General features: G+C 42.6%; 1 protein-coding gene across 2 annotated transcripts; it reads right to left on the bottom strand.

Annotated features, from left to right (window-relative positions):
* Positions 1–45,712: 45,712 nt before the first annotated feature.
* Positions 45,713–127,063, bottom strand: ddx11 (DEAD/H (Asp-Glu-Ala-Asp/His) box helicase 11). Of its 2 annotated transcripts, XM_072268052.1 has the most exons (27): positions 126,852–127,063; positions 121,963–122,106; positions 120,065–120,298; positions 116,898–116,984; positions 115,385–115,539; positions 114,010–114,052; positions 111,806–111,913; positions 109,071–109,158; positions 106,220–106,431; positions 100,634–100,786; positions 97,640–97,686; positions 90,594–90,673; positions 86,099–86,143; positions 84,745–84,812; positions 83,595–83,633; positions 82,728–82,845; positions 81,203–81,337; positions 78,344–78,456; positions 74,594–74,666; positions 70,639–70,742; positions 67,319–67,468; positions 57,951–58,019; positions 54,927–55,027; positions 52,316–52,400; positions 48,500–48,575; positions 47,566–47,720; positions 45,713–47,397 (listed from the first exon to the last, which is right to left on the bottom strand). In XM_072268052.1, the coding sequence occupies exons 2-27, from the start codon at positions 122,101–122,103 to the stop codon at positions 47,359–47,361; spliced, it is 2,718 nt and encodes a 905-aa protein (XP_072124153.1). In that variant the 5' UTR covers positions 122,104–122,106; positions 126,852–127,063; the 3' UTR covers positions 45,713–47,358. The 2 variants fall into 2 exon arrangements, with proteins under 2 accessions (XP_072124153.1, XP_072124154.1); XM_072268053.1 differs by lacking the exon at positions 100,634–100,786.
* Between the last annotated feature and the right edge of the window lie 17,116 nt (positions 127,064–144,179).

Genomic DNA, 144,179 nt, shown 5'->3' with positions numbered 1-144,179 from the left:
AAACAAATGGGGAATTTAACAGCAGCCGCATATTAAATGGAGGGAATTTTACAGAAGTGGGGGTTGGGGAGAGGGTGTGGTGGCTGGTGGGAAAAACATTAGGATAGGATATTTGATCGTTTGTTGTGAAATCCTGGAGCTGTGACTGTTTTTTTTAGGTATTTGTGAAATTCGTTCTCGCTCGACCTGTTGTTTTCCCAGCATACCCTGCTGTAGCCCCCCGCCCCCGCCATTTCACAGACCCTCAGTCTCTCTCCAGCCGAGGGACAACTGTACAAGTGTGAGCATTTTTCCGCTCTTTCCTACGGGTACCATTGGATTCCAGGTTGGAGCTATATTAAGCAAGGAATGAACATCAAAACCTAAAGTTAAAAGTCGAAAATAATGAAAGAAAAATTCGCTGTTTGCTTATCTTCGGCCTGACTTTGATGAAATATTCAAGGTAATCATCCAAAATCCTCTTCTACACCTCGATAAAGTGAATTTAGTTCTCTTTTCACAAGCCAAGTAAAAAAGAACATTTCTAGACATAAGCTAGTTTTATGTCATTTCAACGATCTTTAATAGCGGATCAACCCCTTGGCCGAGCTCCACCAACTGTAGTTGATTGGAAAGAGGCTCTTTTTCTCTCTGTGTTGATAGGAAAAAGAGTAATTTAGTGAGGCAATGAACAAGACGAAATGCATTTCCAAACCTCCCAAATGGTTGCTCTCCTCCCCGTTAGCATTTGTCACTTCCAAAATGCGATATTTGTTTATTCATATAGATACAAAAATAACTTATGTAAAGATTCAAACTTCTTTAACTTTTTATATATTTAAAGACTAAACAGGATCTGTATTGGTCTAACCATGTAATACCCGATGTGTGAGGATATTTGTGAGTATCGACACACACAGGTAAACTTCCTGTCCAACCATTCCTGCAAGAGAAATGGTACGAGGCAGAGTTACCAACCTACCGCTTTTGATACTAATATTCAGCAATATTCATGGCTTTAGCAATAGTTCATTAGATATTCTTTTTTCATACTTGATGACTTGGCTCCAATTTAGGTGGCTAAAAGTGTAAAAAGCTTATTTGCTTTATTTCTGTTATTTCTATACCTGATTAGGGACACTGCTGTCTGCTCTGACTCAGTCGTATTAGTAAGGCTATATCTGTGGTGGTCCGTGGATTACTTGCAAATACAAAAGTAAATTTTTCTCACTAACAACCCTATGGCTTCTAAGCCAGCAGTCCCCAACCACCGGGCCACGGACCAGTACCGGGCCGCAAAGCATGTGCTACTGGGCCGCGAGGAAACGATATGAGTCAGCTGCACCTTTCCTCATTCCCTGTCATGCACTATTGAACTTGAACATAGGGTTGCCAACTGTCCCGTATTTGCCAGGACATCCCGTATATTGGGCTAAATTGGTTTGTCCCATACAGGACCGCCCTAGTCCCATATTTCTCCCGCTAAGGTACAAGGTTCCTATGAAACCTTACGTGCTGAAATGGCGTGAAGCGAAGAAGCAATTACCATTAATTTATATGGGAAAAATTTTTGAGCGTTCCCAGACCCAAAAAATAACCTAACAAATAACACATAAAACCTAAAATAACACTAACATATAGTAAAAGCAGGAATGATATGATAAGTTGGTTGGTTGGTTGTTCGTCCATCGTTGACATCGATGAGGACCTCGCCACCATTATGATGGTGTCGAGACTAGCGCTGTGATTTGGATTTAAGTGAGGGAGAGCTGCGTAGCGTCAGCCTCACTCTCTCTTCCCAATTTCCATCTGGATCCAGTGGCAAGACAGAGTCTAGACGGCTGGAGATGGGACTAGGTGCAGTGGATGACCAGGACGTCTTCTGTGTCTTGTCCTGCTCTACACGTTCCACGACGCTTGCAGAGACTGCCTTCTTGACTGTTGGACCTTCCATTGGTCTGTCCGCTCAATCCGCCGGAGTCTGTCTTCACATGCTGGGATAGACAACTCCCTATCTCACCGAGGGTTTGAGACCCGTCGGCTACCCTCACCTGGTTTAGCCGGCTTGTCGAAGCCGTTGCCCGGGGTGTGGCCGCTGTCGCATGCAAACAGCTACGGGGAGCCACAGGTGAGAGCTGAGTGCCAGGTGGGGACCAAAGGTGGACTAACCGTCCTGAAAAGGACGCGACATGTTCCCCCACCAGAGGTGCTACCCCTCCCTGACACCCCATACACCCCAGTACACAGCCTATATAAAGTAGAAATAACATATGTACAGTGTAGTCGGGAAGATGAAGCCAAAACCGATTTGTGGGAAAAAAATTGGCATGTACACGCATGCGCACGTCACATATGTGCACGCCACAGGTGCCCGCGCAAGGCTTCATGGTCATCGTAGTCTTTCCTGGGGTAAATACAAGTGTCCTGGGATTTGACTGCTACTTTTGTCCCTTATTTGGGAGTGAGAAAGTTGGTGAAAAGACTTGTTGAGGTGAGTTTAACCTCATTCGAACACTGGGGGGGGGCGGGAGCGGGGTCAGCTGGTTCACAAGAATATTGTCAACATTAAACCAGTCCGTGGTGCAAAGAAGGTTGGGGACCCCTGTTCTAAGCAAACAACGTTAACTTCTTTCTTTCATGAACAAGCTGAGGAGTGTAACAAGAATAACGTACAAGAGATTGATAACAGTAAAAGTGTTTCGCCTGCTTCTCGTTCAAATTTCCTAACCGGGCCCAAATGCAGCTCTGAAAGTCATGGTCCTTCGAAGTCAGGCTCGTATCCCTGGTCAGATGTTTGGACTGAAGAAATATGGAAGAAAAAGAAGGAAACTTATCCCTGATTAGACTTCAAGTATGATAAACTTGGGTATAAAGTATGTGCAACTGCAAAAGGAAGCAAGCTGAGACTTTTCACTTCTAAGGGTTTGAGGCTGTCAAATGAATGGCAGATGTACCAAGAATCCTATTATGGAGCCGATCGAAGTACACACTTGAAGTCTCCCAGAAAAAAAATTGTTGATCGCAAACTATCAAAAGCTCACACTTCTGCTCTAAATGTTGAAAATATAGCTAGTGAAGATGCTCTTGGAAAATTATATGACACCATGAATGCTTCGCACCTAAAGGCAACTTGTTCAATTTTTCATTCTGCATATTATTTAGCTCAGAATGACAGACCATACTCTGATCTCTTTGGCTTATTGGAACTTCAAAAAATTAATGGTATTGACATTGGAATTGGACTGCATTCCCGCACTAGTGCTACAGAGATAATTAATCACATAGCCATTAATATGAAAAAGAAAATTTGCACATCAAGCAGATAAATGGCAAATTTTCTGTTCTCATTGATGTATCAGCAAGCCTGAGCATTAAGACTGCCCTAATAGTTTATTTGAAATGTGAAAGTGATAAGGAAGGTGATCCCCATTTTATGTTTTTAGATTTAATTGAACTGCCTGATCAGAAAGCTGCAACTATTGCTAAGCATCTATTGAACTGTCTCAATAACCATGGGTTTGATGACTCTTACTTGAAACAGAACCTTGTAGCATTTGCTAGTGATGGGGCGAGCATAATGCTTGGTGTCAAATCTGGTGTTGCTACAATTCTCAAGGAATATTACCTTGATGTGATAATTTAGCTTAATCACAGATTAGAAATTGCAGTAGGTGATTTGGTGAGAGAAGTTCATGGAATAAACCATTTTCAATCATTTATGGACAAATTGTACTCTGTTTACAGTAGATCACCTCTAAATCAAAAGGAACTGTCTGAATGTGCCTCTCAACTAGAACAACAAATTTGCAAAATAGGCCGTGTTCTGGGCACCAGGTGGGTAGCTAGCTCGTTTCGAACAGTGTGGCAAAATTATGAAGCACTGTGTTTTCATTTTGAAAAAGCAATGAAGAATGAAACAAGACCTGGGAGTGCCAGAAAAACCTATGAAAGTCTGTTGAAAAGACTTTCTTCAGAACAGTTTCTATTGGACTTAGCTCTAATGTATGACATGTTGAACGAACTTGGTTTACTGTCAGAGTGTTTACAGAAACACACTACTACAATTGTTTATGCAGTCAAACTGATCCAACAGATCATAAGATCACTGCATAGACTGAAAGAGCAACCTGGTACAAGAACTCTAGAAGGTCAAGAGTCAGTTGAAAAACAGAAGTTTGGAGAAATTACCTTAACAAGCAACAACAAAATTGTCTCCATTAATTATCTACAGTTTCTTACTAGTCTTAGAAACAATTTGCAGCAACACTCACAACACGTTGGAGGAACTCAGCAGGCCGGGCAGCATCAGTGGAAAAGATCGATCGACATTTCGGGCCGGAACCCTTCATCAGGACTGAAGAGGGGCAGAGGCCCTATAAAGAAGGTGGGGGGAGGGTGGGAAGGAGAAGGCTGGTAGGTTCCAGGTGAAAAACCAGTAAGGGGAAAGATAAAGGGGTGGAGGAAGGGAGGCAGGGAGGTGATAGGCAGGAAAGGTGAAGAAAGAATAGGGGAAAACACAATGGGTAGTAGAAGGAGGCGGAACCAAGAGGGAGGAGGTAGGCAGCTGGGGGAGGGGGCAGAGTGACATAGGGATAGGGGAAGAGAGGGGGAGGGAATTACCGGAAGTTGGAGAATTCTATGTTCATACCAAGGGGCTGGAGACTACCTAGACGGTATATGAGGTGTTGCTCCTCCAACCTGAGTTTAGCCCCACCATGGCAGTAAAGGAGGCCATGTATGGACATATCTGAATGTGAGTGGGAAGCAGAGTTGAAGTGGGTGGCTACTGGGAGATCCTGTCTGTTGGGGCGGACGGAGCGGAGGTGCTCGATGAAGCGGTCCCCCAATCTGCGTCGGGTTTCACCGATGTAGAGGAGACCGCACTGGGAGCACCGGATGCAATAGATGACCCCAACAGACTCACAAGTGAAGTGTTGCCTCACTTGGAAGTACTGTTTGGGGCCCTGAATGGTGGCAAGGGAGGAGGTGTAGGGACAGGTGTAGCACTTGCGCTTTCAGGGTTAAGTGCCAGGTGGGAGATCCGTAGGGAGGGACATGTGGACCAGGGAGTCACGGAGGGACCGATCCCTGCAGAAGGCGGAGAGGGGTGGAGAGGGAAAGATGTGCTTAGTGGTGGGGTCCTGTTGAAAGTGGCGGAAGTTGTGGAGGATAATGTGCTGGATCCGGAGGCTAGTGGGGTGGTAGGTGAGGACAAGGGGAACTCTGTCCCTGTTGTGGTGGCGGGAGGATGGGGTGAGGGCTGAAGTGCGGGAAATGGAGGAGATGCGGGTGAGGGCATCATTAATGACAGCAGAAGGGAAACCACGATCCTTAAAGAAAGAGGACATTTGAGATGTCCTGGAATGGAAAACCTCATCCTCGGAGCAGATGCAGTGGAGACGGAGGAACTGGGAATAGGGAATGGCATCTTTGCATGTGGCGGGGTGGGAAGAGGTATAGTTGAGGTAGTCTCTTGCCACCATTCAGGACCCCAAACAGTACTTCCAAGTGAGGCAACATTTCACTTGGGAGTCTGTTGGGGTCATCTATTGCATCCGGTGTTCCCGGTGCGGCCTCCTCTACATCGGTGAAACCCGATGCAGATTGGGGGACCGCTTCGTCGAGCACCTCCACTCCGTCTGCCACAACAGACGGGATCTCCCAGTAGCCACCCACTGCTTCCCACTCCCATTCAGATATGTCCATACATGGCCTTCTCTATTGCCATGATGAGGCTAAACTCAGGTTGGAGGAGCAACACCACATATACCATCTAGGTAGTCTCCAGCCCCTTGGTATGAACATAGAATTCTCCAACTTCCGGTAATTCCCTCCCCCTCCCTTCCCCTATCCCTATGTCACTCTGCCCCCTCTCCCAGCTGCCTACCTCCTCCCTCTTGGTTCCGCCTCCTTCTACTATCCTTTGTGTTTTCCCCTATTCTCTCTTCACCTTTCCTGCCTATCACCTCCCTGCCTCCCTTCCTCCACCCCTTTATCTTTCCACTTATTGGTTTTTCACCTGGAACCTACCAACCTTCTCCTTCCCACCCTCCCCCCACCTTCTTTATAGGGCCTCTGCCCCTTCCCCCTACAGTCCTGACGAAGAGTTCCGGCCCGAAACGGTGACCGATCTGTTCCACTGATGCTGCCCGACCTGAGGGTGAGTTCCTCCAGCGTGTTGTGAGTGTTGCTTTGACCCCAGCATCTGCAGATTATTTTGGGTAAACAATTTGCAGCACCGTATGTTCGCGGCAACATCCTTGAAAGGTTCTCAAACTTCTAAACCTCAAAGTATGTATAAATCCCTGCTGGATGAAATGTGTGTCCTTGATAAAAATAATTGGCCTGCTGAAATACCACCTAATTATGGAGAAGCTGCAATATCATCTCTCTGTAAGAGGTTTAAGCTTTCTTCTTCCTCTGTAATAAATGCCTTCAGATATTATGTGGAGGATCGTGGACGCTGCATCCCCCAAGATTTACGCCCATTACTGAGCTGTGCACAAGTTATTCCTATTAGTACTGCTGAGTGTGAGAGAGGATTCAGTCACATAAACTTGATAATAACAACAACACGCTCAAGAATTCTCATAGATCATGTATCACACTTATGTTTGTTAAACTACACGGACCTCCTCTAGTCCAGTGGAATCCTGAGCCATATGTCACTTCATGGCTGCGGTAACACAGATCAGCAGATGACACCAGGACAAGAGCTGCTTCAGACCCCGGAACACATATTACACCTGACCTTTTGTGGAAATTATTGTGAAACTTCTCATTGGTGGCATTTGGTAAATAGACAATTACTTTTAAATAGGTAAAATACATGATTACCGTCTTTTTCTTTACTTGCTTGATAATTATATTTTATGATAATTAGTGAGTGCAACTGTGCAATACTGTCATATTATTAAATTAAGTATTATATGTTTTATTGTACCACTTATACACTGAAATGTAGCGATAGGCTATAATCTTGTTAGTGTCTTAACTATCACTATTTTTATGTGGAGCTCTGGAATTCATATATTTCTTTCATCTTGGTTTAGTGCTTGACATTATAAGAAGCCCTATTCATATGTGTATATATATATACATGTCACACCCAATTTGTGTACCTGCTCATTACATGAATGGGGCAAGGAAGTTGCCCAGTACATGAAATGGGCAGGTACACAAATTGGGTGTGACATACAAAGGGATGATTGATAAGTTCATGGCCTAAGGTAGAAGTGTCAATTTTAGAAAACCTAGCAATTTTCAATTATCTGAAACAGAAATAGCGCAAAAGTTAATAACTTCAAACTTTCTGCATAATCACTCAAAGAGTTGAACTGCACATGCATGTAACAACGAGAGCTGTATAACCTTAGACCACAAACTTATCAATCACCTCTTTTACAGCTCCAGCACCTAAAAAATTGGCACTGCAGCCCTGCTAAAGGCAGCTTCATGATCCCTCGGCCATTCATGGATCTCTGCAGTAAGCCATGGCTTCTGAATTGCTCTCACCCGCTGATGATTTGTGATGGTAATATCCTATGTAGCTGGTCACAGAATCCACATATTCCTCAATATTAACATGGTTACCATAGGTAGCCTCCCTGAACATTCTCCAGTTCTTGTTTTCAAAACAGTCCTGTAATACATAGATTGTCCCCTCAGGCCAGGGGAGGGGACAATCTCAACATTACCACCTTTCACCAACTTTAGAAATGGTTTGACCGGTTTGATTACCGGAATTAACATTACAGATAAGTGACCTGAGAGTCTTTGTGGGGTCAAGGGACCTGCTTCATAGGCACCAGTGACAGTGCATTTTGCAAAACCAACATGCTGGTGGAATTTAGCCAGGATTATCCTTAGATGCTCATGGGTAAAACCACCTGTGATACCGAAGATACCCTGGGGGTGATTGGTTTCAAAGTTACTGAGGGCGCTGCAAAGCTCACGCAGTGCCTCACCTGGATTAGAGAGGGGCGGGGGTGGGGTATATACAGCCAGGGGTGTGTCTACAGAAAACAGCGCCAATGGCAAGCACTGAAATTGCGCCCCTGTCCAAACATCTGACACCCATCTTTTAGATAACTTTACCATAATATCAGCTCAAAAATACAAGTCAAGTTCGTTAATCTTTTAATTAACAAATTATGGCAGTACATGAAAATTATAACTGCACCTTCCTTGCTTTCACTGATGCAAATTGGTCTATGATGTGATCAAAGTCAGTTTTTTCAGTTTCTTCTCTTTCTACACTCAGCAGAGCAAGATCACAGAGTCTGCCTTGACCCATGGAGGCTCTCAAATATGGAAGTATTATTTTTAACTTGCTGAATGATCTCTCACAGCTGGCGATGGAAACTGCGATGGTTAGCATTATCTGAATAGCAATGCAAAGATTGGGGAAGACGCTCTCATCTCCATACTGAACAATAAATTCAAGAAGCTCTTCAGGTCTTGATATTTTCATGTTGACCCACCTTGATAGCAACATTCTGCAATCCAAAATTTCTTCATATAGCTGCTGTCCATCAACATCAGAGCTGTACAATTCACCCAAATTTTCTCACTTCTTCTTTAGGTTGATACTGTCAGCGCCATAACACAGTCCCTTGACATTGAGAAGGAACCCAAACTTGGCGTCAGTGTCGTGCAAATGAGTGAACCTTTCGTCCATTTCTCTGTGAAGACGGTCGAGTGTTTCCTTCATGACTCTTCCCGGATTCCAGTGCGTTTCCCCCTTTGTTGTTTCCTTGCGCATTTACCCTCATTACTGATCAACCACTAGCGTCCATTTTCAATCCACAGAAGGGTGTTCCGCTAATAGCAGCAGCACAAATTAGGCTTTATAAGACACCAGTGAGGATTCCCAAATATCCTCTTCTACATATTCCCTGTCTTACCTTCATCTATATACTACTAAAACTCTCATGCTCTGTTGTCTGTTTGTGATCTCCAATTAGCACAAACGGTGCATTACAGTGGCACTATTTTTGGCTAAATTGACTTAAAATGCGCTAACTTACAGAATGCAGGGAAAGTTCAGGGTTATATATTTGTATAAAATTGCTCACTTGCCAAAATCAACAGCCCCGCTTTCAGAGCCGACGTCAGCCATGATGGAAACTGCGACGTGGCACCACGACGCATGCGCACGGCCAGCCTCAGAAGCGACTCACGATGCTCACAGTAGCGACACCAACCTGAGCAAAAGGGAAGGGCGGCTCTATTTCGAGCGGTCACTTTCTGCTAATCACCATCAGCATTTGCAGGATTGGGACAGATCAAACTGAGATCCATCAATAAGAGATAATTAAATCTTATTGTAATAACGTACCTCGAGACACCTATCAAACCCTTTGCTGCAGCGTTGACTATATCACGTCCATTTAGGAGAGCGCCAACTACATCATCAAGAATAATCAGCATCCTTTGGTGTTACTGCTTCGTATCTTCTATCCAGCATTAGGGTAAAAGAAAAATGGTCAGCCTAATTATGCCGCATGGAAGGAGAAGGGGGACATTATGGTCAAGAGATGATTCTAAACATCGTCGTGAAGCAGCAAAGAGAGGGAGAGAACAAGAATCGGATGAGGCCAGGGCCACATGTCTCCCGGATCAAAGAATGAGGACAAAAAAGATGAGAGAAGAAGAAACAGAGGAGGAGAGGCATGCACGTCTTCAAAATGACAACAACTGGCATAGAAGGAGGAGGGACGAAGAGACAAAGGAGCTGAGAAATGCACGTCTCCAAGATCAGAGACAAAGAATAAACAGCAGAAGAGATGAAGAGACGGTGGATGAAAGGGCTGCACGTCTCCAGAATGACAACGAGAGGCACAAAGGTTACAGATCAACCAGAAATGATGTTATCAAAAGTGTTCTTCGTTAAACGAGGAGGAGCTATATTTGCCTTGCTACGCATCGTTCTTCTTTAATAAACTGAGGTTTTCTTCTTCAATTTCCAAAGCAAAGCGATACCTATAGCATTCAGGAAAATTTAATGTTCATTCTGGTCACATCAAATTGCACTACCCTTCTCTCAAAGGGTGCCCCAACGGGTCACCCCGTTGTCTAGTATTTAATATTTTCCTCCTTTTTGTTTTATTAGTTATTCTGTTGCTTTTTAAAAGCTTTCCAATCCTCTAACTTCTCACTAACTTTTGCTATAATGTATGCCTACTCTTTTGTTTTTATACTGTCTGTGATTTCCCTTGTCAGCCATGGTTGCCTCGTCCTCCCTTCAGAACACTTCTCCTTTGGGATGAAGCTGTTGTCCCCAGTTAACCAGAGTCTGAAAACTTACACTTGTTCCGTTATCACACTTCATTTGTTTGTGAACAAGATGGCCCCTGTAACCAAACTGCTCTGAAGAAATTACATTTTTATACAGATATTGACAAATTGGTAACCTTGTGTATGCCTTTACATAATCACCATCACACTACAATAATACAGGTACTAGTAGCCAATAGAATCTACATGTTAAATGCCAATAATACTTCAGAATTAGTAAAATAATTATAAAAATAACAGATTGATAATATAATAGCAAGCGTCACACAGGAATCCTTTATTTGCATCCATATCAGGTCTCAGTATGCCTAATGCCTCCGGTCCCCTGCTGTGCAAAGGGTGATGTGCTCCTCAAGGATCCCTCTTACCTGCGTACTATCTACAAGCTGTCCCTGCCTGGATATTAACGTAACCCTTGCCTTGTCACAACAAACCAATCCTGTGCCTTCCAAATTACTCCCAGAAACTCCAGCCATTGCTGCTGTACCATCATCTCTCTAGTGTTCCCTTCTAATCAGCTTTTGCCAGCTCTTCTCTCATGCCTCTGTAGTTACCTTTACTCAGCTGTAATACTGACACCCAATTTGAGCTGAGCTTCTCCCTCTCAAATTTCATGGTAAATTTCATCACATTTGGATCACTGCTTCCAAAGGGTTTCTTTGTCCAATAATCCCTAATCAAATCTGGTTGACACTCAATCCAGGTTTGTCTTTTGCCTAGTAGGTTCGATCACAAGCTGCTCTAAAAAGCCATCTCATAGGCAATCTACAAGTTTCTTTTCTTGGGATCCAGCGCCAACCTAATTTTCCCAATCTACCTGCATATTGAAATCTCCCATGACTATTGTAACATTCCCCTTTTTACATGCCTTTTCTATCTTGCTTTGTAATTTGTACCCCACATCTGGCAGTTGTTTGTAGGTTTGAACGGGGCACGACTGCGCAAGTGTGAGGAGGTTGGCCAGTGAGAACAGCGGGAAGTGTTTAAAAGTGAGCAGAGTTGAAAAGGTGATGGTTATTTCTTCAGCAGTTTGAACGGGGCACAACTGAGCAAGCGCGTGGAGGTTGACCAGTGAGAACAGCAGGAAGAGTTTAAAAAGGAGACAGCCTTATAGAGCGGGCATCGGAGTAGCGTGAGACAGAGTAGGAAGGCTTTGGCTCAACGGGGCTTCGGCGATAAAGGGTCGAGGCGAGGTAGGTTATCTGTGTAGAATACAGACAGGAAGAATGTGTGTGCGACTGGTGTTCTGTGCTCAGTGTCAGATGTGGGAGGTCCTGGAGACTCCCGGCCTCCCGAACGGCCACACCTGCACCAGATGAATCAAACTGCAGCTCCTTAGGGACCGTGTTAGGGAATTGGAGATGCAGCTTGATGACCTTTGTCTGGTCAGGGAGAGTGAGGAGGTGATAGAGAGGAGCTATAGGCACGTAGTTTCTCCGGGGCCACGGGAGACAGATAAGTGGGTAACAATCAAGAGATGGAAGGGCATGAGTCAGATACTAGAGAGTACCCCTGTGGCTGTATCCCTTGACAATAAGTACTCCTGGTTGAGTACTGTTGGAGAGTGGGGGAACCTACCTGGGGGAAGCAACAGAGTCTGGCCCTGTGGCTCAGAAGGGTAGGGAAAGGAAGGGTGGCAGCAGTGATAGGGGACTGTATAGTTAGGGGGTCAGACAGGCGATTCTGTGGACGCAGGAAAGAAACGCGGATGGTAGTTTGCCTCCCAGCTGCCACGGTCCAGGATGTTTCTGATCACGTCCATGATATCCTGAAGTGGGAAGGAGAACAGGCAGAGGTCGTGGTACATATTGGTACCAACGACATAGGTAGGAAAAGGGAGGAGGTCCTGAAAACAGACTGCAGGGCGTTAGGAAGGAAGTTGAGAAGCAGGGCCTCAAAGGTAGTAATCCCGGGATTACTGCCTGTGCCATGCGATAGTGAGTATAGGAATAGTGTGAGGTAGAGGATAAATGCGTGGCTGAAGGATTGGAGCAGGGGGCAGGGATTCAGATTTCTGGATCATTGGGACCTCATTGGGATCATTAGGTCACAGGTGTGACCTGTGCAAAAAGGATGGGTTGCACTTGAATCCCAGGGAGACCAATATCCTGGCAGGGAAGTTTGCAAAGGCTACTGGGGAGAGTTCAAACTAGAATTGTTGGGGGTTGGGAACTGAACTGAAATGATGGAGGAAAGAGAGGTTGGCTCACAAATAGAGAAAGCTTGAAGACAGTATGAAAGGGAGGACAGGAAGGTGATAGAGAAGGGACGCACTCAGATCGATGGTTTGAGATGTGTCTATTTTAATGCGAGGAGTATTGTGAATAAAGTGGATGAGCTTAGAGTGTGGATCAGCACTTGGAGCTATGATGTTGTGGCCATTACAGAGACTTGGATGGTGCAGAGGCAGGAATGGCTACTTCAAGTGCCAGGCTTTAGATGTTTCAGAAAGGGCAGGGAGGGAGGCAAAAGAGGTGGGGGCATGGCACTGCTGATCAGAGATAGTGCCACGGCTGCAGAAAAGGAGGAAGTCATGGAGGGATTGTCTACAGAGTCTCTGTGGGTGGAAGTTAGGAACAGGAAGGGGTCAATAACTCTACTGGGTGTTTTTTATAGACCACCCAATAGTAACAGAGACATCGAGGAGCAGATAGGGAGACAGATTCTGGAAAGGAGTGATAATAACAGGGTTGTTGTGGTGGGAGATTTTAATTTCCCAAATATTGATTGGCAACTCCCTAGAGTGAGGGGTTTAGATGGTGTAGAGTTTGTTAGGTGTGTTCAGGAAGGTTTCCTGACACAATATATAGATAAGCCTACAAGAAGAGAGGCTTTACTTGATTTGGTATTGGGAAATAAACCTGGTCAGATGTCAGATCTCTCAATGGGAGAGCATTTTGGAGATAGTGATCACAATTCTATCTCCTTTACCATAGCATCGGAGAGGGATAGGAACAGACAAGTTAGGGAAATATTTAATTGGAGTAAAGGGAAATATGAGGTTATCAGGCAAGAACTTGCAAGTATATACTGGAAACAGATGTTCTCAGGGAAATGTACCAAAGAAATGTGGCAAATGTTCAGGGGATATTTGTGTGGGGTTCTGTGTAGATACGTTCCAGTGAAAAAGGGAATGGATGGTAGGGTACAGGAACCGTGGTGTACAAAGGCTGTTGTAAATCTGGTCAAGAAGGAAAGAAGAGCTTACGAAAAGTTCAAAAAACTAGGTAATGATAGAGAGCTAGAAGATTATAAGACTAGCAGAAAGGAGTTTAAGAATGAAATTAGGAGAGCCAGAAGGGGCCACGAGAAGGCCTTGGCGGAAAGGATTAAGGAAAACCCCAAGGCATTTTATAAGTATGTGAAGAGCAAGAGGATTAAGACGTGAGACAATAGGACCAATCAAGTTTGACAGTGGAGAAGTGTGTATGGAACCGGAGGAGATGGCAGAGGTACTTAATGAATACTTTGCTTTGGTATTCACTACGGAAAAGGATCTTGGCGATTGTAGGGATGACATACAGCGGACTGAGAAGGTTGAGCATATAGACATTAAGAAAGAGGATGTACTGGAGCATCAAGTTGGATAAGTCACCGGGACCGGACGTGATGTACCCCAAGATACTGTGGGAAGTAAGGGAGGTGATTGCTGAGCCTCTGGCAATGATCTTTGCATCATCAATGGGGACAGGAGAGGTTCCAGAGGATTGGAGGGTTGTGGATGTTGTTCCCTTATCCAAGAAAGGGAGTAGGGATAACCCAGGAAATTATACACCAGTGAGTCTTAACTTCAGTGGTTGGTAAGTTGATGGAGAAGATCCTGAGAGGCAGGATTTATGAATATTTGGAGAGGCATAATATGATTAGGAATAGTCAGCATGGCTTTGTCAAAGGCAGGTCGTGCCTTATGGGCCTGAATGAATTTTTTGAGGATGTGACTAAGCACATTGATGGAGGTAGAGCAGTAGGTGCAGTGTATATGGATTTTAGCAAGGCATTTGATAAGGTACCCCATGCAAGGCTTATTGAGAAAGTAAGGAGGCATGGGATCCAAAGGGACATTGCTTTGTGGATCCAGAACTGGCTTGCTCACAGAAGGCAAAGAGTGGTTGTAGACGGGACATATTCTGCATGGAGTCCGGTGACCAGTGGTGTGACTCAGGGATCTGTTCTGGGACCCCCACTCTTTGTGAGTTTGTGGAGGGATGGGTTAGTAAATTTGCTGATGACACAAAGGTTGGGGGTGTTGTGGATAGTGTGGAGGACTGTCAAAGGTTACAGCAGGACATCAATAAGATGCAAAACTGGGCTGAGAATTGGCAGATGGAGTTCAACCCAGATAAGTGTGAGGTGGTTCATTTTGGTAGGTCAAATATGATGGCAGAATATAGTATTAATGGTAAGACTCTTGGCAGTGTGGAGGATCAGAGGGATCTTGGGGTCCGAGTCCATAGGACATTCAAAGCAGCTGCGCAGGTTGACTCTGTGGTTAAGAAAGCATACGGTATATTTGCCTTCATCAATCGTGGGATTGGGTTTAAGAGTCAAGAGGTAATGTTGCAGTTATATAGGACCCTGGTCAGACCCCACTTGGAACACTGTGCTCAATTCTGGTCGCCTCACTACAGGAAGGACGTGGAAACCATAGAAAGGCTGCAGAGGAGATTTACAAGGATGTTGCCTGGATTGGGGATCATGCCTTATGAGAATAGGTTGAGTGAACTCGGCCTTTTCTCCTTGGAGCGACAGAAGATGAGAGGTGACCAGATAGAGGTGTATAAGTTGATGAGAGGCATTGATCGTATGGATAGTCAGAGGCTTTTTCCTCAGGGCTGAAATGGCTAACACGAGAGGGGACAGCTTTAAGGTGCTTGGAAGTAGATACAGAGGAGATGTCAGGGGTAGGTTTTTTTATGAAGAGAGTGGTGAGTGCGTGGAATGGGCTGCAGGCAGCAGTGGTGGAGGCGGAAACGATAGGGACTTCTAAGAGGCTCCTGGATGGATACATGGCGCTTGAAAAATAGAGTGCTATGGGTAAACCTGGGTAGTTCTAAGGTAAGGACATGTTCGGCACACCTTTGTGGGCTGAAGGGCCTGTATTGTGCTGTAGGTTTTCTATGTTTCTATATTTCTAACCCCTATCAGGGTCTTTTTACCCTTGCAGTTTCTTAACTTTACCCACAAGCATCCTACATCTTCCAATCCGATGCCACTTCTTTCTAAGGACTTGATTTCATATTTAAATAAATAAACAAACAAATAAATCAATCAATGAATAGTATTTATTTATTTATTTTGTTGGCTGGTTAGTTAGAACATGAGCTGCAGAGTCCCTGAAAGTGAGTCCATAGGTTGTGGAATCAGTTCAGTGTTGGGAGAGTGAAGTTATCCACTCTGGTTTAGGAGCCTGCTGGCTGATGTTCCTGAATCTGGTGGTGTGGGACCTAGGGCATTTGTATCTCCTTCCTGAATGGCAGCAGCGAGAAAGGAACATGGCCTGGATGGTGCTTTTCTACAACAATGCTCCTTGTAGATGTGTTCAATGGTTGGGAGGGCTTACCTGTGAAAGACTTGGCTGTGTACACTACTTTTTGTAGGCTTTTCCATTCAAGAGTTTTGGTGTTTCCATACCATGCCATGGCTTATCAGCTCCCAGCATCTTCAACCTCTTGTGTCTCCACATTACCTTCCAGTCTCTATATCTTCCTCCACTCTTTCCCCCAACCGCAGCTCCATCTGTCCGTCATCACCTTCCTAACCTGGTTCCACCTATCACTTGCCGGCCCCCGTTATCCCCCAGCTTACCTCAACCCCTTATATGGGCTAATCCCTTCTACACTCTCAGTCCTGATGCAGGGTCTGGACCTGAAACGTCAACCATCTGTTTGCTCCACATATGCTGCCAGGCCTGTTTTTAGCCCAGCAGAGGTCTGAATGGTTATTCTAATCTGGTCCTTTAACAACCAGCCAGCACCCAGGATATAATAGATTTCACTCCAGAGAACAAATTGATTTTCAATCATATAACATTGAAGTAAAATCTTATCACACAATTAAATCCTGAATTCTCGGCCAAAGTCAATATTTTGGCTCATTATTGACTCACAAGTGCACACTTCTCAACAAATGATGATAAAGCATTACGCTTTCCAGTTTGAAATATGTGTTTGGATAATTGTGCAGAGCAGTTGCCAATGCAGGTGTGTCACTGCTGACAGGAAATTCTGGGCCATTAATCCCATAAATAGGGCACAAATTCATTCACTCACTACTCAATGGAGGAGGACGTCCATTACATACATGTGGAATGGATCGTACAATTTTATGCAATGGTGGAATTTAATTCAGACTAGCCTAATAAATTATTCTGAAAAGAAAGTAAAGTAGTAATTTATAATTTCAGTTGCCAGTCAAGATTATTCAAGTCCAAGTTCAAATTTATTATCATTTAACCATACACATGTACACAGCTAAACGAAACAATGTTCCTCTGGGAACAAGGTGCAGAACAAAATACCTATATCACATACAGCACATAAAATATTAACACAATAATATTCACAGATAATAATAAATTGAATTGAATTGACTTTATTACTTACATCCTTCAAATACATGAGGAGTGAAAATCTTTACGTTACGTCTCCGTTCAAATGTGCAATGTGCAATTATAGTAATTTATAGTAAGTATTATGTACAACAGGATAGTCAATATAACATAGGAATACTGTAGTGTCAGCATGAATTAATCAGTCTGATGGCCTGGTGGAAGAAGCTGTCCCGGAGCCTGTTGGTCCTGGCTTTTATGCTGCGGTACAGTTTCCCGGATAGTAGCAGCTGGAACAGTTTGTGGTTGGGGTGACTCAGGTCCCCAATGATCCTACGGTCCCTTTTTACACATCTGTCCTTATAAATGTCCTGAATCATGGGAAGTTCACATCTACAGATGCGCTGGGCTGTCCACACCACTCTCTGCAGAGTCCTGCGATTAAGGGAGGTACGGTTCTCATTACCAGGCAGTGATGCAGCCAGTCAGGATGCTCTCAATTGTGCCCCTATAGAAAGTTCTTAGAATTTGTGGGGCCATACCAAACTTCTTCGACCATCTCTGTGAAAGAGGCGCTGTTGTGCCTTTTTCACCACACAGCCTGTATGTACAGACCACGTGAGATCTTCAGTGATGTCTATGCCGAGGAACTTAAAGCTGTTCACACTCTCAACCCCAGATCCATTGATCTCTACAGGGGTTAGCCTGTCTCTATTCCTCCTGTAATCCACAACCAATAGTTGTAGATTTACAAGTAGACATAAAATTCATATACGACATCTGTTAAATAAATGCCAATATAATGCTGTCAAAATAATGTGTATTAGGTGGTAGCAGTGTTCAGACGTCTCACAGCCTGGGGAAGAAGCTGTTATCCAGCCTAATAGTCATTGTACTTATATTGTGGTTCCTCTGATAGGACGTCAGATTATGGGATGGATGGGAGAGGTCCTTGACAGTGCTGAGGGTTCTGTGAACACAGTGCTTCTGGCACATGTCTTGGATTGGGGAGGCTCCAATGACTTGCTCAGCTGTTCTCAATCCTTTACAAGAGGTTCTTGCAGTCCGATGCCTTGCAATCTCCATACCAGACAGTAATACAACCAGTCGGTACACTCTCGATGGTGGTCTGGTAGAATGTCGTTAGAATGGGAGCAGGAACCCTTGCTTGTGTTAATCACCTCAGGAAGCGGAGGCACTGCTGTGCTTTCTTGACTAAAGAGGTGGTTTTTGATTTTGCTTATTTTGTTTATTGTGGGTTAGTGGGTGGAGATGTGATGCACCATCAATAACTCCAGAAGACTGGAAGTAGAGTAAATACTGAAAGGCTTTTATTAGCAGTAAAATGTGACCTCCACCATGCTGAGTATCTGCCCTGGACTGAGAGGAGGAGCAATGGCGCAATCGCCTTTATTCAGGGCTCTGTGGGAGGAGCCACAGGAGCAGTCAGCAGAGGGGCGCGTCCAGACGGGTAACCCAGTTACAACATATATATATGGTTTACCACAAGGCGTTGATCAAGGTGTAGCTGTTTTTGAGTCTGGCGGTCCTGGTGTGGATGCTGTGAAGGAGTGGGACAAGCTGATAAGATGGTTGTGTTCCATTAGCACAATTATTGCTTTAATACAGTAATCAATTGGCAATCTCTGCCCATACAACAATATTACTTGAAGACAAATGATGCCTAATTGGGAGTGTTAGAAAAGATTTGAAATTCTACTTGTCCTTCTTCAGTCTAATTTTCATTTACTTTTATGAATAACTTTACAGTTTGAATCAAGTAATAGACAAGCAGATTTCATGTATTCAGTGGCTGCATTTACAGGAGGCAAAAGAGCTGAAAATTCTGTTTCTTAAAGTGTTCAGGAGAATTGAAAGGAGGAGTCTGGCCATCTCAGAGATGTCAGTGGAGCAGTTTCCCTTGTGGGTCAATGTGGCCAATGCTCCTTAAACTGTTTTAGCTTCAGAGATGCCCCGTGTGTAAAATCTCTGCATTGATTTGTTTTGTTTCCACTCCTCAAGCATAGGCCCTCCACTCCAATTTATAATTTACAGTCACCCTGTTCTACTATGCCTGCTCCAATCCCTGCCAATAGTGTTACTATTTGTTCATGAGCACTGTCAGAGTGATATTATTCTATGGAGGAAAGCCAAAACGTCTAGCCTCACATCGAATATAGAACATCACAGCACACTACATGTCCTTTTTCTCTCTCAATATTTTTATTAGTATTATATAAATTGCATAAATATAAATACAAAATTCATAAGGATACAAGTAATATGAATTACATTACATTTAAATCACAGTAATATGATCACAGTATCCCGCATTCTAAATCAATCATGTAGAAAAAAAAGATTGAATTATGAAATGAAATAAAATAAAATAATTGTATTTTATTTTTAAAAATCTACCCCCACTACCAAATTGAGCTGGTTGGTAAAAAAAAAAAAGAAAAAAAGAAATACCTTACCATATAATATTATAATAATAATGGCTCAGATCCATACTTTAATAGCAGTTCAAAGATTGTGAAAATAATTCAGAAAGGGTCCCCATAACATTATAAAATCATGTTTAGAATCAGAAATCGAACAACGAATCTTCTCTAGATCAAGGCACAACACAACATCAGATAGCCATTGAGCATGAGTGGGTGGGGCGGCCTCCTTCCACTTGAGCAAGATTATCCTCCTGGCCATAAGAGACATAAAGGCCAATACCCACAAATTAGATGGCTTCAGTTTTGTTGCACTATCCTCAACAATACCAAACATGGCAGTCAAAGGATTGGGCTTAAAACTAACATTGAAAAGTACAGAAAAAGCTTGAAATACATCTTTCCAAAATTTTTCAAGGCTCGGACATGTCCAAAACATATGAATTAGTGTGGCCGCTCCATTAGTACATCTATCACAGTAGGGAGAAATATCTGCATAGAAACGAGAGAGCTTGTCTTTAGACATATGAACTCTATGTATCACTTTGAATTGTAATAAAGAATGACAAGCACATAATGATGAAGAATTAATCAATTTTAAAATAATCTTCCAGCTCTCTTCAGGTATGAAAATCTGTAAATCCTTTTCCCAGTCTCCTTTAATTTTATCTAAAGAGGCCTTTTTCAGTCCCAACAGCAGACCATAAATGTAAGATATTGAACCGTTGTCAAAGAGTTTCAGATTAAAAATTGTATCTATTATATTCTTATCTGGACTTGTAGAAAATGTATGTAATTGAGATCTTAAAAAATCTCTAATCTGTAAGTATCGAAAAAATTGGTTATTGGAAAGGTTAAATCTTGTTGAAAGTTGCACAAAAGAAGAGAGATTCCCTCCATCAAACAAATCCTGAAATTGTTTAATATCCAATCTATCCTATTCTTTAAAAGATAAGTCAATTAAAGATGGTTTAAAACAACGATTAGAAAAGATGGGACTCGAGAGGGAGAATCTCAATAAACCAAAATGTTTTCTAAACTGTAACAAAATCCTCAAAGTATGTTTGACCACCACATTGTCAGTTAGTTTATTTAAAGATAAAGGAAGCGAGGATCCAAGTAAAGAAATAATGGAAAATTTCATAACAGAGTTGACTTCCAAAGAAACCCATATAGGACAATTCTCATGGTTAATGTAATATATCCAGAATGTAATATTTCGTATATTAACTGCCCAGTAATATAACCTAAAATTGGGTAAGGCAAAGCCTCCATTTTGTTTGGTTTTTTGAAGGTGAGCTTTATTTATACGAGGTTTTTTATTCTTCCATATATAGGAAGAAAGAATTGAATCCAAAGAGTCAAAAAAAGATTTAGGAATAAAAACAGGCATGGCTTGAAAAAGGTATATAAATTTAGGTAAGATATTCATTTTAATAGAATTAACTTGGCCAATCAGTGATAAAGAGAGAGGCGAAAAATTAGAAAGTGTTTTTTTAACATAATTCATTAAAGTTAAAAAATTTTCCTTAAATAAATCTTTATAATTCTTAGTAATTGTTACTCCTAAATATGTAAATTGTTTTCTTAAAATTTTAAAAGGAAGGTTAATATCAGTTGGTATTAAATAGTTTAAAGGAAACAGCTCACTGTTATGTAAATTTAATTTATATCCTGAGAACTCATTAAAATTAGTCAGTAAATGGAACACAAATGGTAGAGAGGTTGTAACATTGGATATAAAAAGCAACGAGTCATCAGCATAGAGCGACACTTTATGGATAGTACCTCTCCTTAAAATACCAGTAATCTGTTTAGACTCTCGAAAAGCAATTGCTAAGGGTTCTAATACCAAATCAAAAAGCAGAGGGCTCAAAGGACAACCTTATCTAGTTCCACGTTGGAGTTTAAAGGGATTCGAATTGAAGATTAGTAAGAATCCGAGCGGAGGGAGATAAATAAAGTAATTTAATCCAATGAATAAAATTAGGTCCAAAATTAATTTTTTCTCAGGATATAAATAAATAATTCCATTCAACTCTATCAAAGGCCTTCTCCGCATCCAAAGATATCACACATTCCAATATTTTCTTAGATGGAGAATGCATAACATTTAACAAACACTGTATATTAAAATGGGAATATCGATTTTTAATAAATCCTGTCTGATCATCCAAAACTATAGAAGATATAATATTTTCAAGTCTGCGAGCCAACACTTCAGATAAAATTTTAGTATCAAAATTGAGTAAAGAGATAGGTCTATACGAAGAACATTCGGTAGGATTCTTATTCTTTTTGAGAATAAACGAAATGGAAGGTGCGTAAAAAGACTGCGGTAATCTTCCTACCTTAAAGGAATCTGTAAGGGTAGAACATAAGTGTGGTATAAGCAAGGAGGAAAAGCCTTCTAAAACTCCCCAGAGAATCCATCAGGTCCTGGGGATTTCCCAGAATGCAATTCTCAAATAGCCTGAGCCATTTCCTCCTGGGAAATCGGTTGATCCAATTGCCTACGATCATCTATCGAAAAATTAGGAATATTGATACTTGGAAGTGTGGAGGAGCAGAGGAATCTGGGGGTACATGTCCACGCATCCCTGAAAGTTGCCTCACAGGTAGATAGGGTAGTTATGAAAGCTTATGGAAAGCTTTCATAAGTTGAGGGATAGAATTTAAGAGTCGTGGGGTAATGATGCAGCTCTATAAGACTCTGGTTAGGCCACACTTGGAGTACTGTGTCCAGTTCTGGTCACCTCACTATAGGAAGGATGTGGAAGCATTGGAAAGGGTACAGAGGAGATTTACCAGGGTGCTGCCTGGTTTAGAGAGTATGCATTATGATCAGAGATTAAGGGAGCTAGCGCTTTACTCTTTGGAGAGAAGGAGGATGAGAGGAGACATGACAGAGGTGTACAAGATATTAAGAGGAATAGATAGAGCGGACAGCCAGCGCCTCTTCCCCAGGGCATCACTGCTCAATACAAGAGGACATGACTTTAAGGTAAGGGGTGGGAAGTTCAAGAGGGATATTAGAGGAAGGTTTTTTACTCAGAGAGTGGTTGGTGCGTGGAATGCACTGCCTGAGTCAGTGGTGGAGACAGATACACTAGTGAAATTTAAGAGACTACTAGACAGGTATATGAAGGAATTTAATGTGGGGGGGTTATATGGGAGGCAGGGTTTAAGGATCGGCACAACATTGTGGGCCGAAGGGCCTGTACTGTGCTGTACTGTTCTATGTTCTATGTTTATTTAATTGATCTAAAAAATTATTCATTGCAATATTATCCTTAACAGAATCAGAACTATACAATTTGGAATAAAATTCCCTAAAAGTGTCATTAATTTCAAAATGGTCAGTTGTCATGTCTCCATTAATTTTACGTATTTCTTTAATTTGCTGCTTGGCTATAAATGGCTTCAATTGATTAGCCAATAGCTTACCAGTTTTTTCTCCATGAATATAAAATTGATTTCTATCTTTTAAAAGCTGGCTTTCAATTGGATACATTAAAAGAAGATCATATTTAGTTTTGGTTTCAATACATCTCTTATATGTTTCAGGTTCAGGTACCAAAGCATATTTATGGTTCAGTTGTTTTACCTGATTAGCTAATTCGTTTCTCTCTTTGTTAGCTTTTTTAATGATGTTTGCAGTATAAGAAATAATTTGACCCTGGATATATGCTTTAAAAGTATCCCATATAATAAGACTAGAAGTGTTTTCCAACATATTTTCTTCAAAAAAAAGAGTAATTTGATTCTCCATAAATTTTTTAAAATCCTCATCGGATAACAGAGTTAAATTAAATTGCCAAAATCTACTCATAGGGATAGGACCAGGGAGATTTAAAGATAAGTACAGGAGAGTGGTCAGAAATAACAATCCCTTTATATTCGATCAATCAAACCAATGGAATCATCTGACCGTCAATAAAAAAATAATCAATCCTGGTATAAGAATGATGGACATGAGAGAAAAAAGAATACTCCCTGTCCGTCAGATGAAGAAAACGCCAAGCATCAACTATACCACATTTAGTTAGAAAGGATTGGATAAACAAAGCTGATTTATTAAGTGTGGCTGGTTTGACAGACGAGCGATCTAATACTGGATCTAACCAGCAGTTAAAATCTCCTCCCATCACAAGAGAGTAAATGCACAAATCTGGCAAAAACGAAAATAGACGTTCAAAAAATCCTGGATCATCTACTTTGGGGGCATATAATTAGCAAAAACAATCAATTTACTGTCTAAACTCCCTGATACATTAACAAATCGACCATTAGGATCTGAAACAACTTTATGCTGAACAAAAGAAACTGTATTATCTACAAAAATCAAAACTGCACGTGATTTTGCATTAAACGAAGAATGGAATTGCATATCCTTCCACCGAGTAAAAAAGCTATCAGAGCTGCGTATGTGCGTTTCTTGTAAGAAAATAATGGGTGCTTTTAATTTTTTAATATGAGCAAACACTTTGTTCCGTTTAATAACCATATAACAATTACAGCACGGAAACAGGCCATCTCGGCCCTTCTAGTCCATGCCAACTCTTACTTTCACCTAGCCCCACCGACCTGCACTCAGCCCATAACCCTCCACTCCTTTCCTGTCTATATATCTATCCAATTTAACTTTAAATGACAACATCGAACCTGCTTCAACCACTTCTGCTGGAAGCTCGATCCACACAGCTACCACTCTCTGAGTAAAGAAGTTCCCCCTCATGTTACCCCTAAACTTTTGCCCTTTAACTCTCAACTCATGTCCTCTTGTTTGAATCTCCCCCACTCTCAATGGAAAAAGCCTATCCACGTCAACTCTATCTATCCCCCTCATAATTTTAAATACCTCTATCCAGTCCCCACTCAACCTTCTATGCTCCAAAGAATAAAGACCCAACTTGTTCAACCTTTCTCTGTAACTTAGGAGATGAAACCCAGGAAACATTCTTGTAAATCTCCTCTGTACTCTCTCAATTTTATTGACATCTTTCCTATGATTGGGTGACCAGAACTGTACACAATACTCCAAATTTGGCCTTACCAATGCCTTATACAATTTCAACATTACATCCCAACTCCTATACTCAATGCTCTGATTTATAAAGGCTAGCATACCAAAAGTTTTCTTCACCACCCTATCCACATGAGATTCTACCTTCAGGGAACTATGCATCATTATTCCTAGATCTCTCTGTTCTACTGCATTCTTCCATGCCCTACCATTTACCATGTATGTCCTATTTTGATTAGTCCTACCAAAATGTAGCACCTCACATTTATCAGTATTAAATTCCATCTGCTATCTTTCAGCCCACTCTTCTAGGTGGTCTAAATCTCTCTGCAAGCTTTGAAAACCTACTTCATTATCTACAACTCCACCTATCTTAGTATCATCTGCATACTTACTAATCCAATTTACAACCCCATCATCCAGATCATTAATATATATGACAAACAACATTGGACCTAGTACAGATCCCTGAGGCACACCGCTACACACCATCCTCCAATCTGACACACAGTTATCCACCACTATTCCCTGGCGTCTTCCATCCAGCCACTGCTGAATCCATTTTACTACTTCAATATTAATACCCAATGATTGAACCTTCCTAACTAACCTTCCGTGTGGAACCTTGTCAAAGGCCTTACTGAAGTCCATATAGACAACATCCACCGCTTTACCCTTGTCAACTTTCCTAGTAACCTCATCAAAAAATTCAATAAGATTTGTCAAACATGACCTTCCACGCACAAAACCATGTTCACTGTTCCTAATCAGACCCTATCTATCCAGATAATTATATATACCATCTCTAAGAATACTTTCCATCAATTTACCCACCACTGACGTCAAACTCACAGGCCGATTATTGCTAGGTTTACTCTTAGAACCCTTTTTAAACAATGAAGCAACATGAGCAATACGCCAATCCTCTAGCACCATCCCCGTTTCTAATGACATTTGAAATATTTCTGTCAGAGTCCCTTCTATTTCCACACTAACTTCCCTCAAGGTCCTAAGGAATATCCTATCCAGACCCGGAGACTTACCCACTTTTATATTCCTTAAAAGCACCAGTACTTCCTCTTCTTTAATCATCATACTTTCCATAACTACCCTTCTTGTTTCCCTTACTTTATACAATTCAATATCCTTCTCCTTAGTGAATACTGAAGAAAAGAAATTGTTCAAAATCTCCCCCATCTCTTTCGGCTCCACACATAGCTGTCCACTCTGATTCTCTAAGGGACCAATTTTATCCCTCACTATCCTTTTGCTATTAATATAACTGTAAAAACCCTTTGGATTTATTTTCACCTTACTTGCAAAGCAGCCTCATATCTTCTTTTAGCTTTTCTAATTTCTTTCTTAAGATTCTTTTTACATTCTTTATATTCCTCGAGCACCTCATTTACTCCAAGCTGCCTATATTTATTGTAGATCCCTCTCTTTTTCCAAACCAAGTTTCCAATATCCCTTGAAAACCATGGCTCTCTCAAACTTTTAACCTTTCCTTTCAACCTAACAGGAACATAAAAAATCCTGTACCCTCAAAATTTCACCTTTAAATGACCTCCATTTCTCTATTACATCCTTCCCATAAAACAAATTGTCCCAATCCACTCCTTCTAAATCCTTTTGCATCTCCTCAAAGTTAGCCTTTCTCCAATCAAAAATCTCAACCCTGGGTCCAGTCCTATCCTTCTCCATAATTATATTGAAACTAATGATATTGTGATCACTGGACCCGAAGTGCTCCCCAACACATACCTCCGTCACCTGCCCTATCTCGTTCCCTAACAGGAGATCCAACACTGCCCTTTCCCTAGTTGGCACCTCTATGTATTGCTGCAAAAAACTATCTTGCACACATTTTACAAACTCCAAACCATCAGCCCTTTTACAGAATAGGCTTCCCAGTCAATGTGTGGAAAATTAAAATCTCCCACATTCACAACCTTGTGCTTACTACAAATATCTGCTATCTCCTTACAAATTTGCTCCTCCAATTCTCGCTCCCCATTAGGTGGTCTGTGATACACCCCTATAAGCGCCACTACACCTTTTCCATTCCTCAATTCCATCCAAATAGCCTCCCTAGACGAGTCCTCTAATCAATCCTGCCAAAGCACTGCTGTTATATTTTCTCTGACAAGCAATGCAACACCTCCCCTTCTTGCCCCTCCGATTCTATCACAACTGAGGCAACAAAATCCAGGAATATTTAGTTGCCAATCACATCCCTCCTGCAACCATGTTTCACTAATAGCTACAACATCATATTTCCAGGTATCAGTTCATGCTCTAAGCTCATCCACCTTTCTTACAATGCTCCTAGCATTAAAATAGTTACATTTAAGAAACTCTCCACTTCTTACTCTCTGTTTATCCCTAATGGAGCAAACAACTTTGTTATCTTTTTCTTCCTTCTCCCCTTCATCTTCGGTCTGAGTGCCCCCATTCTCTGTCTCCTGCCTATCCTCCCTCACACACTGTCTACTAGCTTTCTCTATTTGTGAACTAACCTCCTCTCTCCTAGTCTCTTCAATTTGATTCCCACCCCCCAACCATTCTAGTTTAAAGTCTCCTCAGTAGCCTTCACAAATCTCCACGCCAAGATATTGGTCCCCCTAGGATTCAAGTGTAACCCGTCCTTTTTGTACAGATCACACCTCCGCCAAAAGAGGTCCCAATGATCCAAAAACTTGAATCCCTGCCCCCTGCTCCAATCCCTCAGCCATGAATTTATCCTCCACCTCATTCCATTCCTACTCTCACTGTCGCGTGGCACAGGCAGTAATCCCGAGATTACTACCTTTGCGGTCCTTTTTCTCAATTTCCTCAAATAACAGGAAAAATTGAAAACCAAACCTTCTTCACCTCGCCCAATTCCGCCTAAGCCCGTTGAGCCAAAGCCCGTAGGCCTTCACTCTGCTCCCGGCTCACTCCGCTGCCCGCAAAATGACGCTGCCCGCAAAATGACGCTGCCCACTGTATAAGGCTGTGTTCCTTTTAAATCTTCCGCTCTTCACTGCCCGACGTCACACACCAGCGCAGTCCCGCCTCTCTTAACTCCGATGAAAAAAATGATAAATTCAAAATGGCTTCCGCTGCACTCCCGCTCCAATTCTCAGACTTCCTTCTCCGAATGGGGTGATTAATGGGGTGATTCAGCCTTTTCACATTCAAACTAAATAAGTTAATATTTCAAACCATTTTAAATACAAATTATCATGTAATTAAAAGATCTGGCCATAAGTTATTAAAACTAGAAAGCAAACCGTAAAGTAAGGTAATCAAACAGTCAATCATATAATCAACCCAACACAGCTCCCAGAGAGAAATAGGCCCTAGCCCCTTCCCACCCAAAACAAGAAAGCTGACCAATAGACAGTCAGCGAGCTAACAACTAAGTTCCCTCCCCAAAAAATCCAGTTGACAGAAATTCCGATCTTACAAGGTCAAGTAAGTCCCTACCAAGACACAACATAAAAAGGAAAATAACACTATTCAAAAATATAAAGGGATCAGTTTAAACAAATTCAAAGAAAGCTGTATTAAAATAAAGCCTCAAAAAGGGATATAATAAAAAAGTATCAAAAAAAAGCAAAAGACAATTTATAAACAGCCAAGACATAAGCTTATTGAAACCTTATTTCAAATTCATATTAACAGAGGAAAAAATTGATCAAATAAGAAATATAATGGTTTTAGACTTCATCTTTCAGAAACTCCTTTGCGTCTTCAACCGACTTTATTCTTTTTTGCAATCCGTTCTTCAAAACAATACTCAAACGGGCGGGTAATCGAAGGGATGGTTTAAATCCTTTATTATAAAATTCCGACATAACTTCTTCATATTTCATACGATCAGCCATAACTTCAGGTGAATAATCTTCCACAAATCTGACCTTGTTACCATGGAAATCGATCATTCCTTGTCGACGGGTATGGTGAATTAAAAGATCCTTAATACGAAATTCATGAAAACTTAGAATGACCGACCTGGGTCTCGCTGCCGACGACGATGGCTTCGAAGTCGGCAAGCGATATGCCCGATCGAGCTTCGGTTCAGAAGTGAATAGAACAGGGAATAGCTGTTTCAGAAAGTGTGCAAAGAACTTAGTAGGGTCAACGTCTTCAATTGATTCTTTAAGATCCAGAATTCGCAAGTTATTTGTCCTGTTTCTATTTTCTAGACTGATAATCCTTTTCATCGTTTTTTCATTGGATAAGGATAACTCTTTGCAGAGTTTAAATGTATCTTCAAGATCCTCTTCAAGTGTCACCAGCTTTGCAGTATTTTCCTGAATTCTGTTCTCATGCTCAGTTAAAGTTTGTTCGATTGTATCCAATTTGCCATTAAGTCGTTGAAACTCCTCAGAAAGTAACAATTTTTGCCGTTTACGGAAGTCACTGATTGAATCCAAAGTGACTAGGGATCCATCTTCTGTTTCTCTTTCTTTAGCAGAAGCTTTTGTTCTTTTCCCAGCCATAGTAGAGCAGTATTAGAGTATTATAATAAGCTTTCAAAAAAAAACTGGTAGGAGACAATAAATGGGGTAGGAGCAATCTAAAATGATATTACTCCATCAGCTGCTATCTGGGCTCTGACTACATGCCCTTTTAACCTGCTGCAAGATCCATCTAACTATTTCCTCCATGTGCCTAGAGATGAGGTTTCATCCTTGCAGTACACGTCTGGTATTAGTTCCCAACTACAAAATAGGGCAAAAGTAGGTTACAGATAGGAACAATGCGGGTCGATGGGTCTGGGCAGTATAGTATTTCAGCGTGGGCTGAGGGGCCTGTTTCTGTGCTGCAGCGTTCAACGACTCTATAGGACTGTGCACATGGAATCACGTGCCTAAAGTGACCTCTTAACAATGAATTAGACTCACTGCAGCTACACAACAGCTGATGAACAGACTGCCAGGGAGACAGAGAAATAGGAGAAGGGGTCAAGGTGATCTCCTGTTTGCAGCCCACCCCCGCTACACCCCCCTCCCCCACAATTATCTGTGTCAGTCAAGTCCTGCACCACAAGTCATCCCGTGCCTCTGCACAATGTGGGTAATCAGCAAATCTGCAGCATAGAGCACTGCTCTAAATTGTCTCTCTGGTTGTGCGGGCTCTGGGTTAGTTATTGTGGGGGAGGGGAAAAAGAGAGAACTGGGATTCTCCCGAACCTATGAAATCACTCTCCTTTTCATGGTTGTGCTACAAATTAACATTCTCAGTGCTAATTGTCCAGACCAGATATTTAGAAGCTAGGCCCTACATTCAGACTTCTGAATTAGTTTACTTTTGCCAAATGGGTGATACCATGAAACAGTAAAGGATTATGTAAAGTTATATATTTGAACTGTAGTTGCCCTCTTTTAGAGGCAAGTCAGGCAAAGAAACTCTCCTCACTCAGGGAATGATCAATTAGCTTGTTGCATGGAGGATGCTTTATCTGATTAATCATGTTTCTAATTACCAGAGATGAAAAATATTTTGATACAATACACAAAGTTTCCACATGTCGGGCAAAAATCCACAGCTTCCTACTTAGGTGAATCTGAAAGGTTAATGAGAGTTATTCTGATAGCACAGTCACAGTCTGAATCTCAGCCAACTCCAGCAAGAACAAATCATAAGACCGTAAGCCAAAGGAGCAGAATTAGGCCATTCAGGCCTTCGAGTCTGCTTTGCTATTTAACCATGGCTGTTTTATTGCCCCTCTTAACCCCATTCACCTGCCTCATCCTTGTAATCTTTGATGTCCTTACTATCAAGACTCTATCAACCTCTGTTTTAAATATACCCGATGACTTGCCCTCCGCAGATAGCTAGTCTTTAATCCCACAGCTGTTTGCTGAATTTTCTTGCCAGCAATTTGGCTACCAGTTTCTTTGCATCCCATCTTGAGACCATTTCAAAGTGCCCAATTGACCATGAAGCTCTTAAAACACCCTGAAGATGTGAAAGAATAAAATATTCTGCGTGAAGCCTCTGTGTGTTCTCTCTTCTGTCCTTACAGGGGTGATGACATATTAGCAGAACTATGAGCAGATTTGGCTTTGCTCATAAAGTGCAGGACCTTTGCTGTAATTTGAGCAATAACAAACTCCATGATGATAGAAGTATGCGACATTTGACAAAAGAGTCCTGTTAAACTATAACTCAGAGCCAAATTGATCGACACATTTTCTCCTGCAAGTATTGATCCAATTCCCTTTTCATAGTGATCATTGGATTTTTTTCTATTGTCCCTTCAACTAATGCATTCTTTTGTCAATGATCTGAACACTGTGACCAGTCAAGTGAAACCACTTTTCTTCGTTTGCACCTTCAAGAGTTTTCACAACTTATTCACCTTTCACGTATCCACTTAACCTTTTCTGCCCTAAGGAGACCACCAGCTTCTCTATTCTCTGATTTAAATTGAATTCCCACAGCCTTTCCCCATTCAATTCTTCTGCACCTCATGTCTGGCTGGGAGCCTTCCTTAAGGGGAGTGCCCTCAACTGCCACAAAGCTTCTGAAAATATCAAAACAATTATGAATATAGACTTATAAATTACTTGAGCAACGATTTCCTGGAAGAACTCAGCAGGTGAGAGAAAAGGGATCATCTACGTTTTGAGTTGAAACCCTGTATCAGGACGGATTGAGGAGAGGCGAAACGGCAGATGTGACATGGAGGAAGGATATGGTGAGAAAGGGTTTTAAGGTGAATCATGGACTTGGGGGGAGTAAAATATGACGGACAGGTGGAGGAGATGAATGGGGTAGAGTTGGGACAGTTATAGGTGAATGATAGGTGGAGGCAAAAAACAGTTACTGCAACAACTATCCTAGTACCATGGGCTTTATTTTTCTTAATCTCCATTTTATAGTTCTTGTAAAAATTGATTCGTTTTCTATTATCTGGCCTTACCTGCATTTATTGCCCATCCCTAATTGCCCTTGAGAAGATGAGGTGAGCCAAGCTCTTGAAAAGCTGTAGTTCTGCTGAAGATAACCCAGGCTGCTGGAGAAGCAGTTTTAAGATTTTGACTTATCAGCAATGGACAAGTTACGTATTTCTTTTCCTTTTCCAATATTTTTATTATTAATTTTAAATATAAGAATACAGAGTACAAGAAAAAAATATATATCAATACATTATACTAAATCGCATATAAAGACTTCTTACCCTATATTCATAAAGATTAAGTAATTCGTAACATTACATATTTCTAAACCAGGATGACATCTAACTTGAAGGGAATCTGCCTAAGCACATGCTACCCCTTTGCTTTTCTGATGGCATTGGTTTCAGATAGGTGGGGTCGGGTGACGGCAGCTGTACATTTTGTAGATGGTACTCACTGCAGGCACTTGGTACACATGCTGGATATGTCAGCCTCTCCCTCAATGTTGCAAAAACAAAGAAGCTGGTTGTGGACTACAGGAGGAATGGAGACAGGCTAGTTCCTATTGACATCAATGGATCTGGGGCTGAGAGGGTAAACAGACTTAAGTTCCTTAGCATAAACATCACCGAGGATCTCACGCGTCCTGTACATACTGGTTGTGTGGTGAAAAAGGCACAGCAGTGCCTCTTTCACCTCAGATGGTTGAGGAAGTTTGGTACGGGTCCTCAATTCCTAAGAACTTTCTATAGGGGCACAATTGAGAGCAACCTGACTAGTATGGGAACTGTACTTCGCTCAATCACAGGATTCTGCAGAGAGTGGTGTGGACAGCCCAGCACATCTGTAGATGTGAACTTCCTACCACTCAGGACACTTACAGAGACAGATGTGTAAAAAGGGCTTGAGGATCATTGGAAACCCGAGTCACCCCAACCACAAACTGTTCCAGCTGCTACCATCCGGGAAATGGTACCGCAGCATAGAAGCCAGGACCAACAGGCTCTGGGACAGCTTCTTCCACCAGGCCATCAGACTGATTAACTCACACTGACACAACTGTATTTCTATGTTATATTGACTATCCTGTTGCATACATTCCATTTATTATAAATTACTATAAATTGCACATTCAGATAGATATGTAACATAAAAATGTTTACTCCTTATACTTATGAAGGATGTAAATAATAAAGTCAATTCAATTTGTTCTGGACCTACTGAGATTGTTTAGAGTTGTTGGAGTTTCACGTATCCAGACAAATGGAGAGGATTCCACTACAGTTGAGACTTGCAGATGCTAGAAAGATTTTGGGGTGTCAGGAGATGTTCGTGTAATAAGTACAGCATGAGGGCCAGTGAGTTGAGGCCCAGTTCAGAGTCCCATCATCAGCTAGTCCAAGAGTTGATTGAAAGTCTGGAAGTCAAAGACCAACGACATAAGCTTTGAGACTGGGGGCCCAGAGCCTTTCCTGGGTGGGAGGATATTTTTGTGGGTGGGTGGGAGAGAGGGCGAAGGCTTGTTTTGTTGCTTGTCATGTTCTGTTTTACCGTGTTCTGCTGAACATTGTGGGTATGCTTTGTTGATGCAGGAATGCGTGGCGTCACTTGCAGGCTACCCCCAGCATATCGTTGGATGTGTACATTACATGTTTTGATGTACATGTGATAAATACATGAATCTGAATCTGCGTCAAGCTACCAAAGATCGTGACAGGCTTGGTTTTACCATACAACCAGGGCGAACCAAAAAGGTCAGACCAGTTACACTCACAGATCTCGAGTTTGCAAATGACATAGTCCTGCTCTCTGACCAGATGGAGGAAGCACAGCAGCTACTGACAAAAGTGGAAATTGAGTGCAATAAAATTGGACTTCACCTAAATGCCAAAAAGACAGAGTACATGGCGTTTAACTGCGACCAAGGTACTCTCAAGACCATAGAGAATGATACCATTAAGAAAGTCTTTGACTACAAGTACCTCGGGTCAAGAATGATGAGTTCAGAGAAGGACATAAAGATACGGAAGGCGCTGGCGTGGAGGGCTATGAACGACATGAAGGAAATCTGGAAGTCGAACCTGACCAGAGGGCTTAAAAAGAGGATTTTCATAGCAGTCATAGAGTCCATTCTCACATACGGATGCTAGACGTGGACACTCACCAAGACGATGCGGAAGTCTCTGGATGGTTGCTATACACGAATGCTCCGGATGGCTCTTGACGTGAGTTGGCAACAGCACATGACGAACGTTGAGCTCTATAACAACTGACCGACGCTCACCACCAAAATCGAGGCCAGAAGACTGCAACTAGCGGGGCACTGTCTACGCCACCTCGAGCTACCTGCCAGCCTAGTCATCATATGGGAGCCCAGGCACGGGAGGATGAACCCTGGGCGCCCTCCCAAGACTATGGTCAACACGCTCCTAGAAGACAGCGGCGTGGCTAATGTAGATGAACTGAACACACTGATGAGGGAGAGGGAGAAGTGGAGAGTCTGTCATCGTGCCCGACGCTGGCCCCCTAGGCCTGAGTTGACGAGGTAGAATCTGAGTGAACATCCATGTTTCTGACCATATGGTGGGAAGGTCCTTGTTGAAGCAGGCAAGCACATTGGGCCTCAGGCACTGTCCTGAGCGTCTGCTATAGTGATATCCTGGGGCTGGAGTAATGAAGCTCCAGAAACTACAGGATATTTCTTTGTGTTCAGCCACTGCAGTGCTACATGCAGAGTCACGGAAGATGGGTGAGGTCTTAAATCAATACTTCACATTTGTATTTACTGTGGAGAAACTCATGGAAGTTAGGGAGTTCAGGGTGGAGAACAATGATATCTGAGAACTTACTGATAGACTTCTGGAGCATGACCAGGTGTACCTTGGGATGTTATGGAAAGCAAAGGAGATTATTTGGGTCTTAGCAGAGGTTTTTGCATCTTCATTATCCATGGGCAGGGTATGATAAAACTGCAGGATGACCAACGTTGTGCCTCTGTTGGGATGGCCTGCAAGGACAAGCCGGGGAATTACAGGACAGTGAGCTTTCTGGTGCGAAAGTTATTGGAAGGAAGCCTGAGGGACAGATTTCCTTCACATTTGGAAAGGCAAGGACTGATCTGGGATAAGTGTGGCTTTGTTCATAGGAATTCATCTCTCATGAATCTAAGATTTTTGAAGATGTGACTCATTGAATTGAGAAGGGCAGGGCAAAGAGTACAATCGATATTTTGGGCCAAGACCCTTCAGCAGAACTTGTACCACCAAAGGGTCTCAACCCAAAACGTTGACTGTACTTTTTTCCATAGATGCTGTCTGGCCTGCTGAGTTCCTCCAGCATCTTGTGTGTGTTACTGGGAACTGAGGTCTTAGTCTTTGAGCCATATGGTGCATCCAAAGAAGTATTATTGATATGGGCAAGGAACGGTAAAGGAAAATTATATCAGTCTTTTTGTCTGGTTTTGCACTAAACAACTATATCTATATTTCTCTACTAACCTGTGTACACTTCTGTAGTATCTCTTATTCAAATTTTCAGGATAGTCTTTGATTTGTTTGCCTTGGGCATTCCTCATTTGCTAAGCCATTTTACAACAGAAACTATCAATCAGATATCAAAATGCAGAAATGTTCTATTTCGATTCTGGGGTCGATTTCCTATTCAATACATTGAAACAAGAGTTATATATTTTGATGAAATGATAAGATCACAACAAACTCCAAGTCTATGATTACTCCAAATCTCCTCCACATGAAGGTTTATAACAAAAAAGCAGTAGAAACATTCACTGTGAAAGTTAGGAGAGAGGTTAAAAGAATGGAACATGCAATAATTTACCAGACGGAATGGCTGAGAACACTGTTTATATTACAGGAAAAATGAGTGAAAACTTTGAAGCTGTATCTTTTGCAATCAGTGTTAAATAAATTCGATGGGTATTTTAAGCCTATCAGTGAATGGTATCTTCCCCATTTTGAACGCTCTGGGAACGTGGTAGTTTATCATGGTTCGTCACAGAGAACAACATACCGCAGTCGGAATTCTCGAGGAGCTAATGCATACATGAATGAAACTGAAATTGTCTTTCTGTGGCCTAATGAACTGGTTAAGTACCTACGGCAAAGCAAAACGGTCTTGAAAATAAATTATAAGAATTTCACACGAAGTTATCTGCCTATATCTCTTACTGTTTCTGGACTGTATCCCTGCAAAGTTCTTAGCTAGTAGGTCTAGATAATCAAATAAATAAGTAGTTCTGCTTCTTCCCATTAAGTGTCTTCCTTTTTAACCCATAAGTTCTTTTGGAGCCTTTTCCATAAAACAAATTTGTCAGAACTTCACTGACATCTTCGGGAGGAGTTTTCTTCCACAATGCATACCAGACACGCTTGCATTCCTGTATTATAAAGATTGCCACCTCTGCCTCCTCAGCCGGCTTTTCATGAGTAAATTGTTTCATATCCCCATAGGACAGAATGACCACCGATTGAAAAAGATTTATCAGGATACAGTTCATAATAAAAAGAAAGATTATCAGGTAGATTCCACCAGTAACCCTGCTGTAAACAAAATCAATGTTTTTGAATTGTCCTGAGTAGTATGACACAACGGTTTGTGCTGCATGAATCATAGTATTGAAATTCTTATCGAACTGACCAAAGAGCAGGTGGCCAAGTGACATAAAAATAAGTGAACACATGACCATTAGCAGAGCCAGGGAGGAGATAGCTGGAAAACCTACGCTAATGGCCTTCTGAGCTAGACGCACGTGGTAGAGAAACCGCGCATACCTAAGCAACTTCACAATGGTGACAAAGAGTAAGAAAGCAACATTGATTCTAAGTAGCTGATCCAAGGCAGAAAGGACATGAAAGGCAATGAAGGAGGCCGGATTCTTCTTGTAGAACCTCATCATTCTGTGCACTAATAATAACTTGGCTAGGTGAAGAAGTATTGTCATTAGCAGCAGCACTACTATGATCAAGCTGGTAATGTTTTCTGATTTCTGTAGGTATGTGTATCCTTTCTGTCTCATTGCCCTACATTCTTGTATGGCAAATATAATGAAGAAGAGCATGAAGAGGATACTGATGGAGATCCAGCTCATTTCTCCTCTCTTAAGGAATCTAAGGGAAAAGGATTTCACCGACAACTTCTTGCTGACCACTCCAAGAGGGACCGTCTCCAGAATTAGTGAAGTGCTGCACAGTAAGTCAACATTTGCATTGTACATGGTGGTTTCAATGACTACTACCCATGTGCTCTGGTCAATCCAGTTGCTATTCTGGAGGGTCAATAATCTTGCTATTGACTTCTGTAAGTTACTTGAAGAGAAGTAGATGGAGTAGCCCCCCAGTGAATAATCATGATATACACCACGCGTATTATAGAACCAAGGGGAATTGTTGACTTCATACAACCATCCAGTGTAGTCCATGGGGCCCGATACAGAGACGTTTTCAATGGACACATCCCAGGAGCCATTATAATTCTTAGTGTCTTCTTGATTGGTACTAAACAAGGGTCGACATTGGAATTTATCCAGGATAATGGACACAGCGTTGGGCTTTGAAAAACATTCTATTGACCTTTGTTTGGATCTGATCTGCCGCATCCGTGGCAATCCTAGAATCACAGAATTGGTCCCATTCAGAAAAGACAGATTTGAGTCACCATGAATCAAGGGCAAAAAAGTGATCATCATCCAGGTGTAGAACTCTCGGACAGTATTAACCTTCTCCAGATTCTTGGAAAATTCTTGCCGAATGATGCGGCTGTAGTAGTAACTATTGCTGTAGTCCGCGATGCGCACTGAATAGAGTAGGAATCCAAGGAAAACCAGGTGCAACAACATCTGTGTGCACAACACAAATGCACGATTTCTGATGGTCCCTTTCTTCTTGGCCAATATTAGCTCATCACCCTGCAGTGGTCTATATTGCTTTCTGACTGGGCTTTCTAACTGGAGACAGTCAATGTCATTCCTGGGCAGGTTATCTGCACTAATCTCCAGCACGTCAATCCCTGTGGACCAGTCCATATCTCGGGTACGTCTGCGGTTCAAAGCAAAGACAGCAGCAAATGCCATAATCTTCAGGGGCTGCAATAAGAAAATACCCTGGAGAAAGGAAACAACAGAAGTTACCAGCCATATCCAAGAGGTTTGGAAACCATATGCAAGTCCATACAATACTATAAACAGTGCAGATACAATTGACACCAGCCAAATAATGCACCAAGCCAGACACAAGAGACATCGAGAAAATAAGACACTTGATTTTTTTTGTGGGTGTATGCTTTTGGAGGATTGGTGAAATCTATCTTTCATCCTCTTCTGTCTTGCAGGTCTAATTGGATGCGGTTGGGCCAATGGCTTGGCCGTTTTTGCAGCCTTATTTTTTCTTCCAGCTGATCCCTCCACTTCCTCTTCCCTCGTAATTTGATCTGCCATGGATTCTGGAATGATGCAGTTTTTGTTGTCTTTGGCTGAGGATTTCTGGGTGTGGTCCTCACCCGCAATGTAGGACAAGTGACTGTAGTGATCATCCTTTGGCATATCCACCGCTTTCTTTGGACTTTCTTCAACTTCACTAACTGGTTTGTCCATCGAGTACCAATGCTTCAACCTCTCTCTCAAGTTTGATTTCAAGTTAAGATTCCCAACTGAGTTACCGTCAACTTCTTGGTCTTCTTTTACCGATAAGGATTCTTCTTTCCTTTGCGCATATAAAAATAAGCCAGATACTAGGAGCTCCATGGGTACCATCACCAATACACTTTCAACAGCAATCTTCAAAGAAGTACTTACATTGTCCCAAAACACTTCCTGTTCCTCCAATCGGAAGAGCGTTAAGCCAGTTAGTAGACCGCCTAACAGCAGAGCCAGACAGCAGGACAGCCGCTGAATTCTGGTGAAGGACTGGCCAATGTGGAGGGCAAAGATAGAGAACCACAAGTGTTCTTTGTTTATCCTGCTGGACACTTCAATGAAAAAGACATCCTGTCTTCTCAGCAGGGTGTCAGCACTGGTGACAGGAAACGTCCCAAGCAACACACTTTTACTTCTCGTGATAGCTAGCCACTTCCTGCAGAAGAAATGCCATTGCTGCCTGGTTAACACATTTTGCACTTTCACCCGGCTGAGGTACCAGGAGGGTGAAGGTCCGACATTATTGTGCCAGACTCTGATGAAGGTAAGCTCCCCTAGATCGACCCTGGCAGTGAGCAAGAAAGTGTCCACACTATTTCTTCTGAAAGTCTGATGCTCCGGATGATGGAGCAGGTAAGCACTCTCAGTAGACGTGCTGACCAGAGTCAGGAAGACATCTGCAGTTGTTCCAGCATTAGGTCGTCCCCCTGTATAAAGAGTCACCAAGTAGCAAGCAGCATCACAAGGGTCATTGTCAGGAAGAACGATAATGTCTTTCTTGTCTCCCTTGCGTTTTCTCCATGCCCAGCAAAGCAGAATGAAGTAGATGAGGAAAATGACTAAGACTGTAATTAGTGTCACTGGATTTGTTGGCAGTTTAGTAATTAACTCTCCAGTTTCATACAGATCGATAACATTGGGCAAGACCAGGATACTGGCAGCCAGGAACCATGGAAACTTCAAGTCCAGGTCTCTCTTGGTTTTGTTACTGTAGAGACGTGTGCAGATACAATGCACTTTCTTGCTGTTAGTGAGAGGTCCTGCTGTGCATGAGGAAGAATCCCAATTGTCAGCCTTTCCTTGGAAAGACAGACAGCTCACAGTGAAAACTGAGATTTCAAGCCCCACATTAGTGACTACACGAGGCTTTGGGGATTTTGCCTCGACAGCAATGCTGATGTATCTGCCATGCTTAGGGTCAGTTGCATTTTTCTGGAACAAGCTAGTTGGGATGCTAATAATATAAGGATCTGGTATATGGATACCCTTCTGTAGGGTTGGTCCTGAATCACAGTGTGGAATAATGTGTTTCTGAGCTGGACGTTGATCAGCAGATACCTTCCCTGAGTAAATGCTGACCGTGAGGACAGTATTCAAGTCTGCAGTTAACTGGAGGAAGACTTCTTGAGCTGAGGTGGAGTTCACTACAATCCTAAACTTCCCTCTGACCACACCAATTTGCTCGGGATCTTTAGTCAATTTAATTCTTTGGTTGGACACAATGTCATTTCTGACCAAAAGTGTCTCTATCTGTTTGACATCATCCGTGTACATAGTTCCTTTGCTACCCAGAGTAGCCATGTGGAAGGCAATCACATCTGTAGCAATGTGAGATGCATTCCCAAGCCATGGCACAGGATTCTTTACAAACCTATAAACTACAGAGGACACTGGCTGTGTAGCTCCCATGACACTTCTTGTTATCACTGGGTAAATGCAGTTGGAACAATCCAAGTCGAAAAGGTAAGAATCCTCAAGGTTGCGTTTCTCAACTTTCTTCACAATTATTTCCCATTGACTAGTTGTCATAGTTGTATCTTTTTGACCTGGGACTTTGCTGTGAGACACTGCTTCTGTCAAAGTCCTTAGGGCAAGAAACACATCAGCTACGACTTGCTGCTGTTCATTGGTTAGAGGCATGCCAGCCACAGAGACTTGAGGTGGAAAGTGAAAGGAAAAGGCAGCCATCACATTGGAAGCCGCGGTCAGGATACTGCAGGACAACAGCTCAGCACTTTCAGAGGATATCATTGCTCCTTTCGTGTAATTCAAAAGAACCAAAGAAAGTTCTAATAGCTTTGCGGCAGCAAGATGTTGGGCATGTTGACTGACCTCATCCTCCTTCTGAGCTGCTGCATAGACTGAGGCAGATATTTGATAGATGAGGTTGGGGGATGTGACTGGAATGCTAGCAGAGACATTGACCAGAGTTTCACGAAGCTTAATAGCCTTGACCTTATCCTTATCCTTGAAAATATCGTAGTTTAGAATGGAAGCAATCTCGTAGAGCAGTTGGTTTGCTTTCAGGTAATCTGTTTCATGAAGCAAAGTTGTCAAAGCTGCCTGCTTTCCCTCCACAAAACCATACAGCTTGTCCACTTTTGAACCCTTAGATGGATCAAATGGGATATCATACACTCTGACCTTAAAGTGCCGTATCACGTATACACCCCAGCTATCAAATACTTGGACAGCAATAATCAAGATGTGCTGGCCCTGGACGCTCCCCACTGGAAGGTAAAAGGATGTTGACTTGGGTCTGTATCCAAAATATACAATTGTACCAAGAAGGCTATTCTTTAGACTATCTATGTAGCCAGTTGGATAATATGTTTTTGCAATAACTTTGTAATGAAAGGGTTTATCACTCTCCATGAATTTCATGCATGTCAAAGTAAATTTAGTATGACGGGCCCATCCATACCTTGGGGTGATAACACAGCGTCCATCCTTTGGAGGAGAGTTGACATAAAAGTCATACCTATTGAGACTTTGTGAACCAGTGGAGGTGGTAGCATTCAGTTCAAAAGTATACCACTCATCAATCAAGTGTACAAACGACAAGGGATTCAATGACACATAAGACATGGAGTTTCCTGTGAGGCTTTCTAATGCCCAATCAAACATCACTTCAGAACTTGAGTACCTTGAAAGCAGTTTCCACTGGAATGTCATTTGACTAGAATCTGGGCAATTTGAGCAAACTCCAGCCAGGATGAACCGATTGGTTGGTAACAGGAACCTCTGGCAATTCTCAATGCAAGTTATCAACATTTTTGGCACAAAGCGGGGGAGCACTGCGATGGTTTGATCAAAGTAACTGGTCCTTGTGTCTTTCTGAACTATCACTCGGAAGTAGAAGCTCTTATTCAGAGCCAGTGTGTGGGGAGGAATGACTAAGGTTTGGGATACAGTAGAGTTCCACTTCAGTTCAGGTTTACCAGCATGACAGTAGTGGTTATGGGAGAGAGTCATAGTGTCGTAGTCAGAGAATTTTGTTGTACAGTACCAAGAGAAGTTCAGTCCCAGGTGCGGATGGGGTGAGTCAGGGTCAGTACTCAGGGAGGCATTTAGTGTGATGGTGTCCTCCACACCCACTGTCCTGTAACAACCCCCAGCAATCAGTGCAACAAGTGCACTTTTAGTGACTTCAACAGTAGCTTGGGCTGAATTGTTGACGTGTGCCAGGTGAGAATCTGTGATGGAAAGCATCACATTGAGGATGAAGCGATAGAATCCATAGTCCAAACTGAACCGGGGGATGTGCAGGGTGGCAGTGCTGGTCTGCACGCTGGGTGGGAGCAGTACGCTATGAGCCCAGTCTGGCTCTGAATCCTTGCCTGTCAAAGCATAGACCTTCCAGGAGATGGTCACTGATTTAATACTATCACAGTCTAAGCCAGCATTTCCGTAAACAACCAGGGCAGTGCCCCTGGTGGTCTGGATAATGGTCTCGGGAGGAGGTGGAGTCTGTATGGTGGGCAAAGGCAGCTTGCAGTGTGCTAGAGAGCAGAGCAGAACAGAGTCTGTGGGGGTAGTGTTGTAACTACCAACACTCGCCTTGATACTGATGAGCTTATCCCCAGGTGCTGAGCAAGTCAACTTGACCAAGAAGCCCCAGTACCACTTTGGGTCAAAGGAAAGCTTGACATCTGGGATGTAGCGCTGTGCATCTTTAATCACCTGGTCATAACCATGCGAACTGACGTTGGCACCGATGGTCAGTATAAATTTCCAGGCACACTGCAGGGCAGGAGGTTGGAGGGGAAAGAACCAGACCACGTTGGCCTGATCACCCACAGTTGTGGGACCACTGTTAAACAGCGAGAGGCTGACATCCAGATCCTTCAAGGAACTGTAAATAGCCCCATTTAGGTTCAGGTAGAGTTGAATGGTGAACCTATATTGCCCGGATCTGCTGTAATCTATCAGGAAGAGGTGGCTGATTTCAGCAGCTCTGATGAAAACATAGTGCCTGTGACTTCCAGACGAATTGTCAGTTCTCAAGTAGTACAGCTGATTGTCAGAGCTGATGTAGTAGAAGACAGTTCCGGGTGTGCTGGGGTCAGGCGCCAACATGATGCGGTTGCCACTGTGAACGAAGTGCAGAGCCCCGTCCTGAAGGGTGATAATAGTGTTGGAGGTCCTGAAGCCTATGGGCTGGTCCAGCGGTAACAGGAGCTGTGCCACGCACTCGCTGTTGTGGGGCCAGGTGCAGGGGCAGAGCTGGGCGGCTATGGCATTGGGGTGATAGGTCAGGGTCCAGGAGCTGGGGGCGACCGGATGGGCGGACAGCTGGTAGGAGAAGATGCCTTGCTTGGCTGACAGGTGCCAGGATACCACCAGCGTCTGTCTGCGGGGGAGGGTGTTGGTCTGGGCACTCAGCAGGTGTGTCATTGCCGAATGGACCTTGAAGGAGATGGTGAAGGATGAGCTGAAGGCATCTTTTGCCTCCAGGCCGCACGAGTAGATGCCCGGCCTGGGGTAGCGCACCCGAGCTTCGTACAGGTAGTGGTTGGCGCACTCGATCACCTTGTCAGCGGGCAAGCTGGAGCTCGGCACGTCAGCCAGGCTGTCGCCGGACAGGCTGGTGGAATTGGGCGCGGCTTCCGCGCAACTCAGGTGGTACGTCCAGCCTGTGCCGCGCAGGTTGGCGCACCAGGCCAGCGGCACGTCCTGCCAGACAATCGGAGTAATGGCGGGCCGCAGGCGGAAAAGCTGCAGCTGCAGAGCCAAGACATGGATGCGCACCGCCTGGTAGGTGCAGCTGGGGCAGGAGGCCGAGTCATAGCGCAGTACGATGGGCGAGTCCGGTGGCACCTGGACGAGCTTCTGGCTGCCCGACCACTGCTCGGAGGAGGCCACCAGGTGCTGGTTGACGAACCATCTGAGAGTGGGGGCGAGCCCGTTGGTGTTGGTGCCCGGGCTCGGGCTGTAGGTCACATTCAGCGTGCTTTGCCACAGGCAGGTGTAGCGCACTGCCGAATCCAGCTTGTGGTTCACCCCAAAGGGGCAGCGCAGTACGATAGGGGGTTTGAGAGGGGCGGCCCACACCACCACCACGCTTGACAGCAGCAGCAGCAGCCCGAGTGCCGGCATCACCCCGAAGACCTGCGCCCGTTACGGGGAGACCGGTACAGTTTGAAAACACCACCGAACACCGGTCGCATGACGTCACAATCCCCGGAGCGCAGACCTCGTGACATCACAATCCCAGATACGTGATGTCAGGTGGCGGTGATAGTACAGCAGCCACGCAGGTCTGTGGCTGTAGGAGGGGAACTGGGATTTGGGTGAGTGGGTGTGCGGTTTTTCACCTCAGACCGAGAAAGGCTAATGAAGGGCTCCTGCCACGGAGAGTTTACATGGGGAGAAACTGCACTGGTATCTCGGGTAGTAACCAGGGGGTGCACATTTTTCATCAATGCCACTAGAATGAATAGGTGGGGAGCAATTTTTCTTGGGTTCTGTACATCGGGCTGAGAGTCTTGTGGATCCGACGTAATGATGATTTCCAGATGGGAACTGGAAAGACCGCAGGATATTGATGGAGTAACTGGATGACACTTGCAAAATGGCAATTTAGGGCCAAATGGTCTATATTTATGTTCTATACTTTTATCATTCCATGAACATGTATTATTTCACTTAATTTTAGTCTCAATATGTTAAGTTCATTGCTTCATAGAGACAAACATTAGGGGCTAAGATGTAAATGTATTCCCCTCTTGAATTCCAAAACATGTTTTGCTACAAAATTATTTTCACAGTAGGTTTTGGCCAAGAAATTATATCGGTTGTGAAATGTATTGAACAATTTACATATCCTGGGTGAAAATTGATGAAGAACATCGTGATCTTACTTTATAGACTGCAAAGTTTGCGATGTTCTTATTTGTACTTTCCACTGCCTGCTTTTCTGCAACTTAAAGCACACTTATCTTCTCACCTATCATAGTTCCCATGGAAGGTAATTGACCTAAAATATTAGCTCTGCTTCCTGACATGCATTTATTACTTATAATGCCTGTAATTTAACTTCTGAATGATCTCCACTTTGGATACTCCCTGAACACACACCCTTATTTACAGTGACATACAATGGCTTTCTGGCTACCTCTTTGGTACTTTGATAATGCATGCTCTGCAATTAAAAGGCACCTGTCTGAGCAGGTCTCAGACACGGCGACTAAAGCCAGCTGCGGGCAAATCTATCTGGATGCAGTTTTGACCTGTTCTTTTCCTCCTGATTGATTTCCGTCAGTATGTAAATCAGATCAAACATCTGAGTTTGTAGCTCCATTTTTCATCTGCAGTCTCTTGTCTCCAGATCTACACTAACTTTTCCCTTTGTGATGCATCTTCCAGCTCCCTTCCCCCCAATACTACCATAACATTGAAACCCAACCTGATCATAAAACGATTCACACCAACTAATCTAACCGTGATGCTCACCACAACTCCATGATCCCATTTCTCATCATGCAGATACTACCCACCCCACTTGGCTGTGTCTTAGTCACACAGACTACATGTGATCACCTCTTATGTGTACCTTCTTGGGCAAGACCTGAACATTGCACACTACACAATTTCGAGGCAGCAGGCATCCAAGTGGAATATTCATTAGCCTCTGCACACAGTTGTTAAACACAGCCTATCAAGCTGCTATTACTTTATAAACTGTATTTTATTTGGCAAATCTTCTCCCATTATATTCTGGAAATTTGTGTAAACATTTTGTTGGATCTGATTGTTTAACTTTCATTGTCATTTTCTTTGCAGATTAGCAATCAGTTATCTGCTTGTATCTTAAGTAGCCTTTATATACATAACAATTTAATATGCCTCTAGTGATTATATGACATATAATTCTGAAAGCTTTTTTGTTCTTTCATTAAGTGAGAGTATTTTCTCATTGGTTAATTTCAGTGTAGTATTGAATAAGTATTTTCTAATTGGACCATTGTTATCTATGGATTTAAAAAAATCTTTAGGTATAGAAATAGCTGTTTTATGTTAGGTGCCATATTTAGTTCCTCTTTTCTTCAAGTAGCAGTGATCTTCTGTCATTGTTCTGTCAACTCCTAATAAAACAATTGTGAAGCCTCGTTCCTAACTTCTAAAATAACTTTGGATTTAAACACCAGAATCCAACAATTTAGAACTTATTGTTTTTAATTTTAGGTTCTGATTAAGAGTGATAATTATGAGTTTAATCTCATTTGATGTAAATTATTATTCAAACCCAACTCAAAGCATTCCACATTACTAACTCACTCATTAGCAGAAATTACCAAAAGACTGATCCATAGATTATGGTCTATTAGAGACCAGTATTTATTAGGATTAATCTACCTTTGCTAAACTTCTCAGGACTGGTTTCAAGTTTGGCCTGAATAGATTGCTGTGGGTTGGAGTTAAAGGCATTTGCAACACAGATAGAAATGTGGTTAAAAAGCCACTTCCAGTAGGTTTTGATTGCCCATGTCACCCCCATGTAAGAGTGGAGCCAATGTTCAGGACTAATGGGATACTTGACAACCTATTGCAATAGTTCAAAATAAATTTATTATCAAAGTACATACATGTCACTATTTACAACCCTGAGATTCATTTTCTTGTGAGCACACTCAATAAATCCATAATAGAATAATAACCATAACATATATATAGGCATCCGTTAGTCTCATGAAACCATGGATTTGCACCTTGCAAGGTTTCCAGGGCACAGGCCTCGGCAAGGTTGTATGGAAGACCAGCAGTTGCCCATGCTGCAAGCCTCCCCTCTCCACGACACCGATGTTGTTCAAGGGAAGGGCATTAGGACCCATACAGCTTGGCACCGGTGTCGTCGCAGAGCAATGTGTGGTTAAGTGCCTTGCTCAAGGACACACACACTGCCTCAGCCAAGGCTCGACCTAGCACCCTTCAAATCACTAGACAAATGCCTTAACCACTTGGCCACGCACCAACATAACAGAACCAATGAAAAACCACACCAAATGGGCTACAACGAATGTGCAAAAGACAAGAAACTGAAAATACAGGAAGAATGAAATAATAATAAATAAGCATTAAATATTGATAACATGAGATAGGGTCCTTCAAAGTGAGTCCATAGGTTGTGGAAATGTTTCAGTGATGAGGCAAATTAAGTTATCCCCAGTGCTTAAAGAGCCTGATGGTTGAGGGGTCGTAACCATTTCCGAACCTGGTGGTGCAAGTCCTGAGGTTCCAGTACCTTCTTCCTGATGGCCGCAGCAAGAAGACAGCACGAGCTGGGTGGAGGGGTCCCTGATGATGGACTGGGCCATATCCACTACTTTTTGGAGGATTTTCTGTTCAAGGGCATACGTTTTTGTTTGCACATGTTCAGAGGGCAAGATTGAATGAGATTAGGTACTCAATGTTATTAAGGTAAACATCACTGATAAACATCACAGGGTGTACTGCCTCACCCTGTACAACTCTGCCCTGTGGCAGTATAACTTCATGATGAGAGTCTGGACAGCCAGAGACATTTTTCCATGGTGGAAATGGCTAATCCAAGGGGGCATAATTTTAAGAAATGCCAGAGGCAAGTTCCCCCACCCCACACATATAGTGGTGCATGTGTGGAACGTGTTGTCAGGGGTGGTGTTAGAGGCAGATTCATTAGTCACACTTAAGAGCATTTATAGGCACACGAATTATACAAAAATGGAGGGCTGTGTAGGAGGAAAGGGTTAGCATATTGTGGGCCAAAGGGCCAGTACTGTTCTAAAACACAAATTCAACATGTGTGACTGGCTTTTTGATGATTAAATACCACTTGCTGGCATTGTCAATGACTGTTTCCATCTCTTTGAATGTAATTAGCTGGGTTGATTTATATTCTTTTGCGAGTGAGGTGTAGATCGGAGGTTCTTCACATTGATGTGTAGATGCCAATGTTGTAACAATACTGGAGCAGCTTGGCTCAAAGTACAGCTGGTTCTGGAACACAGGCCATCTTTAAGTTATTTATTACATGATTTGTTTCAGCAAAAGGGAATATAAATATTTAATTTACAAGTGCTTAAAAGCACGCAATACCTATCAAATAGCAGAAGAAAGGTGACAAGCAAAATGGAAAGGATATGAATCAATTTTGTATAACTGTCATACAACTGGGGAAGGGGTATGTAATTAGCCAAGTAGGATGAATCAGTTGTAGTTAACACAAGCATCTCCCTTTCCAGTGATGGTCCTTCCATTCACATAGCATCTCCAAGGGACTTCCTATTCCTGAAAAACTGCAATAACACAAAAATTAGTGAGATTTATTATTTTTTAAATGCATTAATTTTCTCCTAACCAACTGATAAAATTAGACAATATCTGAAGTCATCCATTCAACACTTAGTCAATAGTAAGTTCACTACAGTTTGTCAAGTATTAAATATTACATCTCAGATGCCCACCTTTCCAATAGCTCCAAGGGCAGGTCCAAATGAAACTTCGGTCCGTGTTTGCCCTCTGATCCAACCTGGCAACTTGCTAAGAATTCTCGGTTGGGTATAGCGATGATCCAAGAGCATAATATTAGCATAGTCTTCACGATGGCGGATCGCTCGCCCTATAGACAGTACATAAACACTGGAATATTGACATGCAAGAGTTTCACATCAAACAAGCTACAAGTCTGGCAAGTCACAGATTTGGCAACTGTGTTATAGCACAAATCACTTTGACCTTCATGGGCTTGTATTACTACTTTCAAATAGCTCAATGCCAAAATTATTTGAGTAGCAACTGTGGAATTCCAAATTTCCCCACAGGCTGTTCAGTCCATTGAGCTGATGCCAGCTCTTGCAGCAATTCTATTCTCCCAACTATTTTCAAATGACTTGTTATCTTTCACATGCGTTATCAACACTCCTTGATTCTCCTTCCATTTAATTAAGCTAGGAGTAATTTACTTTTGCTAATTAACCTGTCAACAATCCTGTCTCTGGGCTGTGTGAGGGAACTAGAAAGCCCAATGGAAACTCAAAAGTTACCAGCATGCTGTTGTCACCAGGGAAAACCTACATTGGGACACTGAAGATGAACAGAACAGATTTTGTATCAGTCTCAATGAAAAGGTTAATGAATATCACTATCAACATAACCTTAAAGTTTCTCCTACAGAATCTTACCATGATCCTCCTGTTTACTACAGATAGCCTCACCATGAAAAAGCTCCTCTTATATGACACCACTGTAACCAATTGTCCTCTTGCCCTGCTTTGTAATGTTCCCCCCTCATACCATTTCCTTCCTTGTTTCCATTTGGGTCCTACCTGTGCAACACTGATGCTCTAAATATTTTCCAATACCAATAATCGAGTTGCCCTCCACGTTACAGTCACCTACCTATAGACTGGTTGACAGCTTTCATGCACAGGTTTTCCAATAATACTTTTCCTGGACTCTTTCCATCATTTTTTGTCTGTGGAAGTGAAATGCACAACAGCAAGAAAATATTTTATTAATTTGGCTTGTTTTAGATTACATTATTTCACTGAACCTATTGGATAGATTAATTTACAAATGACATTAGTTTTTATCATATTCTTGATTTACAATACTTATACCAGTTAATGAATTGGAGATGGAACCAGGCAGACATTCTACAGTCACAATACACCAAACATCAAATCTCCCCTGCACCCTCTCGAAACCTTCCATAATCTTTCTATAATGAGGCAACCAGCACTGAACACAATATTCCAAGTGTAGTCTAACTAGGGTTTTATAGAGCTACATTCTGCATGGAGGTCGGTGACCAGTGGTATGCCTCAGGGATCTGTTCTGGGACCCCTTCTCTTCGTGACTTTTATAAATGACCTGGATGAGTAAATGGGGGGATGGGTTAGTAAATTTCCTGATGACACAAAGGTTGGGGTGTTGTGCAGAGTGTGGAGGGTTGTCAGAGGTTACAGCAGAGCACTGATAGGATGCAAAACTGGGCTGAGAAGTGGCAGATGGAGTTCAACCCAGATAAGTGTGAGGTGATTCATTTTGGTAGGTCAAATATGATGGCAGAATATAGTATTAATGGTAAGACTCTTGGCAGTGTAGAGGATCACAGGGATCTTGGGGACTGAGTCCACAGGACAATCAAAGCTGCTGCGCAGGTTGACTCTGTGGTTAAGGTGGCATATGGTGCATTGGCCTTCATCAATCGTGGATTGAGTTTAAGAGCCAAAAGGTAATGTTACAGCTATATAGGACTCTGGTCAGACTCCACTTGGAGTACTGCGCTCAGTTCTGGTCGCCTCACTACAGGAAGGACGTGGAAACTATAGAAAGGGTGCAGAGGAGATTTACAAGGATGTTGCCTGGATTGGGGAGCATGTCTTATGAGAATAGGTTGAGTGAACTCAGCCTTCTCTCCTTGGAGGAGCGGAGGATGAGAGGTAACATGATAGAGGTGTATAAGATCATGAGAAGCATTGATTGTGTGGATAGAGGCTTTTTCCTAGGGTTGAAATGGCTAGCGCGAGAGGGCACAGTTTTAAAGTGCTTGGAACTAGGTACAGAGGAGATGTCAAGGGTAAGTTGTTTTACACAGAGAGTGGTGAGTGCGTGGAATGGGCTGCTGGTGATGGTGGTGGAGGCAGATATGATAGAGTCTTTTAAGAGACTCCAGGATAGGTACATGGAGCTTAGGAAACTAGAGGGCTTTGGGTAATCCCAGGTAATTTCTAAAGTAAGCACATGTTTGGCACAGCGTTGTGGGCCGAAGGGCCTGTATTGTGCTGTAGGTTTTCTATGGTTCTATGATTTTGTGGCTCTTGAATTCAATCCCCCGATTAATGAAGGCCAACACACTATACACCTTCTTAACCATTCTATCAACTTGCGTGGCTACTTTGAGGAATCTATGGACTGCTAAGAGTCCTGCCATTAACCCTGTATTCTGCCTTCAGACATGACCTACAAAATGAATCACTTCACATTTCTCTGGGTTGAAATCCATCTACGACTTCTCAGCTCAGCTCTGCATCCTATCAATTTTCCACTGTAACCCACGGCAATCTTCTACGCTAAATTCCACATGTAAATTATGTGGTTCATTCTGATTACAGGTACTGTATTGCAGTTGCCAGTTCAACTGAGTGGAATTATCCAGTCATCCCTGTGTTTGAGAATAGTCCTGTCACTACATGTAGGTTTCCAGGTAACACGACAAATGATGCCAAGTGTTACTGACTACATCACTCATAAAGCTCAGAGCAATCAATGTGGTTATAAACAAGATGCCACCAACTGAAGGTACAATAAACAAATTATAGTTACCTTCATGCACGTTGACCTATCACTAGTCCACAATGGTATAAAGCAGGAAAGACTGAAGAATAAATATTTTATGGTAGCATCACAACCTTGCCCCAATTAGCTTGTGCAAGAATAGACAAAAGCAGGTTGAAACAGAAAACATCTCTGCTGCCAGTAGCAGAGAGATGGCTGACAGAACTGACTGAGATCAGCACTCTTCTGCAATCCATTTGCTTTTGTAACTTCTTGTACAGGGAACCAATAAGCTGAGAACCAGGCAGACACCCCTGGCTATAAATGGTAAAAATGAGGCAATCAAAAACACTTCATGGTTTCCAAAATCAAATATAAAAAAAGGAAGGCATGAAACACCATAGCAGAGAAGATTATCTCCATGTTTTGAACGACAACCCACTTTTCTGTTGCCTTGTTTACAATGATGGGCACTTTAGAATTGCTTAAACATTTTGTGCTGATACGGTTTTTGAAAGTGTATCACATCAGCTCCTTCACTCTTCCCATGTCTCTCCCTCCATTACTCACAGAGGCACTCTCTCGCCCTTGCTGTATTTTCTCACACACAAACAGCCTCATCTTCTACATACAAAACTGTGAGGTCATTTAGCTTAGCACAAGTGGTTTTCTTATAAACAGAGAAATATGGAAGAGTTATTGTTTCACCTTGTATACAAATGATTTAAAGCTAACCCGAATGTGTGATAGGCAGCTAGGAAAGCTAACAGTGGGCTGACCTTTATTGCAGCAAGTGCCTTGAAACGGTTGCAACTCTTGACCACAGGGGTAACGTCATCTCTAGTGACAGATAAATGGATGGATTCTTTCTGTGACACTGAGTGCCTGGTTTATCTTTTCTTACAGTGATCACCTTCAACTCCCTCCACCTCACATTCAATGATCTCTACTGAATGGGCTCCCTCCAACCACTCTCTGGCCCTCAAAATCTGTCCAGTGTCTTACCCAACCCTCTAAAATCCTCACACTCACAGCCATCTAAACTTGTTTGACCACGGCACCCCCCCCCCATCTTTCCTGGTCAATAATCTACTTTCATTCCAAAATATCAATAAATCTGACTTCAAGGCCTCATGACTGGCCGCCCTCAAGGCCTCATGACTGGCCGCTTTTGATATCCCAAGGACGCAGTCTGGAAGACGAGCGCACCTTCGGGATTCCAGGATTTCGTGGCTCTGGGGTCGTACGGATTCTAGGCCGGTGCCCCTGACTGAAGTGTCGCGGGAGAACACGGAACATCGGGAGCTGCAGGTTAGCTGCTTGGGGTGGTGTTCCTGGAGAACTCTGACTTTTTGGTGCTGACTCTCTGGGCGCAGAGCTTGGAAAAAGCGACGCAACAGATTTTTAACATCGTAAATCAGCAAGTTGTTTGTTATGTTTCCTCTCTCGCTGTGAAACAAGGACAACTGTTTTTCCCCTTACTGGGGGGAAAACACACATCATAAACTTATCTCAACATCTCCAGGGGAAAGCACACAAGGAGGAGAATAACACACACAAAATGCTGGAAGAACTCATCAAGCCAGGCAGAATCTATTGAGAAGAACAAACACTCAACATTTTGTGCCAAGATTCATCATTGTAAATGTTGAAATATGGGATAAATAAATGATTAGCAATTAATTTAGTTTTGATCTTGAAATCTATAGTACATATAACTCAGCCCAGGATGAAAATGGAAGGCCAATATTAATGCATCTTCATAAATACAAGACATTAAGTAAAGTCACTTATGATGCCAGAGATCCTCAGTGTGGGGCTATAATATGTTGAGAGCTGAGACACAGGATCCCATCAGTGTCTGGGAATTTAAACACATTTATTTTAGCCTCTCCACCATAAGTGGAGTTTGTATTTGAGCTCCACCCAACATACCATGGTCTTATCCAGGTACGCCATCCTTTCTTGCAGCTCTGGTGAGTTCACGTTGGGAAATGGCATTCCAATCATTACCACACACCTGTAAAAGACACGTGTAAATGTTATGTATCAAGTCTGGCTCAGGCAGCTAAAACTCTACTTTCTAGCCATGTAAATGACTTTGGATAACAAAAGTTATGGGCTACTAGGATATAAGAGGAAATTATCAGTAATCTGAGAAGGGCTGAAAATCATTTCTGTACCAATTGCCCCCATGTCCAGCATCTTACTAATGACAAGTCCTGAATTTTAACACTTGCATCTTAGCTTTCAAATCCCTCTGTGGCCTTCAAGTCCTGGTCCTTTATCTTTATGTAGTGGAAGAGTTAAATATGCTAATATTACACAAAACATATCAGGAGTTTACTACATTGATGGTAGTGAAGTTAGTGCAAGTTATTATAGTTGTGGGTGCAGACTGAAGAATATGATGTATCCCGAAAATAAGTGTAACTGAGTCAACTTGAGCAGTGATAGGTGAAGTACCATATTAGAATAAAGAAATCACAGAACAACATACAGGCTGTTATTCAGTTCAATTTAAGTTAGTTTTCACTTTAACATGCATGAATACTCATTAATACAGCCAGACGAGACAGTGTTATTCTGGGGCCAAGGTGCAAAACAGTCACACACAGCACAAAGCACAAACAACACATACATAATAACAAGCAAATGTAAGATAAAATACAACCACACCAAAAAATTGTCCAGACCCCGAGTCCACGAATGCCGCGGAAATCTGCAGTCGACCACAATACAGCTTGTCTTCTGCCGAGTGAACACTGGGGTCAGCACTGACTCCAGCCTGGATAATGCATCACACCAGCTCCCGTGGAACACACAGGCTCTGAGACCTCTCTCCTGGGGGCTGTAGCCAGGTGACACTGTAGTTTGAGGCCGAGTCCATGAATGTCGCAGAAATCCACTGTCAACCACAATACAGTTTGTCTTCTGCCGAATGAATACTGGGGGCAGGGGCAACACTGACTCCAGTCTGGATGCCACTTCACACTGCCCCTGGCTTTAGTGCCTCTCTCTTGGCAGCTGTAAACAAGCAACACCGAACACTGCAGCTTGAAGCCTAGTCCTCACTATGACTGGGGCCACGCAGCTGCACCACCACTCTGTGCTAGCCCTATCAGTTCTGTGCTGGTTCTCTGAAATATCTATGCAGGGCCTGAGGCATCTCTTCCTCCACTTTCGTGCAGTTTCTCTCTCAAGTATTCACCCAAATCCCTTTAGTGAGCTGTAACTGAAACTGTATCAACCATAATCCACATTACCTGAAAAAGATGTTCTCCCATAAAATGTTACAGATACTCAGCAGGTCAGGCAGCATCTATGAAGAGGATTAATGAACAGACTTTTCCGGCCAAGACTGTTCCTCTTCTTGGTTCTTTTGCAATCATATCTAAACCATGTCCTTTGGTTACTCATCCTACAGTCACTCTTTAAAACTAACATGATTTCAAAGACACAACCAGTTCTCCAATTCACCCTGTTCCAAGGAGAAGAGACAAGAATTATGGAGTGAAGCTAATAAATAAATCTTGCTAGGATGCAGGTTAAATTGACCTTGATATAATATTTTCCATCATGTTATGCCACACAGGGAAAGCAGTGCAAGGAACAGCTAGAGTTATTCCAAGTGTCAAGGGGACTTTAGAGGAATTATTTGGTGGGAGACAAAGGCAGCCAGTAAGGGATCTTATCGAGATGACAATGCATTGACTATACAGACTCAGAACATCATTACAGGGAAAGTCCGATCTCTGCTCATGGTGACAAACATCAGCAGAAATCTGTCCAACCCCTACCACATGGACAACCGTGAAGCGGATCTTGGCTTCTCCACCAGAAGAAAAGTATGGTTTAATGAGACTGTGCGTAGTTCTAAAAACTAATAAACCACAAATCCAAAACATTCAGCTTGCTTCAATTGGGAAAAACAAGATCAGGCATCTGAAGGTCAGGACCAATAAACAAATCATATCTGAAAGAGCAGATAGTCAGCAAAGTCTTGAAAATCTATCAACTAGCTATCAATCATGGCATGCATTTAAACTTTAATCCTAAAACAAGAGCCTGAGGAGATCTTATCAAGGGCACAGTAACAGAGGGCAACTACTGGAAGGAACACTTTGATAGCCTTACGGACTGAAAATCTACCTTGACATGGGTGTCCTTCATTCTCAGCCCTACTCCACCCTCACAAGAAGTTTAAAAAACATCTGGTAGTTGAAAAACAATAGGGCCTCCTCAGCAGACAAAATTCCCTGCTGTACAACCTAAACATGGTGATGAGGTACACAGATAAAGGACTTGACAGGCAATTGATTTGTGACTGTGGAGATCTACTACTGATAGTAGTGCTCCTGGTATGTTGCTACCGACCTACGTTAGTACCTTTATTGGATCTCATTAGGAATGAACCACAGCGGCTAATCTTGGTGCCCTCGCTTCATTCACATAGAGAGGGAAAGCAAAATGCAGTGCAGTACCAGTAATACTTCTGATTGGTTTGGATAAAAAATTTTGGAGTTATTAAATTGTTAATTCCTACCTGCCGAGATCATCGGAGAAGTTGATGCCTTCGCTCATCTTTCCCCCAACGACAGACAGCAGCAGAGCCCCCGTGATCGGGCCCGCTGTTTGCTTTGAGTGCTGGAGGTCAAATAAAACAGTTACTGTTGCAGATACGGGTTTCAGAGTACTGTAAATATTGCTCTCCTCTCCAAAACAAGAGAGATCAATCTCTATTCCATAAGACCATAGACCACGAGACATAGGAGCAGAACTTGACCATTCAACCCATTGAGTATGCTCCATCATTCCATCATGGCTGATTTATTATCACTCTCAACTGCAATCTCCTGCACTCTCCCCATAACATTTGACACCCCTACTGATCAAGAACTTATCAACCTCTGCTTTACATATACCCAATAACTTGGTCTCCACACCTACCCATGGCAATGAATTCCACAGATTCACTACTCTAAGGGAATTCCTCCTCATCTCTGTTTTAAAGGAACACCCTTGTATTCTGAGGCTGTGCCCTGGTCCTAGATTCATCCACTATATGAAACATGCTCTCCACATCCAGTCTATCTAAGCCTTTCAGACTTGCATCCTCAACACTTCTACAATGAAACAATGACACAAATGCTCAACGAGAACTTGGGTTTCTAAACAGACAAGGTCTCCAGAGATTTTGTAAATTAATGTTTTAGATATATCAATTTTTATCTTATCAAAATTGGGAAGAGACAGAAATAAAAGGTTTTAAACTATAGTGAAGGGGGATGAATGGAGAGAACAAATAATGCTGAGAACCCTACACCGATAGAGCCAATGAGTGGTTTGGAGACCACTAGAGAGAGGATGGTGAATGCTGGTTAACTGCTGCTTATCTGCTCAGAGTACAAGACAGCATTCCTTGAGAAAACTTCATGAAAACACATATCATTGACATTCCCTTTTCTCAGTTCCTTCATCTCTGCCACATATGTTCCCAGGATGGGGCTTTCCTTCCCAAAACATCAGAAATCTCCATCTTCAAAGAACGGGGTTTCCCTCCCTCCACTATTGATGCTGCCCTCAGCAGCGTCCTCTCCATTTCCTGGGCACCCACATTCATGCTATCCTCCTGCTGCCTTGGAAGGGATAGAGTTCCTTTTGTCCTTACCTACCACCCCATGAGCCGCTGCATCCAGCACATCATTCTCTGCAACTTTCGCCATCTTCAATGGGACCCTACCACCAAATACATCTTCACCTTTGTTTCTGCGGGGATTGTTCCCTCTACGATTCCCTTGTCCATTCATCCCTCCCCTTTAATCTCCCTCCTGGCACTTACCTCTGTGAGCAGAAGAAGTGCTACATCTACCCATTCACCTCCATTCAGGGCCCCAAACAATCCTTCCAGGTGAGGCAACACTTCACCCATAAATCTATTGGGGTCATCTACTATATCCGGTGCTCCTGATGCAGCCTCCTCAACATTGGTGAGGCCCGACGTAGACTGGGGAACTGCTTTGCCAAGCACCTTCATTCCATTTGCAAAAAGCAGGATTTCCCGGTGCCAACCATTTTAATTCCAATCTTATTCCCATTCCGACACATCGGTCCATGGCCACTCTCAGACTGAAGGAGCAACTGCCCATATCCCGTTTAGGTAGTCTCCAACCTGATGACACGAACATTGATTTCTTTAACTTCTGGTAACTTTTTCCCCATTCCCTCTTCCCCTTCTTCAATTTCTTATTTTGGACCCCCCTCTTAGCTCTCTCCTCACCTGCTATGACCTCCCCTGGTGCCCCCCCACCACTTCCCTTTCTCCCATGGTCTACACTCCTCTCCTATCAGATTTCTTCTTCTCCAGCCTTTTACTTTTCCCCAGCTTCATACTTCATCGCCCCCTCTCCCAACCACTCCGCTTCACCTATCACCTTCTAGTTTGCGCTCCTTCCCCTTTCCCCACCTTCTTATTCTGCTCCTGCCCCCTTCCTTTCCAGTCCTGAGAAGGGTCTCAGCCTGAAACGTCGACTGTTTTTCTTCTCCTTTGATGCTACCTGACCTACTGTGTTCCTCCAGCATTCTGTGTGCGTTGCTATGGATTTCTAGCATCTGCAGAATCTCGTGTTTACATACCCTTTTCTGACTTAGCAAGTCACTGCCCTCTGGGTATTGTAATTAATTCAAGAATTTCAGATAGCTGACTATTTCAGAACTGGTCAGCTCTGATAAAGGTCAACAATCTTTAATTGTTTTCATTTCTGCCCAGATACTATCTGAGCTGCTGATTATTTTGAGAATTATTTTATTTATTATTTCTAGCAATTGTTAACTCAGTTTCAACAGCTTTCTCCCCTCCTCTTTCCATTCATCACTTCCTGCAGACAGATCAACTGCAATTAACCAGCCTTCACCCAGCAGTGCCGACAGTTAAGTCATTCATTTGCTCTTCCCGCCTCTAAGCAAAACTATGCCTGCTTTTAACTTTTGTTGATTCCAATGAAAAGTCAGTAACATAAAATAGCAACTCTGCTTCTCTTTCCGCAGGAGCTATTTCCGCTTTTATTTAAGAACTGAGCTTTAGCTGGAAGGGTTTACAGTTACTATGGGTACAAGATAGCTATCTAGCACTTTGACCCGTCTTATAATTGCCAGCAGCCTGTTTCTCCATGAATTAAATAATCTGCTCTGATTCACCAATCTCCTCACCTATTTACAGCACAGTGGATGCCAGTCTTAAACAGGAGCCTAGATTATCGCCCCATTCTCCCTCTCCAATGCAGAGCACTGTGGTGGCATACCTACCAACGTTGACTCAACATAGTAGCCCACACTTCTCTCCTGCTATCTTGTCCTGTAAGTCAACAACACGGATCAACCCCCAGAGTATAAATTGATGCTTTAACCAGGCCAGACTTAATCATATTCTGAAGTGTGCAAGAGCTTTCACTCAAGAGTCAACATAATATGAGTCTCTCTGTGGGCAATTCTCTTTAATGCTCTACCAGACAAAAAACAGAAAATCAAAGCCCGAAACATCAAATGCATAGCAGCATATGTTTGTACATACCTGGATACACCTGGAGTACTCAGAAAGCACATGCTCCACCATACTGGCCTTTTTGGGCTCCTGGAAAATCTGCATTATTAGGTAAATGAAAATATTTTAGGCAACAGAAATCACAGCATCTTGATAATATATCCAACTATATAATGGCGACACAGAAAAATATCACGTGGCAACAAATTAATATTAAAGTTCAAAGTAAATTTTATTATCAAAGTTCGTATGTCACAAAATACAGTCCTGAGATTCATTTTCTTGCAGGCATTCACAGTGGACAAAGTACAGTAGACTAAATGAAAAATTACACACCAGCGCAACAAGTCCACAGCAGATACCATTTCATTGGCTCTTCATTCAACCCTGGAACTTCTGGACAGCAAAGATGCATACATCAGGATGCTCTTTATTGACTATAGCTCAGCATTCAATACCATCATCCATCCCCTCAAAACTCATCAATAAGCTTCATGACCTTGGTCTCAATATTTCCTTGTGCAATTGGATCTTCGAATTTTTTCTCTTGCAGACCCCAGTCAGTTCAGATTGGCAACAACATCTCCTCCATATTCTCCAACAGCACAGCTACACCACAAGGCTGTTTGCTTAGCTCCCTGCTCTACACGCTTTGCACTTATGACTGTGTGGCTAAGGGCAGCTCCAATGCCATTTTCAAGTTTGCTGTTGTAGGTCAAATCAAAGGTGATGACAAATCAGCATATAGGAGGGAGATTGAAAACCTGGCTGAGTGGTGTCACCGCAACAACCTTTCACTCAATGTCAGCAAGACCAAGGAGCTGATCATTGACTTCAGGAGGAGTAAACCAGAGGTCCATGAGCCAGTCCTCATCAGAGGATCTGAGGTGAAGAGGGTCAGCACTTTAAATTCCTCGGTGTTATCATTTCAGAGGACCTGTCCTGAGCCCAGCACGCAAGTGCAATTACAAAGAAAATACGGCAGTAAGTCTAATTCCTCAGGAGCTTGTGAAGATGCAGTAGAAAGCAGCTGATTGCGCAATCAAGATTTGAACAGATCAGACTCAGCAGAAAGCAGCTGATTGGGCAATCGAGGTCAGGTGACCAAGCAGTTTGATTGGGCAATTGAAAATTGAAAAGCTCAAACAAATAAAGAGGGGTAGCTCAAGCAGAGCGGCCAGTGGAAGGAGCTGTTACAAGTTGGAGGCTGAGGTGAGGAAGGCCTAATGAGTGGTGGGATTAGAGTCGAGTTGTGACTGGAAAATGGCAGAGAGAACATTAAGGAAAGAGCCAAGCTGTTGAAGGAAGTTTTTGGCGAGACTGGAAGTGAACTCGAGATGGAGGTCAGCGGGAAAGAGGAACGGAATGGAAAGAGGAAGAAAAGAAAGCAGAGGTACGGGATATCAAACTCTGAGGAGTCAGCGGATGATCAAAACAGGACAGCAAAACAATGGAAAGAAGATGAGATTAAAGCAATTATAAAACTAAGCGAAGACGGGGCGTCTTTTGGTGATTGGAACCCGATTCGTTTGATGAAGATGCTCAACAAAATTATAGGCGAGATTAAAGGAGCAAAGATTTTACGAAATGGATCGCTATTAGTGATTTGTCAGGATAGTGCTCAGCAAGGTAAAGTGATAAGATTATGTAAAATAGATGGCAAAGAAGTACAATGCTCAATACCCAACAATAGAAAGTGGACTAGAGGAGTTATTTTGGGGATACCAAAAAAAGTTACTATGGACGAGATTAAACAGAACATAAAAGGAGCAAAAATTATAGAGGCCAAACGTTTGAAAGTTACAAGAAACTGGAAAAAGTGTGATAGTTTATCGGTAATGATTAACTTTGATGAAGAGAGATTGCCGACTAACGTTTACTTAGGGTATATGTGTTATGCGGTTAGAATATATATACCACCGCCTTTAAGATGCTATAAATGTCAGAAATTCGGGCACATTGCGGTGGTCTGCAGAGGAAAACAAAGATGTGGGAGATGCATTGATAAACATAAATATGGAAAATATGAAGCAGGAGCTAGGCTGAAATGCTGCAATTGTGACGAACACAGCGCAGCTTATCGAGGGTGCATATATAGCAAAAAGGCGGCTGAGATACAATATGTAAAAGTCACTCAAGGAATCAGTTATGCAGAGGCAGTGAAAGAATTTTATGAAAAAATGGCTGTCAAGAAAACAAATACAGGGAATAATAAACTAGTGAATTGTGAGAACCGTAATATGAAAAATAAGGATACACTATTAATGAGTTGAAAGGATTTCGTGCTTTTTACGGTGGATGCAATTAATTGTTTAGCGCAAACAAGCGAAAGAACTGAGAAAATTAAAATTATCGTCAAGTCTGCAGAAAGGTATCTTGGTATTAAAGGGATTAGGTGGGAAGAAGTCAAAGAAACACTGAATGGAGGATCCAACAGTTCACAGGCAGGGAAAATGGAATCTTAATGGCAGTATATTTAATCGCAAATGGTCAAGAATTTAAGAAATGTTTCAGAACTTAAGGAAAATCCTGAGATTTTATGGTTGAAGCCCAGGGTAAATGTGCAGAACTCCAACAACAAATAGAAGTACCCGACAAGAACAACGGTGAGTAGGAAAGAGATTGGAAAATGGAGGAAATTATTACAAGGATACAAAAGGAAAAGGAATTTGTTGCAAAGTGAATTATCTACATTCAGATTATAAAATGAAAACATGGAAGCAAATGAAGAAGAACTCCGAGGTCTCAGTAAACGACTGCAGGCTACGATCCAAGAAAAGGAAAACCTGAAAAAGCAGAGACTTGGAAAAACAGCAATTTTAAAAGTATAACGTGCGATAATTACTATTCTTTAACAAGATGATTTTAGTCTTACAAGTGATGTAGATGAAATCAATGTAATTGAGGTAATGCAACTACACGAAAACATGTGAATAGCAGTTTGCGGCATTATCTAATGAGTGCATAAAGCATTCACGAGGAATTGCAACTACAGAGTGATGCTAATAGAGAACAGCAGGCTGAACTAGATTGTCTAAAGTAGGGAACTCCAGGACATATTTGGTAGGAACACAAGCAGTCTAGCAGGTGGCGGTAATGCACTGAAAACTGGTTGCCAACCGCCATAAAACAAAAAAGAAGAAGAAGAAGAGTGGCCAGTGAGGGAGCGGAGCTTTGATGTGAGAGATTTTGGCAGTTGGATTGTGCAATCAAGTCAATCAAGATTTGAATAGCTCAGACTCAGAAGAAAGCAGTTGATTGGGCAATCGAGGGCAGATGACCAAGCAGATTGGTTGGACAATCAAAAATTGAAAAGCTCAAACAAATAAAAGAGGGGCAGCTCAAGCAGAGTGGCCAGTGAAGGAGTGGAGCTTCGAGGCTTTGGTGAGCAGAGGCTGAGGATAAGCTTGCTCCCAGTGAGGTAAGGCTGGGAAAGTTTCTTTAATTTAATTAACTTAGGAGTTGGTAATGGAGGCAGTAGGTAGGGCAGTCCAGTGCTCTGATTGTAAGATATGGGAAGTCAGGGACAGCACAATTGTCTCTGATGACTACACCTGCAAAAGGTGATTCCAGCTGCAGCTCCTGTTAAACCGAGTTAGGGAGCTGGAGCTGGATGAACTTTGGATCATTTGGGAGGTAGAGGCAGTAATAGATTGGAGTTTCAGGGAGATAGTCACCCCTAAAAGTCAGGAGACAGGTAACTGGGTGACTGTCAGGAGAGGGAAGGAGAATAGACAGAAAGAGCAGAGCACCCCTGTGGCCATTCCCATCAATAATAAGTATACTATTTTGGATGCTGTTGGTGGGGAACCTACGAGGGACAAGTTGTAGTGGTTGTGTCTCTGGCACTGAGACTGGACCCTCAACTCAGAAAGGAAGGAGGGAAAAGAGGACAGCAGTAGTGATAGGGGATTTGATACTTAGGGGGACAGATAAGAGGTTCTGTAGGAGAGATTGAGAATCCTGGATGGTCTGTTGCCCCCCCTGGTGCGAGGGTCCGTGATATCTTGGATCACGTTCTCGGTATTCTCAGGAGAGAGGGTGAGCAGCCAGATGTCCTGGTCCACGTGGGGACCAATGACATAGATAGGAGTAGGGATGAGGTCCTGAAGAAGGAATATAGGGAGTTAGGAAAGAAGTTTAAAAAGCAGGACTTCAAGGGTGGTAATCTCAGGATTGCCGCCTGTGCCACGAGACAGAGAGGGTAAGAATGGGAAGTTATGGCAGATATGAATGCATGGCTGAAGAGTTGGTGCAGGGGGCAGGGCTTCAGATTTCTGGATCATTGGGATCTCTTCTGGGGAAGGTCTGATCTGTACAAAAATGATGGGCTGCACCTGAACTGGAAAGGGACCAATATCCTGGCGGACAGGTTTGCTAGAGCTGTTGGGAAGGGTTTAAACTAGTTTGGCAGCGGGGTGGGAATCAGAATGTGAGTGCAGAGATTAGGGTAGAAGGACAAGGGCATGATGCTATGTGTTCTGACTTGGTGAGGAAGGACAGGCAGGGGACAAACCATAAATGTAGCCAGTTAGAGGGGTTGAAATGTGTCTATTTCAATGCAAGGAGTATTAGGAATAAAGGGGATGAACTTAGACCATGGATCAGTACGTAGAAATACGATGTTGTGGCCGTTACTGAAACTCGGCTGGAGGAAGGGCAGGATTGGCTGATGCAGGTACTGGGGTTTAGATGTTTTAAAAGGAATAGGATGGGAGGTAGAAAAGGTGGGGTAGTAGCATTACTGGTCAGAGATATTATCATGGCTATAGAAAGGGAGGACGCTGCAGAGGGAGTGTCCACTGAATCAGTATGGGTGGAAGTCAGAAATAGGAAGGGATCAATCACAGTGCTGGGAATAGTCGGTAGGCCCCCAAATAGCCGTCGGGACACCGAGGAGCAGATAAGCAGGCAGATTTTAGAATGGTGCAGGAAATACATGGTTGTAGTTATAGGTGATTTCAACTTTCCTCATTGACTGGCACCTCCTGATTGCAAGGGGGATAGATGGGGCTGAATTTCTCAGGTGCATTCAAGAAGGATTCCTGACACAGTATGTGGACTGGCTGACGAGAGGAGAGGTCATACTGGATCTAGTTCTGGGTAATGAACCTGATCAAATGGCAGACCTCTTGGTGGGGGAGCATTTTGGTGAGAGTGTCCACAACTCCTTTAGCTTCAGCATAGCTATGGAAAAGGATTAAAACAGACAAAATGGGGAAGTGCTTAACTGGGGAAGGGCTAACTATGAAGGGATGAGGCAGGAACTAGCGAGAGTAAATTGGAAACAGATGTTCAAGGGTGAAAGCACAGAAGTAATGTGGAGGAAGTTCAGGAACCACTTGTGCTGGGTTCAGGATAGGTTTGTCCCACTGAGACAAGGAAAAAATGGTAGGAAAAGGGAACTGTGGCTGACGAAACACGTGAGGCAATTCGTCAAGAGGAAGAAGGAAGCATATGTTAGATATAAGAAGCAGGAGGAGCTCATGAGAAATATAGGGTAGCCAGGAAGGAGCTTAAGAAAGGACTTGGGAGAGCTTGAAGGGGGCATGTGAAGGCCTTGGCATGTAGGATTAAGGAGAACATGTGCCTGGAGGCGGAGGAGGTTGGGGAGGTCCTAAATGCTTTGCTTCAGTATTCACAAGTGAAAAGAACCTTGATCGGGTGACAGGCCTGTGTGCTGGACAACGTGGAGATTAAGGAAGAAGTTTTGGATCTTCTTAAAAACATCAAGACTGATAAGTTGTCCCCAGGGCCGGATGTGAAATACTCCAGGTTGCTGTGGGAAGTGAGGGAAGAGATCGCTGGAGCAGTAGCTATGATCTTTGGCTGCAGGGGAGGTGCTGGAGGATTGGAGAATGGCAAATGTAGCTCCCTCCTTTTAAAAAAGGTAATAGGGAGAATCCTAGGAACTACAGACCAGTGAGTCTTGCGTCAGTGGTCTGCAAACTATTAGAAAGGATTCTTAAGGATAGGATCTACGAACATTTGGAGAAGTACAGTCTACTCAAGGATAGTCAACATGGGTTTGTGAAGGGAAGGTCATGCCTCACGAGCCTAATTGAGTTTTTTGAAGAGGTAACAAAAGAAATTGATGGTAGGGCGGTACATGTGGTCTACATGGATTTTAGCAAGGCATTTGACAAGGTCCCCCATGAGAAACTCATCCAGAAAGTAATGAGGCATGGAATCATTGGATAAAAAATTGGCTCACAGGAAAAAAAACAGAGGGTAGTAGTGGAAGGAAAGTATTTTGCCTGGAGGTCGGTGACTAGTGGGGTGTAGCAAGGATCTGTCCTGGGACCCCTGCTCTTTGTGATTTTATAAATGACCTGGATGAAGAGGCGGAAGAATGGGTGAGTAAGTTTGTGGATGACACGAAGATTGGAGGAGCTGTGGATGGAGCTGTAGGTTGTCGAAGGTTTCAAGAAGATATAGACAGGATGCAGAGTTGGGCAGAAAAGTGGCAGATGGAGTTCAATCCAGATAAGTGTGAGAAGTGTGAGGTGATGCATTTTGGAAGGACAAACCAGAAGGCTGAGTACAGGGTTAATGGTCGGTTACTTAAGAGTGTGGATGAACAGAGGGACCTTGGGGTTCAAATCCATACATCCGTCAAGGTCGCTGCATAAGTTGATAAGATAGTTAAGAAGGCCTATGGGATGCTAGGCTTCATTAAGGAGATTGAGTTCAAGAGTAGAGAGGTCATGTTGCAACTTATACAAATCTCTGGTGAGACCGCACTTAGAGTATTGTGTTCAGTTCTGGTCACCTCATTATAGGAAGGATGTGGAAGCTATGGAGAGGGTGCAGAGGAGATTTACCATGATGTTGCCTGGACTGGAAAACAAGTCTTATGAGGCAAGGTTAGCAGAACTGGGACTTTTCTCTTTGGAGCATAGAAGGATGAGAGGGGACTTGATAGAGGTCTACAAGATTACGAGAGGCATAGATAGGGTGGATAGCCAGCACATGTTTCCTAGGGCACGAACAGCAAACACCAGAGGGCATATGTACAAAGTTAGGGGAGACGTCAGGGGTAAGTTTTTTTTACACAGAGGGTTGTGGGTGCCTGGAATGACTTGCCAGGGATAGTGGTGGAGGCCTAAATATTAGGGGTATTTAAGAGCCTCTTGGACAGGCACATGGGTGAAAGAAAGAGGATTACGGGGTAGTGAGGGTTTAGTACTTTTTTTAAAGGAATATATGGGTCGGCACAACATCAAGGGCTGAAGGGCCTGTACTGTGCTGTAGTATTCTAGTGTCTAATGATATCTAAAAATTTGACAAACTTCTATAGATGTGTGGTGCAGAGTATATAGACTGGCTGCACTACAGCCTGGAATGGAAACACCAATGCCCTTGAAAAGAAAGTCTTACAAAAAGTAGTGGATACGGCCCAGAGCGTCATGGGTAAAGCCCTCCCCACTATTGAGCACATCTACATGAAACGTTCTAGCAGGAGAGCAGCATTCATCTTCAGGGACCACCACCACCAGGGCATGCTCTCTTCTCGCTACTGTCATCAGGAAAAAGGTACAGGAGCCTTACGACTAATACCACCAGTTTCAGGAACCGTTATTACCCCACAACCATTAGGTACTTGAACATAAAGCGATAATGTCACTTACCCCATCACTGATATGTTCCACAACCTAAGGACTCACTTACAAGGATTCTTCATTTCGTTCTTGATATTTATTGCTTATTAATTTACTACTATTATTACTTTTAGTATTTGCAGTTTGTTGTTTTTTGCAGACTGACTGAATGCACAGTTGGTGTGGTCTTTCATTTTTCCTATTACGGTTATTATTTTATTATGGATTTATTGAGTATGCCCACAAGAAAGTGAATCTCAGGCTTGTTTATGATGACATATGCACTTTGATAATAAATTTACTTTGAATTGTGAAAAAAGACCGACAAATTGTGCCAATACAAAAGCACCAAGTAATAATAAATAAATGATATTGAGATGAGTTACTGAGTCCTTGAAAATGAGTCCAAAGGTTGTGTTCAATGATCAATTTTAAGTGTTGTCAAGAGTGACGATATCCACTGGTTCAAGTGCCTAACAACTGAAGGGTAATAACTGTTCCTAAATATAGTAGGGGTCCTTGATGGTGGATGCTACTTCTTGTGGCAGTGCTCTTTGTAGGTGTGTGCAATGGTGAGCAGGGCTTTACCCATGATGTACTGGACTCCATTCACCACTTTCTGGAAGGCTTTTCCATTCTTGGGCATTGGTACTTCCATACCAGGTCACGAAGCAACCAATCAGGATGCTCTCCACTGTGCATCTATAGACGTTTGACAAAATTTTAGATGACATGCTGAACCTATGCAAACATTGAAGAAAGTAGAGGTGTTTCTTTATCACATTTCTTCCTTGTCCCAATGCATTGTATTGAAAATTAGGCAGAGCCTCTTATGGTTGTCTGATTAATCACTTTGTGCATCTAGAAGTTAAGGAGAAAATGACACCATATCCTTTAATGAATGACAAAGGATCACAGACCAGTGGCACCGACTAAATTTAATTACTTTTATTGTCCTTCACTTTCCCCATGCCCCCAAAATATTTTCTCCTTTGAATATCAAAAGAAAATTATTTTTACAAATATGGTATGATTTTGCATCCAGCACCTTACCATGTCAGACAATCCAAACCCAAAACATCTGCTAAAGATATAAAAAGTGTTCACATCACTCCTTTTCCCAAACACCTTAAATGCAAGCCTTCAGATTATTGATCCTTCAGCCACTGGAATGCTCACTCCTCATTTACTCCAGGCATTCACGATGTTAAACGTTAAAGCAGGGGTAAAGCACTAAATCCTTAAACCTCAAACACGAGGAACTCTGCAGATGCTGGAAATTCAAGCAACACGCACAAAATGCTGGTGGAACGCAGCAGGCCAGGCAGCATCTATTGGAAGAGGTACAGTCGACGTTTCAGGACGAAGGGTCTTGGCCCAAAACGTCAACTTACCTCCTCCAATAGATGCTGCCTGACCTGCTGCGTTCTACCAGCATTTTGTGTGAAATCCTTAAACCTACTGTCTCCTGAAGAAATCGTAAGTGATTCCATACCTTGTCCTCTAGCCCACCTGATTTCCTTTGTGTATAAAATCTCAGCTTTGAACTTAAGCCACTAAGGGGGCTGTGGAATCTCAAAATGTATACAATTACAAAGATCTACAACTCTGCATAAATAATGTTTTTCTTCATCTCAATGTCTTATCCTGAGATTACAAACTGGGGGTAACAGACTCCAGACATCTACCCTAGCAATCAACAAGATCTTTCATTCTTCCAACATAGTGAGATCAGAACAGAGGAAAAGTCATTTTTATTACTGGGGTCAAAGAGTCACAAACTACAAATCAAATTACCTTCTTTTTGGCTTCTAGTTGCACCAACAGACCAGTCTTTTCCCAGTGTTTGTACACAAGATTTTCATACTCGTATGATGGAAAGAAGCATACAATACCACCTGGGACCACCTTACATAAATTGACCAGCACCCGACCACATTCATCCAGCTAGAAAGGAAAAAGATGATGTTAAAATAATGCAGAATATGAGACTTCCTTACTGCTCAGGCTTAGACAGGACTGGAAGATGCTGCAAGCATTACAAATTTTGTCTCACAGAACCAGCTGACCCACACGGACGAGGAATGATGTGCAGACAAGACTTCCACTGTGACTGGAAACCTTCAGAAATATTGCAGGCAATATCTTAGGGAGGCACAAATCAATGAAGACATTAGTCCTGTTATCCACTCCGAGTTCTGATCAACAGTCTGCATCTCCAGGATAGTCTTTATATTACAGCTGTACAATGATTGTTATAGTGGAGTACCTGAATACATTGATCACTATCCCCCAGAATTCTATTGGGAATTTTACACAAGGCCAGATTGATATTGCTATTAATACAAGAAATTCTGCTGATGCACACAAAATGCCAGAGGAAACTCAGCAGGTCAGGCAGTATCTATGGAGGGATATAAACAGTCAAGATTTCTGGCCAAGACCCTTCATTTCCAGACTGTAATACAATTGATGAAGTTCACCCTCCAAATAAATTAAAGCCATTACAATACTGTACACTGTTTTCAAATCGACTACTACAAAATGACAGGAGTTTTGATAAATGGGATCAGTACACATCGGTACAGGGTGGTCAAACATTGGGGCTATTTCAATATTGCATGAAGAGTTTTTCCATTTCCCAGTTGGTCCCAATACAACGCTTTGAAAAAAGTTTTCAGCTCCACAACTATTTTCACCTTTTACTGCCTCGTTTTCTAAATATAAAATATATTGAAGAAAGATTTTTTGAACTAATGTATACATCATTGTGCATCATGTCAAATCAAAAGAAAAATTCCAAAACATGCGAACAATTTACTAAAAATTATAAACTAAAATTGAGAGGTTGATAAAGTATACATTCTCTTTGTAATTACTATGTTAACTTTCCTCAGGTGCAATACTGTGTATTACCTTAAGAACCCACTCAATTTGTTGATGTAGAAAATTGGAGGATCACCCGTTTTCAATGAATTCATGAGAATAAATACCCGCTCTCTCTGTAAAGTCCAACAGTATGGTAGATTTTCAATAGACCAAACCAAAATGAAGACAAAAGAGCATTCAAGACAAGTCAGGGAAGTGATAATGGAGAAGCACAAATCTCAGAAAGGGTACAAGATCATCTCAAAGGCACTGAACATACTAGTGTAGTCCATCAAGAAAAACTGGAAAAAATATGAAACCACAATCACACTGCCTAGGTCAGGGTGTCCCTCTAAATTTAGTCACCGGAGAAGAATGGCATGTGTAAGAGAGGGTACTGTGACACCAACAGTCATTCTGAGTGAGCTGCAGAAGTCAGTGACTGCAACTGGAGATGAACTTCATGGCTTCATAATCTCTAAGGCCTTGCATAAAAGGGTATTTTTGAAATAGTGGCAAGAAAGAAGCCCTGGCTAAAAAAAAAAGCATATCCTTGCCCGTAAAGACTTTGCAAGGCATCACCTAGAAGATACTATAAAGATGTAGAAGAAGGTCTTGTGGTTGGATGAGACTAAGGTGGAACTTCTTGGCCTCAACACTTAAATAGTTCGTGCGGTGTAAATCTAATACTGTGTATCAGCCAGATAACACCATTCCGGTAGCATCATGCTATGAGAAGATTTTCAGCACCAAGGACTGGAAACCTGGTCAGGATTAATGGGAAGATGAACGCTGCTAAATACAGAGATCCTGGATAAAAATCTGTTAGCCTACGGGTGAGAAGTTAGTCTTTTAGCATGACCACGACCCAAAGCAGGCCGCCAGAGCAACCATGCAGAGGCTTCAAATGAAGAACAATTGATGTCCCTGAGTGACAAACAAGTGAGAATCTGTAGATACTGGAAATCTGAGCAACACACACAGAACACTGGAGGAACTCAGCAGGCCAGGCAGCATCTATGGAAAAATATGTCCTCGAGTGGCCCAGTCAGAGTCCTGACCTTAACCTGATAAAACATCTCAGGCAAGACCTTAAGATTGCTGTCCACCGCCACTCCCCAACTAACCTGGCAGAGCTTGAGCAACTCTGCAAGCAATGGGCAAATCCTGCTCCATCGTGTTGTGCAAAGCTAATAGAGACTTATCCAAATAGCTGCCAGAGGTGGTTCAGCTAAGTACTGAACGATGGGTGATGAATACTTTTGAACTGCTGACATTTCAGGTTTTCAATTTTTAGTTTTTCATGCTTTATAATTTTCTGGTCTCTACTGTGAAACATTTGAATGGCATGGTAGCATAGTGGTTACCACACGCTTTACTGTACAGTGACCCAAGTTCAATTCCTGCCACTGTCTGTAAGGAGTTTATACGTTCTTCTCGTGACTGCATGGGTTTCCTCTGGGTGCTGGGCAGTGCTGCTTGAAGGGCTGGAATATCTCAATAAATAATAATAATAATAAAAGTAAATAAAGGAGCATGTGATTCACAAATAAAACAAAAATCTCAGTTAAATTGATCAAAATCCCTGGTTGTAATTCTCATTTATGTGAAGAAAGGGTTAGGGGTTGAACACTTTTACTGAAGTCTATTAACAATAACAGTTTATACTGTGTTTAACGCTGCCCCCCCCCCATTATCCCAGTTTATATGCATTTATTTATTGATTGGGATACAGTGCGGAATAGGCCCTTCCTGCCCTTTTAGCAGCAATCTCCTGATTTAACCCTAGCCTAATCACGGGACAATTTACAATGATCGATTAACCTACTAATGGGTAGGAATTTGGACTGTAGGAAGAAACCAGAGCACCCAGTTTCACAGGAAGAATATATACAGACAACAGTGGGATTTGAACCCAGACTGCCAGTACTGTAAACCATTGTGCTAACAACTACGCAGCTGTACCACACAATCTGTATAACTTGGAGTAAAAACCTATTAGCAGGAATAATTCCTTCAATAACACACATGTTCCATTACTTCCTTCTGATTCCTTGACAAATGCATTTTTCAAACCCCAGAATATTTGTCAACATAATCTCTGAGCCAACTTTAACCATACAAAAACATTTAGAAACATTTTTAAGTTATTAACTAAGGCAGGTAGCTGTGGTTTAGGCAGAAACATTGTTGTCGAATCAGATTTGGGCAGGAAACAACTGGGATAATACAGAATTTAATGTACTCACCAGTTGTGGCTTGTCCCTCTTCTGAAAGGTGAATTCAAGCTGCTGTCCTGATGGACCACTACAGAGGATGATGGGCAAAATATTTTCCGGTGGAATTACATGACCTTAGAGATTTCAAGGAAGAACAATCAAATAATTAGAACATTTCAAAATAAACATTACACAAAGCAAACAAAATTATGAAAATAGAACTGTGCCATCTTGTTGTATGGAAGCCTTCTGTTGGAAATTTTACAAGATTTAGCAGTTCTTGAATGGTTGACCAGGTTCCTCATTTGTAGGGAAGTGGGCCCTACTTCTCACCAACATCAGCAGTGGTCACATAATGAAGATGCCCATTTAGATGTCCAAAATAATGTTGGTACAAAGGATTAGAGATTCTTCAGAACTACTACAGCCCAACCAACTATGGTATTAGATTCTGAGTATATACCATCTGACCAGTAGGTTACGAATGAGCAAACTGCAGATGGCATCATCCTCCAGATAGCAAGTTAAAATCAGTAAAGTAAGGAGAAAAGGAAGTTCTCTCCAGGTTTAGAAAAAAAACCTCCAAACCATGAAGCAGAAACTCAAGAGGCCCTGAGTGAATAATCTGTCCAAGTACCAGAGCAAGATGTTCCTGCTATAACACTAATTAACCTCTTGGATACTGAAGAGACAGAATATGCCCCAGTCTGTTCAAATATCTATGAGACAACTAAGATGAAAAGAAATATGTAGAGAAAACATTGATGTCAGTGATAAACTCTTTCATTTGCATCTCAATGTGCACACTCCATAGTTTAACACATGCAAATCAAGAGTCACTCATTGCTTAATCGGAGGCTGCAGCACTGATTTCTGCATCTCTGGATATCTCACGATATCAGGCTGCAGGAACAATTAGCGACAAGTAGCTTAAACAATGGAGGAATGATTTTAATGTATTTTAATATTACTGTTGCAATTGAGTAGCACTGCAAAGATCATTAAAACTAAATATAGGCTGCACAATTGAAGACCTTGGTTAAATGGTAAATTGGTTTATTAAAGATTAGCTTTATTTGTTACAAGATACGGCAAAATGTGTCATTTGCATCAAGACCAACATCATCTGAGGATGTGCTGTGGGTAGACAATTGTCAGCATGTTTCTGGAAACAACATAGCTGTCCACAACTCAATAACCCTAACCCGTACATCTGGGAGAAAGCCTGCAGTGTCACGGGGAGAACTTACAGACTCCTTAAAGACAGTGGCAAGATTTGATCACCAAATTTCTGATCACTGGCCCTATAAAGGGTTATGTGAACTGCTATGTTAATGTCACATGTACTGAAGGACAGTGAAAAACTTGTCTTGCATTACTGTTCAAACAGTTCACTTCATTACAGCAGTGCACTGAGGTAGTTTAAAGCACAACAATAACAGAATCCAAGTGTAAGCATTACAGAGAAGTGCAGTACAGGTAGACAAGGTCACAATGAGCTAGATTGTGAGATGGAGAGTGCAATTTAACATATTAGGGAACTGTTCCTTAGCTGTCCTTGAGCCTGATGGTATGTACTTTTAGGTTTTCGAATCTGCTGCTCGCTGGGAGGAGGGAGAAAAGTAAAAGACCAAGGTGAGTGGAGTCTCTGATTATGCTGACTGCTTTACTGAGGCAGTGAGAAGTGTAGACTGTCTATGAAAGAGAAGATGGCTCCTGTCATTGCTGAGAATGCATCCACAACTCTTTGCTGTTTCTTGCAGCCAAATTTCTTTTGCCTTCTGAGGAAGTAAATGCACTGGTGAGCTTTCTTGGTTGTGGCATCTATGTGGATGAACCAGGACAGGTTGTTGATCCAGGTTCAGAATGAGATTTATTTAGATAGACAGATAGATAGATACCTTATTGATCCCAAAGAAAATTATAGTGTCACAGTAGCATTACAAGTACACAAATATACAAAGATTAGAAGAGAAGCAAGGAAGAATAACAAATAATTTACCACAAACAGTCTAACAGGAGGGGGTCATCACTTCCCCAGCTATAGGTTGACTCATTATACAGCCTAAAGGCTGAGGGCAACAACGACCTCATATAGTGCTCTTTGGAGCAGTGCAGTTGTCTTAGTAACACATGTACATGGAGACATACAGTGAAATGTGACGTTTGCAATAACACACCTTCTGATATGCTGAGGGCCTCCTGCAACTGTCGCCATGCATTCCAATGCCAACATAGCATGCCCGCAATGCTCAGCAGAATAACACAGAACACAAGCAACAAAACATCAGCAGAAACAAGTCCCCTTCCTTCCTCCACCCTCCCTTCCATCCACATACATACAACTCCTGGATAGGCCTCCAATTTCCAGATCCAGGTTTCAACCATTGGGCTTTGACTTCCTAATTACCAATCGACTTTCAGGCTCTGATCTTTGGTATCAACCCCTAGACTAGCTGAATGCAGAAACCAGAACTCCGGGCTTGAACTCTGGGAACACTGACTGACGGGCCCTAGTGATCTGCTTGTAATGGGCACCCAATCCTGGGACAGACCAAGATCTATGGATTCATCCACCGTTTCTGGCTTGGGAACACCCAGATCAACCTCTTTGATACTAGATTTGTCGTGCAGTAGTCATTAATGCACGATACATTGCTTTTCCTAGGTTACCAGAACGATGGTGATCTTCTTAAAGAAGATAGGAGTCCTCAACACACCTACTGATGAAGGTGGCATGCACATCTAGACCTGCTGCTCAGTCTTTCAAACAGACCAGTCTACCAACTCAAACAGTTGTACAGAATCTCATCTATCTCTTTATACCAGCACTGGACAACTTTTTGTACCAGATCCTCTAGTTTCAGCTTCTGTTTGTTCTGGTGGTGTGACTTACCAAAGTATGGTGGTGGGAGAGGAGTGTTTTATAGGCATCTTTGATAGTTATGATCAAGGGTGTTTGACTGTGGTGGGACAGGAGACCTGCTGGTAGCATTTTGGTGACACACTCTAGAAGTTGGTGTGGTTTAAGTCATTGGCTATGATGACGAAGGCCTCAGGATAACCCACTTCAAGGCTGTTGATCGTGGACTCCAGTTTAATTGCAGGCTTGGGGCGAGTGGCCAGGGGCAAGTGACTTCAACAATCCCAGAATCAAGTCCACTCCAGTTTTGGAGTTCTAAGTTGGTTGATGAAGCCATTGTGGTGATGCACTTCTTTCACTACTTATGCAGGCCTTCAGTGTCCTCCTAATGCATAATCTTCAGGTTCTCCGTTACATCCCTCAGGCTCCTTTTCCACCGAGCAGTTATGGCTCCGAGATTCCCTGGAGTTTCTGAGATGTGGCGCTTCAGGGCAGCATTGAGCACATCCTTGAATCCTTTTCTTTGTCCACCTGGTAACCTTACCTCACAACATGATTCAGAAGGGTGTGTTTCAAGAGTCTGAGCCCAGATCAGTCACCACTGCACTGCTCAGAGAGAATGATGCATATGGTTAGGCAACAGAGTTGGTCTTTTGATGTAATTAGACCTTGTCATTTTGGGTGATTTTTTTTTAGTATTAGATTGCTGGACTAGAAAATGGTTTAACAGAATGTGAAAGGACAAACCATAGACACGGCACAAAGGTAAAGAATGGACACTGGGCCAGTAAAGCACAAATCTAGATGAACAAAGAGAATGCTTTTTTGTAAATGCAACTGTTACTCTGGATGGAATATTAAGAGTATCAAGAATGAATCGGGCTGGGAGACGGGCTTGAAATTTTCCTCCTGAATGGCACATTGTGGATGGCAGAGGCTGTTATTCATTAGCAGTGTCATATTCCTTTGTATAAAATTATTGCTTAGTGAAATCAGTGACTCATATCTGAAGTAAAGGTGTAAAAGATCCACCTTCCTCTCCCTCTCTGTGTTCAGAAAAAGGGCAACAAGTCAGTTACTATGATATTATTAAGGCACGAGCAGGACTCAGCCTGGACTCACCACAGGAAAATTCCACCAGCCTGTCTGCAGAGACACCCGAAGTGAATAGGAGCTGGTCTTTGAATTCTGCCACCTGGCGAAAGGATTGGAAATACCATGGAGATTATCAGAGTGTAACAGGTTTCTTCATTTCCCTGTACTGCAATTACTGCCTATTGGACCTCACTCTAATGACAATGGTGTGCAACTGCTCAAATCCCTCATTTGTTTCCTCATACCTTTGCTTCCTCAAAAATGATGCCTTCTGATTTTATCTCCTCTTCTTTCCTACTCTTACTAGCCCAAATGATATTCAACATCATGGCTTTGACCCTTTTCAAGAGATCAATAATGGGAACAGAATAATTTATTCTTAAATCATAAAGTATCTTCACACCTTTCCAGTTAAGTACTGAAACTCTCAAATGGAGTCAATTAATGCCATTATTGCTATATTTCCTTTGGTCTATTCTTAGTATAAATTAGATGTAAATGTTTTATTTAGAGTACAGTAACTGTTCGCTTAAATTAACATTCGTAAATATACTTCTTTTAATTGTATGCAGTGCATGACCTATTATTTCTTGCTGGGGCCAGTAAATCACACAGCATTCACACAAACCAGGGTTTGGGTGGGTGAGACATCCCTCAGAGATGGCAGGACCAAAGCTGTATACACCCAAGATGGATGAAGCTGGAGAAAGGTGGGTTTATCGCCGCGGAATCCAGTGGCTGTTGGCGAGGGGCTAGCGAGCCAGTTTTCCAGAGATGCCCAGTAAAAGGGGGTTTCATATTCATAACAGGATGGGCGAATTATTGCACAAATAGGCCAACAGAAATGATAAATAATTTCTCAGTTACCCGTCTACAGACACTTAGCCTTGCAAGTATTTCCAGTACTTTGCTTTATTTCAGATTTCCAAAGTAAACATAAAAAAATAAGCATTCTTAAATATTGGAATTAAAAGTGTTCAATCTAATAGAAAAGCAACTGCAAGATGACCATGAGTGGGAACCGAATATTCCAAAGATTACATATTTCAGCAAGGTTAGTGGAATGGACATTGACTTCCATCAGATGTGATTAGCTTGTGTGAAGATAAGAGACAAACAAGGGCAGAACACATGGTGCAGTAATCTACAGAATTTCCAAAGTATTGTTGAAATTTATTGAATTGAGGATGTAATTAGAAGGGTGGACAAAGCACAGTAGATTTAGATTTGAATTGTCAAAAGGCTTCCATTATATGCCCATTCAAAGGTTACCGCAGGCGATAAATTTTCACGGAATTGAGGGTAATATGGACAGCAGATTGATATACAGCCAGAACAGGGATAAATAAATCATTTTCAATTTAGTGAGTTACAATAATGAGAGGTCTCAGAATCAACCATTTACAATCTATTTGAATAAATTAGATGAAGTGACTACTGCAATGTACTTGATTTTTCTGACACAGGAAACTGACTAGGATTGCATAATTCTTTTGGTAGGAAAAACAGAAGAACAGAATATCACAAAGATAGAGTGAGACTATTAAATGATTTGCCATTGAGGTTCGTGTAAGAAACAGAAAGTTAACATGGTACAGCAATTAAGGGAAGTACTGCAATGTTAGTCTTTATTTCGAAAGGAGGTACGTAGTGAGAAGTTCTGCCTAATCTGAAGTAATATGTGTAGTTTTGGTCTCTTTATTTAAAACCCAGCACAAAGCCCTGGAGCATCCCACCTTAAGGATTTCCAACTAAAAGTGACATTTATCATTACCATTTTCTGCCCATTAACCAGCCTTCCATAAATGCTAATATTAAAGGCTGAGCAGCAAAGGTTCATCAACATGATTTGTTTAATGTGGGGATGGTCCCACTGGGAAAGAGAGAAGACTGGGCCGACAATTAAAATACATAGATTCTCTGAGGAGGCTTAACAGGGTAAGTGAGAAATGGACACCTTCCCCGATGGAGTCGTTTTTAAAGACAGAGGAGGAATTACTTGTCTGAGGTTGAGAATTTTCAGAATTTTATATCCCAAGAAAACAATGTTTGAACATTTAGATCGAAATAGAATTTTGGAAGTGGGGTGGGTTCTGAAATTGACACTTATAGGGAAAAGAGGAGGGGAGTTAAGGCCAAACAGCGACCACTATACTGAATGGTAAAAAAAGGTCAAAATGCTGAATGGCCTTTTCCCTTTCCTAATCCTTACATCTTAGAACAACTTCCTGCATGACTCATTGTACTTTGGAAAAGAAGTTGTAAAATCCTTAGTTTCCTGCTACGTATCTAAAAAAAATAAGGATTTTATCATTGAAGTGAACTATATTAATGCTAACGACCAATTACCGATCTGAACTCTCTAGAGAAAGGAATGAAAACATAGTGACATCAACCAGATTTGCTGACATTTATATGTCGGCAGTGATGAAGAACAAAACGTCAGGAAGGCAATGGGTCACAGCTGGAACTGGAAAACTTGGTGAATTGCAGGGGTGAGGTTACAGTGGAGTTTGAGAAAAATGAAGGTTATTTAATACCTTGATGGTACAGGAAGCTCATTTTGGTTAGTTGGGATCGGCATAATTCGCCAGTTGTAGTAGTTGTGGTACAATACTGGAGAGTTAGTTCACAAGAATGGGGCAAGAATTACGGGTAGATGACATAATGTAAATGCTGTTTTCTTTGAAGGAGTGGAGAACATCGGGCTCATTATACCTGTAATGGCTCCCTAAAATGGTTCAGCCCGAAGTTGTACAATATCAGGGGCTGAGAATGATGGTTTCAGTGCTCCCAGAGATGAAATCTCAACGCATCTATGGATCGATGCCCCATACAGATACAGGAGACACTGATGCTGCTCAGATGGTAAGAGTGCACCATATAATGCAAGACTCATAGAACCCAAACAAAACTGTGTGTATAGTTTTGTATAGGGGGATCACATTGAAACCTACCAAATACTGAAAAGCCTAGATGGAGAGGATAGAAGCAGAGGCCGCAGCTTCAGAATAGAAGGACCCCACTTCAGAACAGAGATGAGGAGGAATTTCTTTAGCCCAGAGGGTGGTGAATCTGTGGAATTAATTGCCACTGGCAGCTATGGAGGCCAAGTTATTAGGTATATTTAAATAGGTTCTGGATTCATAAGGACATCAATGGTTTTGGGGAAAGGTAGGAGAATGGGGTTGAGAGGAAAAATAAATGAGTCATGATTGAATGGCAAGGCAGACTTAATGGACTGAATGGCTTAATTCTGTTCTTATGTCTTATGCTCTTACAGAACAGAGAATAGTGCCCAGCACAAACCCAAAACAAGACAATTATCTAAGATATTTGCATGTCAATGACAAGATATATTTTGTTTGGAGGGGTAGTGGCTGGTGGGAAAGGAAGATGCAACTTGGATATAAAGCCTATGTTACTGTCGCTATTTCTCCCTTTTCTGAAGGCATTCAGAGAAGCATTTGAACATATCTATAATCAACCAGAAGGGCATTATAGTCAAAACTGGTGATGGACTAACATGTTACCACACATGCACACAGCATTGCATATCAGACATACAGAATTCCTGGATATTGATAGGGAGCTAGAATGTAGAATGATTTTCTCCTCACTGGATGGATCTGCTAAGAATATCTACACAGCAAAGGAGCGAAATGGTTTGCCTCAGTTCTCCCCAATGGAATTAAGTGAAAACTGAAAACCAAATTGGGGAGCTGGTAAAATCTCCCTGAACCAAAACACCACCCATGTGGCATCAGGAAGACTTACCGGTTGCATTGTGCCTCCAGCGATGACCACTGCTCGACTCTCCTTCACTATCTCAGCAAAGTGGACCGCTGGGTTCAGCAGCAGGAACTTCAGGCTGCTCTGAGACACCGTACCTAGGGGATAGACAGAACAAGCGTAAGATTGAATCAAACCAGGATACGGTGTTCAAGCAACACACATCAAAGTTGCTGGTGAAAGCAGCAGGCCAGACAGCATCTCTAGGAAGAGGTATATAGTGTTGCTTGACCACATCTATCATTTGGTTTGGTTTCAGAGTCCATAACTAAGGCATTGGGTTTAGATGCTGATAGGTAGCAGAAACAAGCTAATACTTTACTCCCCACTGTTGAGAGCCCTGGGTGGTGGAAAATAGGGAGACTGATAGATGGGAATCAGGGGGTGTCACAGTGAAGGCCAAAGTCAACCAAATGATCGAACTAAATTTAATCAGAACTGTGATCACGTATTCCCTATAACATAATGGGTTACTCTGAAGCGCAATAACAGACTGTTGTAGGGAGAATAGTGAGGGTTAATAACTGGTAAATAGGGATGTGGATTGTGCTTATGTGGTAACAGAGAACCACAGATAAAGCCTAAAAATGGAGACACGGAATGCAACAGCGACTACATCCAGGTTTCAGAAACTTCACTTATTGTGTTATAGCAACCAACTGATGCAATAGAAAATTATATCTATTAGAGACACAGTGTGGAACAGGGTCTTCTGGTCCAGTGAGCCATGCCGCCCAACAACCCACCTATTGAACACTAGTCTAATCGCAGGACAATTTATAATGACCAATTAACCTACTAACCAGTACAACTTTGGATTGTGGGTGAAAGCCAGAACATCACCCAGAGGAAACCCATATGGTCACGAGGAGAAAGTACAAACTTTTTACAGACAGTGCCAGAATTGAATACTGACATTGCTAACTGTAATAGCATTGCACTGAATGCTACGCTACCATGGCGTAGACCTACGGGTAATCATTTTATCTTGTAATCAGGACCTACTCAGCTACTTAATTTCTGTAGCCACCATCCTCTTATCAAAATGTAGCTTTAGTGGTAATCTTGTCAACTGAGAATGTAAATGCTGTCCCAAATTCATGGTCAGCTAGATCAGCTTTGACTGGTCTCCTGGTGTGCATCAATTTTTAAATAAATAGCCTGTTATTTTGAAGACCAGTTCCGTGTGATCTTTAAGTTTGTGCTTGTACAGAACATGTGACAACATCTTACAAAAAGCAACTGTGAAATAAATAATATATAGCCCCTCCTCAGGATTTGGCAGGGTTCTGTTCCTGAGAACTATTTGTAACCCAAGCTCTTCCTAAGTCAGAAATGAAGAAAAGCAGTGCGTGGGAAAGGATCTCAGAAACAGCTGCAATAGGAGTGCAAGTGGGTATGCGAACAGCGGCAGCCAACTGGCCTTAGTGTGTGAAAATCTGCTCAGTGCTCGCAGTTCTGCGTAGTTCCACCCAACTCCTGATTGTTCCAATGAGGAGAGAAGACATGCAGAAATGCCCCCTTCTCACCTGGCAGAAGGTGCTTGCAGCAGCTGGCAAACCCATCCCTATTCATCCTGCCAGTCTCCCAAATGTTCGTTCGTATGTACAATATTCTTTAAGTTGGGCATTCGTTTCCCAAGGAGGATTGGCATTGAACTAGTTGTGATCCACTTGCTCAAGGCAGAATTGCTAATCCGACTAGAGCTGCCTGCCACCCCTGCACCTCTCCTCAGTTATTTCAGACATTCCCACAAATGAGCAGATCTAAATCCCATTCCATAATGGGCCTACAATTCCCTCAATTGCTGGACATCAAATCTATTTCCATCACCTTCTCATTCAGAAGGGAGAAGTGCAATCCATTTGTAACACAGATGGTAGTGGATGGAATCCTCAGTTCATGGATTTGACTCTTAGATAGTGCACAAGGTAGAACACTACCATTATTTACAGGGCTGCCCTTAGACTTGAGAAAGTGCTCCTTTGCAAATGTGATTGTGTTGGCCTTTGCCAGAATACATAAACCAGAAACATGAATGAGGTGGGACCCAGTGTGGCAGACGACCAGCCACAGTGCAACCATTCAGCTTCAGCGGACCAGTCCCTTCAAAAAAGAGTGACAGAGAGAGCGAGAGAGAGTGGGTGAGTGAGAGAGTGAAATTGTCAGCATGTATGAACTGTAGTTATCAACTTCTGCACTAACCCCAAATGAACAAGACAACAATCTGTCTTAAGGATTGGTCAGTTGTGAAAACTGACCATGTCATCAGGGATAATCAGGTAAGACCTCAAAACAGTGGCATCCAGTAGAGCTGCTGCCTCAACTCCAGCAACTCGTGTTCAATACCAACCTCTGGTGTTGCTTGTGTGGAGTCTGCAGGCTCTCCCTATTACTGTGTGGGATTTCTCGGAGTGCTTCAGTTGCCACTCACATCCCAAGGATGTGCGGATTAGTAGGCTAATTCACTGTAAACTGCCTGCAGTTTGCAGGAGGTAGAATCTAGATGTGGGGGTGTTGATGGGAAAGCGGAGAGAATAGTTGCAGGGAAAATGAGCAGAATGGGATTGTGCTGTAAACTGGCAGAACCTTGATTAGCTGAAATGGTCTCTTGTAAAAAAAAAACATGGACAGATAGTTTGCATAGATTGAAGGAAGATGGAAACGATGGAAGGATTGGGCAAGAAGAGGATGGGAATGGCGGTAAGTCCCTGAGAGCTACAAACTGAGAAGAGATAGTCAGAGGCAGAGCAAGGAGTGAAAATGATCACCAAACAGAAAACACTAAATAAACTAAACTAATAAAAGATGGAATTTGCACTTGGTTCCAACACTGATTCCCACCTTGTTTCTGAATGACCACTCGCCCATCCTTGTTGGTGCTGGTAAGGGCAAAGAGAAACCCCTCAATGTGCATCATTGGCGATGCCATGAGAGGCTGCTCCTTCTCCAGGGTCTCCTCCTGCTCATGGAGTTTAACTGAAAAATAAATAAAACGCAAAAACTGGTTATAAAAACACAAATAGAGCATTTGGCAAAAATTAGACTGATAAGAATTCTAGAACTTTCTCAAAACAACTCGCAAATCAATATTTGTATCTTACTCCTTTTACCATTGTCTTTTCATTCTCACTTGCTTTGATCATATGGTGGGTGACCTGACTGGTGAACATTTCTACACGCTATATCATTATTTACTGATAGATACACTTAAGTGGCTTTGCAAGTCTGAATAAAGGGTAACAAATTGTCTGATCTTGGAAGACGATGTTTGCTCTCCCTCAAGTTACACATTGTCCTAGGGCTACTGTTATTAATCTGGGGTTATTATTATTAAACTTGTGTTCACAGTACAAACTTAGCTGCACTAACATTAACAACGTTCCAAGTGTTTCATAGAAGCATAATCAACCAAAGATGAAAAGTTTGGTTGGGAGGATAGACTTCTATCAAGGAGTAAATTCCTTAGCAAGCCTGGACTATTAGAAGACATGTTCACCAGTGACTGAGCAAGGTAATAGCGATGTACAGACAATTACAGGAACAAACCACTGAAAAAGTCAGAGAAACCAGAAATGACAAAGGTTTTCATTCTTAATAAAAATTAATTCTATACATTGGGTGTTATGTTGACTATGATGAAGAGTTTTGGCCTGAAACATCTATTATTTATTTCCTCTCCATAGATGCTGCCTGATTGACTGAGATCCGAAAGCATTTTGTGTGTGTTGCTCTGGATTTCCTGCATCTGCAGAATCTCTTGTGTTTATGTTGATTGCGTTATGGCTGAATGAGACAATGCAATGAGATGACCATCCTATATTCCCCTCCTGTTCTTTTAGCATAATGATCCTTCCCTCCAGGATCTTTTAGAATTTACTTCTTTCTGTTTTGTACATTCTATTCAATACTTACAAACTGATCTCCTACACAGGATAACCACTTGGAAGAATATCTCCAGTATTTAAGCCGTAGCTGGAGCTCCCAATAACCTGTCACTTCATTTCTGTCTTATTCCACTCAGTTACTTAGTTTTCTTAACATTATTTAGAACTTAGCTTTCACAGAATTCACCTTCTTATACTGTAACTATGAATAATTCATAAAAGTAGCTATTGGTAAACCATGAACTACAAACATAACAATTTGTTTCTTTTAACTAATATGTCTCATGAAACAAATTACAGATGTGACTCAATTTTGCAGAAAACTAATTCATGCAATGCTCATTAGAAATCTTTACAGTGATCGCAAAGGTGCTTGTAGAATACCCCAGAAATGATTTGAGCAAATTTATAACAGAACTTGAGTAAGCTTACAACAGTTTTGCCACGTATCCCTAGGAAAAATCTCAGGAATAGTCACTGACCTTGACCACTGGATTTCTCATTAAGACTCTGTAGAAAATCCACAAGAGCAGCTGTCTGATTTTGTGCACTGACTGGTTTTAAAACTGAATCCTGGTACTTCTCTACAAACCCGAACAGCTGTGGAATTAAGGGAGCCAGTAAAACATCTCGATGAAAACAATGGGAAGCAGTAGAGGATACCCCATTAAATACATTTAACAATACAGTTACATAAATTTAATTAAATATGTGGAAAAAGTGGAGCTAAGTCCATGGCTCCTAGTCCTTATGTTTTTGTATAATGCCAAACACAATTACTGGCAATAACAAAACAGACTGATCTTTGAGCGAACACCCCATCATCTATCTCAGTAAAATCTCAAAGCCTCTCATACACGGGATTCAAAGGAAATGTCACCGACCTCCAAAAATGCTCATTTTGAGCACATCTCCTGTTGAAATGATCCTTTGCAAAGGGAGAACTTCATTTATGTAAGCAAGGAAGACTTTAAAATGTGAACACCAAGGGTAGCTGGAGCAAAACTCCCTCTACACTGCCCCATTAAATATCTGTAAGGCAGATCATTATGGCTCGAAGTGCAAAGCTCCTTTCACTTACATTCAAACAACTCCCCCTATTCTTGATCACACCACTGTAATCTTTATCATGTTTACAACTCCCAGCATAAGGATCCAAGAAGATTAACAATATTGTACCACCTTAAGAGTCTTTGGGCTCTTGTCAACCAGTTTCTGTGCAGGCATTTAACTGAGATGAACTATTAAACCCATGCTGAAACACAAGCCTGAGAGGCACTATGCATGCAGTTCCACTTAAACTTAGTGAGAACAAACTTACAACTCTACTGTCATCAATAAACACCTACCTTTCGACTGAGCATACTCTTTGTATAGTAGCGCTGTACCTGTTATTAAAAAAAAAAAGACAATATATCAAGAGCTATTTCATGGCCCTGTCAGTGGTACTGAGGTAAGAGGTAAGGAATGATTGGTAGAGATCCCAATTCCACCTATCACATGACTGTAAATTCATAAACTTTCCTTCCCTTCTTCCTATGAATGGGCTGATATTTTACAACAACGGAATCATTAAGCACGGGAGGTTACTTAATCCATAGCAGCTTATAGCAGCTCTTTGAAAAGCTTACATTTTACCTATCTTTTCTCAGATTTTGAATGTGTCTTTTTTCAGGACAGATTGAATCTGTTTCTTATCACAGGCCTCCCTACAATCAGGGATATCTTCCATCATTAAAAACACTCACCACCTGGGACATGCCCTCTTTTCATAACTACCATCAGGGAGGTAGTACAGGAGTCTAAAGGCCCACACCCAACATTTTTGGAACAGCTTCTTCCCCTCTGCCATCAGATTTTTCAACGGTCAATTAGTCCTGAACACTACTTTGTTATTCCTTATTTGCACTATTTTATATTTTTTATTCTAACTTGGTAAGTGTTTACTAATTTACTGCACTGTACTGCTGTCACAAAACAACAAATTTCGCAACATACTGTATGTCAGTGATAATAAACTTGATTCTGTGAAGCGGTAGCTTGTGTATTTTGAAGCATAGCTGCAATTTCAAGGAATGGCAGTTGTCAAAATAACTAGAAGTACAATTTGTGACCTTTAGAAGTGGCATGCTCAAGACAATCCAATCCAATTCTAGAAGTGAGAGAAAAGATGAATTTATGAATATTCCAAAGGCTGGAAAATAAAACAGTGACTAGTACACCTAGCCAAAGCCAAGCAGAGGCAAGTCTGTTGGTTTACTGCTGTCCCCACTTCAGAGTGAGAAATAGCATTTTAGGAGAGAAAAACAAATAGATTTACTAGTGCAATGTACTGCAATACACAGGTTGATTCCTGATAAGAGACAGCCAATGTCAGTCTGAGTCAAAACTTGAAATGAAGTGATCAACATCACTGGGAAAGGACTGTAGTAGTGGAGTGGGGGTAAGCTGGAAAACAAACATCAGAAGGCCTCTTCACTGCACATCAATACTACTTACTTTGAAGAGGTTGATGTTGTCAAACTGAGCACGAAAGAGAAAATCATTGATAGACTGGAGCTCAGTGCCTTGAGAAAGAATGAGAAAAACAATGAGATTTGAAGTCAAGGCACATCAATTAAACAAATATCAGAGTAGGCACAGTATGGCACGGTAGTATAGAGGTCAGCACAATTTCCTTACAGCACCAGCTTTAAGATGGGGGCTTTGGTTCCTGCTACTGTCTGTAAAGAGTTTGTACATTTTCCCTATAACCACGTGGGTTTCCTATGGGTGCTCCACTTTCTTCCCACTTTTCAAAAGCATAGGTTTACAACTAATAAATTGTGGGCATGCTATGCTGGAAGTGTGGCGACTCTTTTGGGACTGCTCAGCATAATCCTCACTGATTTGATTTGACGTAACCAACGTTTTCACTGTACATTTCAACGTACACATGACAAATAAAGCTAGCCTTTGACTGTCAAGTGTAAGAACTACAAATATAAATGCTCACTCTGACAATGAACTAAATCACTTTAATAACAAACTGGCTACACTCTGATAATAAAATGAATACACACATTGACATCATTTACTGATCTTTGCTCCAGATTTGTTTATTTTTATGTAAATTTAAACTCTCACAAGCTGAATTTCGTATTTTTCCACATTTCCTTCTGACACTGAAGGAAAGCATCACATCCACACTGGTTCTCAGAACATTCCCATTTTCTCACTAATTTTCCTGGCAAATAGCCATTTCTAACATTTTGAGTGTGAGTTTTACACCTCCACTATATTCTAATAGTTATTTTTATTCAAATGGTTTAACTTTAACATCTTATCTTCTTGGCTCTGCATCCTCTCAGAGTAACCACTTTATCCTTTCCTCACTTTGAATACCAAGTTGATCAATGCTCTCCAGCTGACTAGAACGCTTAGTCCTCACAATCTAACCCCTTTGAGCATATGATCGGGAGTGATCCGTCATAAGCTAAGGATACTACTCCACTTTCAGGCCTACATCAGGCAGAGCACATCACTTTTTAATGAATTAGCTCAATCTTTAACACACATTACTTCCAGTGCAAATCAAGCAATGAAAAATAAACTCACAGCAAAGCATCCTTCCTATACAAGTATACTAGACAGCTGAATATACATCTGCAAGTATAGGATATGAAAATCTATTGACAAAAGTCATTCTAATCAAAGGGCCTGTACTATAGTATTCTACGTTCTAATCAAATTTCAATGGCTTTCAGTTCACAGCATATATAAAAATTCAAGTTAGTGGATTACAGAACAGGGGGTAGTTTCCCTCCTGTTCAAACTAATTAGCACAGAATACTGATGTACCCATGTCACTTACCTTCCTGACTAATCTTCTGCATGTTAGGATTTTGTCCAACTTTTCCTAGTTAATCATAAAATAGGAAATTACTGAAAAAAGCTAAAACATGCAGAGAAAGCACTATAAATGAACAATAGTCTTCAGAAAGCAGGAACCTGATGTTTTAGTGGACAAATTACTGGGTTCAACTCCAAATCAGAGACTGAAGGAACCGTCTCACTAATGGCAAAAAACAAACAGCTTTTGTTCAAATTCAAAAGACCAGAGGTTAGGATTAGGCATTAAATTATCTGAGACCTCTGGAAAGTAACATTTTGGGCCTGATGCATATTCTTTGTATACGTTGAAAGGACTCATTACAGATAGAGTTCAAAGTTCAAAGTAAATTTATTATCAAAGTACATATGTCATCATATACTACCCTGAGATTCATATTCTTGCAGCATTCGCAGTAAAGAAATGCAATAGAATCTATGAAAACCTACACATAAAGATTGACAAACAACCAATGTGCAAAAGATGACAATCATTGCAAATGCAAAAAATAATAACAAACAAACAAACACACAAATAAATAAAATAAATAATACTGAGAACATGAGTTGCAGACTCCTTGAAAGTAAGACTATAGGTTGTGGAATCAGTTCAGTGTTGAGGTGAGTGAAGTTATTCATGATGGTTCAGGAGCCTGATGGTTGAAGGGTAATAGTTGTTCCTGAACCTGGTGGTGTTGGACCCAAGGCTCCTGCACCTCTTTCTCGATGGCAGCAGTGAGAAGAGAACATAGCCTGAATGGTGGAGGTCCCAGGTGATAGTGGCTGCTTTCTTACAGCAGCATAACCGTGGTGAACAATTTATGGTCCACTAGCTACACCCAGCTTCTGTCTGATTGCCTCCAAATTCCAAGTCAACTCGATGCTGCTGGCCAGGCACATTTAATAGCAAGGGTATTCAGGAATCCCAATCCAGGAGAACTTCAGTGAATCTGCTCCATCAAAATGATAGTTTGCATGGTCAATCTTCAGCTACACTCACAAATTAATTGGCTTCCTGAAAGCAATATTGTAACTTGTGGTATTTCAGCCTGTGAGCCAAGTAGCTGCTACAATCACTGCTAGACTGCCAATTCTTGATGGATACCTTGCAATAATGATCAGACTCAATGTTGAATGACTGACAAGCATGTTCTGCTCCACCAATTCCTTGATTCCTTAAAGTGTAAAACTTGGTTCATCTTACTATATCCTTGCTTTTTCATGTAGAAGAGATATGTTTGCCATGTTAACTTTCAGTTTAAGTTACAGAAAACATGGTTCCCATGGTAAGTGTGAAAACGGCTACCTTCTAAACAGAGACAAGGGTCTTCATGCAAAACTATTAAAAGTTGCTCAATCAAGTCAGAAATACAGATAAAGCACAATATGAACATGAAGGGCAGGACAGCTCTTGGGAATTGGAGTATACCTTCTTTCCCCATGTTACAAAAGATGGAATAAGCAACAGGACCTGAAATTCAGTTCAGGTTTCAGTAACGTTCTGAAATCCAGTCTGAAGCATCAAACAAAGTGACCATGGAACTCGGAACACAGGAGCACAACATCTGTGATAACCATGATGCCAATCTAAAACTAACCCATCTACCTGCACATGGTTAATGTCCCTCTATACAGTCTATTCCCTGCCATTTTCATGTGTCTCAATGTTGCCATTACATCTGCTTTTATCACCACCCCAGCAGCACATTCCAGGCACATTCCACACCCTGCTAAAAAAAATGCCTCAAATCTACTTTAAACTTTTTCCCTCTCAATTTAAACCGATTCCCTCTATTATATGATATTTCAATCCTGGGAAATGACTCTATTTACCCTATTGATGCCTCTCAATCTATACTTCTATCAGATCACTCTCAGCCTCTGATGCTCCAGAGAAAGCAATCCAAGTTTGTCCAAACTCTTTTTTTATAGTCAATGCACTCTAATCTAGCCATCATCCATGTGAACTTCTGCAACTCTCCAAGATCTCCATATCCTTCCTATAGTGTGGTGATAGAACTACACATAATAATCCAAATGTGGCTGAACTAAGGTTCTATATATCTGCAACATGATTTCCCAACTTTTATACCCAACACTTCAACCAATGAAAACAAGCATGTTGTATAGCTCCTGCCAAACAAAAGACACCCAGCTCACATTCCAAAGCACCCATTATCTCTAAATAGATAACACTTATAGATAACACTAAATAGATAAAATAGAAAACACTTTTCGCATCCAATGGGTTGGGAGGAGTAAAGATATAAATACATTGATAAATTTTAAATCAGTTTAAGTCCACAATGCAATGAGAAATCCCCCCAGTTAAAACTCACTTGGACTTAAGAGGATCATTTCAAGTCCAACTGATTGCTCCAAAATAAGCAATAGTAAAGAAATTATGTAGTTCTGGCAAAAGAAAAATCTTTCACTTTTCACACCATTTCACATATTTAGAACAGGGATGTGAAGGAATTGTTTTTAGCCAGAGGGTGATGAATCTGTGGAATACATTGTTGAGGACGGCCGAGAGGCCAAGTCACTCAGTATATTTAAAGCAGAAGCTGATAGGTTCTTGGTTAGTCAGGGTATCAAAGGTTACAGGGAGAAAGCAGGAGAATGGGATTGAGAGGGATAATAAATCAGCCAAGATGGAATAGTGGAGAAGACTCGATGGATGAAGTGGCCTGATTCTGCTCTTATGTCTTCTCTGATCACTTTATTGTCACACCGCCATGCTGAAGTAATGACTTCTGACTAATGCTGGATCATTTTTTCATGCCATTCTAAAGCAGGCATATAAAATTAAGCTTTTTTGGTGAAAAGGAAGCACTGAGTTGGCGTTTCTTTTCATTAGCAGATCTCATTCATATTCTTCAATTCTCAAAGAGGTCCCTTCTTCAGAGTGTGTAATTGTAACCCTGGCAGCTGTGGTGTCAGTCTTATTTATTTGCACATGTAAAAAAATAATTTTCCTGCACATTGGCTGTGATCAAGTTTGATCTTGTGCCAGTTGTGAAATGTATGGCATTAACACCCTTTAAGTGAAAGTATGCAATAACACCAACAGCTGCCAGACGATCAACTTCCTTCAGTGCACAGAGATGTTGTGTGCCTTAATTGAGAACCCATGTGAATGTTAAATATATACTGAAAATAAAGAAAATTACGATGTTGCTTTGAACTTAAATGTCTTTTGTTCACATTGTTGGTGGGTTTCAATGGCTACAGTCCACTTTTTCCTTTCAAGTCCATAAAGCTATCCTTGATGATCCACAAAAAATGCTTGCCCTGCATGGCTTGACTTCAGACAGCAGGTCACAGCTAACTGAGGGAGCAGTCTGATGGCTGAATGTGGGGTAAGCATGTCGCTTGAGACTTAGTGACAGCCAAATGATGGGTCTTGGCCTGAAAATTAACCTGCTTATTCCCCTGACTTTCTGACTTCCTCCAGCATTTGAGCATATTACTTGGTAGGCAATGTCCTTTTCCGACTGCTGTGCAGTGTAACACCAATGGCTGTGCTGTATTTAGGTTCCCTTCAGAGACTGGGCACATCAAACATTCATACTTTTTTTCCTGGATAGAAAAGACTTAAATCTTTGACAATCTTGCAATTTGTAATGAGGGAGGAGGCAAACTAACACTTTATAGGGACTTAGGACTCCCTGTACAGGATTTCCTCAAGGATAATTTGCAGATTGGGTCAGTGGTAAGGAAGGTAAATTCAATGTTAGCCTTCATTTCAAGAGGATGAAAACATAAAAGCAAGGATGTGATGCTGAGGCTTTATACAGCATTAGTCAAACTGCTCTTGGAGTATTGGGAGCAGCTTTGGGGCTCCTTATCTAAGAAAGGATATGCTATCATTGGAGAAGGTACAGAAGAGGTTCATGAGAATGATTCCAAAAATTAAAGGGTTAACGTATGAGGAGCATTGGATGGCTCTGGGCCTGTACTTGCTGGAGTTTAGAGTAATGGGGGGGGGGGGGGATCTCACTGAAACCTATCGAATATTGAAAGGCCTAGACAGAGTGGTTGTGGAGAGGATGTTTGCTTTCGTGTGCGAGTCTAGGACCAGAGAACACAACATCAGAATGGAAGGACATCCCTTTAGTGCAGAGATGAGGACTTTTATTTAGCTAGAGGGTGGTGAATCTATGGAACAAAGGTAGTGATTGTGAAGTGGTAATGTATCCAGCAAAAACAAAAATAAAGCCTGATTTTCCCAACATGCTCTACAAGAACAAATGTTGAGCCACATCACACAGGTTACTATGAAAACATCCACTGGTGAGTTTGTATCATTTCAATAAGTAAAATTCAGTTGGCATGCAAAACAATACATCTTCAAAATCAATGACTAAATGCCAAATGGATCAAGAATTCAGTGTTATTTTGTCATTGACTGATGAGTATTGCACAGTACTAACAGAAACAGTACAAATCAAAGCACAGGCCTTACAATACCTTACCTCCTAAAACTTTAAGTAGATTAACAAGGATATAAAGGATCTGTTTGATGTACATCAAGTTTTTTGCTTTCAGTCTGCTTCTGTATATCAAAAGAAAAAGTGTTTCAATATCAAAATCATTAGACTGTTTTGTGAGCATCTGAATTTTGTTAGGTAAGAAGGACTAATTCTATAAAAATACAATATAATCATGATTTGTAAAGACAAGCACATAAAGTGAAAGTATATGTTCTAAGACTTGGCTAAAAGTAATAAATTCTTAACACATGAAATAGGAGTGGCCTACACAGCCCTTTAAACCTGCTCATGCAATGTTTAAGATCATTGTTGATCTGCTACCAGTGATATTTTCCAGCACTCAGTGTGCTTACTTGGTAACTTAGGGCCTGAGGTTGACCCAAGACTGGAGTGTGGCCCCTTTTGGCCACTGTGAACAAATACAGAATACCTTAGCAAACTGGATGCTAAATTGCTTCAGTATTCACTACAGAAAAGGGTCTTGGCGATTGTAGGGATGACTTACGGTGGATTGAAAAGCTTGAGCATATAGACATTAAGAAAGAGGATGTGCTGGAGCTTTTGGAAAGTATCAAGTTGGATAAGTCTCCAGGACCGGATGAGATGTACCCCAGGCAACTGTGGAAGGCAAGGGAGGAGATTGCTGAGCCTCTGGCAATGAACTTTGCATTATCAATGGGGATGGGAGAGGTTCCGGAGGATTGAGGGTTGCAGATGTTGTCCCCTTATTCTAGAAAGGGAGAAGATAGCCCAGGAAATTGTAGACCAGTGAGTCTTACTTCAGTGGTTGGCAAGTTGATGGAAAAGATCTTGAGAGGCAGGATTTATGAACATTTGGAGAGGCATAAAATGATTAGGAATAGTCAGCAGAGCTTTGTGAAAGGCAAGTCTTGCCTTACGAGCCTGACTGAATTTTTTGAGGATGTGACTGAACACACTGATGAAGGTAAAGCTGTAGATATAGTGTATATGGATTTCAGCAAGGCATTTGACAAGGTACCCCATGCAATGCTTATCGAGAAAGTAAGGAGGCATGGGATCCACAGGGACCTTGCTTTGTGGATCCAGAACTGGCTTGCCCACAGAAGGTAAAGACTGGTTGTAGACGGGTCATATTCTGCATGGAGGTCAGTGACCAGTGGTGTGCCTCAGGGATCTGTTCCGGGACCCCTTCTCTTCATGATTTTTATAAATGACCTGGATGACGAAGTGTAGGGATGGATTAGTAAATTTGCGGATGACAGAAAGGTCGGGGGTGTTGTGGATAGTGTGGAGGGCTGTCAGAGGTTTCAGTGGGGCATTGATACGATGCAAATCTGGGCTGAGAAGTGGCAGATGGAGTTCAACCCAGGTAAGTGTGAAGTGGTTCATTTTGGTAGGTCAAATATGATGGCAGAATATAGTACTAATGGTAAGGCTCTTGGCAGTGTGGAGGATCCGAGGGATCTTGGGGTCCGAGTCCACAGGACACTCAAAGCTGCTGTGCAGGTTGACTGTGGTTAAGACAACTAATGGTACATTAGCCTTCATCAATCGTGGAATTGAGTTTACGAGCCGAGAGGTTATGTTACAGCTACATAGGACCCTGATCAGAATTACTGTGCTCAGTTCTGGTCACCTCACTACAGGAAGGATGTGGAAACTATAGAAAGGGTGCAGAGGAGATTTACAAGGATGTTGCCCGGATTGGGATGCATGCCTTATGGGAATAGGTTGAGTAAACTCAGCCTTTTCTCCTTGGAGCGGCGGAGGATGAGAGGTGACCTGATAGAGGTGTATAAGAAGATGAGAGGCATTAATCATCTGGATAGTCGGAGGCTTTTTCCCAGGGCTGAAATGGCTAACATGAGACAGCACAGTTTTAAGGTGCTTGGAAGTAGGTACAGAGATGTCAGGGGTAAGTTTTTTTTACACAGAGTGAGTGCATGGAATGGGCTACCGGCGACGGTGGTGGAGGCGGACAGATAGGATCTTTTAAGAGACTCCTGGATAGGTACATGGAGCTTAGAAAAATAGAGGGCTATGGGTAACCCTAGGTAATTTCTAAAGTAAGTACATGTTTGACACAGCATTGTGGGCCGAAGGATCTATATTGTGCTGTAGGTTTTCAATGTTTCTATGATCCAGTCAGTGCAGATACCGGACAAATGGGAATGATACCAAACAAACATATGATTAATGGTGTAGAATTGGTTCAGAGCAAGCTGAAAAGTTTTAAAAATGTGATGACGTTTATACATTTTTACCCTTTCCTGGTGAAGATCTGTTAGGAGGAAGGAATTTGCAGTTCATTAATGATCCAAGAGTTACAATGTGATTGCCCCCTTCGTGCCATAATCACCTTTCATACCAGTTAGGCTAGTTCAATGCAGTTTTAAAAACCATACACCTTTTACTCAATGTCAGTAAGACAAAGGAGCTGATTACTGACTTCAGGAGGAGGAAAGCAGAGGTCCATGAGCCATTGCTCATGTGTATATATTTAGAAAATCCCTTTAGCTTTACTGATGAAGAAGCATATAATTTTAAAATCATCCATATACAGGTGAATCAATGGGTAATTCATTTGCTTGTCTCTGATTTGATACCCTATTTTCATCCAATTCAGTAAATTAGAGAGTAGGTTTCAAGCTAGATAAAACTTTAAGTGGGTGTAGAGTAGCCCTGGAAAATGCTTCTGTTTACTTGATAACCGTGGTTGATCTTTCTTTGGTTGTTAATACAGTACCTGTAAAAAGTATTCACCCCCCCTTGGAAGTTTTCATGTTTTATTGTTTCACAACATAGAATCACAGTGCATTTAGCTTAGCTTTTTTTGACACTGATGAAAAGAAAAAGACTCTTTCGTGTCAAAGTGAAAATAGATCTCTTCAAAGTGATCTAAATTAATTACAAAAACACAAAGTAACTGATTGCATAAGTATGCACCTCTTTAATGAATGCATCTTCGGCAGCAATTACAGCCTTGAGTCTGTGTGGATAGGTCTCTATCAGCTTTATACATCTGGACACTGCAAATTTTCCCCATTCTTCTTTACAAAACAGCTCAAGCTCTGTCAGATTGCCTGGGGATCCTAAAGAAAAAGCATTTTTCAAGTCTATCCATAAATTCTCAATTGAATTGAAGTCTGGACTCCAAGGCTTAGCCACTCTAGGACCTTAACTTTTGTTGTCTTTAAGCCATTCCTGTATAGGTTTGGCTTTATGCTTGGGTTATTGTCTTGCTGGAAAACAAATCTTCTCCCAAGTCGCAGTTCTCTTGCAGACTGCATCAGGTTTTCCTCTAGGATTTCCCTGTATTTCGCTGCATTCATTTTACCCTCTACCTTCACAAGCCTTCCAGGGACAGCCGCAGTGAAGCATCCGCACAGCATGATGCAACTACCACCATGCTTCACAGTAGGGATGGTGTGTTATTGATGATGTATGGTGTTCAAATATAGCATTTAGTCCAATGGCCAAAAAGCTCAGTTTTGGTTTCATCAGACCATAGAGTCATCTTTCAGCTGACTTCAGTCTCTCACATGCCTTCTGGCAAACTCTAGCTGAGATTTTATCTGAATATTTTTTGAAACAGTGGCTTTCTTTTGCCCACCCTCCTATAAAGCTGCGATTGGTGAAGCACCCAGGCAACTGTTGATGTATGCACTGTCTCTCCCATCTCTACCACTGAAGCTTGTAACTCCTCCAGAGTTGTCATAGGTCTCCTGGTGGCCTCCCTCACTGGTGGTCCCCTTCTTGCACGATCACTTAGTTTTTGAGGATGACCTGCTCTAGGCGGATTTACATCTGTGCCATATTTCTTTCCATTTCTCGATGATTAACTTAACTATACTGCAAGGGATATTCAGTGACTTGGAAATTTTCTTGTATCCATCTCCTGACTTATGCTTTTCAATAACCTTTTCACAGAGTTGCTTGGAGTGTTCTTTTGTCTTCATGGTGTAGTTTTTCCCAGGATACTGACTCACCTGCAGTTGGAACTTCCAGATACAGATGTATTTCTACTGCAATCAATTGAAACACCTTGACTGCACACAGGTCTCCAAAAACAAATCTCCATTTAAATAATTATATGACTTCTAAAACCAATTGGCTGCACTAGTGATGATTTGGTGTGCAATATTAAAGGCAGCTGGGGGGGGGGGTGAATATTTATGCAATTATTTTGTGTTTTATATTTGTAATTAATTTAGATCACTTTGTAGAGATCCGTTTTCACTTTGACACAAAAGTCTTTTTCTATTGATCAGTGTAAAAAAAAGCCTAATTAAACCCACTGTGATTCAATGTTGTAAAACAATAAAACATGAAAACTTCCTGGGGGGGGGGGTGAATACTTTTTAAGGCACTGTAGATAGGGTAATCATAGTACGCCAATGCTTCATCAGATGGTGTAGGAATTTCACAAGTATTAGGTGTAGTTTATATACATTAAGAGCTTCTAGTAACCATGAGTGTGGTACGAAATGCATTTTGGTAATCAATATAACATGTAAGATTTCTGCTTTTCTGCCGAGCTTGATTTAGAATTACAGAATCTATTATCAGTTGGTCTTTTACATCCTTTCATACCCTGACCATATCCTTTCTGGTCTTCTGTAAGTAATTTGTGATTGACTAAGTGAGTGATGATTAGCTACAAGATGCATGATGTCACAATTTTATATATAGTTTGTAAACAAGTAATAAGACAATATTTTGATGGGTCATTTGTGATTTCTCCTTTAGGTAAGAAATATGTTTTGCCTTCTGTGAAATATTTGGATACTTCTTTAGGATTTTTAAGAAAACTGTTGCTATATATTAATAGGTACAGATAAAGGCAAGTAAATTTTTTATACCAATAATTATGAATATTACCACTGCTGGTACTTTTCCCAATTGTGGGTATTTTTTATAACCATTCTTAGCACATCTATTGTAACTTCAGTTGTTTGCATGTCTTTAATTGTGTGAATGTGCTTTTTTTTCCCCTCACTAACCCTGCTTGATTGTGCATTACCCTGTTTAACCAGATATTAGACCAGAAGTTCATTATCTCTATATTGTTGGTAGTTCTGTGTTAGGGTTGGTGACATTTTGGTGCACTGAGTTTAGCTCCAGTGTTCTGTAAAATCCTCTTCATTGTTCCTGAACTGATAATTCACTTTGCTTTGTCTGGCACATTTCATGCATCTCTTTAGTCTGGTTTGGTACATCCCAAGCTTTTGTTTTAGTGCACCTATAAATTCTACAATGCTTTTGTTAGGTTGATCATATCTCATGTGAATCTTATATTTCCTTAGTATCTCTTTATTATTGGTATCATTATTATTTCTTTTTTCCCCTTTCTTTTTCGTATTTGCATTGTTTGCTGTATTTTGCACACCGGTTACCTGCCTTGTCGGTTCAGTCTTTCATTGATACTATTGTGGTTATTGGATTTATTGAGTATGCCCAGAAGAAAATAAAAAGCAGGATTGTATAGGGTGACATACATGTACATTGATAATAAATTTACTTTCAACTTCCAATGCATACAAATAACTTTCTGAATATCATCCTAGAATTCAGACCAGAATTCTCAGGCTACGTCCACACTACGCCGGATAATTTTGAAAACAAAGCCTTTTCTCTTTGTTTTGACCCTCCGTCCACACTGAAACGGCGTTTTCATCCCCTGAAAACGGAAATGTTCGAAAACACTCTCCAGAGTGTGTAAATTTGAAAACGATTGTTTCGCATTGTAGTGTGGACGGGGTAAACGGTGAGATTTAAAAACGTTGTCATGACAACACCACAACAACAATGCTTTTTTCTGCTTCTGCTTGGTACTGCGCAAGCACTGCCGGACGGTTGTTATAATGTGCAGTCGGTGTGAATGGCGTGAGAGTTAAATTGTAAAGTGAGCTTTTTTGACTAGATCCCCTAAATTGATTTGATTGAGTCTATCTTTAAAAATATTCATGTCAGAAATACTGCGCAGGTCTGGCGGCAGAAGATTCCACTCACTTGTTGATCTTGGGTACAGGACGGCTTCATGCGTGTGTTGTTTACTTTATTGTCTATGTTAACAGCTTGTTTGGAGTTAAACATCTCCCTCCACATTCTCCACTGCTTTGCTGACTTTGTAGTCATTTGTAACTCGCAGAAACAGCTCGACTTCACTGTCTGTCTAAACGAAGAAGTCTGATCTGCTTTTTTCAGCAGAGGTTTTCTTTGTACTGCTCGAAGACATTTTTGAAAACTTTCTTTCGCTGTTGTTGTAGGTACTCTAGTTTTTGACCCATGGAAATAGCACAACACCGCAGCGGAAACGTAAATATTATACCGTTTCCTCTTCACTTGTTTTCTGTAGATGTGTCTGCGCATGCCCGGTAGGAGGAGATTCGCCCAAATATCCGTTTTGGTGTGGACAGAGATATTTTGAAAAACGCCTAGTGTGGACGCCTGTCGTTTTTACTCGAAACCGGCGTTTTCAAATTTATCTGGTCTAGTGTGGATGTAGTCTCAGTTCCCATTTACCAGGAGTGATTAGAGAGGGCTTCAATTTTGCTCGAGACTCAGAAATGGTAATACTTCCAGAGTCAAAGGCACTTTGGTTAGGTATATCTTGAAGCCAGAACTTCCCAGTCCCTTGATTAGATCAGCCTGGGAAACAAACCAGAGCATAGTACTCAAGATGTTCAAGCTAATAACAGAATTAACTCCTATGGAATTATAAGATTGCTTAATTTTAAATTAGCAATTTTCTGCCCCTACATTTCCAAGATTCATTCCCAAAGGCATGTCAACAACCAGCATTTCTCCCATAGCCTTCCTTTCGCACAAGACTAAACCTAACAAAGCCCAGTTCTGTCTTCCTCTTCCAACACCAATGTCACGAAGCAAAGATCGCAATTAATTTTGTATTTCTCTCCCAACCACAATCTAGAGCTCAGGCCAAAGATCAAACCTGGAGCCCACAGCATGGCTGACTTGACCACCTAGTACTATTTTGTGAGCAGTTATTGACTCTACGTAACTCACAATGGAGAATATCTTACCTGTAACGCTCCAGATACTGAGAGAGTTGGGAATGAGCACAGCACAACTAGGAAAAGAAAGACATAGTAAAAGATGAAGGATCTCTGTTCTCACCATGTATTCAAAGAGGTGCCTGCATAACACTCCCATTTACACAGCCCCTTCCCTGCACCTCACTTACATTCAAATACATGAATCTATCTCCGTAAATTTCTCTGAAGTCCCCTCTCGCTGTTCTCAATTCCAGAAGATACAAGGTGGCAACTCACCATTAACTTCAGGGGTAATTAGGAATGGACATTAAATTTTTAAATTATTTTTTAGAGGTACAGCACAGATCAGGCCCTTCTGGTCCAACAAGCTGTGATGACCCATCTATTAAACAGCCGCCTCATCACGGAACAATTTACAATGACCAATTAATCTATTAACCAGTATGTCTTTGGACCATAGGAGGAAACCGGTGCACGTGGAGGAAACCCACGTGGTCACGGGGCGAACATACAAGCTGCTTACAGGTGGCACCGGAAATGAACTCAGAACTGCGATGCCACCAGCTGTAACAGTATCGGGCTAACAGCAATGCTACCGTGGCACTCCTGGCGTCGTCAGCTCTGCCTTTGCCATAAAAGGATATATCATAATGCAACTTGATTTGTCTGCAATGACATTATTCAGTAGACAGTAATCCTCTGAACTTTCCTCTTCCTACATGCCCTTTCTCATCAATGTGTACCATTTATAATTGATCACAGATAGCCTCCTACGGAAGCTAACGCTTTGCTTTTCCCCTCTCCTAACTTCTGGCTGAGCCCACAAAAATCAGTACATGAACAACTAGAAAACATTTGTTTTAGAGGACATTTATGATATAACAATTTATGTCGCTGCTCACTGAAGAAACCAATTATAATCTTAAGAGTATTTGTGATTCGGAAGAGGTTAATGGCACCTGACAGCAACTCCTTTGCTTGCAGCTTCAAAATCAGCTCTATTTCCATCTTTAACATCTCTATTTTTCCCTTTCAGGGTTCTTTTGAAGACCCTGACCTGGAGTTAGATGCTAACTAAGGTTAGCATGCGGGAATGGGATCCGCTCTTGGGGTTCCATAACTGGCCGTTGTTGTTTGGCATGTCAAAGGCTTGGCCGGCTCAGATTCGGAAGCCTAGGATCTCAGGGCTCTGGAGGCAGGCGGATCGAGGGTCGGTGTCATGACAGGAAACGCGTGTGTCGTCGGGGGAGTCAGAGTACCTGCGACTGTGTGCCTGGAGACCTGGGATCTTTGTGATCTTCAGGCACAGAGCTTGAAAGAAAGCGATGTGGTGGACTTTTAACATCATAAACCAGAGAGTTGTTTGTTAAGTCTCCCCGCTCGCTGGGAAAATGGAGACACCTTTTTCTCCCTTATTGGGGAGAGAGAGAACCTGCGGTATATCAAATACCGGGTGAAATGCTAAGTCTTTGGGGCACTGCAAGTCTGTGTCTTTGCTATTGCTTTTCTCACGCTTGAGTGCTCGGTGCCGATGCTTTTATTTTGCTGGTGGGGGGAGGGGGGATTGTTACTTGCTGCCACTTACGCACTGCGGGGGGAAGCTGGGGGAGACTTTGAGGTTCTAACATTTAACAGTCGTTCATTCTTTGCGGCACTCAGGATGTATATTGCATACATTTCTCTGACATTAAATTGTACCTTTGAACTATTAAAGGAGTGAGGACAGCATTAAAGACAGTCATAAGAAACATGGGAAGTAAATTGAGAATAGACTGGGCAAGATGTTAATAAGCATGGAAGGTAAGATGAGAGTAGAGAGAATGGAAAGTTTGAAATGCAAGGAGTGTGAACAAAGGGCAGAATGGAATAAAGAATGAGAAAAGGAATGGAAAACAGGCTTAGATTGGATGGCGCAGATTTTGTAGCCAAAGAAGCTGGCTTTTGCACCATAGTGCTCCTGTACAACTGTTTTCTGAAGAAATCAGTGCCCACAACCTGTGATGCATAAGAACATAAGAGATGTGGGTCATCCATTCCCTTTGTGGCTCTGCTATTCAACAAAAACATGGCTGAACTTTAACATTAGCACCACCTTCTTGCACTCATTCTGTGATCCTTTGATTCCCTCAATACAATGAAAACTCTTACTGATCAGCTTCTTAAATATACCTATGAACTTAGCCTACACAGCTCTTTTGGGTAAAGAATTCTCCATGTCTTTGCACCCCTCAAAAGCTTCACACAGCTACCCAGTTCTATGTCATCTGGAACAAACATGCATCTATCTTAGCAACTTCATGACGAGCTGCTGCTCCTGCCCCAGTGATCCAGTCTGACCTCGTGGACTCTTATTCAGAATGTAAGAGAATGAGGGGAGATTGATAGAGGTATATAAAATTAAGAGAGGTATAGATAGGGTAAATGCAAGCAGGCTTTTTCCACTGAAGTTGGGTAAGATTAGGATTAGGGGTCATGGGCTAAGGGAGAAAGATGAAATGTTTAAGGAGAACTTGAGGGGGAACTCATTCACTCAGAGGGTGGTGTGTGTGGAACGAGTTGCCAGCAGAAATGGTGGATGCGGGTTGAATTTCAGCATTTACAATATTTTTGGATAGGTACACGATGGGAGGGTTATGAAGGGCTATGGTCCAGGTGCAGGTCGATGTGGGATAAGACAGAATAATAGTTCGGCATAGACTAGATGGGCCAAAAGGCCTGTTTCTGTGCTGTAGTATTCTATGACTCTATAAGTTCCCATGATAAAAAACATTGCAAATAAAATCACAGGTTAATATCTCATCAGTTCTAACTTAGTTGATTTCAGCCTGGATAGTAGCTGGGCCCTGTAATATACGCCACAAAATAATGAAATTTGCAAAGGTACAAAAAGATTAAAAAGTTGGTAGGAGGGTGGTGAAGAGCAGAGGCTGGGACTAATTAAACAGCGAGTCAGGAATAGTGGGGAGATTGAAAAGATTCCTGTACTGTGTTGTTCAAAGATTCTGAATGAACAGTACCCACCTGTGACCCAGTCACCATGTAGCTGTGAATGGCAGTGATGGTATCAATCAGGTTATGTGCTTCGTCAATCACCAGTATCTGTCCCTTCAGTTTAATGCCAGATGCCTGCCTGGTCGAGCTGTGAAGCAGTGTTTGGTAGGGCATCACCACCAACTGTCAGAAGTAAAGAGAGACCACCTTCATTGTCCTTAGACTATCAACTAAATGCATGTTTCAAAGTCAATGAAATCTAATAATCATTTCTCATATTTGTAAAATGTACAAGAAACAAAAGGTCACTGATCTGCACCAAACATGAGCCTAAACGGATTAATCCTTGCCTTTGTTAGGCATTGCAGATGAAGGTTGGTAAGTTTGCAGCCAGTACAAAGATCAGTGGCCTTGTCGATAGTGCAGAAGCCTGTCAAAGGATACAACAGGATGTAGATCAGTTGCAGATATGGGCAAAGAAATGGCAGATAGAGTTTGACCTGGCCAAATGTGAAGTGTTTCACTCTGCAAGATCAAATGTAAAGGGACAGTATGCTTCTAATGGCAAGTCCCATTAACAGTGATGATGTGTAGAGGGATCCTGAGGTCCAAGTCCGTATCTTCCTGAAAGTTGCTGCACAAGTTGATAGGGTGGTAGAGAAGGCATATGGCATGCTTGCCTTTATCAGTTGAAGAAATTAGTTTAAAAGTTCGGAAGTTATGTTGCAGCTATATAAAACCCTAGTTTGAGTTCATCTGGAGTACTGCATTCAAATCTGATTATTCTATTATAGGAAGGATATCCAGGTTTCAGTGAGGGTGCAGAAAAGGTTTACCACGATTCTGTTTGCATTAGAGGGCATATGCTAAAAGGAGAAGTTGGGACTGACTTGGGTGATATTCTCTGGAGCGGCAAAGGATAAAGGGAGTCTGATACAGATTTACAGATGATGAGACATAGATAGACAGCAGGTATCCTATTCCCAGGATTGAAATGTCTAATACCAGACCGTATGCAAGTAGGTGGAGGGAGGTAGATTCAAAGAAGATGGATAGGGAATTTTTAAAATTAAAATTTTTTTTTTAAACACACACAGACTGATGGGTACCTGGAATGTGCTGCCAAGATTGGTGTTGGAAGGAAATATGATAGAGGTGTTCAAGAGGATTTTAGATAGACATGTGAATATGCAGAAACTGAAAGGATATGAACATTGTGTAGGTTGAAAGGATTAGTTCAGCTGGACATTCGATTACTAATTTAATTAGTTTGGTACAGCATTTAGGATGAAAGGCCTGTTCCTGTGCTGTACCGTTTTATGTTCTAGTGATTCACTCCTCATACCTGCACTAAGTGACAACTGAGATTCAAAAGAGAGAACTACTGTTTTAATTTGCAGCCAAAAATAACAAAAGTACATTCCATTTTATGTGACTTGAGCCCTCTAGTCTATAGTTAAAGGCCATCTCAAACTGAGCCCACCATCCTGAGATAAGTCATGGATTATAATTAGTGCGGGCTGGCTAATGCACTTTAATGTCATTATATAATTCAATAATTTAAAAAATTAGGGCACTAAACAACTCCCATTCATGGAGAAAGTTAACCAAATCTTAAATAACACCTTTGGATCTGGATAGCTTTAAGGTTTTCACGCTTGCAAAATTCTTTTTCCTAGTATCTGGGAATGAGCTTAAATTAAGACAATTTGTTCCCCATTCAGTAGACAAGCAATAATCTGAAAGAAGTTATTATTAAAAATCACTCTTCCACCAGCCAGTTACCAACCTCTCTAACCACCAAGTATCAGGTGCCACTGGCAAGTCATACTTTATTGGCAGATGTGAATGACCATGTGATGCTTTAGGTTCATCAAGACATATGAAACCTGTTGCTGGTCAATGCTTAGATACCCCAATAGCAGATGTACAAATTCTCCTTTATGTTAAACACTAGCCACAGGAAACACTAAGGGTATAACACACGAGCCTTCAATGTCCATCCTCAGCTTGCGAATACCATCCAAGTCTGAGCTGTATAAATCCTGAAGTATATTGCAGACACAACCCTGACAGGGGTTAAGAACCAGTGGGGAGATAATCTATTTCGCCTCATTCTCAACTGGCTGCAGACACAACTCATTTAAAGAAAAGCAACTGCTCAGTCCTTAGGGACAAACAATTCTTCAAACAGAACACCTTCAGTTAGAGTCCAAAAGCAAACGTAATGCACTGAATGTGGATATCCATAAGAACAATTCATACAAGAAACAGGAGCATGAAGGAACACACTCAACGATTCAGGAACAGCTTCTTCCCCTCTGCCATCCGATTTCTGAATGGACATGGAACACTGAACCCATAAACACGACCTCACTACTTTTAACCACTACTTATTTAACATAACACAAATATATTTATTTATTGTAATTCAGTTTTTCATTATGTACTGCATCATACTGCTGCTGAAAAAAATTTCATAATATGCCAGTGATATTAAACCTGATTCTAAAACGCAGCAGCTGCCAGTTTTCCATCAAGTCCAACTCCTTCATCAATTACATTTTTTCCATCAAAAGTCAAGACTGTGACTAATTATTTTGTTTCTACAGAATGTGAACAGTCCTCAATACGGTCAACATTTATTGCCCATCTCATCCCCACAAGGAGGTGCTGGCAGGCTTTCTTCTTAAAATACACTGGTCCATGTGGAAAAATATTGCCCACTGTGCTGATGAAAAGGAATTTCAGGATTTCACCTCAACAACAATGAACGAAAGGGGATCTGCTTCCAAATCAGGATGGCATGCAAATTGGAAGGATCTTTCTGTTAGTTAAGTTCTCCACATGAAAATGGTGGTAATGTCAGGCAGGTGAGAGGTTATCAACTGGAAATTCTCTTTCTCTCTCCATACATGTAGCCTAACACTTTCTCTTTTCTTTTCAGACTCACACCATCTGCAGATTTTTGCTTCTCCCATGCACATGGCTTACATGGCAGCTAAAATTCACCAGCAGTGGAGGAATACACATTGAGAGTGGTGGACAGCACGCTATTCAAATATGCTGCTTTTCCCCAGATGCTGCTGAACTCAAGATGTTACAGTCACCTTTCAATTGTGGAGAGTATACTATCATCTCTGAGGCTGAGGTATGCAGATATTTCCAACGAGTGGACAGTCGCAAGGCTGTAGGACCGGACAGCATCCCAAGGCGAGTACTTAGGATGTGCAAAGCACAAATGGCAGATGTGTTTACTGAAATTTTTAATCTATCCCTCTCTCAGTGTAGAGTCGCTGTTGTATGTTGTTCCATCCAGGTCCGGCAAGAAGCTCAGAGACCTCGGCCTTGACCCTGCCTTGTGCAGCTGGATCCTGGACTTACTGTCATATTGCCAGCAGATGGTAAGAGTGGGCTCCCTTACCTCCACTCCTCTGACTGTCAATACAGGAGACCCTCAGGGCTGTGTACTAAGTCCCCTCCTTTACTCCCTGTATACCCATGACTGTGTCACCACCCACAGCTCTAATCTGCTAATCAAATTTGCCGATGAAACTACATTGATTGGCCTAATCTCAAACAATACAAGGTGTCTTACAGGGAAGAAGTCATCCCTCTGACACAGTGGTGTCAAGAAAACAACCTCACCCTCAATGTTGCAAAAACAAAGGAGCTGTGTGAATTATAGGAGGAATGGAGAAAGGCTAACCCCTAATGCCATCAATGGATCTGGGATTGAGAGGGTAAACAGCTTTAAGTTCCTCAGCATCCATTTAACTGAGGACCTCGCGTGGTCTGTACATACCAGCTATGTGGTGAAAAAGGCACAACAGCACCCCTTTCACCTCAGATGGTTGAGGAGGTTCGGTATGGGCCCCCAAATCCTAAGAACTTTCTACAGGGGCACAATTGAGAGCATCCTGACTAGCGGCATCACTGCCTGTACGGGAACTGAATCTCCCTTAATCGCAGGACTCTACAGAAAGTGGTGCGGACAGCCCAGCGCATCTGTAGTTGTGAACATGATTTGGGACAGTTACAAAAACAGGTGTATAAAAAGGGCCCGAAGGATCATTGGGGACCCAAGTCACCCCAACCACAATCTATTCCAGCTGCTACCATCCGGGAAAAGGTACTGCAGCATAAAAGCCAGGACCAACAGGCTCCGGGACAGCTTCTTCCACCAGGCCATCAGACTGATTAACTCACGCTGATACGAGTGTATTCTATGTTACATTGATTGTTCTATTTATTATAAATTACTATGATTGCACATTGCCCATTTAGACGGAGGAGTAACGTAAAGATTTTTACTCCTCATGTATGTGAACGATGTAAGAAATAAAGTCAATTCATTCATCATATCCCTAACTGCCCGGTAAAGAGTGACTCAAACACAAGAGGTTCTCCAAATATTGGAAATCCAGAGAAATACACACAAAATGTTGGAGAAACTCATCAGGTCAGGCAGCATCTATGGAAAAGAATAAAGAGTTGACATTTTGTGCTGAGACTCTTCATCAAGACCTGAAGGGTCTCAGTCCGAAACGTCGACTCTTTCTTCCTTTCCATATATGCTGCCTGACTGCTGAATTCCTCGAGCATTTTGAGTGTGCTACTCTGGTAAACAGTGAAAAAGATCTGAGGAATATGAAGGTGAAATACTGTTCCCCTCTACCTACCAACATGCTCTTCTGGACAGTGCTCATGTGTAGGTGATTCAGCTATGTTTGTGATCATTTGTGGTTTACAGAATATAAATGATTTGCTGATGCTAATGCTACTGAAAATCAAGAAGTTAAGATTCTTTATGGTTAAAACTGTTCATGGTTAAACGTGCATGACCTGAACTGGTACCTATCATTAATCAACCCATGCGCATGCCAAGGTCATATTGCACAGAGACATAGAAAGTGTACTGTCTGGCAGCATCACTGCCTGGTACAGGAACACCAATGCCTTTGAACAGAAAATCCTACAAAAGGTAATGGATTTGGCCCAGTACATCATGAGTAAAACCCTCCCAACCATTGTACATGAAACGATGCTGTAAAAAGCAGCATCCATCATCACAGATCTTCACCACCCAGGCCATGCCCTTCTCTCTTTGCTGCCATCAAGTAGAAGGTACAAGTGCCTCCGGACTCACACCACCAGGTTCAACAACAGTTACTACACCTCAACTACCAGGCTCTTGAACAAAATGGGATAACTACACTTATTCTATTTCTGGTGTTTCTACAACTCATTGTCTCACTTTAAGGACTCTTTATGGTGTTACATCATGACCTCATTATTTATGTTTGCATTTACACAGTTTGTTGTTCATTGATCCTGTTTACAATGACTGTTCTACAGATTTGCTAAGAATCCCCCAGGAACAAGGATCTCAGGGTTGTATGTAGTGACAAGCATGTACTCTGATAATAAATTCTACTTTGAACTTTGTACTTCATTATCTGTGAAATTGCAATGATTTTATGTTTAGTTTTATCAGCAAACATTCTTATCTCTGAGGATAATATGAAGATAAGATCATTGATGAAGCAACTAAGATATACTGGACAAAGACATTGTCCTGTGATGAGGCCATTTACAAGGTGAAACTTTCCTTACTTGTGCTGGTGGAATTGCATAGCGGCTGGCATAATATGGGCATGCGTTCATCTCCTTTCCCAGGGACACCAGCTGTTCTATGTCCTTCACCTCCAGCAGCACCTCATCACGCAGGATCTGCATCTGCTCATGGCTATAGAATGGGCAAGTCACTCGGCTCTTGCGCTTCCGTTTTGGAGTCTCCTGTTCATCCTCGCTGCCTTTTCTGTCAGCTAATAAAGGAAGATTATTGGAATAGCATCTCTTGCCTCTAATCTGTGTTCTCTAGGCAATGTTTCCAAGGAAAATAAAACCCTTCATTCCCATTTAGTATAATGAACAATAAATTAATAAGAATCACCTTTATATGAAATTAATTAGAGACTACATAGCACTAAAACATTATCAAAATTCTAAACAGCATGGAGGAAAAGAATTGATAGGAAAAATACAGACACTTGCAACAGATTAGATGTTTATTAAAACTCTGTCCTTCATGGAAAATTGCACTGTGTAAATGAGAATCATGTTCACTAGGTTTCAACGCCCGTAAAATTTTATTGACGATGAAGCACTGTAGGTCATCAGCTCGCTCTCTACATTAAAGCCAAACAGGAATCCTGCTTCCATGCAGAGGATTAACCACAACATTCAACTAGATTAGTAAAGCTCTGCAGCCCTTATTATTATTTACTAAACGTGACTGTTACTGACAATGCCAGCATTGATCACGCAGCCTATTCAATCTTGCAATACTACACAAAAAAGGAAGCTACAAATATTTTCCCCATTTCTGTTATGAACAACAGCATTGCTGACAGTAACGCCAGGCCACGAACAGAGGCCATGGTTCAAATATTGCAGCACACTGAGCCACCCTGTTACAGCAGCAAGCAATTGGCCTCTGTGCTCCAGAGAAAGGCATGTTAATTAGGGAGACACAACGGTTTTGACCCAAAACATCTTCATTTCCTTTCCCCCTACAGATGTTGTTCATCCAGTGACTTTCTTCAACAATTTGCTTGTTGCTGAATGTTAAGATCATAAGACACAGGAGCAGAAACATAGGTCATTTGACCCATCAAGTCTGCTCCACCATTCAATCATGGTTGGTTTATTATCCTTCTCAACCCCATTCGACTACCTTCTCCCCATAAGCTTAGACATCCTTACTAATGGGTTGCTGGTAACGGTGGTTGAGGCAGATAGGATCTTTTAAGAGACTCCTGGAAAGGTACATGGAGCTCAGAAAAATAGAGGGCTATGGGTAACCCTAGGTAATTTCTAAAGTAAGTACGTGTTCGGCACAGTATTGTGGGCCGAAGGGCCTGTATTGTGCTGTAGGTTCTCTATATTCTATGTTCTACGTTCTAATCAAGAACCTATCAACTTCTGTTTTAAATATACCAAATGACTTGGCCTCCATAGATGCCTGTTGCAATGAATTCCACAGATTCACCACTCTCGGGCTATAGAAATACCTCCTGATCTCTGTTTTAAAGGAGCATCCTTCTTTTCTGAGGCTGTGCCCTCTGGTCCTAGAATGCCCCATTATCAGAAATATCCTCTCTATCTAGGACTTCCAATATTCAATAGGTTTCAGTTAGATCCCCCTCCATTCTTCTAAACTCCAGACAGCACAGGCCCACAGCTTGTATACATTAGCCATTTCATTCCCAGGATTAACTCCTACTGGTAAATGTCAAGTGACAACAGATTAGGGCTGAATGCAATACTCTGAATAGAGACAATGCCACCTTAAGTCTACCAATCACAGTAGTAGAGGGGTGTAATATCTAAAAGGAATTTAGATACTTCACAATTTAGAAGCCGTATCCTGCCTCCCCCGCCGCCTCCCCCCCCCCCCACTCCCTGCAACCCTAGAGATTTCCTTCAGAATTGTACTTGGTCAGGAGAAAAATGAACAATTTCAGCAACAATATTGCAACAAGCAAATTGCAGGGCAGGGCAGCCTGCGATAGAAAGAGATGAGTTATTAACTTCAAACTTTCTGCATAATCAAAGAGTTGAACTGCATGTGCATGTAACAAGAGCTGTATAACTCATTTGCATCTATCTTAGGCCACGAATTTATCAACCACCCCTGCTGTGGACCACTTTCTGGAGGTCCAAGATGCTGACTTCTACAAAGAAGGGATCCGTATGCTCCATGACCACTGGACTAAGTGTGTAAATGTAGGAGGGGACTATGTTGAAAAATAAATGTGCTAGGTTTTCTAAAATTGACTTCTTCTACCTTAGGCCACAAACTTATCAATCACCCCTCGTATGTGCTTTTTCATCCTCATCCTACTAAAAGCCTTTCATGACCTGCTGCTTTAGATCTCCAACGCTCACAGGTTATGTATCTCACCTTTCTCTTTAATTAGTAAGAAACCTATTTGGCCGAACCTATATATACAGAGCCACACAAGGATGTATAGTCCCAGCGTTGACTGTCAGGTTATTGTCAAAATCAATGGGTTCAAAAGACCATAGTATGGCAGGGTAGCTTATGCCAGATCACTCAGTGCCTAGCTCCCAATTGTAGAAAACACAGATAAGGCAATTGCAAAGTCCAACACCTGGAAGAAACAAAAAAGAGTCTACCTCATGGAAGTAAACAACTCAGTCATTTTGTCCTCAATACAATTATTCAGGTGACATAATTTGCTTCAGTATGAACGAGGTTAAGGCATCATAGAACAGCATCTCAAAGAGGAAGAACAAGCAGAAGATTTAACTAGGACTGGAATAGGTCTTGAAAGCCCTGGCTCTGCTTAAGGTAGTAATGCCACCAAGTGATGTACCTTATGTTGCTGAGGGCTGCAGAAGGACTTAGTATAAATTCTACACAGCGACAAATACTCACCACGTTTGTTCTTCTGCATTTCCAAGCACCGATCGTTGATCAACTGGACAGACTTCAGAGATCTCACCTCCTCATTTACACACAAGTTCTTCAAGGCAATGGAAGGAAAACAGAAAAAGTAGCAAGCTCATATATCTGATTACTGCTCATTGACTTATACTATTAACAAGTGAGGCACAGGTGTTCAAATTGATCAATATCCAGCAAACAATACAACAAAGTCATGACTAAGTTAAAGTTACTAGAAAACAGATCTATCTGGTTTTTTTGGGCTGGCTTCCTGTAAACATGGGTGATGTCATCTACCATTTGTACCGCAGGAGGGAACTAAGGACTTTGGGCTAGAGAGATCTTCTGGCCGAAAAACCATTCTTCTCGTTGATAGGTAGCCAGATTGGCACTATGGTTGCTAACCATTAACCTGGTCACTTTCCTGCCTGTCACCTCACTGGGAGGTGGACCTCCTGGATTTATACTGGTGCCCAATGGTCCATTAGATGTTTTGGGCAAATTAATGGCAAAGGACCTCTAGTTGTGCGAGACCTTTCCCAGTCCTCAGTTCAGTCTAAGACCCATAGGTAGGTGGGTGAAGAAAGCTAATCTGATGAATATGGCCAATAATTACCAGCCCTAAATGCCAACCGACAATTACACTAAATGAAAGTGTAACCCAGATCTGGTTCTTTAAAAGATATTATGCATTTTTTTTTTCCCCTGAAGTTCACACTTTTCCCTGTGACTGACATTCTTAGCTGTGTCCTTGTTTAGAAGTGATAGGCAATGGTAAAGGACAACCTCAGTCAAAAAAGGACAAGGCTGAGAAATACAATAAAACGCTTCCACATTAAATCACCATTGAAAGGAAGGATAGACAAGTGCGGATTTCGCGACCACACTACTCCACTCAGAGATGATGAATGTCACATTGAGGGAAGTGCACTGCAGCTCACCTGCCGAACATAGTCAGGAGCTCAAAGCACACAAATAGTGGTCATCGTGGTTGCAATTTATGAATTAGTAGCAAGTGAGAGGATCTGGCCACTTGTAGTCAGGATGCTGATGAACTTACAGGCAATGACTCAACCCAAGTTAAGGGCTTCATCATGAAAAGATAGATACCAACCCCAGAAGGGGGCTTCTTACTGCCTCCTTGCTTGCATGCGTATAGTCCGGAGAAGATGGCGACGCGACGCAGCTTGCAGCAGCCACTCCGGTGAATGATATCTGTTATTTGTCAAGTAGGGTGCCATGCACAATCCTGATTTGATGGAGACAGACGTGAGAGCACAGGGGAACATCTGGTGAAACTTCTGAAATGCTTGTTTCGCTGCCGCTGTTACTGTGTGATCCAGAATCTCCGGAGGGGAAGGCCCCGAGTCCTCGGCTTTGCTTGTTGCTCGGCGGCCGGGTCGGGGTCGAAGCGCTTGGCAGAGATGGTGCTCGGTGTCGGAGGCTTGAAGTTTTCGGATGGACTCAGAGTCGGCTGCAGTCGGGTGCTTCCAATGCATCAACAAGGTTGTGTTGCTTGGAGGTTCATGGCAGGGACAGTTTCTCCCTTCTACTGTCTGCGTGAGATGATGGGGCTATCGGGACTTGAGACTTTTTTTTACCTTGTCCATGGTCTGCTCTTCATCAAATTACGGTATTGCTTTGTACTGTTGTAACTATATGTTATAATTATGTGGTTTTGTCAGTTTTAGTCTTGGTTTGTCCTGTGTTTCTGTGATATCTTTCTGGAGGAACATTGTATCATTTTTTAATGCATGCATTTCTAAATGACAATAAACGAGGACTGAGTGTCCTCATAATCTAATCTAATCTAATATGTAGGTCACAAGGGTTTGTGTTGAGATGCTGGAAGAACGCAGTCTCCAGTGATTCACATCAAAAGAGAAATCCGAGCTTTTTTCTGATCTTATGTACAGGTTCATCACATTCTCCATTTCTGGATCCTCACCAATGTGGCTCTTTCACAACCAGGAAAAGAAAATTCCCAGTCAGAATGTGAACACAGAAAGATGGAACAGATGATTTTGAAGAACCTCACCCCACCCTCCATTCCTGGAAGGAGACAGTATGAGAAGTCATACAGTACAATTCCCTTCTAACCTCTACTTTGATCAATACCGCAGCTCATTAATTTCCCTGCTACAATGGCAATCAGCATTTAAATATACAAGTCATCAAGGTACACATTACCATTTCAATCCCATTCTTTCCCATTATCTCAGTCATGGAGTCCCTGGACACCATACTGCTGTTGCTGCTACTGAAGCTATGACCTGCACCGAGTCAAAACACTGGTGATTTATCTCTGCTACTTTAGTCGTCTCAAATGAATTACGATAAAACCCGATTTTCTAGAAGCAGATGGAATTTCAAAAGCAAAATAAATACTGCAGGTGCTGGAAACCCAAAATAAAACAGACACTGCTAGAAGAACAGTGAATCTTTCCACTGAACTATTAGTTCTGATCAAAGGTTGTCCAAATAAAATATTGTGTTTTCAATCAGCAGAGAATGATATTACTTTATCTCTGCCAAACCTGCAGAATATTTGCAGAACATTGTGTTTTAATAGTGGTAGGATATCTCATTTGGCCAGAATGCAGTGACATGGTTCAATTCCTGTCTTAAAAGCATAGATGCCAACCAATAAAACCATAGGAATCCCAGCTCTACAGCATAGGAATACTAGATCTAACAGCATGGATATGTCCTCTTACATCACTTACCTGTCGAGACCCAAGCGACACAAGCCTAGTCTCTTTACCAAAAGGACTTTTCTTAACTTCATGTATGAACTGAGTGAGTTGGGAATGTGTGCGACTGCAGTAATAGATCTGGGAAGAGAAAAGTAGCATGAGGTTAGCTCAGTGGGTGCTCATACTTCTGACAACCTCGGAGTTGCCCACTGCCTGCCTCGCTTCACATCAGAATATTCCTGGCATTAACCCTGTCTGAGGAGGAGGAGCATTCTCATGGTTACCTTCATACCATCACCACCCACCCCACCTCCTGTAACTTAAAACATTTTCTCACTTCTCTCACTCGCATGAAAGGTTGACTCGACATGTATCCTCAGTTAGAAAGGAGAAGTGGAATATTTATTATTGTTGATGTGATTATAGGAGAAGCAATAGTGACTGGTGTCAGTTTGCAATCAGAGGTGGGGAAGTATAAGTGCGGTCTCTGCTGGTCAAGGTTGCAATGACAGAGGTGGTGGGGCAGTAGGGACAGAGGGGGCAGGGCAAACGCAGAAGAATCAGTTTTGGGAGGATCACAGGGTGACTGAGGATAGTGGAGAATAGAATGACAGGAGGCAAATACTTTTACTAGACATTGGTTTGAATCTGCATGCTATCAGAAAACACTCTTCTCCCAGGAGTGAGTCAATGATGGCTAATTCCAGCAGAACTTAGCCTGCTGGAATCTGATCCTGCCGCATTTAGAAGCATTGCAAAGGGAACAACAACGACGTTATCCTTGCTTCCACCCTCACCATAGCATATAGTCACACCCGAGTACAGGGTGACACACATCAGGGGACGAGTCAAATTTCCAGAGTACCCAGTAATACCTGAAAATGTTTCACTTAGAATGGTGATGGGACTGGGTGGGGGTACAGACCAATTAAACAATGGTTATTACTGAACATATCAGGCTGCATCTAAGGAGAGGAATAAAGAGTCTACATTTCAGGCTAAGACCCTTCATCATCAGGACTCAAAGAAATGTGATGATATCGGCCCGAAATATCCCTCCCCATAGATATTGCCTGACCTGCTAAGTTCCTCCAGCATGTTGTGTGGGTTACTCAGCACTCTGTTACGGAAATCTTCCTCCTTGTCTGTTACCTCTAGACTTGTCTGTTTCTATGCACGACTGGTTGGCCACCCTCTTCCTACCGTCCATGAACTGTTAAGCAGCTAGCACAATGGCAAGAGGTATCATTGCTGTCTCAGAGCTTGAGAGATATAGGTTCAAGTCTGTGTAGAGTTTGCCTGTTCTCTCCATGGCCATGCAAATTTCCCCTCATTCCCTCCAGCTTTCTTCCCCAATCCTAAAACATGCTGGTAGATTAAATGACTATGAATTACTCCTAGCATAGGTGAGCGGCAAGAAAGTTGGAGGAGTTGGTGTTGATAGTATGTGAGGGAGCATAGCTTGCCTACAAGCTATGTACGGAGGGTGATATGGCACTGATGGGTTGACTCTAAGAGCTGACATAGACTTGGAGTCAAAAGACCTGTGTTCAAAAGGAAAATGAAAGCTCTTCATGCCCACATTCACACCAGATCCTAGTTACCTGTTACCCTATTCTTGCTGAATAATACTGATACTGTTTAAGCAAAGGTCAACTTTAAGAGTAAGCGGTAACACTATTACAGCTCTAGTGACCCCAATTCAGTTCCCAACACTGTCTATAAGGAGTTTGTATGTTCTCTCCAAGACCATACGTGCTTCGTTTAACTGTCATTTATTTATTTATTTCTTCTACATTATGTATTGCAATGAACTGCTGCTGCTAAGTTTACAAATTTCACGACACATGCCGGTGATAATAAACCTGTTTCTGATCCAGCGTCCTCCCACCTTCCAAAGACACATGGGTTAGCAGGTTAATTAGTCACAAGGGTGTATTTGGGCTGCATGGGCTCATTGGGTGAAAGGGTCTGTTACCATGGTGTATCTCGAAATCTGATAAGCTGCACAATTGATGCTCTTTGTTTTTGGCCTTGAGTGTGTGAATTTAATCACCAGTGCTGGAAGCTGTGCTGTAAGTATTGGGATTTCCTCCATAAACCCTCCCTCTATGATTTCTTCCTTTAAGATGCCCCTGAATATTGCTCTCATATTCACTGGGTCTAACATGAAAGCCCTTTGTGATGTATATTGGGCAACAATATGTGAAGTAGGCAATATCTGTCCTCCAAACCTTAGTCACATGTTCTTCCTCCAAGTCATCCTCGTCAGACAGGCTGAAAAAAAAAGGAAAATGGTAAAACCACCCGTAAATCATAAAAACATCTTCTCATACTGTGCAACACAGCAGAGATCAATGTCCCACAGGCTTTATACGTAATTTTTCAGTAGACAGCACAGTCCAAAGTCTATATAATTTACTCCATACTTGGTTTAGTAAGGTCCAAGGGAGACTAGCAACCCACTCAGATCTTCCTCTGTGACCTGTTTCTCAGAAGTAGAGGTCAACTTGCTCATGTCCAACACTTGTTAAGCAACTGTTTCCCAGGGCGGAAATGGCTAACAAAATGGAACGTAATTTTAAGATGACTGGAAGACAGTAGGAAAGCATAGGGGGAACATCAGAGGTAGTTTTTTTTTAATCTGCACAGTGGTGGGTGTAGGGAATCCTCTGCCAGGAGTGGTGGGAAAGGCAGACACATTGGGGACAACAGAGGGCTAAGTAGGAGGGAAGGGTTAGATTGTTCTTAGAGTAGGTTAAAAGGTAGGCTGACGGGCCTGTACTGAACTGTAATGTTCTATGTTAACTGCTCTTGGTACTGTTGGACAGAAAGCAAGAGCACAAACACTGGCTTGTTATTCTTTTCTATAGCCTACTGTCATCAGGGTCAGTTGCAGTTTCCTCTGCCAGCCTGGCCGAGATTGACTAACTGGTCAGGGATTACAATAACCATGTCTAAAGTCAGTTGTCCTTCCCATTGGGGAAAGCTGAGAAATGTAGAAGGTCAGGTCGGCAATTTTGAGCTATATTTTAAAGTCGCCATCAACAAATACTGGCCACTCAAGTTCTCAAATATTGTGACAAGAAATATACAACAATACAATCTCAAGGACCTAGAACAAAAAATTTCCAGAGCAATATAATGATCTGTGTTGGTTGATGCTTTGTTGGTAGCACTCTCTCCTCCAAGACAAAAGGTTGTGGGTTCAACTAACTCCCACCACCCCGAGAGATGTGGGAGATTTCCAAACAGATAATGGCCTTTCCGACAGATTGGTGCACTGTTGTAAACAGCAAGTTTCTGAGGAGCCGTTAAACTGAATTGCACCTGCACTCCGAGATGGATATAAAAGATCTCCCGTTCAAAGGCAAGTGGAGCTTCCCTCCCCCCACCGAGTACTCTGGTTAACACTCTCAGGATGTGATCATCAATGTATTAGTGGGATGTTGTTTTGTACTCAAGCACGCAGATTTCACCACAGAAACAAAGCCTCAGAGCACTTCATTTACTACAAAACACTTCACTCTGCAGAGCTCACAAAAGGAACTACTTACTGCAAGCTTTATTTTTCATGATCACAGAAACGATGCTAAGACTTGCACCTACCCTGGATCCTTTGATTTTTTTTCATCATCACTCTCATAATCTGCCAGAATGAAGTCCTCATCCTCTTTGTCCAGAGCATCAGTGTTGGATGCCTGTTCAGAAGTCATCACTTCTTTACTCATCTGAATGAGGCGTTCGGTGTCATCAGCATCCCTCTGGGATCAAACACAAGTTAGATTATGAGTATTCCAGCAATCATAGGTAGGGGTAGACATTATTTTACAGAACAGAGAAAATATTAGATACAGTGAATAGATAATGGGCTGTCAGCCTTTTAATGAGCATTCAGAGGGACGTAGGAAACTGGACTCAACGGGCACCAAGTGAACATCAAACTGTGAATGGCGTCTTCACTGTGCTCTGTACTGCTTTTGCACAAGGAATAAGCCACTCTCAGGTTGAAGGAGCAACAGCCCATCTTCTATTTGGATAACCAAACTGATGGCATAAACATTGATTTCTCTAATTTCCAGTAATGCCTTCCCCTTCACCCTTCTCTTTTTCCATTCCCCATTCTGTCTCCCCTTTATCTCTTTCAACTTCTCACCTGCCCTTCACCTCCATCTGGTGCCCCTCCTCCTTCCTTTCCTCCCATAGTCCACCCTCCTCTCCCATCAGATTTTTTTCTTCTTCAGCCCTTTACCTATTCCACCTATCACCTCCCAGCTTCTCACTTCATCCCCTCCTCTCCCCACCCACCTTCCCCCTCACCACGTTTCACCCATCACTTGACAGCTTGTACTCCTTCTCCACCCCCCAACTTCTTATTTTGGCATTTCCCCCTTCCTTCCCAGTCCTAATGAAGGGTCTTGGCCCACGATATTGGCTCGTTACTCCCCACCGTAGATGCTCCCTGAGTTCCTCCCGTATTTTGTGTGTGTTACTCTGGATTTCCCGCATTTGCAGAATCTCTTGTGTTTAAGACACTATTTCATTCTTTTCTTTAAACAAGTCCTCCACCCATACCTCAGCACTGTAGCACTGCATTACCTTGATGCCGCATGCAGTGACTGCTTAACAGACACGACAATGTGTAAAGCTTTCTTTAAATATTTCCTTACATAGACTTACAAGTAGTGGAAATGGGTTTAAAGGACAAGTGGCAATGGACACTACTCTAAGAAACGGCCTGATAGTGTAGCAGTTACTACACTTTCCAGCGCAGTAACGAGATTCATTTCCCTCCACTGTCTGTAAGAACATACGTTCTCCCCATGACTACATGGGTTTCCTCTGGGTGTTCCGGTTTCCACCCACTTTCCAAAGATGTATGGGTTACATTAATCGGTCACATGGGTGTAATTGGGTGGCACAGGCTCATTTCAGGCCAGAAGATTCTGTTACCAAATAATTAGCCAAATAAAAAATAAAAATAGAAAATAACTGCAGGAAAAAATTAGGATGATGCAATGAATAAGGGAGTACACCAGACAAATCCAATTTATGAGCAAAATTCCAACTTTAAGTTCTTGTTTGCAGAATCCCTCTGCATCTATTGTTTACAGAATCCTACCTTGCGTTTTGAGGCATATTTATGCTGCACATTGTTACGCATTTGCTCCAATCGTTCCTCTCTTTTCTTTCTTCTTAATTCTTCATCCTAGAAACAACAATATAGTTTCTAAATATTCCCATAGTTTGTAAGAAACTCTATGGGCATAGACATTTGATTTCTTTATACACCCAAATACTTTGAGATTGTTACCGCTGATGCAGTTAAGTCAGATTACATGGACTGCCAAACTTATCAATCAGTCGGTTATCCACTACAATGAGGGAAATGAGAACACAAAGTAGGAAAATGCCACTCTTTAACCAGGGGCTTTTCATTTATCATTAACTAAGACAGGATTTTCACCACATCCAAACCAGCAGCCACCCAGGGAGCGGACTCGCTGCGCTTCTTCTCACCAAGTTACTCCACTGATGCAAAACCAGAAAATGCTGGAAGAATTCAGCACGTTCTCAACAACCTTCTGCCATCATTTGCCTGCCTTCTCTTGACTATTGTTTCTACAATGATTCAGTGAACTTTATTCAACCATGCCCTATTGTTACAATGTTGTCACTTCATGATTTCAATGTCCTTTAAAGAAGCTCTCAATCTGTAGCTCTTTCTAACCTTGCAAAAGAGCTTTCTCTTGGAAAAAGAAAACACTTCATTTGCCTTTGACGTGTTTTTCTTTTATTGATATTTAATTTATACACAGCTCCCAATTATATGAAAGTCAAAAGCAAACCAAAGAGTAGTTAAAACAAAGAGCTGATTACTGACTAAAGGAGGAAGAAGTCAGAGGTCAATGAGGCAGTTCTCATTAGGGGAACAGAGGTGGAATGGGTCAATAACTTTAAATTCTTTGGTGTTAACAATATAAAAAGGATCTATCCTGGGACTAGCACATAGTGTCATCACAAAGAAGATACAAGATCATCTCTAATTTTTTTTTAAAGTTTGCGTACATTCCACGTCACCAAAAACTTTGACAAACTTCTATAGATACACAGTGCAGAGTACCCTAACTGGTTGCATCATGGCCTGGTATGGAAACACCAATATCCGGGAATAGAACAGGCTACAGAAAGTGGTGAATGTAGCCCAGTCTATCACAGGCAAAGCCCTCCTCACCACTGAGCACATTTATAAGGAGAGCTGCCACAAGAAAGCGGCATCAATAACCCCACTCCCCCCATCCCCACAGGCCATGCCCTCTTCCACTGGGCAAGAGGTACAAAAGCCTTAGGTCCCACACCACCAGGTTCAGGAACAGTTAATACCCTTTAACCATCAGGCTCCTGAATTAGTGTGTATAACTTCATTCACCAGTAAACTGTACTGATTCTATGACCTACAGAAATCACTTTCAAGGACTCTTTCAAACTCATGCCCTCAGTACTGTTCTTTTATTTGCACAGCCTGCCTTCTTTTGCAAATTGATTGTTAGTCTTTGTCTAAGTTTCATTTTTCATAAATTCTATTATATTTTTTCCCTGTAAATCCCTACAAAAAATAAATCTCAAGGTAGTATATGGTACCATACATGTACTTCGAAAATACACTGACTTTGAACATTAATTCCCACACTTGTGGGCCGAATGGCCTGTTCCTGTGCTGTACTCTTCTATGTTCCACTCCACGACTCAATAATATCAGATAACCATCCACTCCCAGGGGAATATTGTATCATTTCTTAATGCATGCATTACCAAATGACAATGGATTGTGAAACGGGCCCAGCAGAGATTGCACTTTCTGAGGAAGCTTAAGCAAGCATCACTCCCCACTAACATCTTAACTACATTCTACAGAGCCGTGGTTGAGAGTGTGCTGACCTTTTGCATCACAACCTGGTACTCCAGCTGCAGTGCTGTCGACAAAAAAGCCTTGCAGAGCGTGGTTAGGGGAGCAGAGAAGTTGGGGTCTCCCTACCTTCTGTCCAAGACCTCTTTCAGAGTCGATGCCTCCAGAAGACACGGTACATCATTAAAGACCCTTCACACCCTCTCCATGAACTGTTTGTTCTCCTGCCATCAGGCAAACGTTACAGGAGCATCAAAACTAAAACCACAAGGCTACTAAACAGCTTCCTCCCACAGGCAGTCAGACTGCTAAATAGCTGCTCTACCTGACTCTGCTTTTGGACACTTTTAACTTGCACTGGACACTTATAACTTGATTTTAACTGACACGTGGCTGTTGTGTTTTACTATTTATTGTTATGTTTATTATTTAGAGCTGCGTTTGTTATGTTATGATTGCACTGCTCCTGGGAAACGCTGTCTTATTCTGCCCTGCAAAGCTGATGTACGGTTAGAATGACAATAAAGTTTTTTGAATCTTGAATAAGAGGACTGCATGTTCTCATAATCTAATTTCCAGCCTCGTATTTCACCTTCCTCTCGGTACACTTAGATTAAATTACCTTCTACTTAAATTTCTCCAGACATGCTTCCCTTACCATCCTCATTCAGAAGGCACCAGTACCACTTTACCATTCAATCACTTCTGGTCTTCACCCTACCACAGAATCCCTCTCTTGTTCTTACTGACCCTCCTTACGTGTACGATCTCAATTAGAGCCTAATTTTACAAAGAAGGTTGAAGTTCTAAAACTTTAAATCAGATTCCCTATCGCCGATGCTGACTGACCTGCTGTGCACACCATTAAACCTTCAAGCAGATACACTATTAGAAGAGTTGGTCTGTAAGGACCATAAGACCCTAAGACAAAGGAGCAGAATTAAGCCATTTGCCCCCCCCCCTTAACAATTGATGCCCTTACTAATCAAGAACTCAATCTCTGCTTTAAATACACCCAATAACTTGACCTCCTCAGCCTTCCCACAGATTCACCACCCACTGGCTAAAAAAAAAAAGAAAAATTCTTTCTTAACTGCTCTAAGGTGATGTCCTTGTTTTCCAAGGCTGTGCCCTCTGGTCCTAGACTCATCCACTATAGGAAACATCTACTCCATGTCCACTCTTTCAATATTCGATAGGTTTCAATGAGATTCCACCCCCCCATTATTCTAAACTCTAGTGAATATAGGCCCAGAGCCATCAAACCTCTGTATTGTTAACCCTTTCATTAACAGAATCTAAAGTTAGAAAATCCAAATATTACTCTCTCAATAGCATACAAGGGATAATAAGATAATTCTAAATCTTTTTTTGAAACGGACCTTTAGTTTATCAACCAGGTCACGTTCAGCCTTCTTCTGCACAAATTCAGTAATCCAGTCCAATTCACCCTCCAAGGACTTGGCTTCCAACTTCTTGGAGGAACTCTGGAGATCTTGAGACTGCCACTGCTGTGGAAGTCGATCTTCCAAAAGCTCGGCTGCTTCCCGTTTCTTTTTCTCTTCAAAGTCTTTGAGCCAAGTGAGTGCTCCACAGATGAGACTGAGTGACTTCCCCTGGAGAAGAAAGACAGCCATATTTAGTACAGCAGAGGAATGATAAATAAATAGATCAAAAAAGAAAAATTATCCCTGGGATTTGTTGGCAGAACCTACTGCTCCTCTACCCATCTGATCTTGTATACAGAAAAAAATCATATTGTTTTATTTAAAGTGAAAGCTGCAGAATGATTTTTTTCTGTTTGAATAAATTCAACATAGTTAAATATCATGAGGTACGTCTTCTTACAAGGCAGTTTTTCAGGAACGACGATGGCTTGATTCCACTCCAATTCTGTGAGTTCAAGGTGACAATGTGACCCTCTTTCACATGTGCCAGAATGTGCCAGAAAGAAGGCAGTGCACTCCCCCTGCCATTTACACAGTGCTTTTGAAAGCTCCAAATGCACGATCTTGAAAGCCTCAATACCACTAAAATATTCTGAGCACTGATTCCCAAGTCAGTGGGGACGTTGCAGTTTTGAAGCTTTGAACACATCTTCTCGGCCTCCACCACCCCTGTAACTTCTTTACACGACACCTCAGAATAGCGTGTCTGTTTTCAGCATCTTGGCTAAGCCATGCAAATGATGTGTTTGCATACCTGAAACTGACATCGACAACTGCTGAGCCACGCAGCACACACAAAATGCTGGAGGAACTCAGCAAGCCAGGGAGCGTCTATGGAAAAGAGTACAGTCGATGCTTCAACATTTTGTGTGTGTTGCTTGGATTCCCAGCATCTGCAGATTTTTTACTGGTTGTGATTGAATTCCTGACCCACCTTTGACTCAGTCAATAATAATGGTGTCATCAACAAATTTAATTATGACTGTACTTAGCCACTCAATCAAAGATATAAAGCAAGTACAGCAGGGAGCTAAGCACCCAGCCTTGTGCACCTAGTCTGACGGTGATTGTGGAGGAGATGTTATCACCAACCTTTATTGAAAGGGATCTGCAAGTGAGGAAATAGACAAGGAGGTAGGGGGCCGAGATCTTGGGAGCTTAGTGATTAATTTCGAGGGGATGATAGTGTTGAATGCTGAACTGTAGTCAATGAAGAGCATCCTGATGTATCGCCCACTGATGAAACTGTACTTACTGCTGTCATACCTTTCATCTTGGCTCTTTCTCACTATAAATCATGCATCCACATCTATACAGGGAGCCCTCGGGTTACACCAGGGCTGGGTTCCCGAGAACAGTTCACAACCCAAAATAATGTAAGTTGGAAATGAACAAACCAGTGCGTTTGAGGGGACTACAGAGATAGCTGCGATGGGAGAGCGAGCAGGCACAGGAACAACAGCCGCCGGCCGGCCTCACTGACTCTAAGTGAGCAAATGAGTCTGCACTGCTATTGTGGCTCAGTGGGGGGGAGGGAAGAGAAGCAACATGGAAATGCCCTGATTCTTATGGCAACCAGTAAACCCACCCCCATCCACCGCGCTGGTGTCCCACTCGCCTGTACGTATGGCATGTGCATAACTCAGGGAGGACTTGTAAGTGGAAGCTTACTTCCAATTATTCTCCTGTGGTGAGTTTGGTTACAACGTTGCTGTATGTAGAAGCTGGCAACTTCATTACCCACATCCAACCTAGAATGTCCCAAGGTTGAGAGCCCAGCCATATACAAATGCAAGCTGCTTTTCCTTTTTGTTTAATGTTTAAAAACTTACCGTCCCAGTGGGACTCTCAAATATTCCAATCTTCCCTTCTTCAAGCACATTGTATAGTGCAGCCATGAATTCCTCCTGGATGGAGTAAGGCTTGAAGGGAAACAAGAACTTTGTGGAAGTTTGACCCGTCCCCTCGGCCATAACCTGCAAAACACAGGGACAAAAAGAAAGGGAGACCATAAGTAATCACAGAATAAAGCTAGTTTAAACTAAGTGTGGTCATAGTAATTTAATACATTTTGTAATTTAACCCAGCACTTCAAAATGAAAATTTGAAATTCCCAAATGTTCTTCCAAGAAGAAAACCCACACTCAGCTCAGTCAAACCTACATGATCTCAGATCTACTAAGAATAGTACACAGTGCAAGTGTTTTTTTAACAAAACACTTTGGTTCCATCGACTACTTAAGCCTCAGGACGACAATCTCCGACCCCGCCAAATGTGTGAGATTAAGGCACGAGCCCACACCAAAACCCCGTGTGTGTGGATGCTGCATGATTCATTAACCTGTTACAAATAAGTGCCATGAGATAAGACAGTACACCACATACAATTAAAACATTTAGCTTTATAATTCTTAATTTAACTAAAGGATTAGTAAAGAAAGAACATAAAAAAGAAAAGGGCCTATTTTAATGAAATAGTTTAATGTGCACAAGGTGGAGCTCATGATTTCCCCTTCGCCGATCCTCGTTCGATCTCATCCAGGGCTTTGTTGAATCACGGCCCTGCTCCGGGTCTAATCCTATGACTTCTTCGCTCTTCATCTCCTCAAGCCCAACCTTAGTGTCCCTCACCAGAAAAACCTCCCCGTAATCCAGCCATCCTAATTGGATGGCACACAATTCTCCTATCTCTTATCTTCAACAGTAAACCTAACAAGCAGCTTACAGAGAACAGCACAAAAATCAAATACAGAACAGCATAACGGTAAAACAAATATGAACCAGGGCATTAGATTTAAAAGGTTAGGAACTTCCAAGTCAGAAGATAAGCTGCCTCTCCTTACACTTTGCTGGAAGATGCCAGAGATCATAGTAGAATTAAAGCTCAGGGTGCCATAGCCTTAAGACTCAACACTCAGTTTAACAATTTCAGATAGTAAATCAAAACAGCTGTTCTTCATATTTCCAGCATAATATTTTTTTCTCTCTTTATTTTCTTCTGGCATCTCAGATTTCATTCAGCTCCTTTTTTTCTTATAATGTAGAAGATCATTTACCCCGTCAGGTCTGGCAGCTCACAGAAAAATGCTACCAGTTGCAAATGTCATATAATTGCCCTGCAATCCATTCCCATCAACTTCCCCCATTCTCCTCCCAAATGCATCGGGGTAATTTCCAGTGGCCAATTAACCTACCTTGTCTTCAGGATGTGAAACCACAGCAGCTAAAGGGAAACCCTTGCATTTTTGGGAAAAATTACAAGCTCTTCAACTTCTACAAATCAGCATCATATCACAGACCTTCCCTTTTTTAAATATCCATCCCTGCTCTCGTCTTCAAACATTAAAGTTTTTCCTAACTTTTCCCAGTTCTGATGAAAGGCCATTGACCTGAAACATTAATGATTTCCTTCATTAGGTGCTACCTGACCTACTGAGTTTTCCCAGCATTTTATGTTTTCATTTTTAAAACATAAACAGATGCTGCCTGGCCTGCAAAGTATTTCTGTGAATTTCAATGTTTAGATCAGGCTTCCAGTACATGAAACATTTCGCTTTTAGATGAATTCTAGAAAAACAAAGTCAGGTCAGGTTTAGAAAGTTAAAATTAGATAGGAGTCTTGAAGAATATAAAAAAGTAGAAAAAACAAGCAATAGATTAGCAGGACCATGAAAGGTCCTAGGCAAGCAGAATGATAACTAGGAAGAGTGTAGGACCACTTAAAGGTAAAGGAGGGAATTTACTCTTGGGAGTCAGAGGACACGGTCAAGGAACTAAACGAGTACTTCGCATCTGTCTTCACCAAGGAGAAAGACTTAAAAGATAGTGAGAGCATACTAATATATTAGAACATTTTGAGATAAAGGTGCTGATGCTGGGACTCTGGAAGAGCATTACGGTGGGTAAATCCCCAGTGCCTATATCCCAGATTATTGAAAGATAACTTGAAGTAAATTTTTGTATCTCCACTAGCAACAGGTGAGGTCTTGGAGGACTGGAGAGCAACCAATAATGTTCCTTTGTTCAAGAGAAATAGGAAAAAATAAATCCAGGAAATCGTAGGCCAGTGTTTCACATTAGTGGTAGGGAGCTATTGGAGGGGATTTACTCACATTTCAAAAACCACAACCTAATTAGGAATAGTCAGTGCTGTGTAGAGGTAGACAGGTCTTGAGTTTTCCAAGTAATGAGGTGATTGACGAAGGTGAGAAGTAGATGCTGCCAACTTGGATTTTAGTAAGGCATTTCATGTCTCTCGCAGTAGGCTGACCCGGAAGGTTAAGATGCATGGTAACTTGGTAAAATGGATTCAGAATGGGCTTGTCTGTAAAAGACAAAGGATAATGGTGGAAGGGTGTTATTCAGTCTGGAGATCTGTGACCACTGATGGTGCAAAAGGATCAGTGCTGGAACCTCTATTGTTTGTGAATATATATATATATATATATATATATATATATATATATAAAAATGATGTGGATTAAAATGTAGATGAATGGATTATTAAGCTTGCAGAGAACACAAGGATTAATTGTGTTGTGGTCAATGAAGAAAGTTGTCAAAGGACACTGCTCGATTTGGATCAGTTACAGAAGTGGGTGGAGAAATGACAGATAGGGTTTAACCGACGCAAGTGTACGATGGTGCACTTTGAGAGGTTAAATGTAAGGGGTCAGCATACAGTTAAAGGCAGGACCCTTAACAGTATTGATGTATAAAAGGACCTCGGGTTCCACGTAGCTCCCTGAATGTGGTCACACAAGTAGATAGGCTGGTGAAGAAGGCACATGAAGGGAGGGAGGAGAAGGTAGGAGAAGATCACAGCGCGCGCGGCCGTTCTGAATGATATCGTATGTGTTAACTAGGGGCCGTGCGCAATCCTGATCTGATGGAGACTGCCGTGAGAAGCACAAAGGAACACCAGGAGAAACTTCTGAAATGCCCACTTCACTGCCACTGCTACTGTGTAATTGATCTCCGGAGGGGAAGGCCCCAAATCCTCGGCTTTGCCTATTGCCGGGGCCGGGGTCAAAGCACTCGGCAGAGATGGTGCTCGGTGTCGGAGGCTCAGAGTTTTCGGACGGACTAAAGTGCCTGTGGTCGGGTGCTTCCAGGGTGCTGCATTGGCAAGTTTGCAGCGCTTGGAGCTCATGGTAGGGAGAGTTTTTTTCTTCCTTCTACTGTCTGTGTGAGATGATGGGACTTTCGAGAGACTTTGAGACTTTCTACTGTGCCCATGGTTTGTTCTTCATCAAATTACGGTATTGTTTTGCACTGTTGTAACTATATATTATAATTATCTGGTTTTTGTCAGTTTTTCAGTCGGTTTGTCTTGTGTTTCTGTGATATCATTCTGGAGAAATAATGTATCATTTCTTAATGTATGCATTACTAAATGACAATAAAAGAGGACTGTGTATCCTCATAATCTAATCTAATATGACATGCTTGCTTTCATTGTTCAGGGCATTAGTATAAAGGTCATTGCATGTTAAAACTTTGGATAGATTGCACTTGGAGTACTGGGAGCAATTCTGGTCACCCCATTAAGGAAGGATGTGTTGGTTATGAAAAGAGAACAGGCGAAGATTACCAGAAAGTTGCCTGGAGATCTCCTCAAGAAATTGGACAAATTTGAGGCTGTTTTCTCTGGAGTGTCAGAAGCTGAGGGGAGACCAGAGAAATTAGACAACATGTTTTTTTAAACCAGGTCAGAAGTGTCAAATACTATAAAACCTGTATTTAAACAGGGTGGGTGGGGAAGCTTAAAGGATGTGTGTTGGATAAGTCTTATTTTAATACAATGGTAAATGGCGACAGGCTGGCAGAGTTATAGTGGTAGCAGATAAAGCTTTTTAAAGAGACCTTTAAATGAGTACATGTACAAACAGGGTATGGATAACATGCAGGCAGAACAGATATAATTTTATTTGGCACTGTGTTCAGCACCAACATTATGGTTCACATGGCCTGTTCCCCTGCTGTACTGTTCATATGCGTCACTTCTTCCACCAACTAACCTGCTCTTCTTCCTGCCTACACACTGATTCCGGTAATCTGCTATTTTGCAGATCTGACTGAACACAGCACTTTATTTTCCTCCTGTCTACGCACAAATAGCTTTTCCTTTTCTCAGTAGACAGAAAGCATTTACATCAAGTGCATGTTTTTACATAGATTCCATTAGTTGCAATCATAAACAAAAAAAAAACTGCATATGACAGAAATCTGAAGAATGCTGTGAGACTGCTGTGGAGAAACAAGTTTGCAGTTTCTCTTTGAAAGATAACATCCTCCTGCAGCTGGTGCGCCTAATAATTTGGAACAGTAACCCCTTTCTGATATTATTTGGCTGATTTTACAGTATATTTTAACATTTAATTACCTCCAGTTTGGCAAAGCAAGATCCTTTGCTATAAAATAAGACCAAAATTAAGGAATACCATTCTCATCTTTACAGGCAATAACAGGGCACTACAACACATCCCAGTGCATTGTAGGGCAAAACAAAACCCTTACTGTGAACTCCCTTCTCCCACACCCCAGGGTAGATCCCAATATCATCCGCTCCCGTCATGCAAAATAAGTGACAATTAGGTTTCCCCTCCCCCCGAACTACATTGTCTACAGCCTCATGAGGGACCCCATCGCTAGAATAAGACAGCGAGGGACTCCCACCACACATTCCCGCCCAGGTCAAAGGGGCGACACTTCACTTTACCGCTGCAGGACTCCGGCTCCGGAGCACGCTCGCTGTCACCGCGTCAATCGGCAGCGGTCGGCCCAGTGGTATGAGGTGGGCTCGGACCGACCCAGCTCCCGGGCCTTCAGCCACCTCGCCCCTGATCAGAGCACTGAAGGATCGCGGGGGTCAGACGTGGTGCCAGACACCCAGCCGCGCACCAGCCTGAGACCCAGGGCCCAACTCCGGCGTCCTCAGGTTCAAAGAGCGCGCGAACGAAGACACACCTCCCCGGTGACCGACAACAACCAACGACCAATCAGGGAGACCCAGTCGCCCAATCGCCAGTCCTGTGGGCGAGGTCAATCAAAGCCGGTACCAATCACAACACGCCTTCCTCTCCGTCTCCACCAACCACATTCTCCTGCGCCATACCTATTCCCAGCCAAATTGGACAGTGTCAGGCAATCAAATTCTCCAAAACAGTCTGAAAAAACAATCAGAGTACAATTTAGATCCAATTTCCCTATTAAATAATTTCCAGCATCTGCAGAATTCCTGTTGTTCAAGTACGAGGCGTTTTTTTCCTTCCCCATTTACGTCCTATATAACAGTTCCCAAAGTGGGAGTTTATAAGGGTGCGGTAAAGATAATGGGGGTGGGGTGGTGTGGTGGGGGGGGATACTGGACAGCAAGTGGGGCACCTGAGGGATTATAGGTTTAATTTAGTAAATGAATCACTTATAAGCATTTAATTCTCAGTGCCTCATAACTGATCATATAGTCACTTCATCTCTTGCTTTTAAACTTTTAGACATCTATCTTTAGACTTTGCTCGAAGCGCCTTATACTGTAATTGTAAAAAGCAATGTGACACTCCTTTATTTAGCATATGAGAAATCTGGGCTGAAGAAATGGTGTTACTTCTGGGTCCGGCCTGCGCAATATTGCCATCCACGACAGAAGCCTGGGATGCCACAGTTCTCAAAGCAGCCAGGAGAAATCTCATTTTAGGCATCAAGAGGGCAAAGGTTGCCGACACAAAATATTCAGGGACGCTTGTCTGACAACAATCCCCTGTGAATGGTCATGACTGACTACGCAAAGTAAAACTGCATCAACTGTACCGGAGATGGTTCCCTTGGCTTACTCTCTAAGCAACTTGCATGTACAGGTAGGCTTCGAGTCATGCAGCACAACAATGGCCACAAAAGTTACTCTGCTGTGTTACATACCCCGTAACTGGGTTGCCAAACCAGCAGAAATGGACCACTCAGTTGGAGTCTGAATTACTGGAACTAAGAAAGTTTTATTAAAGAAATAAGCAACACAGTACTCTAATAGTAAGGATGTAAATGCAACAGGTTAGCAATGAATAAACACACATGTACACAGAACTAGGATAATAGGGTCAATCAGCTCTATCGCAGTGTAGGGGTAAAATGTTCAATCACAAGTGACAGAGTTCAATTTAGTTCAGTTCGCAGTAATCGCCGTCGTGCCGTTGGGGAGAGAGAGAGAGAACGAATGAATATTCAAATCGGATTCCAAACAGACCTTCGATATTCCTCGCAGTTAGCTTTCGGGCGAGCCCTTTGTAATGTCTTCTGAGGTCACCGACTGTGACCCCTCCGTTCCAGATACGATCGTTCTTCAACGGTGAACCCGGCACCCAGGCAAGGGCGGACACACACCAGGTTCCCGCCGACCGTATCTTTCCACCCTGTGCGTCTATGGCTGGTCCCGCGAGCAGACCTCCAAAACTCCCACCGACTTGTGGGGGTGCACCGCTTCCAGGGTCTCGTTACCTCATGGAGTCGTGTGTCGTGTCTTAGCGAACCTGCCCCTTTTTATCCCCCTGCTGGGGTATCGCCTGTCCATCACACTTCAAACAGTTCAGGGTTCAAAAGGAGCCGGTCTTGACAATACTCAGACCGGTTTCTCCTTCCGTTAAACTCTCTCATCTCTTCATTAACATTTCCAAATGCTGTTCCATTGTCTTACTTATCTCTCTCTCCTGAAGATAGGTGGCAGATCAACTGTTGATCCCACTGGTGCTAGCACAGGACAGTTAACATCTTAGTCTATGTGTACTTTTGTAACCCTCTTTCGTCACACCCCTCCCCTTTAAGGATTTTTACCAGGGTAAAAATTATAAGCATGAATACATTATTAGATACACACAAATATACATCTTCATCAGCTATTTGGCTAATACAGAGAATTTTAAGTTGTCAACACCTTGACAGACAGTCAGCAATCACAGTTTCTGTCCCTTTTATACGTGTTATTTTAATAATCCTCTAAACCAGGCTCCAATTTAGCAAACTTCATAGTGGCCGAAAACACTGATGAATTGTGATCAGTGTAACCTCTCATTGGGTTTCGTCCCAGACCACGATAACAAGGGTCGTCCCATCCCGACTTAGTTTTCTTTCGCAAGGGCTTAGTAGGAGGGGGAGGGGTAGTACCCGCAAAGTTATTGCAAAACTTCCTACGGTACCCCACCATCTCCAAGAGCCTTCTGAGGGCCCTCTTGTCTGTCGGGGTTGGGATGTCAGAGGTAGTCCACACCTTAGCTTGCATCGCTGCCAGCTGCTCCTGTGTTACCACAATTCCCAGATAAGTGACCTTCGCGTGGCCGAACTCATTTTTTTCAAGGTTCACTATCAAGCTGGCTTCAGACAGCCGTATTACATCGCCAATATATACTTCTGTGTTCTTTAGCCCTTTCGTCACTGAATTACTCATTCTATAGGGACGTTGCTCACTAGGCTGACCTAGCGTGACAAACACCACCCAACGTCCCAGTTCTTTGCATCGCCTCGGGACAATCAAACACACGTGTGCGAGCCGTTTAATTACTTCTCCTAAAGGGTCGCTTTGTTCGGGGATTAAGAGAGAGACCTTATCAGCAGCGCTGGCCAAAACAATAGCCTTCTCCCATCTGGTCGGTACCATACTCATCTTTTCAAAATGGGTTTTCCCCTTATCAGGTGGCATCCTAGCTTCATTGATTTCCGCGCTAACACCGACTAGGTTTGTTAGCATATCAAAAGCCTGTGACCGTCTCAGTTCGCGTCTGCAATAATCAATAACATCCTTCCTCCTGTGCAGCCAGAAAAACTCCCTTATGGCTCCGCCAACTGTTTCCTTCAGCACTTCAAAATGTCCACCGAGGGGTACCTTGTGGGCCAGGTTAAAAATCTCATTCCCATAACTCTTTTGCACCACCCCCCATTCCTCATCTGCGGTACTTAGTCTCCCTTCCTTCCTTAGCACCTCCCCCTTCACACCATAATTCACTGGCTCCCTTCCTAATTCTGTTTCACAGAGAGCTGTTTCCTCGTCTTGCTCCTGTGCCTGTATAAAGTCCTTCTTTTCTAATGATAAATCTACCTTAATTTCCCCACTTCCTCCTGTTTCATTACGCTCCTTCTTTTCACTTTCTACCCCCTCCTCATACAAGGCTGGTAGAAACGTCTCAGTAGTCTCTCTGGACATATAGCGAGTCACTGCGCAAACAGGATGAACCTGTGAGTCCATGGACGGGGCCTTAATGCTGACAGGCTGACCTGTCAATCTCACTGCCGAGAACACAATTCCCCCGGCGAGGTCATTACGGAGCAAAACTTCCACGTCTTTCATCAGTAATTCGGGCCTCACCCCGATCGTGACTAGTCCAGAGACCAAGTCGCTTTGTAGGTGTATCTGGTGCAAAGGGACTGCCTCAGTCCCTTTTCCAATGCCTTTTATGAGCCTGACTTTCCCAGTCTCGGTCTCTGAACTAAAGTCTAACACACCCTTTAATATCAATGACTGACACGCTCCCATGTCTCTCCAGATCCATACTGGAACTGGGTTTAACCCCTCCTTCACTGACACCAATCCGGCCGAGATAAACCTCTCGCGCCCTTCCTGAACTTTGGCAGACCTTTCCTCTCCTAGCGGTTTGTTTACCAGCTCAATACAGCCAGTCGAAATCGCCGTTTTTCCTTTTCCCGTCTCCTTCTTTGGGGCAAAGCACCTGGATGCAAAGTGTCCGACTTTCACACAATTATAACATACGACCCCAGGAGACTTCCTACCAGACTGCTCCCGGTCTACCTTATCCTTCTCACTAGTCCCCGGCTTACTTACTGACTTTTCTGGCGGACTCTCCCCACTGTCCTGACTACCCTTCTGGTAGCCTTTACTCGGGGCAAACTTCATTTTATGCGTCAACGCGTACTCATCTGCTAACTTAGCAGTTGCGGCTAACGTGACTGCCTGTTTCTCATCTAGGTAGGGTCTCATACCGTCAGGGACACACCTTTAAGCTGCTCAATCAGGATCAGCTGTAGCAGTCTGTCATAATCACCACCTACCCCTTTCGAGGCGCACCAACGCTCACAATATGTCTTTATCTCACGGGCAAACTCTAAATACGTGCGGTCCCACTGCTTCCTCGCATTCCGGAACCTCTGCCGGTATGCCTCCAGGACCAACTCATAAATCCTGAGAATGGCCTCTTTCATGACCTCATACCTCTGGGCATCTTCCGTGGACAAAGCCGAGTAAGCTTGTTGGGCTTTCCCTTTGAGTACACTCTGAAGCAAAACAGCCCACTTATCCCTCGGCCAGTCCTGACTTGCAGCAACTTTTTTGAAATGGAGAAAGTACTGATCCACATCGGTATCGTCAAATGGGGGAACCAGCCTAACCTCCTGGGTCGCCCTGAACCCTCCACCTTGGTTCGGCATGGGCCCCTGCTCTGCCCTTATCTTTAACCTCTCCAGCTCGAATTCCCTTTGTTTCTCTTCTCGCTCCAACTGCCTCTCTTCTCGCTCCAACTGTTTGTGCCTCTCTCTGTCTTGCCGTTCTAACTGTGTCTCTCTCTCTTGCCATTCTAACTGTTTTTCTTCGTGTTCTAGCTGCTGTACCCAGAACTCATGCTCGAGTCTCAGTTTTTCAATCTGCACCTGTACTGCGTCTCCACCAGGTTTTCCCATAGATACCACCTCCAGCTCCCCTTGGGGAAACACACCTTTAGATACATAATGCTCTACGATAGCTCTGTGTATCTCCTCTCTCCTCATTGTCGACTTCCCCTTAACAAGATTCAACCGTTTGGCCACAGCTGCCAATTCCGCTTTCCTGGCATCCTCTAATGCCTCCAAGGTCGGCGCCTTTAGAAATTCCTCAATCTCCATTTCTGCTGTTTGCCTTTTCTTTCTTTTGGGAATTTTAACCCAATCAATTTACCCCGTCCCAAATTTAGCGTTCGAAATCGCGGACGAGAACCCCACTTATGTTACGTACCCCGTAATTGGGTTGCCAAACCAGCAGAAATGGACCACTCAGTTGGAGTCTGGATTACTGAAACTAAGAAAGTTTTATTAAAGAAATAAGCAACACAGTACTCTAATAGTAAGGATATAAATGCAACAGGTTAGCAATGAATAAACACACATGTACACAGAACTAGGATAATAGGGTCAATCAGCTCTATTGCAGTCTAGGGGTAAAATGTTCAATCACAAGTGACAGAGTTCAGTTTAGTTCAGTTCGCAGTAATCGCCATCGTGCCGTTGGCGAGAGAGAGAGAGAACGAATGAATATTCAAATCGGATTCCAAACAGACCTTCGATATTCCTCGCAGTTAGCTTTCGGGCGAGCCCTTTGTAATGTCTTCTGAGGTCACCGACTGTGACCCCTCTGTTCCAGATAGGATCGTTCTTCAGCGGTGAACCCGGCACCCAGGCAAGGGCGGACACACACCAGGTTCCCGCCGACCGTATCTTTCCACCTCGTGCGTCTATGGCTGGTCCCGCGACCAGACCTCCAAAACTCCCACTGACTTGTGGGGTCGCACCGCTTCCAGGGTCTCGTTACCTCGTGGTGTCGTGTGTTGTGTCTTAGCGAACCTGCCCCTTTTTATCCCCCTGCTGGGGTATCGCCTGTCCATCACACTTCAAACAGTTCAGGGTTCAAAAGGAGCCAGTCTTGACAATACTCAGACTGGTGTCTCCTTCCGTTAAACTCTCTCGTCTCTTCATTAACATTTCCAAATGCTGCTCCATTGTCTTACTTATCTCTCTCTCCTGAAGACAGGTGGCAGATCAACTGTTGATCCCACTGGTGCTAGCACAGGACAGTTAACATCTTAGTCTATGTGTACTTTTGTAACCCTCTTGCGTCACAGCTGCCAGGTATGCAGCTACTGTCTGTAACAGCAAGAGACATGAGAAGAACTCTGCAGAGAGTCAACCCCTGTAAGATGGCCTTGCCTGACAGCATCCTAGGCTAAGTACTTTAGGACTGTGTACGCCAGCTTCACGGACATCTTCAACACTGCACTCACCCGTGCTGCTGTCCCCACATGCTTCAAATCAGCCATCATCATCCCTGTACCAGAGAACTCTGCACCTTCAAAACTAGACAACTACCGCCCTGTGGCACTGATGCCAATCATCATGAAGTGCTTTGAGCAGCTGATAATGGCACATATACAAACTGTATCCCTGCCACACTGGACACTCTCCAATATGCTTACCAACATAACTACCCTATGACAGATGCATAGCACCTGGCCTAGAAAAAGGACACTTACGTCAGAATGCCATTTCTGGATTTCAGTTCAGCATTCAACACTATCATCCCACAGACCTTGGTGATCAAACTCCTATTCCTTGATCTAAAACACCACTGTGTGACTGTGTGTCAGACTTCCTAATGAACAGACCTCAGATAGTCAGAATACACTCCACTTCTCCCTCTCCATCATCCTGAACATGGGTGCCCCTGGGCTGTGTGCTGAGCCCATTGCTTTACTCTCTCCCCGACCATGATTGCACGGCCAAACGCCCGAGCAATCGTATCATCAAGTGTTCCGATGACATGACAGTGGTGGAGCGCATCACCAACACCGATGAGACGGTGGAAGAACTTGAGGCCGAGCGCCAGGCAAATAGCCTCTTCCTAAATGTCAACAAGAGAAAGGAGATGGTTAATGACTTCAGGAGAAGTTGCACCACTCACAGCCCTCTTTACCTCGACAGCACAGCAATGGAAACTGCAAGCAGTTTCAAACTCCTGAGTGTGCATATCACACACAACCTCTCGTGGACCCAGAACACATCCTATATAGTCGAGAAAACTCACCAATGGTGCTATTTTCGGAGGAGGCTGAAGAGAGCTGGGCTTTGCACAGTCATACTCACATCATTCTACAGACGTGCAGTAGAGAGCATCCTGACAAGCTGCATCTGTGTTTGGTACGGAAACTGCACTGCGGCGGACAGGAAGGCTCTACGATGGGTCATCAAAACTGCCCAACACATCTCCGGCACCAGCCTACCCACAATCAAAGACATATCTACAGAAAGGTGCTGGCGAAGGGCTAATAACATTATGAATGATCCCACCCACCCTGCGCATGGATTGTTTATCTCACTCCCATCAAGGAGCAGGCTACATAGCATCTACGCCAAGACTACCAGACTCATTTATTTTCCTCAAGCAATAAGGAGACTCACCACTACTTTATTATTCCCTGTCAGTCACCCGATGTATGTCACTATTTGGACATATAATCAATCTATGTGTGATGCTCAGTTACATTGGCTCATATATGTCTAGGGGAAATCCCGCCTAGCACCTGCCTGAACGCTTCCCACTGAATCGGTTGCTGCACCACTGACGCCTGAATCAATCCCAAACACCAATCATCAGCCAGCACACCCAGTATGTTTTACCAAGTACACTTTATAGATATTACTAAGTCTATGAAATATAAATTCGATACAGAAAAGGAAGTAATGGAAAAAAAAGGCGCCAGACTTATCAAAGTCCAAGTTCTTCGTGCACAACCGTTGGAGCTCAATCAATTCCTGACGACCACCCGGATCCTGTCGACTCACGGCTCGGGACCACCCGAAGTGATTGACCGGAGCCTTTCCGCACGTCCGCCGTCCTCCCTGTTTCTCCTCCGACTCCCTGCCAAAAACCCCGTCCCCAGTCATATGAGACAGCATTATCTTTTGAAAAAAAACGATACATGAACACGCATTGGCTAATAGCACCCTGCTGTCTGTATTAACCCAAGCAAATGTCTAGCTAGAGACTTTCTCAGCATTTAACATAACAAAGAAGCATTCCCAAGTATAACATAACAAAGAAGCCATTTTAAATTTAACATACAAAAAAAAGACCCCGTACACTCTCCCCCCCACCAAATAAATTCATGCCCTCATGACGTTAACAGGGTTCACCAGTGCTCCTTGTAAAACACAAAACCCAAACCAGGTGCATAAAGCAGTGACATAACTTTCCAGGGCAGTAGAGATCACACCCTGTTCTCCCGGCGCTGTATAAGTCAATCTCTCCGGGGAATGTCTACTCCTCTGAGACCTCTGTATTTCCTCTGCTGACTCTTCCAGTTCAGACACCCCAGGTGACACCCCGGGCCCACCTGTCGGACCCTCACCCTCACGGGGGCCCCTCGGCACCTGTGAGCCCTCTGCCTCAGGTTCTGGCTCCACCCTCTCCTCCCCCAATCCCGGCTGTATTACAGGCGGCTCTGCAACACCCTCCCTCGGTTCCCCTAACTCAGTGAGGGAAGGGCCAGGAGCCTCTTCTCCTGGCACCGGGGAATCAGCGAATGGAAACAGGTACCACACATCCGGATCATCACCTTCCGATGACGTACCCCTTTTCGAGGTGGGGACCGGCCCCGTCTCGTTCGCAGCAGGCTCTTCCCTCGCCCCGCGCCCTCGCAGAGTCCTCATACTAGCCGTAAACTCCCATTCGGGCTTTGGGTCTACCTTCACCTCTCGACCTAGAGGCAACAGGTGGTTCCAATGGAGTACCTTGACAGGTCCCTTCCCATCCTCGGGTCTCACCCAGTAAACACGGAGATTCGGCATCTGACCCTCCACCACGTAGGGGGTGGCTGCCCAATGATCCGCCAACTTGTGCTTACCAGGTAGTCCTAAATTCCGGATAAGGACTCGGTCTCCCGGCAATAGCTGGACGAACTTTACCTTCTGATTATACCTCCTTTTATTCCGCTGGTTCTGCTTGGTGGCTGCCGCCTCAGCCAACTCGTACGCCCTTTTCAACTCTCTCCTCATATCGGACACGTACTTCAGACGTGGCTTCGAGGGTATTTCACCCGCTTCAGTCCCAAAACACAGATCAATGGGTAACCTCGTTTCCCCTCCGAACATCAGATAGTAAGGCGAGTACCCCGTAGCATCATTGCGAGTACAATTGTAACAGTGAACCAAATGGCCGATGTGCCGACTCCACTTACTCTTCTGTCCGATCTCCAAAGTGCCGAGCATGTCCAGCAGGGTCCGGTTAAACCTCTCGGGCTGAGGATCACCCTGCGGGTGATAGGGAGTGGTTCTGGATTTCTCAACTCCAAGCATACCCAGTAATTCATGGATAAGCCTGCTCTCGAAGTCCCGTCCCTGATCACTATGGATCAGCCGGGGAAGGCCATAATGAACAAAGTACTTCTCCCATAACACCTTCGCCACTGTAGTCGCTTTCTGGTCCTTAGTAGGAAAAGCTTGCGCATATCTAGAGGATTACCCATCGTACGGGTAATCACCGTCACTTATGCCCCAAATCTCCAGTGCATTAAACGGGGTTACTGGCAAATGCTTCAGATTATTTGTTGTAGAACGACTGGTACAGTAAGGTAACCTGCGATCCTGTGTCAAGGATGGCTTTTGCAAAGACTCCCTATATCCGTAGGGACACGCTGGAACGGGGTCCCACCAGTCCATCCGGAATAAGGGCTTGTACTTTCGGGGGTCCGATGGCTGCTTTCTGGGCACGTGTTCCTCCTGAGACTCCAGTCCGTTCCCGCACTGAGCCTCTCCTAAGTTTCCCGACACCTCTCCCTTCTTAGTGGCCCGGGGGCCCTCCCTCCTTGGGCATCTCGTCTCTCACAATCCCTCCGCAAGTGACCCACTTCCCCACAGCTGTAGCACACCCCCGGCCACTCACATTCCCGCCGGAAATGCCCCTCTCTCCCACAGTTATATCACCAGCTACCCGCCGCCTCTCTCCTCCCGGGACGCCCCCCCCGAAGGGGGTACCCCCCCCTGTCCATCCCCTCAAGCGGGGGGGGGGTCCCTCCCCCCTCCCCCCACCCCCCCCGGGACCTCCTGGATTTCTCTGTTCTCTACCCAGCTACCACCTCCTGAACCGCTGAAGACCATTCCCGGGGGTCCAAGCCCCCTGTTCGGCCCGAAGCACTCTCCTCCCCCCACACCTCTCTAATCGGCTGCCCGATTGATGGAGGGGGGCTCCTCTTATATGACTGCCGGATACTCCAAGCCACCCTGTCATCCTCCCGGGAACAGCTACGTATCTGGCTCATCCTCAACTTCGCCACTTCGTCCGCCTTCACTACCCCTCGGCGGCGCAGCCCAGTAAGCTGTCCTTCCAGCCGGAAAATGTATTCTGAGAGCTTTTCCCCTCTTCCCTGCCCCATTTTTTGAAACTCCGTTAAAAGTCGCCAGGGACCTCCTGACAGTCCAAACACTTCCTCCAAAGCGTCCAAACACTCCGACAGGAAAGCCGAAGGGCGTTCCGCTCTCAACTTGCGGACTACACTGGCCGCCCCGTCCCTCAAACTTTCCACCAATCGCTGTTTCTTTTCCTCATCCGAAACTGACCATGCCTCTAACAACTGGGATGTATTCTCAATCCATACCTCATAGTTATCCTCCCCTTCCGTGGTGGGATTGGCTCCCGAGAAAATTCTCAGCTTCGGGCGGGATCCCTCAACCCTTCTCACCAGGGAGGTAATGGCAGCCGCTAACTCGGAGGTCTCACCCCTAACTGGGGGACGGGGCCTGGCCAAGCCTTCCCACTCCACGCCTCCACCCCTGGCTACTGGCATCTCCCCTGGGGCCTCATCTAGCTCCTCCTCCGGCACCTCCTCACTTTCGTCCTCCGGGTGTGGAGACCCCACAGCCCCGCCTCCCCCTGGACGTGGACTATCGCTGGTAGTTCCAACGTCATGACGTCGGCACTCATCCAAACCAACATCCAGCTGGACTCCAGTTCTTTCCCACCCCTTCTAGCTATAAGTTCTACCTGCCCGATACCTTTAATCAAACTCAACCCTCACGCTAGCACATCTGCCGAAATGCGGAAATCCACCCCACTTAGCACGCAGGCATGATTCACCGGTACCTCCTCCAATTCACACCAACTTACAATCTTATCTCCATTCATCTTCGCACTATTTAACGCGACGACTATTACAGCTTTACTGAAAATCCAAATCCCAGACGAGCCCCCACTTATAACGCTCAGTTATATTGGCTCGTATATGTCTAGGGGAAATCCCGCCCAGCACCTGCCTGAACGCTTCCCACTGAGTCGGTCGCTGCACCACTGCCGCCCGAATCAATCCCAAACACCAATCATCAGCCAGCACACCCAGTACGTTTTACCAAGTACACTTTATAGATCTATGACTTTCTAAATCTATGAAATTAATATAAATTCGATACAGAAAAGGAAGTAATGGAAAAAAAAGGCGCCAGACTTATCAAAATCCAAGTTCTTCATGCACAACCGTTGGAGCTCAATAAATTCCTGTCGACCACTCAGATCCTGTCGACTCATGGCTCGGGACCACCCGGAGTCATCGACCGGAGCCTTTCGCACATCCGCCGTCCTCCCTGTCTCTCCTCCGACTCTCCTCCAAAAACCCCATCCACAGTCATATGATACAGCATTGTATCTGAAAACAAAACGATAATATGAATACCCATTGGCTAATAGCACCCTGCTATCTGTATTAACCCAAACAAATGTCTAGCTAGAGACTTTCTCAGCATTTAACATAACATAGAAGCATTCCCAAGTATAACATAACAAAGAAGCAATTTTAAATTTAACATACAAAAAAAGACCCCATACATATGTATTTATGTTTATTGTGCTTTTATATTATTATTATGTTCTTTATCTTTTGTGGGTGTTTTTTGTACAACATTGGATCCAGAGTAGCCATTATTTTTTTTCCTTTGAATTTGTGTACAGGAAATGACATTAAACAATTTTGAATCTTAAATCTTGAATCTAGTAAGTTTTAGCTAGAATGTTTCCCATACACTAATTACACACTGATGCAATTCCTTTGAATTAGGGCATGGTATTGAATGGGGTAAAGCTCAGAATGTGCCCTTTCGAATGCTCCTGACTGCATTTCCCTATCCCCCAGGCAAACCTAGATATCGCTGTCTCCATTTTATGTCTCTTCAGGCAGAGAGTCAGATTTTGCCTGAGCTACGATGATGTCATAACCTTCCCCTTTATTGATCGCAACCTTGAGGTTGGACTTCAACAACAGGCAATTGACTGTGGTCATTAATCCATAAAATGGCAGAAACGGACCAAACGAAAAAGAAGTGTAGACAGTATAATGTGGAGTATCTGAAATATGGATTTATACCAGCACCAAGCAACCCACAGCAGTCAATGTTGTGTGAAAATGTTCTTATCAAATAAAGTAATTAAACTGCCCAGGTTCCTTTAACATCTGAAGAGAATACACTCTGATAAAACACACAAGAACTTGGCTTGAATTCAGTCACTTTGTGAAAACTTTCAGAAACGGAAAACACTTCAGAACATGTTGCCAGCACTTCACAACAAAACAGGGATGGTTTCCGTGCTTCACACAACATTTCATTGTTCATTGCTAAATCTGGAAAGCCCCATAGGACTGGAAAAGAACTGATTCTGCCAGCAGTAAGGGAGGTTCTGAGCACAGTTTTGCTTAAGTCACTAGACCAAATAATTAAAGGGATTCCACTCAGTGACTCTGTTCAAAGATGAATAGATGAAATGTCTGAGAATGTGTAAGGCCCATTGTGCAACATACTTAGAACAACAGAATTTGCTCTGCAGTTGAATGAGTCAACTTTGCCAGGCATGAATTTTTGCTTCTTGATTATGTTTACTTTATAAATGAGGAAAGAATGGTTCCAGAGTTGTTATTTGCCAGGGGACTAGAAACAGGTATGAAGGGAGAGTCAGTATTACAGGTTGTTGATCAATTTTTCAAAGAGAAAGACATTCTGTTCACCAACATTCTTGCTTTTGCATCAGGAGGGGCACCACCAATGATAGGATGGCACTGTGGGATTATTACTTCCTTGAAAAAAGCTGTACCTAACATATTTACCATTCATTGTGTAATTCACAGATAACATCTTGTTGCAAAAAAACTTCGTGATCGGCTGCACAAATGATTAAATACTGTTACCGCAGCAGTAAATAAAATCAAGTCCCATGCTTTGACTTCTTGACTATTTTGAGAGCTTTGTATTGAGAATGATGACGTTTGAACACTTTTTGTTGCACACAGAAGTCAGATGCTCTCAAAATGAAACTGCCTGGTATCCTTTATGCACTTTTTGAAACTTGAAATCATTATTCAATTGAAAGGAAATGATGTGATCCTTATAAAAGACAAATCAGTTTTCTCCACATTTCTGACCAAATTAACCCTATTTACGTGCAACACGGGCATCACAATCTTGTGGAAGATAAAGAAAGGATACCAGAGCATGCTCTTCAAGTATACTTGGCCCACCTGGGTGATCTCCAGAAAAAGGCATATTAGAGATATACAACACACATCAAAGTTGCTGGTGAACGCAGCAGGCCAGGCAGCATCTCTGGGAAGAGGTACAGTCAACGTTTTGGGCCGAGACCCTTCGTCAGGACTAACTGAAGGGAGAGTTAGTAAGAGACTTGAAAGTGGGAGGGGGAGGGGGAGATCCGAAATGATAGGAGAAGACAGGAGGGGGAGGAATGAAGCCAAGAGCTGGACAGGTGATTGGCAAAGGGGATATAAGAGGATCATGGCACAGGAGGTCCGGGAAGAAAGACAAGGGGGGGACACCCAGAGGATGGGCAAGGGGTATATTCAGAGGAACAGAGGGAGAAAAAGGAGAGAGAGTAAAAGAATATGTGTATATAAATAAATAACGGATGGAATACGAGAAGGATGTGGGGCATTAGCGGAAGTTAGAGAAGTCGATGTTCATGCCATCAGGTTGGAGGCTACCCAGACGGAATATAAGGTGTTCTTCCTCCAACCTGAGTGTGGCTTCATCTTTACAGTAGAGGAGGCCGTGGATAGACATGTCAGAATGGGAATGGGATGTGGAATTAAAATGTGTGACCACTGGGAGATCCTGCTTTCTCTGGCGGACAGAGCGTAGGTGTTCAGCAAAACAATCTCCCAGTCTGCATCGGGTCTCGCCAATATATAGGCCACATCGGGAGCACTGGACGCAGTATATCACCCCAGCTGACTCACAGGTGAAGTGTCGCCTCACCTGGAAGGACTGTCTGGGGCCCTGAATGGTGGTAAGGGAGGAAGTGTAAGGGCATGTGTAGCACTTGTTCCGCTTACAAGGATAAGTGCCAGGAGGGAGATCGGTGGGGAGGGATAGGGGGGACGAATGGACAAGGGAGTCGCGTAGGGAGCGATCACTGCGGAAAGCAGAGGGGGAGGAAGGGAAAGATGTGCTTAGTGGTTGGATCCCGTTGGAGGTGGCGGAAGTTACGGAGAATTATATGTTGGACCCGGAGGCTGGTGGGGTGGTAGGTGAGGACCAGGGAAATCCTATTCTTAGTGGGGTGATGGGAGGATGGAGTGAGAGCAGATGTACATGAAATGGGGGAGATGTGTTTGAGAGCAGAGTTGATGGTGGAAGAATGGAAGCCCCTTTTTTTAAAAAAGGAGGACATCTCCCTCGTCCTGGAAGCAGAGTTGATGGTGGAGGAAGGGAAGCAGCAGAGTAGGACCTTCTCTTGATCCAAATTACAGATTGGGTAATAAATCCATTCCTGAACACTTACAGTGAGGAATAACAAGAACGATAGAGGAACAACTGATCTTGCTACAAAATTACTTTGAGCTGAAGCTGAGGTTCAAATAATCATTTCAAGACTTCTGGCTGCAGAAAGAAATCTCTAAGTGCTATCCTGCACTGTGGAAAAAGGTCAGGATGTCCTTTGTTGCCTTTCCAACATCATATTTACCAGAGCACGGTTTCAGTGCAGTCACTCGACTTCTTTCAAAGCAACAAAACAGACTGCAAATTACTGAACGTGGGGATCTGAGACTCGTTCCGAGTAACTTTCAGCCTGATGTTGAGAAGCTGATATCACTGCACCAAGCCCATCTATCTCACTGAAAGGTGAAAAAGCAATGAAGTAAAGAATAGTTGGGCTACTAATGTATGCTCTAGAATTGTTAATGAAATTGTTTTCACAGTAATTAAATAAAGACTTTTTTTCATAACTTTAAATAGATTTGAATAAGTTTTTTGCAAATACTTGTCACTTTACACTTGCAGTTCCTATTTTATTTCAATGTGCATCACAACTCAAAATTCTTTATGGATTTTATGTAATGGCTTGAAAGGGAGAGAAGAGATTTGGAGATGTGGTCTGGGAACCAAGAATGTGGTACCCCAAAAAAAGTTTGAGAATCTCTGGTCTAAACATTTCCTATCCATATACCTGTTCAAGTATCTTTTAAATGTTGTTGCCTCTAGATCTCTCCTTTCCAATGTTGATCAACTGATCCTTGGATCTTCTTATAATTCAGATTCCTCCTGACACAGAAGGCCATTCAATCCTATAAGTCAGTGTTAGCTCTCAAACATTTGCATTCGTAGGAAAATAATAACAAAGGAAGAGGAGTAGGCTATCCTCTGGGGCAAAGAATTCTGGAGGTTTCACTGCCCTCTGCAGGAAGAAGTTCCTGGGCAGCTCAGTTTTTTTTATGAAGATAAACATTATAAAGATTAGTTTTATTTGTCACATGTACATCGAAACAGAGTGAAATGTGTCGTGTTGCATCAACAACCATCACAGTCTGGAGATGTGCTGGGGGCAGCCTGCAAGTGTTACCATGATGCCGGTGCCAACATAACGGGCCCACAGCTTACCAGCCCTAACCTGCATGTCTTTGGAATGTGGGGAGAAACCAGAGCGATTGGAGGAAACCCACACAGTCACAGGTAGAACATACAAACTCCTTGCAGACTGTGGCGAGAATTGAAACCCGAACACCGGTGCTGTAAAGCATCACGCCAACCCCAACATTATCATGCCCTCCCGGATTTTAAATAAAACCACCTTCTAATTCCTGGAACAAATGAAACCTTCATGTGAAAGGCGAAGTATTTCGGGGGAACATGAGGAGGAACATCTTCACCCAGAGGGTGGTGAGAGTGTGGAATGAGCTGCCAGCAAAGTAGTGGATACAGGTTCAATTTTAACATTCAAGAGTAATTTGGATAGGTACATAGTGGTATGGAGGGCTATGGTCTAGGTGCAGATTGATGGGGCAAGGGGCAACATAATAGTTCAGCACAGACTAGATGGGCTGAAGGGCCTGTTTCTGTGTTGTGGTGTTGTATTACTCCATGACTCTATCTATTCTGGCACACCCTTAAATGTTTCAATGGGCACCTCTCCTAAACCTGGGCCAAGTAACTGAGGAGATTGCATCTGTTTATCCTTATAATACAGTAATTCCATAGGATTGCTTAAATACTTCTTCCCCGTTTTCCACCCAACCTGCACAGGATTTAAGGGCTGGCCTTACGCCTGTACAGTGAACTACCTGGGCAGATAGGCTGAGTGAAAGGGCTGAATTAAACTGTTAAATTGCATCATAGAAAAGGAACAGATTCTGCTGTGGTGAAGTAACCTCTCAGAATTTTTTGAATTCCGGACAAGATGGGGGAGATACAGAATGAATGTTCTTTTTATTCACAACTGATGTTCCCTTTGAACATTACTTTGAGTAGTGTACATAAAATTCTGGAGGAACTCCGCAGTTCAGTTAGCATCTATGGAGGGGACATTTTGAGCGGCAACACTTCATCAAAGTTAAAAGTAACTTTGTTATCAAATACGTATACGTCACTATACGCTATCCTGAGATTCATTTCCTTGCAGGCATTCACAGTAGAGCAAAGATATACAATAGAGTCAGACAAAAACTACACACAAAGGCCGACAAAAAAAACAACACCCAAAAGAAGACGACTGGTGCAAATACGAAAAAACAAATAACCTGAGTTGAAGTGACCTTGACAGTGAGTCCGTAGGTTGTGGAATCAGTTCAGTGTCGAGGTGAGTGAAGCTAGCGATGCTACTTCAGGTACCTGATAGTTGAAGGATAATAAATGCTCCTGAGCTTAGTGGTGTGGGACCTAAGGCTCCTGTACCCCCTCTGCAATGGCAGCAGCGAGAAGTGAGCACAGTCTGGAAAGCTTGAGAACTGGAAGGGAGCTAAGAAGGTGGAAGAATCTGATAGGA

This window comes from Mobula birostris, chromosome 9, assembly GCF_030028105.1.
Source record: "Mobula birostris isolate sMobBir1 chromosome 9, sMobBir1.hap1, whole genome shotgun sequence".
Classification (NCBI taxonomy): domain Eukaryota; kingdom Metazoa; phylum Chordata; class Chondrichthyes; order Myliobatiformes; family Myliobatidae; genus Mobula; species Mobula birostris.
This window is presented reverse-complemented; position numbering and strand designations above follow the sequence as displayed.

Coding starts and splice junctions, on each gene's coding strand:
- ddx11 (XM_072268052.1), bottom strand. CDS start 122,103: ATGGCCGAGGGGACGGGTCAAACTTCCACAAAGTTCTTGTTTCCCTTC. Junction 120,299..121,962: donor TTGAGAGTCCCACTGGGACG/GTAAGTTTTTAA, acceptor TTTCTTCTCCAG/GGGAAGTCACTCAGTCTCAT. Junction 67,469..70,638: donor AGAGGGACAAGCCACAACTG/GTGAGTACATTA, acceptor TTTCCTTTCTAG/CTGGATGAATGTGGTCGGGT.